The sequence below is a fragment of the Gorilla gorilla genome, chromosome 14 (assembly GCF_029281585.2).
Source record: "Gorilla gorilla gorilla isolate KB3781 chromosome 14, NHGRI_mGorGor1-v2.1_pri, whole genome shotgun sequence".
In the NCBI taxonomy this organism is placed as follows: Eukaryota; Metazoa; Chordata; class Mammalia; order Primates; family Hominidae; genus Gorilla; species Gorilla gorilla.
In genome coordinates, this window is record NC_073238.2 from 92,663,045 (window position 1) to 92,807,223 (window position 144,179).

Sequence of the window (144,179 nt, forward strand, 5' to 3'; positions counted from 1 at the left end):
CATGGCATCAGGGTCAAATCCGTGCCACACTTTTACAGGCACATGTGCCAGTTTCGTCATGTCTTTATATCTTCAACTACTTGCCCCTGTTCATCTATGTACAGGCAGCAATTGGTAAGATTAAATTTTCTACAGACTTCTTTTTTAGCTGCTAGCAAGTAGTTCAGAGTCAATTTATTTTGATAGATAGCATTTCTCATCTGAGTTTCTTGCCAGGCCAGAATAGTCAAGGTTCTGCCCGTCTTATTAGTGGTTATTTCTAAGATAGTTTGTAACTGTGTGATTTGGTTGAGCATGTAAATGGGGGTCTGGTATCCTTATGAGCCGTCTTGTGCCTAAGTAGCAGGCCTATAATATTGTATAATTCTCTCAGAGGGCTATTTATTATCTTTTTTATTATTATTATTTTTTTTGGCTAACACTTTACTTGTATTGTTTATGAGCCCTCACCAGTCTTCAGTTCTTAATTTTATTTTAAAAACCGTGGTCATGGGAGGCTCAGATGGGTCATAACACACATCAGGTTGGTCATTTCCTGGGCTACATACCTTATATAGAATAAAATTATACAAACAAGTTTTTTTTTAGAGTTCCAGTACACTTATAATAACTATAAAATAATAAGACCATAGCAACTTTTTGTCCTACCTCAGTGACTTGATGTATACACTGGGAACAGCCCTCAGTCTGAGGAAGGTCAGTTGAAGTCCTTACTGCACAAGTCCAAATTTTAAGGAAAATGAGTCTTGTGATGAGTTTCTTCATGCTTTGGCTGTGTGTGGACCAGTCAGCTTCCAAGTGTGACTGGAGCAGGGCTTGTTGTCTTCTTCAGAGTCACTTTGCAGGGGCTGACAAAGCTTCTCCCATCCACGTATAGCTCTCAGTCTACTGATGTTTAAGGTTGGTCTCAGAGGTTGGGCCCACTAGAATAAACTGAGTCCAATACCTCTACACAGTTATGTTTAACTGGGCTCTCTGATACCAGGAGCAAGGTGGCGGGGTTTAGGGTGTTGTAAACTTCAATGGTGATGTGGGGATTTTCACAGAGCAAGCTTTGGTTATCTAGTTAGTCTAGCATTCGTTAACTAATGGTGTCCTTCGGTATTTATTAAAGTCACCACAGCATGGGAGGACTTTATGTTTAGGTTTTGCCCAAGAGTTACCTTATCTGCTTCTTGTGCTAACAGGGCCATTGCTGCCAGGGCCCTTAGACATGGGGGCCAGCCTTTGGAAACTCCATCTAGTTGTTTTGAGAGATAGGCCACTGGCTTTGGCCAAGGCCCTACAGACTGGATTAAAACTCCAACTGCCATTTTTTTTTTCTTTCTGACACATAGGGTGTAAAGGGTTTTGTCAGGTCAGGTAGCCCCAGGGCTGGGGCCAACATGAGTTTTTTTTTTTTTTTTTTTTAACTCATGGAAAGCTTGTTGCTGTTGATTGTAATAGGTGTAGTTTATCTAATCTACATTTTTATTAACTGTCACCCACTAAAATATTGACTTAAATCCTATAGCTATTTGATTTCAAGCTTTAAATTGATCTGGTATTCCTTGCGGGGCTCTAATTGCATCTAAATAGATGTGAGAGTTGAAAGATCCATAAGGGACTTCTCTCGCTTTATGATGTCTTATTTTTTCTCCCTCTGGTTGATGAAATGCCCCGGTGAAAGGGATAGCCAAATGGACTAAAGCCCAAGTGTCACTCTAGTTATTCGGCACAGTGCCCAGTAAAGATCCACCACAATACCACCACACATCTGCTCGGGGATGAACAAGGGCTGACTGATTGATAAGCTCTTGAAAATTCTTAAGCTCGTCGCATCCCTTCAGGTCTCCAAGGGATGCTAAGTTTCCTCCCTGTCATGAGAGACACGAAGTGAACTTAGTGCTGGGAGGTGGAAGCTGGATGGCCCTTGGGGGCTGACCCACAGAGTGCCAGACTTTGGGATATAGCAGAGAGAGCTTGGCATGACTTATTACTCCAGGCTGTAGAATACTGGAAAAGAGCTACCATGCAGCCTACGCCTGGTCAACTGGAGGACCACCTTAATAGAAAGGGGAAAATCTGGGCCTCTGGCCTGCCATGTGCACAAGCATAACAATTGCTTTTGTTTAACATGCAGACGGAATATTTGATCCATTTTAACAGGCATTTGCATCTTGGTATCCTGACTTAATTGCTAAAGTTTGTTTTAAGTCTTTCACTTCTATGATCCTCTAGTAAAATGAATGTATGATTTTAGGAAATTATAAAAACCAGTTGGGGCAGTTCATCCTTGCTCTTTAGTGGTCCACAGAATGTTGGACCAACTATGGCATAAAAGCTCTATGTTGGGGGGCAAGACTCCTGGTTGGCACTGGGGTCTTTATCGAAATCTCCCCCGATTAAACGGTCCTAGTTTACCAATGCCCAGTCTAAGGAGAGTCAAGAGGGATAGAAGTACTTTTCTGAAGTAGAAAGCTGTCTTTGACTTGGCAAGTCTCCACAGGGTATAACAAGGCAAGCATTAAATGCAATAGTTTGAGGTGAAATTGACTTGGTTATGTTAATAACTAGATGGTATAAAATAGAATGAGGAAAGAAGAAAGAGTAATAGAATAGATGGAAAGAGTTAAATTTTTCTTAGCTTTAGTTTGGTAGGGTTTTCCCCTGGGACTATGGCCCATGACTTTGGAGGGGGTGGCGCTTTCTTGACTCAGGTGTGATGAGTCCATCCTTTTTTGCTGTATGAACAGCAGCCTTGGTGGTTAGTAGCACAAAGTAGGGTCCTTCCCAGGCTGGCTCGAGTTTTTCTTCTTTCCACTTTTTGATGAGAACGTGATCTTCAGGCTGGTGCTGGTTTACTGGAAATTCTACGGGTGGTACGTGTACTAAAAGACTTTTAAGTGGAAGATAAGCCAAGTATATAATTTTTAAGAAATTGACCATTTGTTTTAAATGTGGGGACCTTGGCAGTGGACTTTATAGTCCTTAGTGCCTTGTTACTGAGAAATTTCCTTTAGCACCTATTTTTATTAGTTTTTAAACCAAAGAAAGCCAAATACCATTACATTTAACAATGATTCCTGTATGATTTTTATACCAGATAAGTTAAATTTTACCTTTATATTAATGTGTTATTAATGTTAAACCTAATTTTAAGAAAATCTTGTAGACATATTTATCTAATTTTTAATATTTGACTATATGGTAAGATTTTATATACTCTTTTTAACCTTTTATAATTTTTGCTAAACAGCAGGTTGGTACTTCAAGAAAAACCTGTTATGCTTTTATTTTAATGTCCAGTTTACAGAAAAACTGGATGATACCTCTTTAACTTTAGCCAATGTTTACACACAGAATTTTTTTTCAATTAACATTTTAAAACTTGATTAAACCTTTAAAACAAAACACACATATTTTTAACCTTTTAATGTAGGTAAAACTTTACATTCTTATGCCTCCTTATAGTTCTATTAAAAGTATATTTTACTTTTTTTATATACCTTGCACATAAACTGTTTCTTTAATAGTTTTACATTTAGGGGGCCTAATTACTTTTAAACTAGACAACATTTCTTGCATGAATTTCCTTTTATAACCTTTTTTTCATGACTTTCGCAGGCAGTTCTTCAACATGCTTCAACTTTCTGACTTATTACAAATATTTCTTTCTTTAAACAACGAGCTAATTTATTTCAGGACAAGAATTTACCATATAATACTCTTTTTACATAAATTCTGCCCCCCTTTTTTCCTTTTTTTTTTGAAGATGATAACCATTTTTTTCCAAAGCAAACTTCTTTTGTGTCTGTGGACTAGACTGTCTAAGGCCACAAGAATAGAAATTAGTATAAAACATGTTACACTGTTAACTTTTAGCAAACTTTACTTTTGTTGAAAACCTTGCAAGTTTGGGATTTTAATTATCCTTTGCTATTAATAAGACCTTGTTTTGTCCAAATTAACTTAGAATTGGTATAGATGGCTTTTTTTTTTTCTAACAGAATAGCCCCTTGCTTTAATATTTTTGAGTTAGTAAGCTACTTTTTTGCTTTTTTGATTTAGGATATTTCTGAACTGAACTAGTGAGGTGTGCTCACAATGAGGTTTCCTCTAAAATTATTATTATTATTATTATTATTATTATTATTATTATTTTTACTTTTTTTCTGTTAGCAAAGTAGTTGCTGCTGCAGATTGAATGCATTTGGGCCATCCACGGGCTACTGGGTTAAGGATTTTTGATAGGAAGGCCTCAGTGCTTTCGGGATACGCCCTTGTTTACACTGACAACAAAGTAGTATTGGAGTGTTACAGGATTATGGAGAATACCTTCAATTATCAATTATAGGTTTCAAATTTACCTTGGCTTTTAAAGGAATAGGGTACACTTTTTTTCTTAACTACTTGTATATCTCTGTCTTTCTCTTCTCTGTCTCTCTCTCTCTCCTCTCTGCCTCTCTCTTTTCTCTGTCTCTCTCCTCTCTCTCTCTCTCTCTGCCTCTGCCAGCCGCTTATGCTGCAATTCTCTCAACCACTGTGGAGGGATCTAAAACCAGCAGTAACCAAGCATCTATGTACGGGAACTGGTCTGGGTGCCCTGGCTTTACAGGTTACCTTGTGCCATACCTTTGAAACAAGGGACCTTTCCAGGCTTCCTTCTGATGGCCAATCTACCTCTAATGCTGGCCAGTCTATTTTACATAAAGTTCTAAGTTTTCCTGGTGTCATAGTCTCCCTTAAATCCCTTTTTGAAATTTTTCAACATAGTTCCTAGTAGGGTGGGCTTATTTGTGCCTGACCCATGCTTCTTTGAGGCAAAACACCACGCTCACACCACATGCACACCACAAAACAAAGAACCGGTAAAAAGGCACACACACACTTTTACAGTTTACACCAAACAAAAATCAAAACCAAAATCAGAGTATCCAGAAATTCAAGCCAAGTCAAAGACAAAACCGAAGTATCAAGCAATCCAAGTCAAATCAAAAACAGAAACCAAAGTGCCGGTACAGGCACACCATCCATGATCAGGCCATGCTTCCACTCAAATGGAGTAGGCGAGTTCCCAAGACCAGTCCTGTCAAGCAATTCAAACCAAGTCAAAACCAAAACCAAAACCAAAGTGCCGATAAAGGCACACCATGGGTGATCAAGCCACGTTTCTACTCAAATGGAGTGGGCAAGTTCCAAAGACTAGCCTTACCAAGTTTCCGATGTCCAGACTCCAAGTACCAGTTCCTTCCCAGTGTTCAGCCACTGTGTTGATCCTCCACGGGGGCCTGCCACACACTGCTCTGGCAAGGCGTCCCACCGGGGCAAATGCCTACCTGGGAGTGCTCTCAGGATCCACGTTGCTTGGGCTGGCCAGAGTCCCCCACAGGGATGTTCCACAGGGCAGGCTTAAGTCACCAAAGGAGCTGCCTCGACCATCCACCAATCACCTCACTTCCCAGTCAGGGAACCAGGAAATGTAGCAGGACAAGCTGCAGACAAAATTCCTCAGATACTGAATTAAAGAAAGAAGAGGTTTATTCGGCCGGAAGCATCGGCAAGACTCCTGTCTCAAGAGCTGAGCTCTCTGAGTGGGCAATTCCTATCCCTTTTAAAGGCTCACAACTCTAAGGGGGTCTGCGTGAAAGGGTTGTGATTGATTGAGCAAGCAGCAGGTACATAACTGGGGGCTGCATGCACCGGTAATCAGATCAGAACAGAACAGGACAGGAATTTTCACAGCGCTTTTCCATACAATGTCTGGAATCTATAGATAACATAACCGGTTAGGTCAGGGGTCGATCTTTAACTACCAGACCCAGGGTGTGGCACCGGACTGTCTGCCGGTGGATTTCATTTCTGCCTTTTAGTTTTTACTTCTTCTTTCTTCGGAGGCAGAAATTGGGCATAAGACAATATGAGGGGTGGTCTCCTCCCTTAAATGGACTCCAATAAATGTAAGTCAGCTGTGGGTGTATGGATTGCTCTCCATTAGCAGGGAGCAGCTTAGGTTGATGCAGCAGAAAGGTGGCAGAGTCTTAGGTTTGAGTTAGGCAAGATAGATGAGGAAAAGGCAGAGAGTGAACTGCTAAGATGGAATGTTCGTGCCATATCCGAGAAATGTCCAAGTCTGCATAACCAGGAGAGACAGAGGATGTTCTGAGATGTCTCCCTGCACTCTTGCTATGTCTATAGTCAATTCTCCACACCCCAGCCAGCAAGACCAAATGCAAGTCTAAGTCAATTCAAGTCATGCCCCTGCTTAAGACTTTCCAATGTCTCCCAGTAGCTGAATAAAGTTCATATATATTTCCAAATATAATTTGGAAGATAAACACCAAATACATTTCTAACTCATTGCCATTGCCTACAAGGCCCTAAATGATCCATTCTGGTAAGCTCTCCAACTTCCTTTCTTACCCTGCTCCCACTCATGTCCAACTATACCAGCTGCTTTGCAGATCCTGAAACATGCCATGCTGAACCTTTTCTCAGGGACTTCCTCTTGCTGAACTTCTTCCCCCATTCCCACCTCTCCCAGACTGAAATGATCTATCCTAGTTGTCTGCCTGTATTGATCTCTCACTTTATTAGGGTCCTCACTTCCTTCTCAAGTCTTCTCCTTGGAGAAGTCTTCCCTAGTACACTCTCTAAAATAGTTTCTCCACCCGTCATGAGGCCAAATTATTTGTTTACAGTAATATCACTTTCCCCCTCAGCTTTATTGAGGTACAGCTAGTATCCAAAAAGCTGCATGTAATTAATGCTCACAGTTTGGTGGGTGTGGACAAATGTATACACTCACGTTATCATTACTACAAGCCAGGTAATAAACATATCCATTACCTCCAAATTTTCCTTGTGTCCCTTTGTTTTGTTTTTATGGTAACAACGCTTCACATGAGATCTACTCTCTTTAAGTTTTTAAGTTCACAAAATCTTATTGTTAACTATAGTCACTGGGTTGTTCAGCAGATTTCTGGAACTCACTCATGTTGTATAACTGTAAATTTATACATATTGAACAACAACTTCCTATTTCCCCCTCCCACCAATCCCTTGGTAACTATCATTCTATTGTCTACTTCAGTACCTTTGATTATTTTAGGCATCTCTTATATATAAGAGGAATACGCAGTATTTGTCCTTCTGTGACTTATCCCACTTACCATAACGTATTACAGATCCACCCATGTTATCATAAATGGTAAGATCTCCTTCATTTTATTTTATTTTTAAATTTAATTTAATTTTTTGAGATGGAGTTTCACTCTTGTCACCCAGGCTGGAGTGCAATGGCATGATCTCAGCTCACTGCAACCTCCGGCTCCCAGGTTCAAGTGATTCTCCTGCCTCAGCCTCCCAAATAGCTGGGATTACAGGCACCCACCACCACGCCTGGCTAATTTTTGTATTTTTAGCGGAGATGGAGTTTCACCATGTTGGTCAGGCTGGTCTCGAACTCCTGACCTTAGGTCACCTGCCTGCCTCAGCCTCCCAAAGGGATCTCCTTCTTTTTAAAGGCTAAATGATATTCTATTTTATATATATATGCCATCTTTTCTTTACCCATTCATCTGTGATGGACATTTGGGTTGTTTCCATATCTTGGTTATTGTGAATAATGCTGCAGTGAGCATGACAGTGCAGATATGTCTTCAAGATCTTGATTTCAGTTGATACATACACACACACACACACACATATCTCTATCTATCTATCTATCTATCTATCTATCTATCTATCTATCTATCTTTATCTCCAGAAGTTGGACTGCTGGATCATATGGTAATTCTATTTTTAGTTTTTCGAGAAACTGCCATACTGTTTTCCATAGCAGCAGTACAATTTTACATCCTATTAACAGTATACGACGATTCTAATTTCTCCACAACCTCACCAACACTTGTTATCTTTTGTTTTCTGGATAATAGCCATGCTAACCAATGTGAGTTGATACCTGTTTGTGGTTTCAATTTGCATTTCCCTGGTGATTAATGCTATTGAGCATGTTTTTATATTATCTGTTGGCATTTGTATGTCCTTTTGGGGGACATGTCTACTTGATTCCTTTTCCAATGTTCTAACCAAATTACTTATTTTTTGCTCTCGAGTTGCAGAAATCCTTTATATAGTTTGGATATTAACCCTTTATCAGATATATGGTTTGCAAATATCTTTTCCCATTCCATAGTTTGCCTTTTCACTCTGTTGATTATTTTCTTTGCTGTGCAGAAGTTTTAAAAAATTTGTTATAGTCTCACTACTATTTTTGCTATTGTTGCCTGTTCTTTTGGTGTCCTATCAAAGAAACAATTTTTGTCAAAACCCATGTTGAGAAGTTTTTTCCTTACATTTTCTTCTAGGTGTTTTATGATGCCAAATTTTACATCAAATCTTTAATCAATTTTGGTTAATTTTTGTGTTTGGTAAAAGATAAGCATCCCATTTCATTCTTCTGCAGATGGATATCCAGTTTTGCCAACCCTATTTATTGAAAGACTACCCTTCCCCCATGTATATTCTTGGCACTCTGTAGAAAATCCGTTGACCATACATATGTGGGCTTATTTCTGGGGTCTCTATTTTGTTTCACTGTTCTATGCTTTTATGCCAGTGCCATACTGTTTTGGTTACAGTAGCTTTGTAATACATATTGAAATCAGGAAGTGCAATGCCTCCAGCTTTGTTCTTTTTGCTCAAGATTTCTTTGGATGTTTGGGGTCTTTCGGAGTTCCATATGAATTTTAGAGCTTTTTTTTTTCTACTTCTGTAATAAACATCTTTGAGATTTTGACAGGGGTTTCATTGAATCTATAGATTATTTTGAGTCGTATGGATGTTTTAACAATATTGATTCATCCAATCTATGAACACAGGATGTCTTTCTATTTATTTGTGCCTACTTTAACTTCTTTAATCAATGTTTTATAGTTTTCAGTGTACAAATCTTTCACCTCCATGGTTAGATGTATTCCAAAGTATTTTACTATGTTTGATGATATTGTAAATGGGATTGTCTTAATTTCCTTTTCATATAGGTCATTGTTGATAGTTACATTACTTTTTGGTATTGTGTTGTGTATTTATTAGTGCAACTTCTTATTAGTTGTCTTGTTAATATCTGTAGCCCAGCACCTAAAACAATGCCTGGTACATGATAGGCTCTTGATAAATAGTTGATGATTCATTAAGAAAATTAATACCTGCTGATATAAATTATAAGGGGAAGAAATATGGTAATTTAATGCATGACCTTTATAGCAAAGAAAGTCATGAAAAATAGATAGGTAATGAGGTTTAAGTACAGGAAAAGTGGTTCAAGAGGCTGAATTTTGGAACTGTGAGTTGAAATGTATTTTAGAATGAGTTAGAAGTAAAAGACCTGTAGATTAGAGTCCTTGATTGTCAAGAGTAAAGGGATCACATTCAAGGCTTGATAAGGATTGGTCCAGCTACATTTTTTTTTCTTGAAACATTGAAATTTATTTTTTTCCGTATGAAAATCCATTATTTTCTGTGCATCCTGAGGCACAAATAAAAAGCTGTATCTTTTATAATTTTCTTGAAATTTGAAAATATTATCTTTGGGGTTTTCTAATTTCTTGTGCAATTGTTTTTCCAAAAGTTAAGTGGGAAAAAGGGATTTAAGGAGGGAGGGAGAGAGAGAAGGAGGGAGGGAGAGAAGGAGAGATGGATTTTGCTTTTCTTCTTTGATCAGCAGAAAAAAATGTGACTGCTAGCAACAGCTTTTGGAGAGGGGAACAGGAATCTAGATGTGCAGAAGCCAGGAGGGGATATGTGGAAATAAATATATTTCCTGCGAGTGTGGCAGAGAGGTGGGTATGATTGTTGTCCAAAAAATACTAGTAAGCAAGTGGCAGAGAAGCTGATAAACTGACTCAGCACACTCTGAGGTTTGGAATTGTTCTTTTAGAGAACTGATAACGGGAGGTGTTATAATAGCAGAGAAGGGGAAAAAATGACCTATGTATATATTTTTTACTCTCCAAGAATTTTGGTTATGTTTCTTTCTTTAATTATATTTATTTCATAGTAAAATAAAGTTATTTTATCATAAGATAATGTAGACCTAGAAATGGATGTAAATGCCAATTAGAACTGTTGATAAGGAATGAAAATATATTAAAGGCTTTGACATGAACACTTTTTAGGTTTAATTATTTTTAAATTAATAAATAGAAAATCCGTGGACATGAGGGCCCTTCCTCTGGCTTGTGCCACACTTCAGAAACATGTCTCAGTTGATTTCATCATGCGGAAAAAAATGGGTTAGATTAAAAAAAAATTAGGTGAAAGAGTAAATACTTGGGAGATTGAAATGAAAAATATGAGTTAAAAGTAAGAAGTGAAAATCCATGTACTGCGTCTTGCCATAATTAGAATCTGGGTGCGTTTGATGAACTGAAGATTAAATAGTTTCTGGGAACTTTTAAAGCCAGGGGCTTTTCCATATTCCCAGCATGACTCAGCATGGGAAATTTCCACTCAGTGTAGGCATGCAGGGCATTTTGTGAGCAGAAAAGCCCTGCCAGCTTCTAAGCTTCATGGGAGAAAACAATAAATATGGAAGCCACCAGCTCTCTGAATTAAAGAAAACAAAAAATGTTCTGAAAAGAAAAGGAAGGGGTAGCTCAGTAAAGAGAACTTTATTACTGGGAGCTATTTAGTCATGGCAAAAGTTCTAGATCTTTAAGACAAGAGTTGTTGGTATCGATTATGTGAAAGAATTAGATACAGATATCTAAAACTATCTGATATAATTGGAATATAAAACCATTTAAACAATATAATGAGAAGTCAAGAGATTTGGAGCCTCAAAGCCTGGGTTTGAGTCCCAGATCTATCACTTGCTTGTTGTTATTGAAGTATAATATACACACAAAAAGCTGCATAAGTGATGGTGCCGTGGCTTTTCACAAAAGACACATATGCATGTAACCAGCATTCACTGAAATTGAGGATCAGGATATTAGCAACATCTCAGAAAGCCCCTTTTCACTCCCTTTTTGTTACTGACCCCCAAGGGTAACCAGTCTCCTGATTCCTGATTTCTAACACAGCAGATTCATTTTGACTGATTCATCATAACTTTATATGAATAGAATCATTCAAGACGTACTCATCTGTACTTAGTTCTTTGGCTCAACATTATGTTTGCGATTTATTCCTGTTGCTGTGTCTAGCTGTAATCTGTTAGTTTTCATTGCCAAATTACATTGTTTGGAATAAATAAACATAATTTATACAAATTACACTTGATGGACATCTGGACTGTTTTTAGGCTTTGGTTATTCTCAGAATAACCAAATACAAGAATGTTGCTAAGAACATTTTGTACATTTCTTTTTGTGAACATCTTAATGCATTTCTGATAGTCTGCCAGGGCTGCCATAACAAAGTTGCAAAGACTATGTAGTTTAAACAACATAAATTAATTTTTTCACTGTTCTAGAGACTGGATGTCCAAGGTTAAGAGGTCAGCAAATTTGGTTTATCCAGAAGCTTCTCTCCTTAGTTGCAGATGCCACCTTCCCATTGTGTCCTCACACCATCTTGCCTCTGTGCTTTGGTGTCTCTTTCTCTTCTTATAATCACATCATTCCTATTGAATTAGGGCTCCACCCTTTTTGCTTCATTTAATGCTGATGACCTTCTTGAGGCCCCTGCCACCAAATAAATACAGTCATATTAGTGGTTAGGATTTCAACATATGAATTTTGGTAGGACACAATTCAGTCTATAATGGCATTTATGTGGGTTATATTCTTAAGTAATAAATGCTAGGTCATTGCATTTGAGTACATTCAGGTTTAATAGACACTGAGAGTTTTCCAGATTGGTTGAACTGGTTTGCATTGTTGTTGGAAATGCAAATCAGTTCAACCAATCTGGAAAACTGTCATTGTCTAGGGTTGCAGTTACTTCATAATATTGGTAAATATGGCATTGCCTTTCTCATTTTATCCATTCTGGTGTATATGTACATGGCATATCACTATGATTTAATTAGCATTTCCTTGATGATTACTGAAACTGAATATCTTTCATATATTTATTAGTCACTTGGATATCCTCATTTGTAAAATGTCTGTTCAAAACTTTTGGCTACTTAAAAAATTTAATTGTCTGCCATTTTCTGATTGATTTGTGGAAGTTCTCATAATCCTGGAAATAAAATATTCTTTGTTGAATAGATACCTAGCCAATATCTTCTGCTAGTTGATGTATTTCCTTTTCAGTCCTTAGTCATGTTCTGATTAATATAAGTGATTTTAACAGGGATGTTTAATTTATAACTTTTTCTTTTATGGCTAGTACATTTTTAACCTTATTTAAGTAATCTTTGCTTGGCTTTAAGTTACGAAGATTTTTTATTTTTTAACAACAGCTTTATTATTTTACTTTTACATTTAGATCTCCCGTACATCTACAACTGATTTTTGTGTATTGTGTGAGGCTTGGGAAGGGGTCATGATTCACTTTTTCCATGTACAATTCAGCTGACCCCAAATCATTTATGTAAAAAGCCCATCCTTCTTTGCTGCACTGCAGTGTCACCTTTGTCATAAATCAGGTGACAGTTCTAATAATCGGTCAGTTTCTGAATGTGCTCTTCTTTTTCACTGGTCTATATTTTTATCCTTGAGTCTACAGCAAACTTTCTTAAATATAATAGCTTTATATGTGACTGGCTTGACTTCTTGTATTAACAGTAATCTTTGTCCAGGGCTATTCTTGGCCTTTTGCATTTTCAAACATGCTTTAAAATTAGCTTATTAATTTCCACAGAAACACCTTCTGGAATTTTGGTTGGGAGGATTACATCAAATTTATAAGTGAGTTTAGGAAGAACTGATATTTTTAAAATATTGAACCTTCCAATTCATGAACATGGTATATCTCATTATTTAAATCTTTCTCAATTTCTGTCAGTACATTTTGTAGCTTTCTATGTAGTTGTCTCATACATCTTTCACTAGATTTATTCCTACATATTTTATGATTTCTAAAGTTATTGTAATTTAGCCAAGTGATTTAATTTATTGCCATCCATACCTCTAAGTATGAGTAGTTTTTAAATTTTGAATAATATTGATCCAAAGATAATCTAGCCAGATCATAATGATCAAGCAGTATCTTCACCCATTCCTTTGCGCATTTCTTTATTGAATAATCATTTATTGAATTCCTTTTGTATGCTTGGCACAGTGCTAGATGCTAGGCACACAAAATAAGGCACAAAATAATCATTTATTGCATGCCTCTTGTATGCTGGCTGGGCACAGTGCTAGATGCTAGGTGCACAAAATAAGGTGGTCTTTATTCTAAAGGAGGTAACAGTTCATGGTTAAACAAACAATAACAATACAGGATGACAAATTGAAGAGGTATGACTAATTAGGAAACCCAGAATGATGCTGAATAATAATCAGAATAATTACAGAAGTCATATTAAGGAGTAGCAACAGAAATAGCACAATCACTTCACAAGGGACAATAATAATTGAGCAAAATGAAGGATAGTGTGAAAGAAAATAATTTGTTAATATTCTGTTTAAACTTGTAGCACATAAAGAGAAACTATAAAAACTTCTTACAGAATCATATCACACCAAATTGGTGCTAAATTAAACTCAAGCAAGAAGGTAGGAGCCTTGGAATACAGTGTGATCTGTGTTGTCTTGATTTAATGGGTTTTTGAGGAGTAGGAGCCATAAACATAAATGCAACAAGTGATCTTCTCCAGGCTGGGGCCACAGAAGAAAGGGCCTGTTTAGGTCACCAGGAGGAGGAATTTATCTGGAAGCAGTGGGATGGGAACTGAGACAAAACCAGCTCCATTATTTATTTACAAGGCTGCTTTAGGAAGTATGGATCCTTTTGTTTTCTAGAAGAACTATAAACAAACTTCTTCTCTGTTTATTTGTATGAAGGATACCATTGAATTTTTGTAAACAAAGTAGACTGTTAGGAATAAAGGATAGTTTGATTTAGGATATGTGTCCATAACATATATTATCTAAGGAGAGTTATGCTGCCTATTGACAGTGGCAAATTCACGATATTAAAGCAAACGTAAGAATGATGAAAATACAGCAGTGAAAGTGCAAGGAATTGAGAAGTGAGGATTTTGAACTTCCACTAGTTCTGAAAAGCATGTCTAATTTAAATTAGAAGTAAATGGATGTAGTAGAAATATCTTTCAACTAGGAAAGAGTCTCAGTTTTTACACATATTTTTAAGCTATTTAGCCTCTCTGGTTTTCAGTTTCTCATATAGAATATATTGCTTTCGTTCCATAGCAACTCACCTAATAGTTGCACTCAATAAATATGAGATAAATGAATGAATATATAGGAGATAATCAGTGGGAGAGGGTCTTTATTGGGTCTTCTTAGTTTTAATACTCTCTATATTTTCTTTAAACAATCATATATTCTCCTATGGGTTACATTTTATTTCTGCTATTGACTCCTAAATTATAAATCCATCTCAGATCATTCCTTGAACTCTAGGTATGTATATCTATTTTCTTTTAACTGGACATCTGCAATTGGATACTCCAGCTAAAAATTGACATACCTAATTTCTTTTAACTGGACATCTGCAATTGGATACTCCAGCTAAAAATTGACATACCTAATATGAACTCATTGATTTTTGTCTTCTTCCCAACTTGCTCTCCTCCTGTGCCCCTAGTTTAGTTAACAGCATTCAGCAACGGACCCCTTTGCCCAATATGCCGTTGATGACAATTTCCCAAAGGGGCTATGTCCTAAATAGCTCTGGGAAGCAACCACTTCTCTCTCTGTTCATACTCCCACAATCCTTGTTTAAGTCATCGCAAAAATGGCCTGCACAGCTGTAGCAGCCTTTCAGACTGGTCTCTGACTTTAGCATATTCTCTTTGAATTGATTGCATTATTTCAGACGGTGATCTTTCTAAAATATAACTCAAATCCCATCACTCTCTGCCTAAAATCATTCAGTGATTCCACATTGCCCCAGGGATAAAGTGCCAACTCCCTAAAATGGTTTACCATCCTTGTTATACACTCCTGCTTTCCTTTCCAATCTCATTTCTTGAATAAATTCTATCTTCGGCCAGACTGTGCTGCTTTCCTCACCTGGGCTTTATGCTCCACTTTCCTGACCCTGAACATGATGTTCTGCTTGCCTAATTGCTTCCTCCTTCCACTCAGCTCTCACCTCCAGCCTCCACATCTTTGCCTCCTCACCTGACAATATTCTCGCCATCTGTATTATTTCAATGTAGAAATCATCTTTGTAAAGATGTCTTTTCCCCGTGGTTGCTACTACTCCTTTCCTAGCACATTTGTGTGCTGTATTATCTGTTAAATGTCTGAGTCCCCCACTAGATGAAAAAACTTTGTGAGTATGTGAATGTTTACCTGTCTAATTCATGTTCATTGTGTTGTCTAATTGTCTGGCTCAGCATAGATTATTAATAACTATTTATAAAATAAAATCACTCTGTTGCAATGTTAAAATACTATAATAGAATGTTAAATAAAATTATAAGGCTGAGACAACAGTTTAAATTTGACTGGCGTGGGTTGGGGTATAAAGAAAATGAGAGCCTGGGGCACTTCAGAGGCAATTTATGACACATAAAGTGCCCTTCTGGGGCACTTTATGATGTCAGAACAAAAAGTTGTGCTTTTCGTTTGGGATTTTGGGAATGAACCAGAGTACAATCCTTTCACTGCTGCTGCTATCATATAAGCTCTAGGGACAATAAAGAACATTGTGACCTGAAAAAATAGACTTTGGGAAAAGCTCTTAAAATTTGGGGTGTTACACAAGAGGATATGACACGTCTTGCCCAGTGAATAAGGCTCTTCAGAAAACTTCTAAAAAGAGGCTGCATCTGCTTTAGTTGCTTAGAGGAATGCATATTCTCTGAGCACTGTTTTCTCCAAAACATTTTGAGAAATGGGCCACAGTTTTCTTACTTGTAAAGTGGGTACAGTAGAAAATGTACCTCGTCATCTTGTACATGAGGATTCAATAAACCAAAGTAAATAAGCTTTTACAATGGCCTGGCACCTAGTAAATACCAGATAAGTGTTTGCTTCCTTTATTACCATTGTTATCAATTTGACTCTGAGATAAGAGCTAACACATAAAGTGAGAGGCATTGTTGTGGTACATCTGCAGAAGTCATTTGTGTTCTCCAAGTCCTTCCAGAGTTCCTCTGGGGACGGTGCGTGAGAGTCCTGGGGTTGAGTTCCTGCAGTCTGGCCTCAAAATCTGTGGCTCCTGGCTGAGCTTCAGCTAACAGTATATCTGAGTTTTCCTGTCAATCAAGTATATCTTATATGGGACTGAGCAATTTAGATTTGAAATGCTAAATGTGGAACAAATGTTACCACATCAGATAGGAATGGAAACTGTTCTTTGTGGAGAGATACCAGGATCTCTCTTCCTTGGGAAGATGAGCTGAGAGAGGAACACAGAGATGTAGCTCTGTGCAGCCAGCCACTGGCACTGGCCCCTGTGCCACCTTAGTTCTTCAGGGTGAGCTTTAATTGTTGTCCAGTGTCATGAGTTTCAGTCTCTATGCTATTGTGAGAAAATTGTGCTAAAAGCCACTGAGAGACCACACAATGACAGCTGGCACACTGATACACTGTGCGGGTTACTGCTAGAGTTCAAGTCTCTCAGGGATGCTCCAGGGCACAAACCCTCAGCCTCGGGTATTCATCCAGGGAGGTTTGGATCCGATTCGCATAAATCCCAGTGTGGTAGCAAGGAATTTCCTGCCTCCTACTGCTTCAGGACACCTGCTCAACCCATTTTTAGAAGGCTTTCACAGCCCTTTTGGGGCATTCCCAGGGCAGGTGGGCAGAAGGTGGTGGCCGTGGGGGCTGGACATCCATCAGACCTGGGATGGAGTGGTGCCTCACCTGGATCTGCACATCCCAAAGAGGTACCCAAGGCTAGGCCAAAAGGAAATGAGTGTACGTGGCTTGTACTTTGACCGGTGTCCTGCTCCTTGCCTTCCTCCCCCTGCACACGGTGTGAAAAGGTGTGGCGTTCTCCCAGACACAGACCAACTTTGGAAATTGGGATTGTGGTACTTTCTGAAAGTGTGCAGCATTTTAACCTCGAGTGTGTAAGTCTAAGTATTGTAAAACATGTTTTTATATTTTAAAAGCTCTTAAAGGTAATTTTATTTTATTGAACATCAGAAACTATCTATATATTCATAAAGAATGCTTGATTAAAAGATAGTATCTCCCAGAGCGCCAGAAATTTTAGTGTAGTTACACTCATTTGGAATCAGCCTATTAGATATCTCTTTGACACTAACAGTAACACTTACCATATTCATAATTACTAAGAAATTCTAAGGAAAGTGTATGTATGCACATACATATCATATACATATTCAGAATATATGTGTATATAGATTATATACTGTAAACATATATGTTTGTTACCTGTCTTTTTTTCTATAAAAAAAATTTTATTCATGCCTAGTATTAACTCCCAGGCAAAGCATGTATTTAAGGAATAGGCTAATGTTTAAAGGTTTTCGAGAAGGCTACAACCTTGAAATATTATCTGATTAGAAAATAAAATTGGTGGTTCTGCAGTTAGCCTTTGGCTTTATTTCAGTATTGGTTAGTGTTCTAATGCTTGCTGAGTTTGAAAACTTACCTGAAAGTACATCCCTTATTGATCAGTAGATTTATTTGTATGTTATTATTGCAGCTGTTAAATGAGAAATTTAATTTTCTCTCCTTAATTCAGTTTGGCTTTCTGACATGTTGCTCTTCTCTCCTTGAAGCAAGTGCTATTTGCCCATTTTCCTTACTCCAGTGCCTGTCACATAAAAGGGCTTAGTACATATTTCCTGAAGTAATGACTTATCAGATGCATGGTCAGTGCCCCTAAATCTTGCTTCTCAGTATTAGTTTGGAGCCTGAGAAAGAATGGCAGCTTTGGAAAAGTAAATTTAAAAGTCAGAAATCATTAAAATGCACAAAAATATCCCAAAGTAAGGTTTTCATGTGATTCTACTACAGGGCTTATTGATCTTTTCTCATCTTTAGGCTTTGTTTCTAGGTGCCCAATAGAAGCTACCAAAACTTTAATGGTTGCTAACTCCCACTTTTTCACTATACTCTTGCTAAGTTGAAAAGTGCTCTCCACTTAGAAACAGAAATGACTGTGCTATATATTGGAATTTCCAAAAGCCACCAGACACCAATGATACACCACAGATGGGTGTCCATGAGAGTAGAATTAGAACTACTCCCCTCAATGTGGCTGCTGTGTCATCACTAGTGTACTGCAACCCCTGCCAAGGCAGGACAGGGGGACGATGAGTGCCAGCTGGATTCCAGTCCACTCCCCAGACTGAATGATAAGGCTCTACCACCGGGAATGGATCATGTCTGTTCAAAGCCACAATGGACAGTGTCCTCTTCTGTCATTGCAGCTACACCATCCAAACTCCCCAGATCCCTAAGGAAACTCAGAAGAACATGAGCAGAACATCACAACAATGGGTGCACACAGCTCTGATAAAACATGTACATTTAACGGTCTCTATTCTCTCTAATAGGTTAATTCAGGTGGCATGATAACAAAACTGCCATCTACAGTTTGGGACAGGTAGGGATGAAAGAGGATGGTGGAATGGGATCTTTTCAAATTTATCCAGTGGGGTAAATGGAGGATCATTTGTTTCACGGTAGCAACATAAAGTAACTATAGAAGATTATTTTCAGAGAAAAACAGAACAAAACAAAAGCCACTACTAGTCATGCCTATTATGCCTGAAATGTCATTGTCTATCTATATACTTGCAAAGGCTATTATCTGCTGAATTTAAACAGTAAAAACATCAGAAAAATTAAATAATGGTCTATGTATTGGAAATATTTGTAACAGTTTCTTACATTCATAACATTAGAGCACAAACATATTCCCCTCTCCTTTTCTTTTTCTCTTTTGAATTTTCAGTAGAAGGGAACGACAATAATAGGTATAACTTTTATTGGATTATACTTTAATTTAGATCACTGAATTATGTATACCTGTAGCACCCAAAATGCTACTAAAGTCAAGTCTCTACATTTAAATAATAAATAAGTAATCCGGTTTTACTCACATCCATCTTCCATGATGGTCCAACTAGACAGTCCCCATTGTGACTGTTGATGGAAAATTCTTCCATGTTTGGAGAAACCACAGTTACTGATTAGTTTTAGCTGTAAGAGCTCTTTCCTCCTTCTCATCAAGCCTAGGCAAGGTTCCACAAACAATATTTTTTCCCGTTTGTCTCCACTCAGAAGTTCTTAATCTCTTCAGGGAACAGGGAAAATGCAGGAGTCCCCTTTGTACATCACTTGAAATAAATAAAAAAATTATCCAAAACTCATATCAGTACAGGAGTGACTGTTACAAAGAGAAAGAAGCAAATTATGGTAACTAGAAATGACAAGAGCTTGGATTTTTCTTATTTTTCAGCATGAAATTCTGAGCTTACAACCTGCAAAATCCTATTATAAAAGTAAGATAACTGCCATATAAAAACTGAAAATCATGCAAATACTTATGTGTGATCCCACTAGTTCACTCCATAATTTTTTTGGAGTGTAAAAAATATTTATGATTTTAAAAATCACATCCAATAAAAAAAAACACAGAGTCATAAAATAAAAGAAGAGGAACACAGGCTCTGCACTGCACTGAAACATTTTGAAATATAAAATGAACAACCATTGCTTTACAGCAAAAATATAATCTCATCAACAAGGTAGGAAAATGAGCAATTGCCTTTTAAAAGGCCATAGGTTACTAGCACAGTGGTTGTGAGAATAGATGTTTGAGCCTAACCGTTTGGTTTCAAAATCTGACTTTTCCACAGAGTTCTTAATGTAATATTGGTCAGGTTGCTTCATTTTCCTTATCTGTTAAATGGTGATACTCATGGTACCTACTTTATCTTGTTATTATGACACTTTGAGGAGTTAATAATGGGAAGTACATAGAAAAGAGCATAGAATAATGGTGTTTGGTAAGATTAAGTTATTGTTACTATTCTTCAATTTCTAATATTTCAAAAGAAATACAGACCTGCACTGAAGAATAATTGACTTCCTCATGTTTCAAAGCTTCGTTAAATAATAACAAATAGTTGGTTCCTTTTTCAGTTGGGAAAGCAAATTCAGTCAGTCTCTTAGAATATTACTATAAATTGTTTCTGAATTAAAACTCATCCCAAACAAATGAGGAGATACTTTTCTGTGATTTATGCTATAGTTTGGAAGAAGGATACTGTTGTGCCGGGAGTTGAAAACTGTGCTGAGAAAGTCTATTCATGCTGACTGCGAATATTACCAGTGGGAGGAAAATCGAGTGTGTCCAATTTCGTCACTGATAAATCTAGAATGATAACAGATCTGCGCTGAGGGCAAGGTCTAGGAATGCTCTTCTTATACACAGAATGTTTTTGCTTAATTTCATGCTCTACAGTTTGAAGGTCATTTCTTATAAAATTATAATAACTGATGAGGCAGCCAGTGTCCCGCCCTAGAGATTTCTATCTTATTTTATAAGATAAAACTAAGGTTTCCTTTCAAGTTAAATAAGGATTATAATCTTCTTTGTGCAAGGGGAAAAAAAAAGAGTATTCTTACTAGATCACCTTGGTAAGATTTGTGATTGTTTATCCTATAAAATATTTAAGTTTTGAAATTATTTCCTTTTTCCTCCAGGAGAGTATAAAGTTTTCCCTTGTGATTATTTGTTTTTCTTCGAAGCATATTAGCCCATATTTATCACAGCCATGGTCTCTATGTCAACGAGAGAAGATGCCATGTATCTCTTAATTTAGCAGCACTTTTTGTTCGGGTTTCCAGATAAAGCACAATACAAGTTTTAAATATAAAGAGAACAGGCTGTTTCCCACAAAGCACACTGGTGTTCATAGGATGAGAAACTGGGCCCCCGTGGTGTTTGATAAGAAAGGAGTTCCTAGCATAAAGATATTTTTAGCACATCTAATAAAACATCAGTTCCATCTGCATTTCCTTAACATGTTGTGCTAAATTCTCCCTCCAACATTCCAGGATTAGTTTGTTACCCAAAGTGACAGGGAAAAGTCACTTTAGATTTTTCTGTCACCATAGGAAAAAATGAAAAGCTGTTATTATATTAACATATGTTTCTCTTTCTTTATCAAATACACAACAGCATTTGGGTCTCTACTAAAAATTATCACACACTTTAAATGATGAACTGAGCCTCTTGAACCTTTTTATTTATTTTGGGACTATAACATCAATATGTTTAAATCAAATATTTATTTCTGTGTCTGTTTCAGTCATGACTCCTAATAACTGAAAAAATAGAAGTTTATGTTTACTTCTCTACATCTCTTTCCCTAAACAATTAACTAACAATTAGCTGTTGACTTCTTCATTCACTGAGATCTTAGTTAAAAGAGTATATGTGTGTGTTTGTGTGTATGTATGTATGTACACGTACACACATATATATACTATTATATACCATATATAATAGTGTATATATATATACACACACATACATGCACAGAGAGAGAACAATAAAACATAATGAAAAGTGATATTTCAAAAGATCTGTTAAGTGAAATCTTAGTCAAAATATAAGCTAGTTGCCAATGTATAGAAAGGTTTATTATGCTATAATTGGTTTTGAACATGATTTGTAATATCTCTCCCTCTTCCATGCATGTAATTTTGATTTAATACCAGGTTGATCATTACCTGGCCAAAATTAGATTTCTTATTCATGTAAAGGTAGATATCAAATTTACATATCAGTAATGCAAATGGGAAAAAATTATTTAGGGTAATTTATTTTGATTGGAACTATTTGTATCACTGCTCAATAAATCTATTATTTGATTTTATTTCTAAGGCATTATTAAAGAGATTTGTCAGAAAAAATACATTTATATATATGTTTATATATGTATACACATATACACATATATAATAAAATAGAAGTTGGAGATATATATGCATGTGTATATGATTGTGTGTGTGGTGGTATATAGGACTACATTACAGAATGTTTTTCTAAAGTTAGGAATTTAAAGGGTGAATATCATACTAGGCCACATCTTTTGAGCTGTAAAAAAAAAATCACTGAATTTTACAGATTTGAGGTTTTAAGCTTAAAATTTTAGTTGCATTTTTAAAAACTTGAAAGCAGTTGACAAACTGGTTTCAAAAAGAAGAATTAATATTGCAAACATGAAATTACTCATAAAGCTAAACCTAGACAAGATACAAATAAATTTTTAAACATTTAAAATCCAAGTTTATTTTTGAAGCACATATGTTTTACGTTAGAAGGTGTAGCCGTACCAATCATCTCTTCCTCTAAAATATTCAGAGTACATTTTTAGAACATTGTAGCAACACTTAAATGCCAGTGGTTCATTATTTTAAAAGTGTTGCCCCTTTTAACAAATGCATGATTAATATTGAAGTATAGCTTTTATTCTGTTTTTAAGGCTTCAGACACAAAGTTTATTTTATGGTTTATAAACTAATGGGAGACATAGTGACTTCTTTCATTGCTAGGAAGATTTTAAATGTTCTTTTCGGGAGGCATAGGGATTAATTTTTTTTTTTCCTGCTTGAGAAATGTAACCTTCTGAGAAAAAAGCAAGGCACTTTTTCTACTGTTGTGATTCCTTAAAATAGTTTTCTTCCCTTTTATTTTGTTTATAATACCCTTCCCAGCTCCCTTGGTCATCTGAGCATGGCTGATCACTTCACGTCTCTTTTTTTGATTCATGAATACAGAATTCTAACTTTATGTTAAAATGAAGAACATATTTAGTTCTCAAGAATAAGCTCATCCTGGGAATATATTGACATGTTGGCAGATGTATTAAACCAGAAAAAGAACAGAGGAGGGATGTGGCCCTCCTTGTGAGCAACACTCTCATGGTTGAGTCCTTACCGAGGGTTAGGAAAACATCCTGGTATATACATTTGAAGCTTATTGGTTTCCTGAGCTAAGATTAGGGATTAGGACAAGAGGTGTGGCTGGAATCTCTTCCTGAAGATTGTGATTCTGGGACTCAGAGGAGTCAAGACCAAGGTTCCCACAGCAGAGCCAGAAAAATAAATAAATAATAATTAGGTCTACACCTCTGACATTTGACCACCCACTTGGGTACTGTGTCTTGGTCCTAATATATTTTGTTTTCCTAGTTTAGGCTGGAACTGTGTAGAGCATTGAGCAAATACTTTGTTCTTACCAAATAAATATATATTTTTGGACTGTACAAATACTAAATAAGAATAACCATATACCTTTTTTTTTGAGATGGAATTTCACTCTTGTTGCCCAGGCTGGAGTGCAATGGTACAATCTCGGCTCACCGCAACCTCCACCTCCCGAGTTCAAGCAATTCTCCTGCCTCAGCCTCCCGAGTAGGTGGGATTACAGGCATGCGCCACTATGCCTAGCTAATTTTGTATTTTTAGCAGAGACAGAGTTTCTCCATGTTGGTCAGGCTGGTCTCAAACTCCTGACCTCAGGGCATCCACCTGCCTCGGCTTCCCAAGGTGCTGGGATTACAGGAGTGAGCCACCGTGCCTGGCATGTAGTCCACCAAGGAGGTGTTGAGACTCTCTCTCGCTAGACAACCTATCAGGCAATATTTTCTTATAAATTACTTCAATAATGATTACTCTTGAATCATTAACTTTGTACATTTTTTCCAGATGAGGATTTGTGCTAAAGCTTCATTTAACTATTTTGGGGAGCTTGTTACCACAAAAGAGTCAGGACAGGCTCAAAATCAGCCAGAAGTTTACCTATTCAATTCAACAAAACAAAACAGGTACCTATGATATGCTAGGTTGGATAGCAGCTGCTGGAAGGTTTAGAAATATATTGCCGTCTCTTATTTCTTTCTGTCTTGGATTTCGACTTATTTCAAAAATAAAAATAGCCACACTGTTGAAGACAATATGACGGAGACTTTGGAATCAGACAGATCTGTCCCAAGTCTGTGACTACCAGTCATGCAACCTCAGACCATCATCCAGTCAGAGCCTGGGCTCCTGTAAATGAGTGTGGTCACCACTCACTCACATGCTGCAGGGTTGTGACACGTGCCAACATACAGTAGGGGACATGCGCTAAACATCCGAAAAATGGAAAATGCTCTTATTCTCAAGGCCAGGCCAATGTCTACATTCCAAAATAGTAGCATTTTAACCTATCTATACATTTTGAATTGTGAAAGAATTCATTGCTTCTTAAAAATATAGTTGACATTCTAAGCAGAGCTGAGTGTTGACTAAAATAAACTGGGCTAGTAGTTATCATAGAAATGTTGATAAGATTACCTGGTATTCATTATACTTAAAAGCAAGACTGGTCCTAGGTAGAAGTGACAAGCTACTTCAGTCTGTTTTTCCCACCTTCGTACCTCCCATTCATCTTCCTTTCATCATTCACACACTTACTGCCCAGAAGCTTCTTTCTCTGCCTTGACATTGTTAGGTGGCCTATTTCAGTAAAAAGCAGCCTCTCTGAAATGTTGGCTGGTACTATTTAAAACTCTGTTAGCTCACTTGATGCTCTGCATTTTAATAGGGGTCTCTTGAACACACAGGAGTTTTATGTATTTTTGTTTTTTTCTGGTTTTTTTTTTTGTTGTTTTTTTGTTTTTTTTTTTTTGAGACGGAGTCTCACTCTGTCACCCAGGCTCGAGTGCAGTGGTGCACTCTCGGCTCACTGCGACCTCTGCCTCCTGGGTTCAAGCGATTCTCCTGCCTTAGCCTCCCAAGTAGCTGGGATTACAGGCATCTGCCACCATGCCTGGCTAATTTTGTATTTTGGGTAGAGACGGGGTTTCACCATGTTGGCCAGGCTGGTCTTGAACTCCTGAACTCAGGTGATCTGCCCACCTTGGCCCCCCAAAGTGCTGGGATTACAAGCGTGAGCCAACACACCCAGACACACAGGAGTTTTAAACCCAGGAGAATTGTGCTGTCATGTTAGGCAGACTGTCTTCTCTGTAGCTACTCTCTCTCTCTCAGAAAGCTCATCGATTCTTATGACGTTAACTTTCATTTTTATTTTTATTATCCTTAAAAATATAGGTCAAAGCTATCTGTCTCTTTCTCCCAAGTTTTGGTACTGCAATTTCTTAATGGACATTTCAGTTCAACAGATATTTGTGAGGCATCTCTTATTACATGTGAGATGAGGATCAATACTTTACATGTATTTAAAATAGACACCAAGTTTATGTACCTGTGAAGAAATCTTTTTGTTTTCTTCTCCATAATCAATTTGTACTATGACTTGTCACCAAGTCCTATTAATTCTTCTTTTAAAGAATTGCCATCACCTTACACTTAGAAGATACATTAACTAGTTATCTTAAAAACAAGGATTATAAGTCATTCTACTATAAAGACACATGCACACAGACATCTTTATTGCAGCACTATTCACTATAGCAAAGACATGGAACCAACCCAAATGCTCATCAATGATAGACTGGATAAACAAAATGTGGCACATATACACCATGGAATACTATGCAGCCATAAAAAAGAATGAGTTCATGTCTTTTGCAGGGACATGGATGAAGCTGGAAACCATCATTCTCAGCAAACTAACACAGGAGCAGAAAACCAAACACCACATGTTCTCACTCATAAGTGGAAGTTGAACAGTGAGAACATATGGACACAGGGAAGGGAACATCACACACTGGGGCCTGTAGGGGGTTGGGGGGGCAAGGGGAGGGAGAGCATTAGGACAAATACTTAATGCATGCGGGGCTTAAAATCTAGATGATGGGTTGATAGGTGCAGCAACCACCATGGCACATGTGTACTATGTAACAAATCTGCACCTTCTCCACATGTATCCCAGAACTTAAAGTGATATAAAAAAATTTAAAAAGAAGCAGTTTCTTGATGGTTTTATTGTGAACTTAATAAATACAATGTTTGACAATATCCAAATCATACTCAAAAAACAGTGAATTCTAAATATTTGTAAGATCCAAATTTTCCACATAGGTATGTATGTTAGAGTTCTCAAGAAAAACAGAATCATTAGAATACATATAAATATATGTAGAAGAGGTGACTTATTATAAGAATTGGGTAATGTGGTTATGAAAGCTGGGCGGTCTCACAGACTGCTGTCTGCAAGCTGTAGAACCAGGAAAGCCACTCATGTGATTCAGTCATATTCTGAAGGTCTGAGAATGGGTGGTGAGGAGAAGGGAGGCAATGGTGGTGTAAACCTGTACTAAGTCCAATAAGCAGGAGTGCTGATGTCATACAGCAGGAGAAGATAAATGTCTTAGCTCAGACAGAGTAAATTTGCCCTTTCTCCACTTTTTGTTTTACTCAGGCCCTCAAAAGATTTAGTGATGCCTGCCCATATTGTGATTACCCTCACAGTTACAGCTGGAAATGCTGTTTTGCCAGCTATCTGGGCATCTCGTAGCACAGTCAAGTTGAAAACTAGCCATCGCATTATGTTTCTATTGATTAACAGAATTAAATATTAAATTAGAACATAAAAACTAAAGTAAGTACTAATTTAAATTCTTATTTTGTTATTCAAACACTCTATTCAATTTCTGTATTTTAATGAACTTTGATTGAAACTTAAAATATGTAGAAAAAAGTATGTAAATAGTACACATTTGAAGAGTGATCACAAATAGAACACAACAGTGTGAACTTTTCCAGGTCAATAAATTGCCACCTATGTCTTTTCTATCCACTTGACCTGGTGGACACTAAGCATTGTATGCAGCTATTGTTCCTAAATCATTGTTGGAAATGGAGATTCCAAGCTCCCGTCCAGGAACTACTAATCAGAATCTTGGTGGTGGGTCTGGGAGCATCTGGGAAATTCTGGAACGTCTTATCAAGTGATAGAATTTGGGAACAGATGTTTTTCTTATTGAATTTTAACTGTTTTGAGTTATCTTAATTATGCATTTTTTACTGAAGCTACAGTTCTTCAAATGATTTGTGGTAGTGCTACTGCTCTCTCCTAGTTTGAGACTTATGTTTTGCTACCACTAGAATGCAAATGCATCACACTGTCTCCAAAGTTACCCTCCCAAAAGAGAGTTAAGTTCAATTAATTCCCTCTCTAAATATTGAATGCCAACTGGTGCCTTTAGATAAACCCTAAGTTCCTGAAGCTGTCATCCAAAGCATGTCATTATTTGGGCCCATTCTGCTTCCATGTATTCCTCCTTTCACCCCTTATGTACCTGTAATTCCTCAAATGCAGCTTCCTCAAACCCTCACTTATCACCACCGGGGCCCATCCTATTTCTGATCACCCTTCGCTCAACCACATAATAAAAATTTGTCATTTCTCGACAGCAACTCCTTATCTCATTGCTTATGTTAGTCATTCCACCTGGAATGCCCCTTCCCTCTTTTCTTTGTGTATCTCAATTCCACCCATCCTTAAAAGTTTCCCATGCAATACCATCTTTTCCATTCCCCAGTAAGAAATATAATTACATGTGCATTTGATTTTCTGCTGTCAGAGATTGTGCAGCTTTGAACATTGCATCTGCCTTTTCCCACAGCTGGGACTACCTAATTGTCCCTTGCAGCCTCAACTCCATCCAAGCTTCTAAGACCTATCTTAGCCGTGTTGAGAAAGAATTTCAGAGTCTGATCTACACTTGTGGAACTCAGGCACTGGTGTTGTAATCCAATATCAGTGTTTGACCCAGCACTGGGAACTAGGTTTTAGCCTTATTCTGGGAAACTTCATTTCTGTTTGTGGAAATTAGACTTCAGACTTGTTAGTACTTCACAGGGTCTTATTTTCTGTCTCTCCCTGTAGGATCACCCCTGCTGTTGTCAGGCTCATCTCCAACTAAAATGTCCTAGAGGCTCATGCCTAAATCCCACCGCACAGGCTGGGACTCTCATTTGTAAATACCTCCCTATGGCTGATGATTGTCTTCCTGGTATTGACTTTTTGAGAACTGGATCCCTCAACGGTAGCCAATTGTTGCTAGTCCTGTAGCTTCACCCTGGGTTGCTTCTTCGGCTTAAACCAATATCCCTCCAGAGCCATATTGAGCATGTGATATATTTTACAGCATCCTACATATTTTTATAACTTAAGGAAATGCAATTAATATAACATTAAATGGAAATTATGTGAAAGCTTAATTTTTCTCTGATGAGTTAAAGCAGTGAGCTTTCTGAAGGCATGTATTTCATGCCACAGTTCATGTCAGCAGTTTTTTAAAAGAATTCTGTCCTTATTTCACACATTTCTTTTCAAGAGAAAATGTTGAGTACATAAAGAGTTTACAAGAACAAAGCATTTAAAGTTTAATGACTTTTAAATAAATTTTTTATCCTAAAACATTACTAGTCATAAGCACACTTTCAGATTTATATTCTTTTTTTAAAAAATCTATATTTAACATAGATGAGGCAGGGTATTAGAAAGTTCTACAAATATATTAGGGTTCTGTATTTTTCCATAAGCAGAATCCTTGAAAGAGCATGTGTTGGGTTATGGATTTTGTTTTTTTTAAATCTGGTCATATTAAATAAATTAGAAAGGCAAATTAAAGATAACACTGTAATATATTGCTAAGTTACCAATTATATGACCATTATTATTATACTATAACTGCAAAGAGATAATAGATGTGATTTTCTCCCTCCCTTTTTTAGTGCCTCACAAGCAAAATTATTCACAATAAAATAAACTTAATATATGCCATATAATAATTGGAACCTCTCCTACTCCGGCCCATCCCCAATTATTGTATATATGAAGTACATCCTTTTTTCACACACCTCCCACTAGAGGCAAAAGAAATGTTTTATAAGTAGTAAGCAAAAAGGAGATTTCTCTTCTTCTGCTTTTTTTCCCTCTCCTATTGTTTTATAGTCTCAGTAACCCAGGTGATGTAGTCAGCTCCATCTTCAACAGCACAGATGACCAGTGAAGCCCTCAGGGGTGATCTGAGCAGCACCCCTTTCCTAGGAAAAGCTTTCTCATTGCCTACCATGTACCAGATTTCCACCATAAGAGATGGGTTCCTTTAGATAGTGTTATATTTCCAAGAATGACCTATAATAATTACATTTTCAAAATTTTATTGGTCAGAGTAGAACTTGAGGTCCCAAAATGTGTGTGAGAGAGAAACTTTACGTAGGCAGAGAAATAGAACTGAAGCATTAAGGAAAAGATCTAGATAATATGCCATTGAGAAGGGGTACAGACAGCCAGAAAGAACATACGGAGACTCAGTAGGACAAAAAAAAATCCCTTGTCTTCTTTCTTTTCCTTTCCTGCTTTTTTTCAGTCTGGCTGAGTGTGTTGCCCTTGGGATCAACCAATCACTGCAGCACATTCACACTTTTCTTGGCCATGTAGTAGCAACTCCACTTCTACCCTGATAATTATCTTGCTTTACTCTTCATCTTTAAACAAATGTCTAGAGAATACAAAGAAAGTCAATTTTATTAATTATGTTACATGGCTTGATATTTTAAATTGTACTTCATAAAAAGAAGTTGGAATTCACAGCTATTTGGGAAAAAAAAGCAGTAGAGAGGAGGAGAGATCCTTATTAAGCTCACATCAAGATATAACTTGTTTTAAAATTTATAAAAATAGAAAATTACAGTGCAAGGCACATATCTTCATATCATTATAATAGCTGATCCTTTCCAGAATATGCTTTCTAAACTTTCATTTGTTTTTAAACACTTTTTAGTTTAAAGTATTATGTATTTAAAAATGTAAAAGTCATCTTGGCGTGTGGGCCATACACAAACAGGCAATGAATCACATATGGCCTGTGGTCTGTAGTTCGCTGACCTTTGTCTTACATAAATGAATTAGTTCGATGTCTAGAACATCATGAGTAGTGACTTTTATGATTATCATTATTCCTTAAGGAACTTACACTCAGTGGAGCAAATCTTAAAAGCTAATTCAGAGGTTGGATAAATTGCGTATGCAAAAATTATAAAAAGAATTTTTAAAAAATTAACAATGGAACCTGCCTCTATTCCCTATTCCCTAAATACTATAAAGAAAAAAAAATTTTTGAATGAAGACTTTGATGAGGTCTGAGACAGAAACCCTCAACAGTCTTAAGAAACAATGGATGGTATGCTTCTTAAGGTGGAAAGAAACATCTTACTTCTGATTTTCTTTATTTTTTTCACTTGAGGTTTGCAAGCTGAAAGTCAAAGCTGAATTGCTCAGGACAATAGAACAAAGCTGAGAGTCAAAGCTAAATTGCTTAGGACAATAAAAGAGATTACAGAGATTGTGTGTATGGACAGATCAGTGCAGTTAAGGAGGATAGAAACTTGGTTAAAAATGGGCCTTGCAGAAAAAGCAAATACAGTTTAAAGGAAATTAATCACATATCACAGTGAAAAAATTTTCGTTTTTCCACAAACTATATTATTTGCTAGTATTTAGTTAAGCTGGGTCTCTTTTAGAATGAGGCTTAGGGAATGTGAGAAGAGTCTATTTACTGACTTTGGCTAAGCCAAAGCCAATCATGGAGGATGGACACCTGTCTGGGATTCATGCAGTTTAGTGAACTGATTGAGAGCGCAGGTTAAGAGTCAAACAGAGCTGGTTTGATAGGTAAAAACCTCAGGTTTTTAAAATTAGCAGTGTAAGATGGGAAAACTACTTAACTTCTATCAGTGTTGATAGCTTTGTTTGTAAAATAAATAAAAATTATTGTTTTGCTTTAGGGATAAAGGAAATTGTGCCTTTAAAGCACTTAGAACAAAATATGGTAAAGAATACACACCCTGGAAAGCCTAATTATTATTGTATGTCTTCATGAAGCCCACTTAAGCTATATTACCTGTGGGAACTGCAGATACTGGGCAAGCAACTCCTCTGGAGGCAAAGGCTAAGGACACATGGAGGAATCAGAGGCAAGAAACCCAACATGGCATAAGCTATCAGTGACACGAACTCAAGAGTAGATGATGGGAGGCCTGTAGCCCCAGGGTCTGGGGAGTAGCTCCAAACAGCCCAATGGATGGAATACCAGATAAGAGGTCCTGCATTTAGACTTGGCTAACATTCCAGAAGTACTTTTGATGGCCCACAGCACTTGTCTATTGACATTTTGGGCCAGATACTTCTTTGAGGTAGTAGTTGTCCTACATACTAAAGAATATTTAGCAGCATCCCTGGCTTCTACCCAAAAATGTTTTATCATCAACATAACCCAATGTCCCCTGGGAAGCAAAACATCCCTGGTCGAGAACCAGTGATATATGAGGACAGTTTTAATTCCCTCTGATGATCTACAGAAATAATGGCACAAGGTCAAGGGAGTGGACTTTGTGGAAAACAAGAGGTCCTCAGTGAGGAGACAAGCTGGTGAAACATGATTTACTTACATAAGGATACAAACACTAATGGGCATGTACCCACTGGTGAAACGTTTAGGGCTCCTTAAGGATGTGTGATTTCTGTTCTCAGTCATAAAATAGAATGGAATATTTTGAAGTACACGCTGGTAGGTGTTAGCTTCTGAATCTAAGAAGTCTAGAGGTCCCCCAGAGCTATGTTTGGCTCTTAGCACCTTTATACTTCATGTTCCTTTGCCTGAAACTTCCTCCCTGAAGGCCAGTACCCATACAGCCACCTACAGCTCACTCACCTCACTCCTCTTTCCTTGACCAATTTTCCTGAATCTTTCCTATCTCAGAAGCTATTAGTTCTGGGTATCCTTCCCTGAAGCTCTAGACTGGCTGGATATCACTTTCCCGGGCTCCAGCCTGCTTAGTGGTCTATTGCTTCTTCTGGACTAACATTTCCTGAGGGCAAAAATAATATCTTATTCTTTCATGTATTCCTAGGATCTAGCATGGTGTCTGGCACATAGCTGGCAATCACAGGGTATTTGTTGAATAACTTGGTAGTTGCTTTGCAGGAAATAAGCACATCTGGGGTAATCATATTTATATTTGGTTTAAAAATCTCTATATTTCAACTCAAAACCAGTCGAATTCCACATATTCTCAGTTATGCATAGGAACTAAGTCATGTGTATGCATGGATACACAGTGTGTAAAAATAGACAATGGAGACTTGGAATTGTGTGTGTGTTGGGGGGGTGAAGGATGAGAAAGGGGGATGAAGGATGAGAAATTACAACACACACTCTTTGGATGATGGTTACACTAAAAGTCCAGACTTCATTACTGTGCAATATACCTATGAATCAAAATGGCATTTGTACCCTCTAAATTTATACAAAAAATTGTCTATTTCAGCTGCTACTTAGGAGCAAGTACCATTTTATGAATAAAGCACCATTGAAGTCATTGCTATTCCTTGAAGCCAAAAAAGGTGATATTAGATTTAGAGGTAAACTGGTTAGTGCTAAAGAATCAAGTAATGAAACTAAAACCCACCGTATAGTGTGAAAGCTGAAGAGGCCTTACTCCACTTTGAGTAGATTTTTCTCTTCTGTAATTTTCAAAGGCTGTGCTTAGAAACTGTTTTTCTCATTTTATTCCCTGTTACTTATTGTTCTGCTGTGTGGATTTTTTCATTAGAGGTCTATTTGTGCCTGGTTTGCCCTGAGGGAAGGGATGATACAGAACTCTCATCTGTCTCTGTTACTATGTATTATTACTTGGGCAATGTCAAGGCAAATGCCATATAAATAAATAAAACACTCTGGAAGCTTCAGTTCTCACTGCCAGGCAGCAAAAAGAGCAAATGTTTAACTTTTAAGCGATAGACTTAATAAAAAGCTGCCATTTTCCCATAGTATGAGAGAAAAAGGATATTTTTCTCAAGCATTTATAATTTGGCATTGAGGATTAATAAAATGTTATTAAGTCTGGCTTTGTTATCTGTCTGTAACAATGGTTATTTGGTTTTATCACAGCCTGGAAGTCTCAGTTCTATGGGGCTTAGTGTATATACTCAGCTATTGCATAATAAAATCAATCTATTGAAAGGAACAGAATCTTTTATTAGGTGAGGGTGGGTAGAAGAGATTAATTTTTCATCACTCCAAAAGCTCATTTCTGGTTAATCTTGTTTTGGTTTCCCCAATCATGTGGAGTGTCAGTAAAACCCAGTCAGAATTACCATCTTCTGAACTCCATGCGAGAAAACTCCATTACTCCCAGATACTGTTGGATCTTCCACCAGGTACTCTTCTTGGGGTAGGGTGTGGGGGGTTCAATTGATGTATACCTTCTGTGCAGCAGATAGCTAACATGTAAATGTAGAGATTGCCAGCACAAAGAGGATAGTGCAATTATTTTAACACAAGTAGAGTAAATCTTCTCTATTTTTTTTCCCAAAAGTGAAAGAATGCTTCCAGTATTCTTTCTGTGAATACTTTCACTTCTTTCCCGGAAGAGTTGATAAATTGAGTGTTCTAGTAAAATAAACATCCTTGATAAGAGAGATTCACTACACTGTCCCTAATGTAATACATAGACCATCATAGCACTTGCCACATATGGATTGCACATTTTCAAATCATTAAAATCCTAGAGTTCTAAGGACCCTATTGCAGTCAGATACTATGTGATAGCTATTTGCCAAAGGTGGCCTCTAGTATCCATGCTTTTGCATTGTCCCTCTCATATTGAAGCTGGGCTGATCCTGTGACTTGCTGTTTCAAGAGAAGGTGGCAGAAGTGATGATATATCTGAACTTCTGAGAGCCTGAGCTTCCACATAAGAAGTTCTGTTGCCCTGAAGGAGAGACCACATGGAGAGACAACATGGAAATACTATACAGAGAGGTCACATGAAGAGGGGACACCCCGAGGCTATAGGGAGAGAGAGAGGGAAGCCCAGATTTCCTAGGATCCCAGCTGATCCCAGCTATCCCTGCCAAGGTGCTAGGTACATGAGTGCATCCATCTTGGACATTCCATCTTGGATATTGAATATGGAGCTCCCATCTGACTGCAATTGTGTAAGGAGCTATGAGCAAGACCAGCAGGAGAAGATACAGCTGAGACCCAGTCAACCCACAGAATCATCAGAAATAACAGAATAATTGTTGGTTTAGCCACAACGTTTTGTGGCTAATTTGTTATGCACTCATAGATAACAAAGGTAGACACCCTAAAACACGAATAATTTAGTCTAGCCTTCTTATATTGTAGGTGAGGAAACTGAAGAAACTGAAGACCAGAGCAATGTACCCATTTAACCAATGTTACAAAGTAATTTAGAAAAGAAAATGCTGGAATTAGAAGTCATATATCTGGAGTTTTAATTAAATTGTCTGTTAACCTTACTATGCTGCTTAACATATCACTGTGGCCCAGTAATTCCACTTTTGAGAATATATCATTAGGAAATAATGAGAACAAATTGTGTCTCAATATGTTCACCATACTATAATTTATAACAAACAATTGGAAACAAATTGTAAGTAAAAGTATAGGGGAACAGTGTATTAGTCCGTTTTCACACTGCTGATAAAGACAGACTGGGCAGTTTACAAAAGAAAAAGGTTTAATTGGACTTACAAAGAAGCCTCACTATCATGGTGCAAGGCAAGAAGGAGCAAATCCCACTTTACATAGTTGGCAGCAGGCAAAGAGAGAAGAAGGAAGATGCAAAAGCAGAAATTCCCGATAAAACCATAAGAGCTCCTGAGACTTATTCACTGCCACGAAAACAATATGGGGGAACCACCCCCATGATTCAATTATCTCCCATAGGGTCCCTCCCACAACATGTGGAAATTATGAGAGTACAGTTCAAGATAAGATTTGGGTGGGTACACAGAGCCAAACCATATCAACCAGTAAAGGGATTTCTTGTGTTTGCACTTAATAACATAGCCATTAAAAATAATGCTTACAAATATCATGAAAAACACATGCCATTATGGTAAGTGAAAGAAGTGTAACACTTGAACGCAGGATATGGAACGCTTTATATAAGATCCCCAAGTTAGTTTTGTTCTTCTTCTAAAGACTAGGTAGAAAAAAAGATTGAAAAGATATCATAAAAACATTAAACATAATTATTAACAAGTAGTGATGTTAGATAACGCATTTTTCTTTTTCCCATTTTTTTATGTTATTTCCATATTTTGATATTAGACACATATTTTACACTGAAAAAATGTGTAAAGAAAAGTCAGACTGTACTGACTTTAAGGCCTTAATTTTTTAAAAAATTTCCATAGGTTTTTGGGAACAGGTGTTATTTGGTTACACGAGTAAGTTCTTTAGTGATGATCTGCGAGATTTTGGTGCACCCATCACCCAAGCAGTATACACTGAACCCGATTTGTAGTCTTTTATCCCTCACCTCCCTCCCACTTTTCCCCTGAGTCCCCAAAGTCCCTTGCATTCCCCTGAGTCCATTGCATCATTCTTATGCCTTTACTTCCTCATAGCTTAGCTCCCACTTATGAATGAGAACATGCAATGTTTAGTTTTCTATTCCTGAGTTACTTCACTTAGAATAAGAGTCTCCAGTTCCATCCAGGTTGCTGCAAATGCCATTAATTCAGCTGAGTAGTATTCCATTGTGTTTGTGTGTATATATATACACCACAATTTTTTTATCCACTCATTGATTGATGGGCATTTGGGCTGGTTTCATATTTTTGCAATTTCAAATTTTGCTGCTATAAACATGTGTGTGCAAGTATCTTTTTCATATAATGACTTCTTTTCCTATGGGTAGAAACCCAGCAGTGGGATTGCTGAATCAAATGGCAGTTCTATTTTTAGATCTTTAAGGAATCTCCACACTGTTTTGCATAGTGGTTGTACCAGTTCTAGTTTACATTCCCACCAGCAGTGTAGAAGTGTTCTCTTTTCATCTCATCCACACCAACATCTATTATTTTTTGATTTTTTGATTATGGCCATTCTTGCAGGAGTAAGGTGGTGGTATCACATTGTGGTTTTGATTTGCATTTCCCTGATCATTAGTGATGCTGAGAATTTTTTCATATGTTTGTTGGCCATTTGTATATCTTCTTTTGAGAATTGTCTATTCATGTCCTTAGCCCACTTTTTGATGGGATTGTTTTTTTCTTGTTAATTTGCTTGACTTCCTTGTAGATATTAGTCCTTTGTCAGATGCGTAAATGGTGAAGACTTTCTCCCACTCTGTGGGTCGTCTTTTACTCTGCTGGCTAACTTTTCCTTTTTTCGTTCAGAAGCTCTTTAGTTTAATTAAGTCCCACCTGTTTATCTTTGTTTTTGTTGCATTTGCTTTTGGGATCTTGGTCATGAAGTCTTTGCCTAAGCCAATGTCTAGAAGGGTTTTTCCAATGTTATCTTCTAGAATTTTTATAGTTTCATGTCTTAGATTTAAGTCCTTGATCCATCTTGGTTGATTTTTGTATAAAGTGAGAGATAAGGATTCAGTTTGTGGCTTGCCAATTATCCCAGCATCATTTGTTGAATAGGGTATCCTTTCCCCACTTTTATGTTTTTGTTTGCTTTGTTGAAGATCAGTTCACTGTACATATTTGGCTTTACTTCTGGGTTCGCTGTTATATTATGTTGGTCTATGTGCCAGTTTTTATATCAGTACCATGCTGTTTTGATGATGATGGTCTTATAGTATATTTTGAAGCCAGTTAATGTGATGCCTCCAGATTTGTTCTTTTTACTTAGTCTTACTTTGGCTATGCAGGCTCTTTCTTGGTCCCACATACATTTTAGGACTGTTTTTTCTAGTTCTGTGAAGAATGCTGGTGGTATTTTGATGTGAATTGCATTGAATTTGTAGATTCCTTTTTGGCAGTATGGTCATTTTCACAATATTGAGTCTACCCATCCATGCGCATGGAATGTTTTTCTATTTGTTTGTGTCATCTTTGATTTCTTTCAGCAGTGTTTTATAGTGTTCCTTGTAGAGGTCTTTCACCTCCTTGGTTAGGTATATTCCTAAGTATTTTATTTTATTTTTTTGCAGCTATTGTAGAAGGAGTTGAATTATTGATTTGATTCTCAGCTTGGTTTGTGTTGGTGTATAGCAGAGCTACTGATTTGTATACATTAATCTTGCATCCTGAAATTATGTTGAATTCAATTATCAGTTCTAGGAGCTTTCTGGAGGAGTCTTTAGGGTTTTCTAGATATACAAACATATCATATGCAAACAGTGAATTCGACATCCTCTTTGCTGATTTGGATGCCCTTTATTTCTTTCTCTTGCCTGATGGCTCTGACAAGGACTTCCAGTACTATGTTGAATAGATGTGGTGAGAGTGAGCATCCTTGTATTGTTCCAGTTCTGAAAGGGAATGCTTTTACCTTTTCCCTATTCAGTGTTATGCTGGCTGTGGATTTGTCATAGATGACTTTTATTACACTGAGGTTTGTCCCTTGTTTATCACTTTTGCTGAGGATTTTAATCATAAAAGGATGCTAGATTTTTTTCTGCATCTGTTGAGATGATCAGGTGATTTTTGTTTTTAATTCTTTTTATGTGGTGTATCACATTTATTGACTTGTGTATGTTAAACCATCCTTGCATACCTGGTATGAAACTCACTTGATCATGGTGGATTATCTTTTCAATATGCCGTTGGATTCGTTTAGCTAGTATTTTGTTAAGGGTTTCTGCTTCTATGTTCACCAGGGATATTGGTCTGCAGTTTTCTTTTTGTTTTTTTTTGTTATGTCCTTTCCTGGTTTTGGTATTAAGGTTATACTGGCTTCATATAATGATTTAGGGAGGATACCCTCTTTCTCTATCTTGTGGAATAGTGTCAATAGGGTTGTTACCAATCCTTCTTTGAATGTCTGATAGAATTCAGCTGTGAATCCATCTTGTCCTGGACATTTTATGGTTGGTAATTTTTTTTTTTTTTGAGACAGAGTCTTGCTCTGTCACCCAGGCTAGAGTGCAGTGGCATGATCTCGGCTCACTGAAACCTCTGCCTCCTGGATTCAAGTGATTTTCCTGCCTCAGCCTCCCAAACAGCTGGGATTATAGGCACCAGCCACCACGCCTGGGTAATTTTTGTACTTTTAGTAGAGATGGGATTTCACCATCTTGGCTAGGCTGCTCTTGAACTCCTGACCTCGTGATCCACCTGCCTTGGCCTCCCAAAGTACAGGGATTACAGGCGTGAGCCACTGTGTCCGGCTGGTTTTTCTTTTTCCTAGAGTGAGAGGTCATTATCTTCCGTAGAGTATTCAGTCAGTAACAACCAGAATTGAAGGTTCTGCAACATTACTGCCCCCACTGCCGTTTTTCCTGGTTGAATAAATCATGGTCATGACAATTCATCTGGCTTTACTTTGATCTCCATCTTTATTCAATCATGCTATAATGTTTTCCTGATTTTTCTGCAATTTGGGGAGGAAACAGTGGCCACGAGGAAGGGGTGGGAGGTAGACAAGGTCAGGGTGGGCGGTAGACAAGGTCAGGGTGGGAAGATAGTATTGAACTTTACTTCTTGAAATGTGAAAAAAAAAATGTTTGACTACAAGGCCATATGCCCCAACACTGGATTAATATCATGTTAGCAGAAGATGTCTAGTGTTGACTTTGGCTCTGATTACTTCAGTTAACTGCTTCCTTGAATGAAATATGGAAGGCAGTCCCAATGACTTACTGTATAATCCTATAATTTTTATTTAAGTTACTGGTACAAAAGTATAGATCATTTGTATTACTGACAGTTTTGCTTAATTTATTCTACTAATAACATTTGATTGGTACTTATACTTTGAATGGTAGAATCAGGATATAGGATGATAATGAAAGTTGGTATTATTAGGTTGATGTGAACAATATGAAATTTAATGAAGATAAATGTAAGAACTGGCCCTTAGGTCCAACAAAGCAAAGTAAAAACAGGTGAGAGAAGATATACATTTGGTTTAGCAAATAGATCAAACACTCTGAGGCTTTGGCTTATGGTAAGCTTCAAGAGAGACAACACTTTGGCATGAGTGCTCAAAGAATCTCTGTAATCACAGGCTTATTAACAGAACAATAGAGTAATGATGCAAACAGTGCCAGACTCTTTGCATTGATCAGATCACCTCTGGAATATTGTTTTAAGTTCTAGGTGCCTTAAAGCATATGGATATATATTCATATTAGATTGCTAAGAGTTGAAGTCATGTCATAGAGAAAACAAAGAATGTTTGCTGGGGTGAGGGTGGGGTAGTATTATAGCTATCTTTAAATATTAAATGATTTTCCAAGTGGAATGTGACCAAGGACTGGTATACAAGATATAAGGTTAGGATGAATGAATGATAACTAAGCCAGAGCATTTTTTTTTAACATGAGGAAGATATTTTTAACAGACAGCGCTCTTTCAAGATGTCATGGGCTGCTTCATTAGGAGGCAAGTGTTTAGCTCTAAAGGCATTCAAGAAGATGCTGGAAGAGCAAATGTCAGAAAAGAAATGTCAGAAACAAATACAAGTTATCTCATTCCTGAGAAAACTATAACTTCCTTGGTAGATCCACAACTTTGGATAGGGAGGGTGAAAGGTGCCAATAATTTTGCAGATGGTCTCAAAGGCAGCAAAGGCAGACCTGCTTTTATGGGTGTTTTTAAGCTGTTCAGTCTACTTAATTTGCTACTGTAAATGTTTTGCATATTTAAAAATTGGGCTTAAATTTTTTTTAGAATAACTTTGGCTCACCCTAATGAATAACTCCCAGAATTAAAAAATTGAATAGCAAAAACAAAGTAGTTGATATGGTAAAACACATTGAGAAATATGACTGCACGTCCTGTCTCTCCTAAGTCCTATATAGCTCCATTCTTAATTTTTTTCAAATAAAATAGATTAGTAACAGTAAACAGCATCTGCAGAGAACTGCAGAGAACCATAGTTGTGGGAACCATAGTTGTCCTTGCTTTTATTTATTAGTCACATAACCTTTGGTGTATCACGCCTACTAAAGTCCATGAAAGTAATGTCTTTATGGTATTTTGAATGAGAGTGGTTGCTCTCCGGTGTCGTTTGATTCTTTCTCCTCTTTGAGGAGTCCACAGTATAGCCACACTTTGGAGAAAAGTATCAAAAAGTGGTTTGTCTTTTGACTTTTTGACTTCTCCTTGTCCACTTCCAACCGCAATCATCTCCCTCCTACCAGACTCTGGGACGTGAATGTGTAATTACAGCCCATTGTCTGTGCAGCAATTATAGCCTAATTTGACTTGTTGCACAGAAAGATGACAAAAGTGCTGGCTGTCAGGCAGGGTCGGAGGTCAGCCATTACCCCACGGACTACAGGCAGCAGCCTCATCAGGATTGTGTGGAAGGCTCGTCTCTGGGCAGGACGGGTCTGCAGCTGTCTGTGCGTCTTTGCAGATGACTCTGGGTGAAAACATGGACTGTTTTCAAGATAGATGATCCCAGCATGCAGTTTGGCTTCTTGCTTTCTTATCAAAGATGTCAAAATTGTTCTGCAGTGAAGGAAGCTATTTCTTGTGCCTTCTATATAAATTGTGAGTGGGACATGTACATAACCCAGCTTTAAGATATTTTATCAACTTTCTCGAAATAAACTTAAGATTATGAAATGGTATTTAAAAGGAATGTTAAATCAGTATGCTACATTAGTATGAAAACTCCTGTGTGTTAAATAGGATAATAACTTGGATGCAATTAAATGAATTGTATCCAGATAGAAAGTCCTAGAGACACTATAAATAAGAATCATAAAATCACAAAGTAAAACTAAAAAAGCATATCCTGTATGGGTTAACCTAGTCCTTGTAGGTAATAAATAAATATTCCTTAAATAATTTTTCTTATGTTTTGTCTCTTCTACATTTAAGTCTCTGATAGTAGGCAAATTCAGATCTATTTCAAGAGAGAGAACATTTTACTGTTATTGAAAGATTCTTTAATCCCATTTTCAAATATTTGATATATTTAACATAATTGATCTCCAAATTTAGACAGACATACTGGTCAAACTCATAGTCATTTCAATGAATGAAAGTAATAGAAATTATAATTGAGAGAAAATATTATGCTAAGTGACAGTGCCGATATTCTAGAAATCAGAAACAAAATACAAAATGGGCTTGAGAAAATTGGTTCATTTAAAAAAATATATTTAGTAAGAGCCAATCTAAGGTGGATGGGGGCAAAAAAAGTTTAAACACAAATCCAGTTAGGTACAATAAAAAATACATTTTGATGCCAATGCACTTAATAGGCAGTATAAATAAAATGCTTTTATGAAATATAGCAATGTGATATTGTAATCTAACCAAATATGTTAGGTACCAGGAAGCATTCCTTACTATTTTATTCTATAAAAGAAGAGGATTGTATTCGTTTCTACTACTCTATTTCATTATTTTATTCTTGTCAGAAAGCTGTAGTGCACTTAGAGTTTAGGGCAGGATTTTAAGCCCTAGAAAGCCGGGTAATAAAGTCATTTTTAGGTTCCCAGGCTGAGGTAAAACATAGAAGTCAGGAAATGGTTTAATAATGAGTAAGCAAACAGGAAGTAAAAGCAGTGAGCCACACAGGCCAGCTGACTTAGATGATCATGGCAGGCTCAGAGACGAAGGAAGTGAGAATTCAGCTGTCAAACCAAGAGTGTTGGCACCAGAGATTACAGTGGGTGTGTGGGAAACCTGTCATCCAATTCTTTGCCTGCAACAAGGGCATTTGAGATTCATGACCATTTCAAAGATCTGGTTGTATGGCCTCATTCACCTGATCCTTTGGGTTAATGCTAAGAGAACTGCCACCATTTCCATTATAGCAAAAGTACCCTTTATTGAGGAATTGTTATATAGTGGGCATAGTATAGGTAAACACTTACTCACTTATTCCCTTATTCTATATATGAGTACTGAGCTTAGAATGTGCCAATTACTGTGATACTTACTAGGATACAACAGCAAGTGAAAACAAATATGGTCCTTGCTCTCACAGCTAGGATGAGGTAGATGTTAATTATATAATGTATATAACTTAAATAAATATAAATACACATGTAATTTAAAATGTGTTAAGTACTATTGACAATAGAAAGGGGTACTTGGAATATAGGTAGATGAAGAATAAAATTTGATTTAATGTTCATAATCTAGTAGAAGTCTCCTTTTACAGAGAAATAGGCAGAGGTGTGGAGAAGCTAATTCCCAAAGTCACAGGCCTACAAGAGGAGAGCTGAACTCTTCTGTATAGTCTTCCTGGTCACATACTAACTAAAACAAGACTCACACAAATGTAGAACTGAAACAGAAACTTAGATCTTGTATAAATTAATTCATTGATTTATTCAAATAATATTTGTTGAGTGGCAGCTCTAGGTACAGGGGACATCATAGAAAAAGGCCCTCTTTTTTGTGCAAATAAGACTTATATTTTAGTGGGTAAAAATAGATGAACAAACTGGCTACCTAAATATCAGTGATAAAAGAATAGCAAAGAAACAGACTCGTGTGATGGACAATGACAGAATGGCTCATTTTTCTTAGCAGTACCAGGAAAGGCCTCCCTGAAACCAGAACAGGAGGAAGCAGGCCCTTCAGAGGGCTCAGGGAAGAGTCTTTCAGCTAGAGGGAATTGCTGGGACAAAGGCCCTGAGAAGGGAATAGCTTACATGTCTGAGAGACAGAAAGAATCTCCAGGTGGCCAGAGTATCAGGAAGAGACATGTAGGATGAGTCTAAAGAGACGTTCAGGGTCCAGATTACAAAGGACCTTGTGGGTCAGGGGTTTAGATTTTATTTCAGTTGAATGAGAAGTTTGGGGAAGGTCATTAAAGGAGACAAGGTGAAGAAGATGGGATATGATTTAAGTTTGTTGTTGTTGTTTTTTGACAGAGTTTCTCTCTTGTTGCCCAGGCTGGAGTGCAGTGGTGCAATCTTGGCTCACTGCAACCTCCACCTCCTGAGTTTGAGCGATTCTCCTGCCTTAGTCTCCTAGGTAGCTGGGATTACAAGCACACACCACCATGCCCAGCTAATTTTAGTATTCTTAGTAGAGACAGGGTTTCACTATGTTGGCCAGGCTGGTCTCGAACTCCTGACCTCAGATGATCCACCTACCTTGGCCTCCCAAAATGCTGGGATTACAGGTGTGAGCCACCACACCTGGCTGATTTGAGTTTTAAATGATCACTCTGACTGTTATGAAAAGGATGGATTAAAGGAGGCTACCATGGATAAAGGGAGTACCCAGGGGGGCACTCTCATATGCCTCACAGGTAAGAGAGGATGGTGGCACTGATGAGGTAGCAATAGTGGAACTGGCAAGAAGTGAATGTCTTAAAGACCTTTTTATTAAAGAAAATGTCAAATGCATACAAATTTAGAAAAAAATCGTAAAATAAACTCTGACACACCCATCACCCACATTTGACCATTATCAACTCGTTGCCAGTTTTGTTTCTTATATAGCTCACTAACTTTTCCAGATTATTTTGCAGCAAATATAAAATCCATAAAATTTATGGATTAAATATCATTTAATCCATAAAATTTATGGATTAAATATCATTTAATCCATAAATATTACAATATAAATGTTTAATAGACAAGGATTTATATTTTGAATACAATACTAATTTATGCCTAAACATGGACAATAATCCTTACCTTTTTTTCAGTCCTTCTGTTAGATTTTAATCATAACAACTTTTATCAAGTACAACTTTACTGCTAATATGTCTAATTTTATGTATGTATGTATTTTTATTGATACATAATAGATGTACATATTTTAAGGGTAAATGTGATATTTTGATACATTCATATTATGTCTAAAGGTCAAATCACGGTAATTGGAATGCACCTCACCTTAAATATTTATCTTTTATTTATGCTAGTAACATAAGGATTGTTCTATCCTCTCTTCATCTGCTATTCCCCTCTACCCTAGTGTTATCAAATATCCTGTCAGTGTTCAAATTTCTTTGTCTTATGACTTTTTAATGATTTATTTGAGTCAAGGTCCTTATGTTCATATATTGCATTTGGTTGATGTGACATTTATGTCTCTCTTGTTATTTTCTTTTCCTTGTAACTTATTCATTAAAGAATTTGTGTGGCTTCATTAAGAGTGTTTGTCAATTTGGACTTACCTAATTGCATCATAAGGGTGTCATTTTATGTGTTCCTCTATCCCCTGTGTCTTCTGTAACAAGTTAGAGCTAAACGTTTAATTGGATTCAGGTTTATTTTTTTTTTCTTTTCTTTGCCAAATGTCCTTCCATCAGGAGGTACACAATATCTGAGTGTCTCTTTTTGGGATGTTAACAATTGTTGATAATCATCACTCAGATCTCTAAATTAGCAGTTGCAAAATAGTGATAATGTAATTCTATTATTGAGAAGTAGAAATATGGTTTTGAAACATATTTTAGAGATAGCATAGATAAGACTTGCTGATGGAATTCTGATGAGAGGAAGAGAAAGACAGAAATTGAGAATGACTCATGCTTTTGGCTTAAAAATTTAGGTTGATGGCATTGCCAATTACTGGTTTGGAGAAGGCTGAGAGCAGCTTTAGGGTATGTGGAAAATAAGAGTGAAGGATTATATACCTTATAAATATCCAGGTGGACATCTCAAGAAGGTGGAATAGAATTCAGAAAAGGAATCAGAACTGTATAGTATAGTCACAGTATATACTTGTATTTAAAACTGGGGGTCAGGTTGAGATTACCTAGAAGGAGGTGTTTAGAAAGAGAAGAAAAGAAGTTTTGAATACTTATAAGGAATTTTGACCAATTGATCCCTAAGTAGAACCATGCTAGGAATTGAACAGAAAGGTCAACTTGTCTCAGGAAGCTTCTCCAGGTACAACAGTATAAATCCAAGAGTAGGAGGTTCCCTGTATGATACAGAGGAGAAACATTATGCTTGCTTTCAGACAAGCAATGCTAATCTACATAAGGCATACCCCTGTACCTTGGACATCAGGAAGAATTTCTCCCTTGTCCGCAAGGTGATATCCACTAGAAAGCACTACAGTGGGCGGAGTTACAAACCCTACCTCTACTGTGCTAAGTGGAATTCTATCATGGCTCCCATGGCCCTTGTCACGTGGTGTTACTCCTGTGATTAAGTTATGCTATGTGGCAAAAGGCATTTTGCAGATGTAAGGTTACTGATCTGTTGACATTAAAATAAGAGATTACTGGGTGTGCCTAACCTAATCACATGAGTTCTTTAAAAGCAGAGAGTTTTCTCCTGGTGGCAGAGGAGGAAGTCAGAGAGATTCCAAATGTGAGGATTTGATGCACTATTGCTGGCTTGAAGATGGAGGGAGGCACATGGCAAAGAAAACAGGCCAGCAAGGAAATGGGGATGTCACTCCTACAAGCACAAGGGACTGAATTTGTCGAACACCTTGAATGCGTTTGGAAGTGTGTTGTTCTCCAGAGCTTCCAGATAACAGGACAGCTTGCCTGATACCTTAATTTTGTCATGTGAGTCTCTAAGCAGAGAACCCAGTTAAATCTCTCCCTCCTTCTGACCTACAGAACTATGAGATAATGAATGGGTAGTGGTGTGAGCCAATACGTTGTGGTAAGTTGTAACTCATTGTTAGAAAACTAATGTGCCTATGACATGCCAGGCACTGTGACCAGCTGCTAGGAGGTATACAAAGATAACGATGCAAAAACCCGGCTTTCATTTATTCATCCATGTAAAGACAAGAGGTGGAACAGTCTTGTCTTGAGAGTTAAACCAGATCTTTTCTTCTGTGTGAAAACAAGCATCTTCAGCCCTAGTTCCTACTGTTTCTCTTCCCCTGTAATAAGACAGCACACGCCGGGAAGCTACATGACTAACTGACATAGAGCATGTAAATTTGTTGTCTGTATCAATACAGAATCATTGAAGACTTAAGCTGGAATGTTATATAATGAATAATATCTAATATTTGCTCAAATTCATTATTATTAAAAAAATCCCAAATCTACAATTAACACAAAATAAGTACAATATCATGCAGTTATGAGATATTGGTGTCCTCCTCCTAATGCACAAATACAAGTGTGAGCTGAGAAGATATACCTGCCTGGGTTATAATTAGTATTTAATTGATCATAGTGCACCTGGGTTGTGGTAAAGTTCTTGCAGCACTGTTTTAAGTCAGTGAATGTGTGTGGTTTTAAATTATTTTTTAGAAAGCCAGTGTAGAACTAGGAACATTCTAATCAATGACATCATTTTGATAAGGAATATATACTATATAGTAATTGGATAAATTTTATGGAATGAATGTTCCAAAAGAAGCAGATTTGGCAGTGCATGTTCGCCCACTGGGTGTCTCTAATATGTTAGAATTTGTTGTGTAACACATTTGAATGGGGAGTTTAAGTATTTTCAACATCCCTTTCTGGAGGATTTTTTGAAAACTAAATTCGTTGCAGTGCACTATCAGATCATCAATAAGTGACACAAACTTGTTACCGGTAAAGTCACATCCTTTAACTACACATTATAAAAAAAATATGCTCGTGGTCTCTCTCTCTCTCCCTCTCTCTCTGTCTCTTTCTCTCTCTCTCTTTCTCTTTTTGCAGTAGAGATGGCAACTGTCTACCAAATATTTGTGCATCCCCTTTCAAACCTCTCACTGAGAGGCAGCTACCTAGGCCAGGACTGCATTTCCCAACAACTCTTACAGTCAAGTGTGGCTGTGTAGCTTGTTCTCACTTATAGACAGTGTATGTTCTCTAGTTTCTTTTCTTTATCTGCTAGCCACAGGCAGAGGATTCTTAGGCTCTAGCCTGAGTCCCAAAATAACCCCATGGAAGATGGTAGGCTGACCAGGAACACATACATTGGACGATAACAAAGGGTCAAGTAAATTTGATTGTGTTAAACTAAGAGATGTGCGTGTGTGTGTGTGTGTAAAGTATAAAATGTAATCATTCTGAACGATTGCTTATAATCTTTATAATCTGGACATTTCATACATCTGATTACAATCCTCTTATCAGGCATCAAGATGTCACTAGTATATTAAACCCGTGTTATAAACAGAAAGTGTAATGAAAGTCATATTCAGTTTTGCTTTTTATTTTGAAAAAATGAAGCAGATCTTTAGTTGCAGTGTGTAGACCATTGCTTGTGTGTATTCTTTTATCATTAAAAAACATAACCAGATAATTATTTTAGCTCTAGTAAAGAATTTCTGCTTCCATAATTTATCTGTTGTTGATGTCATAACACATAAATTTCAATCTTCTTTAATAAATATTTGGTCCCCCAAACAAAAATAATATAATAAAAAATTCAACAAAAATTTGTAGTCAACAAGTAATGCTTCCTTCTTAATTAATTTTTAAAAAATCAATAAGCATGCATCGCTTAAATGGAAAAAGTCAAGAATTTAACTGTATTGAAAGGTCCAAAAGTTATAAAATAAGCCCTGTAATTAATCTTTATTAATGAATGAATATAAAACAAAATAGTTTGTGTTTTCTTTACTAAAGGCCACTTCTTTACCATATACCACTCAGAAATATGAAATGATATAAGAAACTTTTCAGAGAACTCATAAGACTACATATTAATGTGAAAGAAGTTTAAGAATCAGAAAAATTGAAGTGGGATAGTCTGATAAATTCAAATATATTTTCTTATATAAGAATGTCAATGGATAAAAGCTGATAATAACAATGTTTTACTGTTACTTAATTTGCCTTTGAGTTTTATGTCCTGATTCATTATAGCCTTGTCTGGAAGGGGAGGTATTGCTTTCACATGGTTTGAAAGCTAAATTCTTTGTGGTGTAGTGGGTAAAACAGGCAAGTAACAACTAAAGTAGCAATTATAATGCAGTATGATGTAGCCCACTATAGAGAGCAAAAACAATGATAAGGAAGCATGTAATGGAAGAAGCAGGTAACCCAGACTGAGAGGTCAGAAACTACGTTTGTATTAAAGCCCAGGTGCTGATGAAAAGGTGGCCACGTGCAGAGTCAAGGAAGGAGTTTTCTAGGATGTTTCAACGTGGAACATCCAAGCTACAGTGCGTGAAGACTAAAGCAATTCCATCTTGGATGCAAATCTGCCATGCTGACTTCTGATTAACCCTGATTCTGAGAATGCCTCTCAGATTTCTACTTCATCTACTGTTACTGTAAATTCTGCCCTGAGGTCAAAACAACCTTGACCATACATCCTGCCCTTTGGCAGATTCACATAGCATTCTTGCCTTTCATTGAGGGGTCCAGTTCAATTGTCCTACACATTCCTTCCCTATGGTTTATAAGCCCTGAGCATATGAGGTAACAGTGAGAGGATCCACCATCTTGTCTCATGGTCAACTGAGATGCAGACATGGCTTCTGTTCACATGTCCCTATTAAATATTTCTTTCTAAGAAACTGTATCTGTCAGCCTCTTTCTTCAGTGTCTCAGCATCCTAGGCTGTTGGAGTTAGGTTTGTGTAGACCTTCTCACCGCTGGAACAAGGTGTGAACAGGATGTTAGTTCACACAGCCTTATAAGTCATTTGAAGAGCTTTGGGCTTCATCCTAGGAGCACTGGAAAGCTAATAAAGGGTTTTAAGCAGGATAGAGACACAGTATTGTGCTGCAGGATGTTTACTCGTGTAACAGAGTAGGGAAAGAAGAGATGGGCTGTCAGGTTACCAGTGTTGGAACGAATCCAGGGAAGAGATTATGGTGGCCAAACTAGGGTAGTGGCTGTGGGTGTGAAACAAGCAAACAGATTCAAGAGACACATAAGGGTGTCCATTGGATTTAGTGACTTTAGAGAGGAGAGGCAGGAGCTGAGGGCTTCTCTTACTTTCTAATCACTTTTTGAGTGGGCTTCTACTTAACTGTTGAGGTCAGGTTACTAGCCCCTCGCGTGATCTCAAATTGAGGATTTTAGTCGTATCTCAGACCCAAATGAGAAGCAAAAAGCCATCAAAGCCTGTCAATGTGGTCTAACATCTAATCTCTCCCCTTCAACCCAGGAGCCAGGAGACCATCCCAAGTTTGTATTTCAAATAGTTCTATTTTCTACAGTCGATGCTTGTTCCTCATTCCTGCTATGTACCAGAAACTTAGGAGTTACTCATAATTTGAGATGGTGGGTTTTGATGTATTCTGACACATGAAGGTTTTGTGCTATTTTTTCCCTGCTCCCTTCAGATTTACTCTGTGGCCCTCTGAGACTCCATGTAACAGCAACTGCATTTTAATGCAATGGCAGCTATGAAAAACACAAAACTATCAGTCATTGTCAAATACTCCATAAATGGAGACAGAGAAGGGGTTCAGTTCTCTGTGTAACAAGGACAGAGGAGAAAGGTCAGTGATATATCATGTGGTATAGGATTTTCCCTTAAGCAATCTTCCGCTAAGACTTGCTCACAGTGTGGAAGCTTTTGTCTGCCCAGAGACTGAATTCTAAAACCACTCCTCAACTTAAAGTTCCAAATATTCAACGCTCTATATAGCATTGGAGAAAGTGTAGAAGATGCTGCAAATGCATTTAGGGAAAAAATTAATTTTTGCCATTCGTGAAGTCCAGGAACTAATATTAACAGTTGTTTAACTTATGAAAAATTAATTAGATGACTTATAAATTATGTATGTGGGAAAAAGAAAATCTGTCAATGGGTGGTTTGAGGATTCAGAAGAGCACTTAAGTTGATAACAAAAGGTATTTTGTGCAGCAGGTCACATTGGGGTACGCTTTTATTCTTCTTTTGTGCCTGAAAATGGTGAATACAGAATTGTTCTTATGTAACTCCCTGGTAGTGAGGGAACTAGTCATTCCCATAACACATTTATCATTATGTGTGTGTCTGCTATTTAGAAGCATAGAAGAGAGTAGACAAAAATTTAATGAGAAAGTCAGAGAACTGAAAAGTCGCTAGAACAGCTAGAATATCTGAATGCTGAACCCGTCTGCCTAGCAACATGGCACAACCTCATAATGAGCCCTTCTCCCAGATCTCTTGAGAAAAGAATAAACACAGCAACCCTGGAAGTCAAACTCATACATGTGATATAGAAATTAAACAACAGATCTAATTCTGAAACAAGTTTAGATTTATCTGCATTTTAAAAAATATTGTAGAGCAATGAAATATATTTTCTTACTTAATCTGACTTTTAAAGGCAGTTGCAACATCCATGAACAGTTGTTAATTGGAGCACAAGGTACTAGAAATGTTAAATCTCACTTTGAAAGACACATTACAAATATGAATATCAATTAATATGCCTTTAAAAAAGTTATATAAATCTATTTTTGGGAAAATGTTTATTTTGAATAATTAAAAACAAAGGTGATTTGAACTCAAAATAATTTATTCTAGTTTAAATTTTATAATGAAAAGAAAAATAACGATGATTTAGGAAACAGCTATTCTGAGTTAACCATATATTTATCTTCACTTTCAACCTTTGTAGGCATAATTGGAGTCTCTAGTATAAATCAAATAACAATCTTCAATTAGTATATCATAGATGATTAAGCATTGTATTAAAGAAATCAAATTCTGATACTCTCTGATTTTCTACAGCTGTTTCCCTTTTACTCTTTTCCTTAAGCTTCTTAAAGAAGAGATATGTTGTTTTCTGTATTTAAAGAAAATAGTGCAATTAACACTAAGCAGCAGTGTCTCAAATAAATAGGAAGACATTGATAAATTTGGCCAGAATTACAAAGACTTCTAAAAGAAAAGTATTAATATACCTATAGGATGGTCTAAAATTCACAGAATACTTTTCTCCACATACTGAATAACCAGGTAGTCATTTATAATTCCAGGTGGGTGTGGCTTCCTTCATTTTAGGGAAGACTGACTAAGGGCTTCACTGTAGTATTGTAGTATTCCACTGGTTTTCAAGGTAATATTACCCTTGAGATTTTATCTTATACTTAGGATTCTACAGAAGAAAAATTATGCGTGAAAATATTAACTGCAACTTTATGGTCAACTCTAAGGTCCTCTTTTAATCCATAGATGCCCAAATACTAACTTAAAACTGAGTGACTGAAACATGTCTCATTATATTCTAGGCATCTGCAGTGTCAAATCTACAGAGACAAGTGCACCTGGAGACAAATGACCAGACTACCATAAAACAGAAGCTTAATTATGTTCACTTACATTTTCAAATTATTCCCAACAAATTACCCTGGTAGGTGACACATCCATCAAGCCAAGACTCTAATTTCACATTCACAGTAATATGTTTCTGTAAACTACTGTAATAAGGTTTTAACTAAATTTTCCCCTTGACCTTACTGTGCTGAAATATTGCAGGCTGTGTGTTTTGCAGTTTCTCCAATTAATTTCTGACCTTGGTGCTGTGTGGGCACAATGAGGCAAGTGAAGGGTGGAGATCAGATTTAATTTTGAATTTCCTGACTGCTGCTGGTCTGTATCTCAACTTGAACATTACTTAAACATGTTATTTTTGGTCAATGACTTTTTTATGCAGCACACTGGGCAGATATAATTAAGCAGGCTAAGTTTTGTTCTCAGCTGTCCTCTAAGTTCTTGCATGGGAACTTGGAGTCTCAACAGGAAACACCTGTATGGTGGTTGTATACCAAGCATTCCCAGAGAATTAATATATAACATTGTTCCTGAGCTTCTCAAGCTATTCCCCAAATAGAAATGCCCAGCTGTATTTGAAGGCTGTATTTTCAATTACTAGTGAAAATGCAAGCTTTTAACTTAAAAGTAAACTTTATTATAAAGATCTATTTGGCTTAGCTATATTAAGGGTCAGCCTCATCATTCGTTTATTTCGTCATTCAATATTAGACTTTTTAAAATTCAAACAACTTTTATTGAATGCCTGCTGTATGTAAGGACTGTGAAGGTATAAGAGAAAGCAGACTTAGGCCAGGCGCGGTGGCTCACGCCTGTAATCCCAGCACTTTGGGAGGCCAAGGCAGGTGGATCACCTGAGGTCAGGAGTTCTAGACCAGCCTGGAACTGGTCTGGAAACCACAGTGAAACCCCATCTCTACTAAAAATACAAAATTTAGCTGGGCATGTTGGTGGGTGCCTGTAATCCCAGCTACTTGAGAGACTGAGGCAGGAGAATCGCTTGAACCTAGGAGGCGGAGGTTGCAGTGAGCCGAGATCATATCACTGCCTGGCCTGGGTGATAGAGCAAGATTTTGTCTCAAAAAAAAAAAAAAGAAAAGAAAAAAAATATGTGTATATATATGTATACATGTATTTGGTGGTGTTCTTGCTGTTGTTATTGGTTCTGTCTTTCCGGTGGGCCCTGTCTAATACATTGGGGGCCTTTGTCAGTTTCAGCCCCAGCTAAGGATGGGAAAATAGGTTCCTCCCAAGAACTTGCAGTTACAATCTTCTCTCATTCAGCTATAGAATTTGAATTTACTACAACAGAGATGTCTAGATGACATCTAGTTAAGAAATTGAAGTTATCAGGGATCTGTTCTGCCTCCATGGAATATAACAGAAGCAAGCCCAATTCTAGTCAATGATGATACATGTTCCCCCAGACCTCACAGTATCCCTACAGATAAAGCATCAACTCAATAAAAAATTAGGATTTGTATTCAAAACACACACATAACTACTAAAATTCAATAATAATTTAAAAAAACTATATAAGTTGAAAAATTGGCAAAAAAAAAATCTGAATAGACACCTCGCCAAAGAAGATATACCGATGGCAAAGAAGCTATTAAGATATGATGAATATTATGTCATTAAGGAATTGCAAAGTAAAACAATGATGCAACACCACTACATGCATATTATAATGGTGAAAATCCAAACACTGCTAACATCAAATGCTGATGAAGATGTGGCACAAGAGAAATTGTCATTCATTGCTGGCGGGAATACAAAATGGTACAGCCACTTTGGAAGACAGCTTGTCGGTTTCTTACAAAACTAAATATAGTGTTACTGTAAGATCCAGCAATCACATTTCTAGGTATTTAGCCAAATAAGTTGAAAACTTATATTCATACAAAAATATGCACATAAATATTTACAGAAGTTTTATTCATAATTGCCAAAGCTTGGAAGGAAGCAAGATATCCTGCAATATGTGAATAGATAAACAAACTGCAGTATATCCATATCTTACTGAGTAATTACCACTCATGGGTTTCAAGTTACTTAGTGATAAAAAGATGTGATCTGGCTGGGTGCCATGGCTCACACCTGTAATCCCAGAACTTTGGGAGGCCAAGGCAGAAGGATCGCCTGAGCCCCAAAAAAACTTGTAGATAAATGTGCATAGTAGCTTTATTTAAAATATTTAAAAATTGGAAACAATCCAAATATCCATCAACAGGTGAATGGAGGAGCAAATTATGTTACAATAAAATACTACTCACCAACAAAATGAATAAACAATTGATACATGGTACAGTATGAGTGAATCTAAAATAATTATGCCAAGTAGGGGAAGCCAGACAAAAAAGAATATGTGCTGTATGATTTTATTAATATAAACATATTGGTTAACATGAGAGCTCATTTATGTCATCATAGGCTTTATGAAAAAACATCAACAGCAAGAAAAATAATTATAGAATGTCAAAATTGGAAAGTAAGAAATAAGATGGAATAAAAATACTATAAATAAAAGAAATGAATATAAATTAAGATCAGCATGGTTGAGTATTTTTCTCCAGTAATGTTTAGGACATTGTTATACATGGAGTAGGCAAAGAGTTGGATCTAACTAAGTTTGGAGTTTGGTGAGGAGAGTATGTCTAAGAGCAAAGCAGCAAGTGACTGAGGATATATAATAGGAAGTTATAAGCAGAGTTGAAGGAATATAAGCTGAAAGCAGGAAAGAAAAATTTTGAATGGAATTAGGGTCAAAGACAAAGTAGAAAATTCCAGTATAGCCAAAGAATTATTGGAATTTGAGTACTAGAGACAGTGAGCTAGAAAATAGGAAGCATTACAATTAGTCAAAAAGTAGGATGATTACACTTGAGATAATAGAAGGGGTACAGTTATTGGAAACATCAATATTTAGGATATTAGCCTGAGAGTGGGTAGCTAATGTGGGATAGAGGGCAAGATCATTGGAGTAGAGAAGTCAAGGAACTGAGAGGCCAAGATGTTGGAAGAACAGTCCACATAGATACTGAAATTGCTAAGAACGATGACAATCACATAGGATAGAGTGACAGTACTCTGCTAAAAGAAACTTTTAACAAATGACAGGAATAGCCTAGGGAAATGCACAGAGGCAAATCTTAGGATAGAAAGAGCTTCAAAAATGAGGCTTTTTTAGGGAGTAAGGAAGGTAAGCATTTGGAAATGGTAATTATCAGTAATAACTTCTCCTCATCACCAGATCTAAAGACGAGATGACTGTGGGAGGAAAAAATGCTCCATTTGAGAGAGCTGCCAGGGAAAGAATTTCAGGGGAGAGACAGGTTTCCCTCAGATAAGGAAAGTGAAGGGAACACTCACAAGACAGTTTGAGCATATAGAGAATTTCGTTGGTTACAGATGTGAGTACCAAGAAATATTGACAAAATTGTTTAGGAAGAAATCTTGTTTATGTGTGGACTATGAATAGATTTTGTTCTGTAAACTGTGTACTTAGGCAGATGTTTATGCGTAGAGGGTTGTTGTGGTTGGCTTCCCATTCAATAAAGACAGCCTCTTTATGGTCAATATTGTCATTTACAAACATCAAAGATCTTTTTTTTCCTACCATTATAATGTGTGCATGTACATATGTATGGCTAATATCACTAACCAGGCTACAGTTAACTCAATTTAAGACCCATATATAAACCACATAGAGAACAGAAGTGTCAACACAGGCACAACATAACTGGCATATCTCAGATGGGGAACAGGCATTAACCAGAACTTGTAAGAACACTTAGTACCATAGTTTCCTGTTTGTCTACTTAAACAACAAGCATCTCCATACAGCTCTGATATTTCTCAATATATTGAATAGGATATGCTCATTTTCATTGACTAGAAGGTGCAATTCCTATTTTAGTGAATCCCGGTTCCCCATTGCCTTAGTTTACACAAAGCAATGTGCATTGCAAGTGCAGAGGAAGTTTGAGGGATGAGGTTGGGATTGAGGTTCACTCTGCCAGGACACCACTCGCTTTACTTTTCCCGAGATTTAAGGAGGGCAAAGGGAGCTGCCAGTGCCACGAGCTAGCTCCCACATCAGTAGCCCACCTCTCAAACTTTAAGTGGCCTGAAGAAGGAAAGTTAATTGCTCTATAATTGCAGCCTTGGCTGGGTAAACTCATTTTCAGGCAGGTCACGGAGACAAAGAGCTTGTGTATTGTCTTTCCATGCAGGGACATTCATAGTGGGATGATTTTGTATGCTTTGAGGATCAAGAATCCCACTATCCTGTCCTATGTGTGGTCAAAAAATTCTTAATATTTTTGCATTACATAACTTAAACACTAGACATTATTTTTCTGTTGAACCCTGTTATTTAGCCTTTGCATAGTTAAGGGATCTAAAAATTGCAGTCATCATATGCCCAAAGTTTTAATGTGACTAGATCAAGGTGGCATATTAAAAATTTTAAGGAAGTTATTCAAAATATGCATCCTTTTAGGAAACTTTAAAATTTACCAACAAAACAGTTAAAGTGGAATTTATTTTCTTCAAATTCCTTTATAATGTCTTTAAAAAACCCCCCAAAACTGATGACTCCTGAATCCCACTACTGTTTATAGAGAAAAATAAAATACTATTTTTAAAGATTTATGCTACTTTTAGTTTCATAATATCTCTGGAGACTATAAATTGGTGCTTTCTACAGAACAATATATCAAGCTTGTTCTTTAAAGTTTAAATAGCTGCTAAAACTAATATTTTAAAAAAGAATAGAATAGCTATATCATTTAATTGTCTATTATTCTGTCATTTAATCAATTTATGCTTTATTTTTATGATTCTCATCAAAAAATAGCAATGTTCAAGAATTTTTAGTCAACTTCAGCTTGAGCAATAGTGTTTAAACATGCCTATTATGCAAATTATTTCTCAACATGCTTAGAAAACATATCTGTGTTGTTATTGTTTTATCATTTCTATCAGTTTAGATAGCAGAGGTGTTAGTGAAACTCAACACATCTTTAAAATTTTTCTGAGATCTAATAGCTGTTCGTAACAGAAATTTCTCTTTAGGAAAAAATTCCACTGATGTCTGAAGCCTAAATTAATTCCATACACAATAATCAGGAGTGTAGTATATGTCTGGCAGTCTACCAAACAATGAGAATGTGGATATGAGAAACATAGAGTCCTCTAGAGAGAGAGGCAGGGATTCCAATAATTCAGGGAACTCTCCTCAATGAGAAAGTATGTTTAAGTTAAATTTGTAATGTTAGTTTTTCCAGGTAGAAGAAGCAGAATGGAGAGAGGACATTCCAAATAAAATGAATGGTATGTACGAACGTAGTGTGTATGGAGTGATGGGGTACAAGTATAGTAATTCAGTGTGGCTGACATGTGCTTAATAGGGAGAACAATGAGGGAAGGGGCTCAAAGGGAAGATACCTGTCAATCATGAGGGACTCTACCTGCCATGGGATTTGTTATTTGTCTCTTGGTGATGGAAAGCCGTTGAAGGATTTTTTTTTTTTTAAGCAAAAGAGGGCTGGACTGAATTTATATTTTAAAAATTGTTTTGGCAATCATGATCATCCTCAAGTTATCAGTTGAATGCTTGTTATATGTATTTCATAGTTAATCTTCAAAAACACACTGTGAATGAAATACTATTATTCACATTTTACAAATAAAGGAGTTAAGGAATGTGTCCAACATCATTCATCTATTAAGTGACGGCGTGTTGGGATTTTAAACCAGGCCGTTTAAATGAAGCCCCCTCTCTTAACTTCTGCATGTCACTGCCTGAGTACATTCTACTGTAGTGCAGAGGATAGGGGATGGGCAAAGGGACTATTGAAATAGAGTAGGTAAAACAGTGATTGATGAGAAACAAATAAACTTAAGAATTATTTAAGAGTAGAGTGTCCAAATACCTGGTTTTGAATTGGATCCATCAGCATTTGAACTGTCTGAGAAATATACTGAGAAATATTTTATATTTTTAATTAAAAAGTATGATTACTACATTATGATACAATTTGTGTGCAAGTCTCCTCGCCCATTCTCTGGGGCTACATTGTGAGTAATTCAGCTTATTTGCTGTCTGGTTAGCTGAAGCCTTATTATACAATCAAGGCAGATCACAACGGCCAGCTGCGTGGACAAAATTTCTATGAGCTTGTCCAACAGGAGATAATATACAGACACACTATATTGCTCAAATTTTCTTTTCATAAATATAATATTCATGCTTTTTGTTCATGTTTTATCTTTGTCATATCTTTATGTGCTTTTTTCAGGAAAGAAATATTTGGTGGGTTTAATAGGCTGATTATTCTAAATCAAAACCTTTGTTCAACACTGTCTTGTGATAATTAAAAGAAAAATACCGGTTTGTTGTAAAGAAAGCTACATTTGTATGGTAGAAGGACTTTTTTTCTAGTTTTTATAGTCACTAAACATACTGGTACATTTACATCTAAGATACTAAATACATACCCAAGAGTGTTCAAATATTTCATGATATGGTTTCTTTCTGATAATTCACTATAGTATGCCCTAAATAATTGTATCTGGATTATCAATAGAGTCCCATCTAACTCAGTAAAAAAGGCAATGCTCTAACCATGTTCTGTCGGGTCTTTCATGACTGATCCAGCTGTTTCAATCCCCCTGTCCCCTGTTATCTACCCAACATCATTTTCCATCCCCCTCCCCCATCACTTACTCTTCCTGGCCATATTGACTGTTTTCCTTTCCCTCAAACATGCCAAGCACTCAAGGTCTTTGCAATTGCTGCCCTCATGATTGGGACACTTTTCCTTCAGTTATCCAGATGGCTGGCTGCCTCATTTTCTTCGAGCCTTCGCTTAAAATATCTCTCGATCAGAAAGGCCTCCTAAACCACCCTACGTATACCACTTCTTCCAAAACTCTTTCTCTCTTACCCTGTTTCATTTTCCTTCATTGCAATATCCCCAACAGATACAGTATACATGTATTTGTATATTTGTTTGTCTCATAGCACTAAGATGTAATCTCCATTAAGTCAATACCTAGGATATAATATTCACTGACTTTGAATGGAAAAATATGTTAATAAATGAACAACAGGAAATTTTTTCCACCTAAATGCACTGCTCCTCCAAATTTGTTTAAAGTGGTTTAATGTATTTTTCAATTGCTCTATCTTGGCAACATGGAAAGAATATTTAGCATTATGAATACTCTATGAAGGGATCATCGCAAATATTTAAGGTTAGGTCAGTGAGGCATAGATTTAATTTTGTTTCATTTTTAATATACCATTCACTTCTTTGAAAGCAAAATGTCTTTTTAAAGAACAAAAACTATATTAAATACACACTATCTAAATAAAACGTAAGGATATTATAGGTTGTCGTCAAAAACATTTTTCATATTGTCAGTACATATTTTGCACACTATAGTTTATTAAGGATTGAGAATTTGTTTTTGGTAAAAGCTAATTAAAGAATCCAAAGAACCAAATTACCAAATTGATGAAGTCAGGGTGAGAGGAGTTAATTAAGGTTTTATCTATTGGTGTGTAAACAGGTGGTCATTGCATTAACCCAGACTGAAACCCAGATTGAAAAATTCAAGAAATAATTAGGGGAAAGGAGAGTAGGGATGGAAAAATACGTTGGTTTTGATATCCTGTTTTACATCCAATTTTAGTTGTCCAATAAGTAGTAATCGGAATTGTAGATCTGAATCTTAGAAGTATGTTCTGGAAGTAAATATTTTATAACTTTTAGAATATATACGGTCATTGAAATTATGTGGATAAGGAAGATTACCTAGGGAGGGTGTATATGTCAAGGTGAGAAGGTGGAAAATATTATTTCATAAATGCTTAGCTCACCAATTATTTTTCCACCCATTACAGTTATTTATTATTCTTTACTGTCTCTGCATTTATATTCCTCCATTTTTACTGTGTTTTTAATTAATTTCTTTTTTCTCAATAGGTGATGCTAGATGCATTTATTTTATCACTTTATTGAAACAATCGACTTTTAGTTTTCATTAACATTTTAATTGCTTTTTTGTTTTCTATTTTTTTGATTTTTACTCTTTATAATTTCCTTCCTTCTACTTTTTTGAGGTTTACTTCGTTCTTTTTCTAGTTTCTTGAGTTACATGCTATGGAAAGAGAAAATTTAAAGTGTCATTTTCTTTAATGTAGTTATTATATACTCTATGTTCTGTGATTCAGTTTTTGATTTTTAAAAATTCTGTTTGGCTATTAGGTCATGGTTGAAGCCAAATACTAAGCCTCTAATTAGCACTTGTCAGTGAAAATCTTTGGTAGAGTAAAAGATTGTTGAATATAGTGCAGTGTGTGTCAGTTAGCTATTGCTATCACAATGCTGTATAACCAGCTACTCACAAATGCCAGGGACTTAAGACAGCCATAATTAATCTCATAGATTTGTGGGCTCACTGATGGGCTCAGCTGTATGGCTTTGTTGATCTCAGGTGGGTTTGGTTTTTTGTCTAGGGTTCAGCTGGAGGTGAGTTGTAGGTTTTATGTGGCTGGGATGGCTGAATTCTTTTGCCCAAACAAGCATGTTTTTCTTGTGGCAATGGCAAAGGCGAATGAGAGCTAGCTCAATAATGCAAGCACTTTTCATGTTGTTGGTCATGTGACACCCAATAACACTCCATCGCAAGTCAAGTCACAAGACAGAAACCAAAGTCTAGGGGGTGGGAATACATAATCCTCTTTAGTCAGACTGCAAACATCCCTTGTCACAGAGAACGGGTACAGGGGTAGATGGAGAACAAGAGCTTTTACTGAAATTAATTGAAAACACAATACAATTATAGATAGCTTGACTCAGTATTATTTTTAAAAGCTTGACGGCACCAGGAGAAGAAAGCTAACCAATGCTCAGATGACGTACATTTTGTATCAAATTTTAAAATGCTTTGAATGTTATATTTTAAAATATGCTTGTCGTCATAAGCGTCCTTTGCTCCTTCCTTTTTCAGAAGCCCCCTGAAACACACACACACACACACACAAAGTTGAACCTTACTTCTTGTGAAATTAACTGTTCATTTCAAAGCCGTACTTATGAATTGGTGGCGAAGGAAACACCATGAAATCAGTCTCTATACTTGGATGTAGACAAATGGTATTCCACTGTTAGAAATATCTTAGATTCTGTCTCCAACATTAATATTGATCATTCGATTTTTGTTTCTTGTTATTTATGTGGCGTGTTGTTTTCCTTCTCTTCTTTTTAAACTTTTTGAGTCATTTCATTTTAGAAATGTATTTACTTTTAACAGTCTCATCCAATAATCTGCCTTTTAATCAGAAAATTTAATCCACCAAGTTTTATTATACTTACTCATTTGTTTGGAATTCTACCTACTAATGTTTCTGTTTTCTCTTTGTTTCTGATTTGCTTAATTTTCATGGTTTATTTGATTTTTCCTTTCTTCTTTCTTGCTTTCTATTGAATTGGTAATATTTTTCTCCTTTATTCCCTCTACTAGTTTGGAAACCATACATTGTATTTATATTTTATTATCACATACATATTTGACTCTAACTTTCTATAACTCAGAAGTTATTCTATATCTCCAGCTGATTTATTTATTTATGTATTTATTTATTTATTTTGACAGAGTCTGACTCTGTCACCCAGGCTGGAGTCCAGTGGGGTAATCTCAGCTCACTGCAACCTCCACCTCCCGGGTTCAAGTGATCCTCCAGCCTCAGCCTCCCGAGTAGCTGTGACTACGGGTGCATGCCACCAAGTCTGGCTAATTTTTATATTTTTAGTAGAGACAGGGTTTCACCATGTTGGCCAGGCTGGTCTCAAACTCCTGACCTCAGGTGATCTGCCGGCCTCGGTGTCCCAAAATGCTGGGATTACAGACATGAGCCACTGCACCCAGCCTCCTGCTGATTCTTAAACAAGACAAGGTACTACATTAAACCTTCCTCCTATTCTGCACCCTTATCTCCATGTGTCTCTGAATATGATGTCTGTGTCACTTCGCAAGATTTTTCTCTTTACCCTTAATAACCTTTATTTTTTGCCATGGTATATTTAAACACAGGCTTATTTGTATTTAACCCTCTTGGTACTTGATGTTCATGGTCTAAGTTTATCTTTCTTCAAATCTAAAAGTTCTTAGCTACTCACTTTCTAAATATCATTTTTCTGCCATTCCTTCTATTTTCTTTCTTTCTTTTTTTTTTGGAGTGCCAATTAGCATGTGTTGAGTCTTCTCAAACTCTTTTCCATCTCCATTAACCAGTTTTTAATATTTTTAGTCTCTTTATCCTTCTGCAATATTCTGGCAGAATGCCTCAGGATTTTCCTATGTTCACTAGCTGTCTCTATTACTAAAACCAATTGAGAGGTTTTCTGTTTTAGTTTTTTATTTCATTTACTATATTATTTGTTAGATTTTTACTTCACTATTTTTTTCTGTTCTTTTTTGCTATTTTATATTTTCTTTTTTTTCCCCCCAGTGGTCTTGTACTTTTTACATCTCTTTGAAGATCCTTAACATATATGCTTCAAATTGATTTTCATATTTCTCTATTATATTTTCATATTTTATCTAGACTGAATTTATCTCATGGCTGCTGTTCCTAAATTGGTATTCTTCATGAATTTTGGAATATCAGTTTCCAGATCCATCTTGACTGGAAGCCTGTCATGGTCTGTAGTGTGGCTAGAGGGCCTCTATCTCACATCAATATTGTAAATAGTGCAATCCAGACGCCAAGCTATTGGGTGGTGTAGTCTTCACCTCATTTCTTGGCATTATCTACTTCCTCATGTCCCCCTAGTGATGCAATTGTATAATAGTTCTAACCATTGATTCACATACGTGGTGAGCACCACTGTTCTGAGCTTCCATCATGGCAGGGAGAGCCCCACTGAAGCACCTCATTTCAGGTTGTGAATTCTTACTTAGTCCTATCTCCAGCGGGACACTTTCAGTTTTTATCATGCACTGGAAACCAAACTGCCAGTAGGCTCTACTTGCTTCCATTTCTGGAACCAGCAAGCCCCATCTACTTTGTGTTTCGTTTCTATTTCTGATCAAGAACATGGATATTTTGTCTTTGAGAGTGGTTTTATCTTTCTGATTTCCTGTATTTTGCTTCAATTAAAATTCCGATGGGAAATGGGTGTGAATTTATAACACAGGAACTGGATACTGTTCATTTATTGATAAAGTGGAAATGGCAGATATATTTCATTAAGCTAGTTTAGTATTCTGGATATCACAGTTGCTAGTAGTGATGCTCATGCTACTCTTACTTAGGCAAGTGGCTCAGTGGCCCTTGGATGGGGAATGAAATAAGAATTTGGTGCAATTTTCTCTGTATAATGAAAGTAAGACAGCTAAGTTACTTTTTGAAATACATACTTTGTTACATATACCTTGTCGATTCCAAATATTTGTTTGCTGAATTTAATGACATTTTATTTAATTTTATTTGTTGGAAACCTGGGCTTGATACCTCATTGTCTGCCAAAGATCAGATGTCCTCAATGTAACATTCAGCGAGCAGAACCAAAATATACTTTAAATATACTTTGAAACCTTGTTATAAAAGATTAATGAACTTTCATTCAATGGGTACTTTTTTTCTTCCTTCAAATTTTCACATGACTGATAACTTATCAATGTGTATTGTATGTTACAAATGAACTTGTCAGAAAAGGAATTATAGATGTCCAGGAACCAGAGATAACCTTGAGACTCATTTCCCATGCCCCACCCTGGATAATGTACAGAATGTTCTTTTCTTAGGGAAAAATGTTCATTATTGTCAGAAAATGATTATTATAATACATTAGATTCAGAGTTACTGGGGTTTTATATATTGTAAGGTTTATTGTGCTTTTATAGTATACAAAGATATACAGGAATATATGGGATACAACCGCAATAAGTACAACATGAGAAGTTGCCATTTTGCCCTTGATGTTATGAGAATATCATGTTTGACGACATGCTTGTAATGGAAATGGAAGGGTCATGATTTAGATAATCTTCAAAGGGGCTTGAATGGTAAAATATTTGATAAATTCTTATTGCACTTGGCAAAAACAAACATCTTCCACCCAGAACAATTTCATATATACTATTTAAATATATCTCCTGTTTTTTTGAAGTTGACAGTTAACATTTTATGTAGCATGTGAACCAACTTTTCTTCAAACAAGAATTCAAGTTGTTAAACAGCTGTCGTTGTAAGGAATTTTTACCAACAAAATCATTGGTAGAAGTAATTCATGGGGATAAAGTAAGGAAGAAAAAATTTACCAAAACTGAGACTAAGTTAAATTAGAAGACTTTCATCTTATTCAATGAGTCCAATCTTGAGATGCTTATAAAAAGAAAAAAAAATGAGGACAGTCTCAAAACATCCATAGCACTGGACGTGTAATGTTAAAGAGAGAATTGTGAGACCAAGGCATAAAAGAACAAGAAGAAGGAAGCCTGGGATTTCAGATCTCCTAAACACCATGGCTGCTCCACAATTTCTGAAGAAAAAGGGGCTCAAAGCTATCTTTTACATTAGTATTAAAAGCCACTTTTTTTTATTTTTTAAGAAGGAGTATCGCTCTTGTCACCCAGGCTGGAGTGCAATGGTGCGATCTCAGTTCACTGCATCCTCTGCCTCTTGGGTTCAAGTGATTCTCCTGCCTCAGCCTCCTGAGTAGCTGGGATTACAGGCACCTGCCACCAAGCCCAGCTAATGTTTGTATTTTTAGTAGAGATGGGGTTTCACCGTGTTGGCCAGGCTGGTCTCGAACTCCTGACGTCAGGCGATCCGCACACCTAGGCCTCCCAAAGTGCTGGGATTACAGGCATGAGCCACCTCACCCAGCCAAAAGACTTTATTTTTAATATTTTAAAAATAATTTCAACTTTTATTGTAGATTCAGGGATGCATGTGCAGGTTCGTTACATGGGTATATTGCATGCTGCTGAGGTTTGGGGTATCATTGATGACGTCACCCATGTAGTGAGCATAGTAGCCAATAGTTTCTCAACCCTTGATCTCCTCCCTCCTTCTCTGCTCTAGTAGTTCCCAGTGTCTATTGGTTGCCATCTTTATGTCCATTTATACTGAATGTTTAGCTCCCACTTATAATTGAAAATATGTGGTATTTGGTTTTCTGTTCCTACATTAATTTGTTTAGAATAATGGCCCCCAGCTGCATTCATGTTGCTGCAAAGGACATGATTTTCTTCTTTTTCATTGCTGCATAGTATTCCATGGTGCATATGTACCATGTTTTCTTTATCCAATCCACCACTGATGGGCACCTAGGTTGATTCCATATCTTTGCTATTATGAATAGTGCTGCAGTGAACACATGTGTGCAGCTGTCTTTTTGGGAGAATAATTTATTCTCTTTTAGGTATATACCCAGTAATGGAATTGCTGGATCAAATGGTAGTTCTGTTTTAAGATCTTTAAGAAATCTCCAAACTGCTTTCCACAGCAGCTGAACTAATTTGCATTCCAACCAACAGTGTATAAGTGTTCCCTTTGCACCATAGCCTTGCTGGAATTTGTTGTTTTAATAATGACCATTCAGACTCATGTGATATGGTATCTTATTTTGATTTCAATTTGCATTTCTCTGATGACAAGTGATATTGAACATTTTTTCATATGTTTGTTGGCAAATTTTGTGTGGTTTTGAGAAGTGTCTGTTCATATCCTTTGCCCACTTTTTAACAAAATTGTTTATTTTTTGCTTGTTGAGATGTATAAATTCCTTACAGATTCTGAATATTAGACTTTTGTCAGATGCATAGTTTGTGAATATTTTCTGTCATTCTGTAGGCTGCCTGTTTATTCTGTTGATGTATTTCTTTTGCTATGCAAAAGCTCTTTAGTTTAATTAGGTCCTGCTTGTCAATTTTTGTTTTTGTTGCAATTGCTTTTGAGGACTTATCATAAATTCTTTCCCAAAGTTGATGTCCAGAATGATGCTTCCTACGTTATTTTCTAAGATTCTTATAGCTTGAGATTTTACATTTAAACCTTTAATCAATATTGAATTAATTTTTTGATACAGTGAAAGGTAAGGGTCCTATTTCATCCTTCTGTATGTGACTAGCCAGCTATTCTAGCACTATTAACTAAATAGGGAATCCTTTCCACATAGCTTAGTTTTGTCAACTCTCAAAGCTACTTTTGTATAATGCTTTTCATATGATATAGGAAAACATCAATCATATATCTCAAAAATTCTGGGGAGAGAAGAAGTTGGAGATTATAGCCAGACCAATTCCTTACTCTTTTCCCCTGTCTGATGCCACCAGGTGCTCCTAGATCCAAATGTCCCCAAAACAGCCTATGTACTTTGTGTCCCATAAGCTGCCCTTCCATTTTACATACTGATTAATACAAAAATGCAAAAATCCTGCTTTGACAAGTTCAGTGCTTCAGGACCATTCTATGAAATAAAATAAGAGACAAATTTACAACTTAGGGCATTGGAAATAGGTTCTTGAGAAGGTTAAAATAGACCATGTCAAGTCACAGGCTATGTGGGTCACCACCAGTAAAAATTGAGCAGAGGTGAGGATGTCCTAATCTTAAGTGGCTGTAATTGATGATATTTGCCTTGAAATCAATAGGTCCATTTTATGTATATTCACCTGTACCAACCGCAACCAAAAATATGGAAGGAAAAATAACTAATAGACTTTTCTTGAAGGGTGTGGTGAGAAGGAATTACAGTGTTTAAATTGAAATGAGATGAAAATCAGTGTTCTCCTACCTGAATGGGAAAGGTTTTCAAATAAATTTGGTGACTCAAAAAATAAACATTTTTGTTAGACATAGGTTAACTCTTAGATAACAAATACAATCACTTTCTAATAGTACAGATTTTTAAAAACTGTCAGTATTCATGAATATTTGCATGAAATTTTTGTTTGTCCTACTTGAATGACTACTTGGAAGGCACCTACAGAAGCGTCCACCAAAAGCTCACAGATGCTGCCATTCACAAGTAGCTTTGAAAATAAACATGAAATAACAATTACAGTTTGGGCTCTGTTAATTAGAAAGTTGGTGGGCTTATTTTAATAGGCCAAGGATGCTGAATATGTCAAAGCACAGTATTAAAAACTTTTAAATATCTTTTACTATATATAACTTACTATGCTTAATTAACTACCTCTTTCTCCTTTTGGGGGGCCTCTTATGCCCAAGATACTGTACACAAAGGAGTACAATGTCATGATCAAAAACCTAGCCTCCATAGCCAAACCACTCTGCTTGTGTGACCTTCAGCAAGGTACTTAACCTCTCTGAACCTCAGTTTCTTCATCTGTAAAATGAGGATAACAGTACCTATTTAAAGAGTTGTTGTTAATATTCAAAGTTTTAATGTACTTAAAAATAGACTTAAAATTAGCTATAAGAGGACTGGCAGATATAAGCTTTAAATAAATAAGTGCTACAAAGCATACAGTAATTGCATTTTTTCTCTTCATATATGGTTTTTTAGTTTTTAATGAATGTTTTCATATATACTATTAATTATAAAATTCCTGTGAAATATTCATTGTTACCCTATTTTTTGCATATGGGAACTGAGCAAAAGAGGTTGTTCAAGGCCACTCCACCAATAAGAGCCAAATTTGGAAGGAGAGTGCAGGTCTCACAGCTGCTGCTCCAGGATGCAACCTATTGTGTTGCACTGTCCCTTGATAATTGGATTTTAATCAGGTCTGTGGATAAGTCACACACACACACACACACACACACACACACACACACACACACACACACACACACACACACATATGCAAAACAGAACTTTGGATAAGATACAAGAAAAATAATCTCACCAAGAATGTACTTTAGTGAGAGGAAGCAGTTACTTCAACATAGACAAAGGCGAGCAGCAGACAAGGAGGAAGCAATTAAATAGAAGGAGTCCACTAGTTTGTTTCATTTTATTTATCATTATATTGAGCATAGTGTCATTCAGAGGCTAACAGAAAGACCCCCACCTTTGAGCCTATGCTAAGGGGATCCTGGAAGCCTTCGCCAGGGTGGCTGAGCCACTGCTCTGAGGTGAGCAGAGCCTCAGACCCTGACACCCTCAGGGAGAAAGTAAGGGAGTGACTGTCAGTAATTAAACCATCTGTAACCCTTTATATTGTTTTGGTTCTCAGAAACAAATCAAGGACACCACACATAGAATGTAAATTGGCCTTTGTAGTCTTGCCCCCTGGTATAATTAGCAGATGCTCTTTCTTAATGCAGGCCAGTTCAGGGGAAATCTATTTGCATAATGAAACATGCTATTTCCATGTACACTGAAACTCAGCTTCTTCAAGTTTCTATGTTCTTCTTGTTGGGACTACTTGGAAAAGAAGTATTTTATTGTGCATCCCTAGAATAGAATCTCTAGACCTGGGAATCCCCAAAATATAGTAGGGATAAAGAACCATTTTTAAAAATATCAGCAAATGAAAGAGAAATGTATTAAGTGTTGTAAGCGATCCTAAAGAATAGCTAAGAATCTTAAAGGATTCTTTGCTTTGATACGCAATCATGGAACACTGATAGTATGAGTGAAAAAACGTAACTTTAATAAATATGATGTCTTTGGAAGAACAAATGTTTCAAAATGAGGCATATAGAGGAGAGGGGAAGAGAGAGAGAAAGAGAGAAGAAATATTAAAAATATTTTCTTAGTAGATAAAGGGAGGTCAGAGAAGTGATTTTCAGGTAGAAGAGATAAAAAGAGATGAGGGCTTAGGGAACTATAAAGGAGGAAATGGTACAAGAATGAGGGCGTTGTCGCAAAGACTTATCAAGGTCTAGAAAATGTTTCAGTGTCACTATAGAAGAGAGAGATGTTAAATTTTGCTTGACTACCTAAATCTTCTCTTGCTTCATCTGCCAAAGTACGCTTCACTGGAAAAGATGGGAGACCTTTCTAGCAGGTCTTCTACAGGATTTCTTTGCAATAAAAATGTACAGAAGTAGCACACATGTCCACCTGTAAGCTGGCAAATTGCCAATTAGTAGAAAGTCTATAAGTAAATTTAGCTAAAAATAAAATAGTACAACTTAAAGTACAATACATTCAAGTTAAGAATATATAACTAATATATTGTTTAATAGTAGCTATGATGAGATTATCATAGCCCAGGTGGTATTATTGAAATATTGAGAGTAAGATGTGTGTCCATGTTTAATGTTGTATACAGTAGGATTTTTATTAAAAACAAAAAAACTCAAAAACCTGTAGGCAACTTACATTTTAAAACCTAGATAAAATAGATACATATATTTTTTATTATTATTATCCTTTAAGTTCTAGGGTACATGTGCACAACGTGCAGGTTTGTCACGTATGTATACATGCGCCATGTTGGTGTGCTGCACCCATTAACTCATCATTTACATTAGGTATATCTCCTAATGCTATCCCTCCCCCCTCCCCCAACTCCAGGACAGGCCCTAGTGTGTGATGTTCCCCACCCTGTGTCCAGGTGTTCTCATTGTTCAATTCCCACCTATAAGTGAGAACATGCAGTGTTTGGTTTTCTGTCCTTGTGATAGTTGGCTCAGAATGATGGTTTCTAACTTCATCCATGTCCCTACAAAGGGCATGAACTCATCCTTTTTAATGGCTGCATAATATTCCACGGTGTATATGTGCCACATTTTCTTAATCCAATCTATCATTGATGGACATTTGGGTTGGTTCCAAGTCTTTGCTATTGTGGATAGTGCTGCAATAAACATATGTTTGTATGTGTCTTTATAGCAGCATGATTTATAATCATTTGGGTATATACCCAGTAACGGGATGGCTGGGTCAAATGGCATTTCTAGTTCTAGATCCTTGAGGAATTGCCACACTGTCTTCCACAATGGTTGAACTAGTTTACAGTCCCACCAACAGTGTAAAAGTGTTCCTATTTCTCCATATCCTCTCCAGCACCAGTTGTTTCCTGACTTTTTATTGATCACCATTCTAACTGGTGTGAGATGGTATCTCATTGTGGTTTTGATTTGCATTTCTCTGATGGCCAGTGATGATGAGCATTTTTTCATGTGTCTATTGGCTGCATAAATGTCTTATTTTGAGAAGTGTCTGTTCATATCCTTCACCCACTTTTTAATGGGTTTGTTTGATTTTTTCTTGTAAATTTGTTTGAGTTTTTTGTAGATTCTGGATATTATCCCTTTGTCAGATGGGTAGATTGTAAAAATTTTCACCCATTCTGTACTTTGCCTATTCACTCTGATGGTAGTTTCTTTTGCTGTGTAGAAGCTCTTTAGTTTAATTAGATCCCATTTGTCAATTTGGCTTTTGTTGCCATTGCTTTTGGTGTTTTAGTTATGAAGTCCTTACCCATGCCTATGGCCTGAATGGTATTGCCTAGGTTTTCTTCTAGGGTTTTTATGGTTTTAGGTTTAACATTTAAGTCTTGAATCCATCTTGAATTAATTTTTGTATAAGGTGTAAGAAGAGATCCAGTTTCAGCTTTCTACATATGGTTAGCCAGTTTTCCCAGCACCATTTATTAAACAAGGAATCCTTTCCCCATTTCTTGTTTTTGTCAGGTTTGTGAAAGATCAGATGGTTGTAGATGTGTGCTATATCATTTCTGAGGGCTCTATTCTGTTCCATTGGTCTACATCTCTGTTTTGGTACCAGTACCGTGTTGTTTTGGTTACTGTAGCCTTGTAGTGTAGTTTGAAGTCAGGTAGCGTGATGCTTCCAGCTTTGTTCTTTTGGCTTGGGATTTTGTTGGCAATGCGGGCTCTTTTTTGGTTCCATTTGAACTTTAAAGTAGTTTTTTCCAATTCTGTGAAGAAAGTCATTGGTAGGTTGATGGGGATGGTGTTGAATCTATAAATTACCTTGGGCACTATGGCCATTTTCACAATATTCATTCTTCCTATCCATGAACATGGAATGTTCTTCCACTTGTTTGTGTCCTCTTTTATTTCGTTAAGCAGTGGTTTGTAGTTCTCCTTGAAGAGGTCCTTCACATCCCTTGTAAGTTGGATTCCTAGGTATTTTATTCTCTTTGAAGCAATTGTGAATGGGAGTTCACTCATGATTTGGCTCTCTGTTTGTCTGTTATTGGTGTATAGGAATGCTTGTGATTTTTGCACATTGATTTTGTATCCTGAGACTTTGCTGAAGTTGCTTATCAGCTTAAGAAGATTTTGGGCTGAGATGATGGGGTTTTCTAAATATACAATTATGTCATCTGCAAACAGGGACAATTTGACTTTCTCTTTTCCTAATTGAATACCCTTTATTTCTTTCTCTTTCCTGATTGCCCTGGCCAGAACTTCCAACACTATGTTGAATAGGAGTGGTGAGAGAGGGCATCCCTGTCTTATGCCAGTTTTCAAGAAAATTTTGTATAAAAATACTGCTTACTCAAATTGGCCCCAGTAGAGAGAATATCTAAAGACAGCAATTGCCATAGAAGAAAAGGGGAAGCAGCTAACAAGCTCCATCACAATAAAAGCTTTAGACTTTGATGGCTTCACAAACTTCTTACTTCATTCTCTAAAGTGCACATTAAACATCATATAATCTCAATGCACCTTAAGTCTTTCCAGTCCAGGGAAAAAAAGGTTAAACTTTTAAGTTTATTTTTATAAAATCAGCAAAATATTTTCTTCTATAACCTGACAGATTCAATGAAAAAAGAAAACTGCAGACCGATCCTATTTATAAATATCTGCATTAAAATCTTAGATCAATTACTAGCAAATAGATTTATTTAAAAACTCTATACATTATGACCAAGTAAGCTTTATTCTAGGAATTGAAGAGTCGTTAAATATCAGGAAGTCCCATTAATGAAATCTAACACATTAGAGTTAAGATAAAATACCTCATGCTTATATCTGCTTATATAGACACAGAAAAGGCATTTGACAAAATTCAAAATCTATCATGTTTTAAAAAAGTAAAAGGATCGAATAAGGTTGGAATTGATGGATTAAGTCCTTAATTCAGCAGTATATGTTATATAACTTCTATTCTAATAACCATCAGTTTATTTCACAGGGGAGTATTTCTTGCAAAATTTATAACAAGACCAGATATGTGTTTACTTATATCATAGATAAAAAGTCAATGTCTTTTTATATAAATAGCTTCTAAAATACAGAAGAGGCCAGTAATCCTATAGAAAATGACCTGATTCTAAGCTAGTTTGTCATTAAAATAATAATAGATTAAAATAAAATGATTTTCTGTAATTCTAAAATGAGCTATAGAATATGAGCAGAGTGAATTGATAAGTTTAAATATTTGTGAATAATGTGAAAAAAATGCTTAGTCTCACTCACAATAAGCAAAATACAGATTAAGAACATGATTATTCCAGTCTAGCCAACATGATGAAACCCTGTCTCTACTAAAAATTAGCCGGGCCTGCGGGCATGTGCCTGTAAGCCCAGCTACTCGGGAGGCTGAGGCAGGGGAATTGCTGGAACTAGGGAGGTGGAGGTTGCAGTGAGCCGAGATTGCGCCGCTGCACTCAAAATTATGATCCAATTTCTGATTTATCAATTTGAAAGATTTCCCTAAATTTGACAAGTACTCTGTTTGAGAGATTATGAGTGAACATGCAATTATATTTATAACTGAAGAGAGCGCAAAAATATAAAACCCAATGGAAGGAAATTTAGCAATATCTAGAATAATTGCATATACATTTATTCTCTGACCAAGTAATACCAATTCTAGGAATCAATAAAAAATAAAAGGCTTATGCTCAAAGCTGTTTGATACAGCACTATTTCAAAAGCAAAAAGCTAAAGAGAAAAAATTCTATACGTAGGGGACTGCTGGAATAAAATATGGTGGACCCAAGCAATGAAATACCATGCGGCTATAAAAAGGAATGAGGGGCCAGGTGCCATGGCTCATGTCACTAATCTGAGCACTTTAGAAGGCTGATGTGGGAGGATCACTTGAGGATAGGAGTTCAAGACCAGCCTGGGCAACAAAGTGAGGCTCTATGTCTACAATAAAAAAAAAAAAGTATTAAAATGAAAAAAATGGGCATGGTTGCATGCACCTCTAGATCTAGCTACTTGGGTGGCTGAGGTGGGAGGATTGCTGGAACCCAGGAGTTCACGGTTACAGTGAGCTATGATCATGCCACTGCACTCCAACCTGGGAGACAGGACGAGACTCCACTGTTAACTGAAAAAAATTAAAAAGTAAAATAAAGGAATGAGGAATATCTCTATATACTGCCATGAAGTTTCCCAATAATATATTAAGTAACTGTCACACACAGACAGGTTTAGAGATTTGCCAGTTTGGTTTGGAGCAGGAAGATAGACAGAAAGGAAGATCCACAGAATAAAAGAGCACTTGATATGGTAGATGGACGATTTAGAACTAACAGTATTTGATTAATATATATGGCAAGAGCAAGAAAAAGTCTGAAGCACAAAAGCAAATTGAATCATAGTAACTTTCTGACTGTTTAATCAATTATTGTATTTACATAGACTTATTAATGTAAGGCTTAACTGTTTAATGAGATATGATGATATATCTAAAATGGGAAGGCAGGATATAGTGCAAGGAGGGTAAGTCCTTTTCTCATCTAAAGGTAAGTCAATACGTGATGTCTGAAACTAACCAATCAAGAAATAGCTACATAAGCATGTACTATGGAAATGTAGAGGCAACTACGAAAACAGAAACCTTTGCTTCTATTGATTTGGGTTGAGTTACATATGCTTTTCAGCACCATGTAAAGTTTTCCAAAAAATCAAGTGAAAGTATTACATGGATTAAAAAGATAGAAAAACAGTACTTTTTTTTAAAGATGTTCAGGAACATTTTCCTAAGTTCATTTAAAATGAAGTGCACTAGGCTACAGTGGTATCTGACTGGGCAGAAAATAGAGAAAGAGACAGACTCCAAAAAGACCTGAAGTGACGTCAGTTGAGCCTGGAGACCATCACCAGAGCTAGTCCTAAGGGTGAGTCCACAATGAGTGAAAGGGAGAGGGGGTGCTTTCTGTCAGTTTAAACTACAGCAACAGCATGGAGATTCTCCATTAGTCATTTTTTTCTTGCTCTCCAGTTTTTGATGGTTCAGATGTCTCTAGGGTGATACCAATCATTTTATTATATTTCACATAATACCAGCTTAAGAAACAATGTAATGAAAAGTCCATGTGCTATTACTTTCATTGTCCTGTCAATAAGATCCAGGATTGCCTCCCTCATTCTACTTTTTAAAAATTATTTTCTCAACTTTCCTGATGTGATTTACACTTACTTGGAAGCTTTTGCTTTTTGGAATTCTTTTAAGAATTATAACCTCTTAATTGTAACTTACACATTTCACAATTTTTGTTTGAAATGAGGAAGATGCTTTTGTAACTATATTTCAATTTCACAAGTAATTTAGGGTAAAAGACAGCAAGGGATGTTGGTAGTGTTGCATCCAAGTGTCTTCTATTTGTCATGATTGTGTAAGCACCTATAATTTCTCACTTCACTTCTCTAGCCCCTCTGGATGGATATTCAGAGAATGAGGATGAACATTCCTCTGAATACAAAGACTTGGGATATTCTTTCCCTTTAACTGAGAGAAAGAAAAGAATGAATAGACATGGAAATAATAATTTGCATCACAGACATCCCTTCAGGTCGGCAGTTTGAGTTCACCTTAAGGCAATGCCACTGACTGGGGCTTTCCTTGAGTGTGTGTGCTATATCTTAGGCACTGCCATGGGCCTGGCTGGGGCTTAGAACATGTCATCCCAAAATATAACACCATGGTCTGCTGAGTACTTTCAATGGAAGGAAATTGGAAGGGCCTCAGAAGCAAGAATTTCTCTCTGACCTTCTCCTATTCTCCCTTCTCCTTTCCCCATTTCTCTACCAGAAGTGGGTCATAGAAACTAAAACTATTCTCCTTGAAAACAGGCCATAAAACCTATAAACTTTACTCTCTGGTCTTCTCCCTTTTCCCTTGAGGGTCCTTATGTGACAGGTGTCATACCCTATACCTGGAAGAAGGAATGCTACATAGAGAGGCCCGGAAGAATCTGAAAAAACAGGCCTTACTGGGCTCCTTCAGTTTATCACCATTACAACACACCCTTTTTGTCCAATCGTATTTCTATACAGCTGATCCTGCATTGAGTGCAAGCGAAAAACTGTCAAGTTTTCCCTGGATCTTTGGGCTTTCATTTCTGAAGTCTCCTGTGTCACGTAAAACTTTGTTAAATAAATTTGTTATGCTTTTCTCTTGTAACCTGTCTTTTGTTGTAGGAGTGTCAGGCAAGACCCTTGTAATGGGTGGGCAAAAGGTGTTACTATTTCACTTCTACAGCCTCAAGACCTAGCACCATCTCTAGCATATGTTGAATTAATGACGTTAGATGATTGAATGACTGTTATCTCAATAATTGCCACTGATTTGACTATTTAAGCAGGTCATTTTTTCCCCCTAAATATTCCCCCAATGCTATACTGAAAGTCACAGAACATCATTATTGCAGAAGAATAGCTTTCCTCAGTCAAGGCTAAATAAGTTACAGGAATTGACAGCGAACACCTCCCATGCAAGTTAGAATGAACACTATTTGGTCTTAGACACATAAATGTTCAGACAAGAGGTTTCCATTTAGAAGAAGCAAATCAATGATGAGTTCAGAAAACATTCTTGTTAACACACTCAAAAATTGCAATAAAAAATGGAGCATCACCTGAAAATGGTAAACTTTTTAAACAAATAGAACGATATGAGGATAAAGGGATGTTTCTAATTAGATTCCCTTTTCTAAAATCTTTCACTTTCCTTACTAGTCTGATGCTCACAGGCATAAGGTCAGTGTGATATTTTTGATAACATACATAGGTCTGCAGAGTTCATAGCACTGCAGACTTGGGAAGATTTTACATGTCCAGTGCATGGCCCAGAGGCAGCAGTGTTTATTTTAGCCAGCAACAAACATGATAAATGATGTGCCACCCTCCGTCACTACTGGTCACTGGAAGTGCTGGCTGACCATCAGCCCAGAACTCAATTCCCACAGGTTCCCTGCCAAACTATTTGAATAAACCTAGGCAAGTTTACAATTTCTGCTTTGGCTGAAAAACATCTTTCACTTGGCAGTCTAAATACATTTCAGAGCGTTTGAGGATGAACTGTTGGTTTCTATGCTTAAATAGTAATTTCAGGTATTTTTAAAACATCTTCCTTGAAATATAATTCACATACCATATGATTTTTCCATTGCTTTTAATATATTTACAGAGTTGTGTAATCATCACCACAACCAATTTTCTAATATTTGCATTACTCCAAAAAAATCCTCTGTACCCCCAAATCATCCCACCTCGCCTACTCCTAAGCAAGGACTAATGATTCCCCTTCCCTGTTAGGTGGGCTGTTTTCATTATCATTTGCTTGTTTATTGATTGGTGACATGGCCAGTCTATTTTAATGAAGCCTATTTCCCTGCAGTGTCTCTCCTAAGTAAGGCACAGCTTTGGACATTCATAGTTACTTGGGACAACAGTTTTAGCAGGGCTCTTTCTCCTTTCCTGATCTCTCTGTTAAGCTGCCTGGCTCATTTGATATCACATCCAAATTATCAGCTGATTGCTCTATTGTTTTGGACAATGCCCTGGGGCATACCAAAATGTGTCTGGAATTGGTGGGTTCTTGGTCTTACTGACTCTAAGAATGAAGTTGCGGACTTTTGCGGTGAGTGTTACAGCTTTTAAAGTGGCGCGTCTGGAGTTTGTTCTTTCTGATGTTTGGATGTGTTTGGAGTTTCTTCTTTCTGGTGGGTTTGTGGTCTTGCTGGCTTAGGAGTGAAGCTGCAGACTTTCGTGGTGAGTGTTACAGCTTTTAAGGCGGCGTGTCTGGAGTTCATAAATTGCTCTGTAGCATTATCTGATTAAACCCATGTAGTATTAGTTTTATTTCTTATTTTGTTTTCTTTTGGTTTTTGTTTTGGTTTTTTGAGACAGAGTCTTGCTCTGTCACCCAGGCTGGAGTGTGGTGGCGTGATCTTGGCTCACTGCAACCTCTGCCTCCTGGGTTCAAGCGATTCCCTTGCCTCAGCCTCCTGAGTAGCTGGAATTACAAGTGTCCATCACCAGTCAGGCTAATTTTTGTATTCTTAGTAGAGATGGGGTTTCACCATGTTGGCCAGGCTGGTCTCTATTTCTTGACCTCAGGTGATCCACCTGCCTTGGCCTCCCAAAGTGCTGGGATTACAGGTATGAGCCACCATACCCAGCTGCAGTGGTAGTTTTTAAAGACAGTTTTTGAGGTTTATGGAGATCCCAGGAGGGCACTTCCTATGTACTTCTTTCTCTTTTTCTGTCTGGTGAACTAGCTGGCTTATGGTTAAACTTTTTGCTCTCACTTAAGAAGAGCTATTTGTTTTTGCTGGATATGAAATTCTGGGTTGAAAATTCTTTTCTTTAAGAATGTTGAATATTGGCCCCCACTCTCTTCTAGCTTGTAGAGTTTCTGCCAAGAGATCCACTGTTAGTACCCTTATACTTGAACTTCACCATATTCTGTTTAAAATAAAATCAATTCCTTTGGGGGGCATTCAGATGTCCCTTTTCCTATGGATTCCCCTTTCATTTGGTTAAGATGTCTCAACCCTACTCCAGGCACTGGCTGGAGGAGTTAGCCTCTGGTCCTCCAGACTTTTTGTCTTGACTCTCCTGGCATGGGGTGCTGCCCAAAGATTGAGTTCATGTCAGGAAAATCAGAACACCAATCTTCTTGCCAGCCAAGCACAGAGTAGACACTCCATCCTGACTGAGAGCCGGTGGGAGGAAGATAGCCACCAACCCTTTGGCAACATGGACCTGGAATATATCCTCTTCATGGAGTTGGAGAGGATGAAAAATGTTAGTGGTTTCCCCCTCCCAATAAAATATGGCAACTCTTGATCAGAAATTGTAAAGAGAAGGAACTCATCTTTTTGACAACTTGGATTGAAGTTTCTGTTAGGCTGAGCTTAGGGTAAAGAGGGAGAGTGTAGAAGGTGGCTCAAATGTTACAGACTCTCATTGTTCTGAGTTTTAGTAGATTTTCTTAAATAGATGTTTCCTCATTTGCTGTATGCCATTTGGACAATTTCCACAGATTAGAGCAAAACTTCAATGTCTGTTCCAGAAGGAAGTATCATGTTGGATTTTACTGTATAATGAAGAAATGGGTATTGGGCGAACCTGCCCCCAATATTTCAACGTAGGTTTTTTCTATTTTCCGTAAGTGTTGGCCAGCTGAGAAATAAAAAGACAGACAGTATAAAGAGAGGAGTTTTACAGCTGGGCTGCTGGGGGTGACATCACATATCGGTAGGACCATGATGCCCACCTGAGTTTTTTATTAAGGGGTTCAAACCAGCAAGTTTTTTATTAAGGGTTTCAAAAGGGGAGGGGGTGTAATAACAGAGAGTAGGTACAAAGATCACATACTTCAAAGGGCAAAAGGCAGAACAAAGATCACATGCTTCGGAGGGAACAGGACAAAGGGCAAAAGCAGAACTACTGATAAGGGTCCAACAAAGATCACAAGGCAAAGGGCAAAAGCAGAATTACTGATAAGGGTCTGTGTTCAGCAGTGCACGTATTGTCTTGATAAACATTTTAAACAACAGAAAACAGGGTTCGAGAGCAGAGAACTGGTCTGACCACAGATTTATCAGGGTGGAGTTTTTATCCACCCTAGTAAGCCTGAGGGTACTGCAGGAGACCAGGGCGTATCTCAGTCCTTATCTCAACCACATCAGACAGACATTCCCAGAGTGGCCATTTATAGACCTGCCCCCAGGAATGCTTTCCTTCCCCAGGGTATTAATATTAATATTAATATTCCTTGCTAGGAAAAGAATTTAGCAACATCTTCCCTACTTGCATGTCTGTTTATAGGTTCTCTGCAAGAAAAAAAAATACGGCTTTTTTTGCCCGACCCTGCAGGCAGTCAGGCCTTATGGTTATCTTCCCTTGTTCCCTAAAAATCAGTTATTCTGTTCATTTTCAAGGTGCACTGATTTCATATTGTTCAAACACACATGTTTTACAAACAATTTGTACAGTTAACATAATTATCACAGTGGTCCTCAGGTGACATACATCCTCAGTTTATGAAGATAACAGGATTAAAAGATTAAAGTAAAGACAGGCATAAGAAATTATAAAAGTATTATTTGGGAACTGATAAATGTCCATGAAATCTTCACAATTTGTGTTCCTCTGCCATGGCTCCAGCCGGTCCCTCCAGTTGGGGTCCCTGACTTCCTGCAACATCTTTCCCTTTCTTTTTATATAAATGTGCCATGGCAATGAAGGCTTATTCATTCTCTCGTTTTTGACGCAGGATTCTTTGACTGGTCCGGCACACTAAAAACAAGCTGATTAAACAGAGAAACATAATTCCAAAATTTACTACGGTGGAGCCCCCAATAGACTTAATGCAAGTTGTGGGGTTTGGTCCAGAAAGACTTTCTGCCACCTGATCTAGTGCCTCACTTCCAGGCACAATGGATAAATGAGCTTGAGAGGCTTCAAAAATTTGTTTCTTTAATTTAGTTATGTCCAAGGATAAATTATCTTCCCTACCCAGCAGGTGTCCTTTGACCATTTCCCATGAATGATCAGTCTTCTTGTAGGAATATGGTGTGATACAGAAATCAGAAGTATTCCAATCGCACTGCATTTGCATGCGATGTTTGAGACTTATTAGCTGATCTCCAAGCCAAATAACAGACTGTCTTATATCATTAATTAACTAATTTTTGATCAATGCCCTGTTGAGAATTCCACATTTGGGTGGAATTAGCTTGCCAATCATTAACAAAATGAGCCATTTGAATAGATTGGTGTAATGCCACTCCGGCAGTGGTGACCAGTGCAGTTACTGTAATTAGGCCCATGATCACAGCAATTAAAGTGAAAACGAATCTCTTAGATCTTTTGAGAATTCGTTGTAACACTTCATTAATTAAATGTACTGAGGGTGAAGATTCCCAAGGTCTGGGTAAAGTTACCAGTATCCAGATTCCTTCTCACTTCTCAAGCTCACACCAACATTACACTTTTCCTGAAGTCAAAATGGGAGTTAACACAAGTGTATAAATGACAATTAATGCATTGGACAGTTTGATTGTTCATCCAAATTTTGATATTTCCCACTAACAGCATGTAAGAAGGCTTAACACAACTCTGTATAGGAATAGTCAGGTTGGAGGTAAACAAAGCAGAATGTTTCAATCTACATTGATACTGAGGGAGAGAAGCGGCGGTGGCAACGCCCGATGTCCTCCACTGTAAAGAAGCAATCCGAGGTGCTCGGGAATGCCGAAGAGGTGGAGGCGCATACCTGGGTGAAGAAGAATTATCATAAGGCCAATCAGAGTCCCATAAAGGAGGATCAGCATCTAAAAGAGGAAGAGAGTTCAAAGGGGATTTATCATGGGGTTCAGAATCACGGATGTGAGGGGCGGTAGTGGGGACAACAGACAGAAAATTTCCTCTTCCCATACTCGCAGGCCAACCATGGCAATAGCCAATTTCCAAAGTTCTGGGTGTTCTGGGCTCAGAATGGGGAATATCATATGAGGCCTCATGGTGGGTAATAATGCCCTTGTGTTCTCATTTTAAGGGAAAGAACTCAATATGCCTAGGCGAAGATCTTTTTGCAATGAATTTCTCGGGTGTTCTTTGTGCTTCTTATATTTGGATGTCTAGGTCTCTATGAGAGACAGGACTAGCTGGATTTCCTAGGCTGACTAAGAATTCCTAAGCCTAGCTGGGGAAGGTGACTGCACCTACCTTTAAACACAGGGCTTGTAACTCAGCTCACACCAGACCAATCAGGTAGTAAAGAGGGCTCACGAAAATACCAATTAGGCTAAAAACAGGAGGTAAAAAATAATCAAATCATCTATCACCTGAGAGCACAGGGTGAGGGATAATGATCAGGATATAAACCTAGGCATTCGAGCAGGGAGTGGCAACCCCCTTTGGGTCCCCTCCCATTGTATGGAAGCTCTGTTTTTCACTCTATTAAATCTTGCAACTGCACACTCTTCTGATGAGCTGAGCTTTCGCTCGCCATCCACCACTTCTGTTTGCCGCCATCGCAGACCCGCTGCTGACTTCCACCCCTCCCTATCCAGCAGGGTGTCGGCTGCGCTCCTGATTCATCAAGGAGCCCATTGCCGCTCCCGATTGGGCTAAAGGCTAGCCATTGTTCCTGCAGGCTAAGTGCCTTTGTTCATTCTAATCGAGAGGAACACTAGTCGCTGGGTTCCACAGTTCTCTTCCGTGACCCACGGCTTCTAATAGAGCTATAACACTCACTGCATGGCCCAAGGTTCTATTTTTTGGAATCTGTGAGGCCAAGAACCCCAGGTCAGAGAACAAAAGGCTTGCCGCCCTCTTGGGAGCGGCCCACTCCATCTTGGGAGCGGCCCGCCACTGTCTTGGGAGCTATAAGCACAAAGTCCCCCGTAACATCTAGGAAGGCTGGAGAGGTTTTCCTCCATTTTTCCCCCAAATATGTTTTTTAAGCTCATAGAATTCTCTTCTTCCTCAAGAATACCAATTATTTTTAGGTTTTGTCATTTAGCATAATCCCAGACTCTTGGAGGATTCGTTCATATTTTCTTATTCTTTTTTCTTTGTGTTTGTTGGATTGGGTTAATTCAAAGACCTTGTCTTCGAGGTCAGAATTTCTTCTACTTGTTCAATTCTATTGCTGAGAATTTCCAGAGCATTTTGCATTTCTAAAAGTGTGTCCAAAGTTTCCTGAATTTTTTATTGTTTTTTCTTTAAACTATTTCCTTGCATATTTCTTCCTTCACTTCTTGTATCGTATTTTGGATTTCCTTGCACTAGGCTTCACCTTTCTCTGGTCCCTCCCTGATTAGCTTAATAACTAACGTCCTGAATTTTTTTTTTCCAGGTAAATCAGGGATTTCTTCTTGGTTTGGATCCATTGCTGGTGAACTAGTGTGATTTTTTGGGGGGTGTTGAAGAAACTTGCTTTTCATATTACCAGGGCTGGTTTTCTGGTTCGTTCTCATTTGGGTAGGCTCTGTCAGAGGGAAGGTCTAGGGCTGAAGGCTGTTGTTCAGATCCTTTTTTTTCATGGGATGTTCCTTTGATGTCATATTCTCCCCCTTTTCCTAATGGATTTAGCTTTTTGTGAGCCAAACTGCAGTGATTTTTTTCTCTCTTCTGGATCTAGCCACCCGGTGAGTCTATCCAGCTCCAGGCTGGTACTGGGGGTTGTCTGCATAGAGTTCTGTGATGTGAACTGTCTTTGGATCTCTGCCATGGATACCAGTGCCTGTTCTGGTGGAGGTGGCAGAGGGGGCAATGGACTCTTTGAGGGTTCTTAGCTTTGATGGTTTAGTGTTCTATTTTTGTGCTGGTTGACCTCTTGCCAGGAGGTGGTGCTTTCCAGAGAACATCAGCTGTGGTATCATGGGGAGGAATCAGCAGCGGGTGGGGACCTAGAACTCCCAAATTATATGTCCTTTGTCTTCTGCTACCAGGATGGGTAGGGAAGGACCATCAGGTGGGGGCAGGGCTAGGCATCTCTGAGCTCAGACTCTCCTTGGGTGGGTCTTGCTGTGGCTGTTGTGGGGAATGGGGGTAAGATTCCCAGTCACTGGAGTTGTGTACCTAGGAGCATTACGGCTGCCTTTGCTGAGTCACGAAGTTTGTCAGGGAAGTAGGGGAAAGCCAGCAGTCACAGGCCTCACCCGCATCTCACACAAATCAAAGAGCCAGTGCCAGTCTCACTCCTACAGTGCCCCGGGCAACAGTCCCCAGATGGTTTCCAGGCAGACAGCAATAAGGGCTTGAAAACCTGCCCCAGGCTATGCACCTCCCAGCTGTGAAAGAGAAAGCCTTATGGAGTCTGCCCTCCCCCAAATTCTGGCCAGGAGGCTTCTCACCTCTTTCTAATTTTCACCTCTTTCTAATTTTCACTCACCTCTTTCTAATTTTCACTAAGTTTAGCTAGGGATTTCCTTCTCCCTGTGTAGTTTTACCCCTTGCTCCTTTCCCATTGGATCCCTGTGGTGCCAGGCAGAAATGGCCTGCTTGGGGACCCAACAAGCTCCCAGAGACTTTCTGCTGCTTCTTCTACCTCTGTATTTTGCTCAGTTCTCCAAATAGCTCCAGGTAAAGTCAGAAACTTCTCCTGCAAACAGATCTTCAGCTTCTCCAGTGGGGATGTGTGTCTAAGAGCGGAGGGTCTCTCTTTCCCACTTCTGTAGTTGGGGCACTGACAGTTTTGACACATCTCCTGGGTCCTGCAGGAACAGTCTGCTTCCTTCAGAGGGTCTCTGGATCACATATTTAGCTACACAAAATAGATGGAGGTAAAACAGTGAAACGGCTCGTGAGCAGAATCTCAATGCTTAAATAATGAATTATAAGTTTCTGAGGCTTAAATTTCAGAAATGGCTTACATAGAGGTTCTTATGTCATGATGAAGAGATCACAGGGTGGATCTACACCCATCATGCTGATCAGATGATTGAAAGATTCTGCCTGGGGCCTGAAAGCTAAAGGGAATGAATAACTCCCCCCTCCTCAGGCCCAGTCCCAAGGCACAAGGTCACTTGCGCCAGCAGCATGCATCAGCAAGGTAGCAGAAGCAGGAAGAGAGCAGGACAGAAGACACATACCCCTGAAGATCGAGAGGGAGGCCATGCGGGTACTACATAGCAATCATATCAGACTGGAACACTTCCTGTTTACAGAGGACTGTGAAACCCCTGCCCTGTCCTCACTTGGGGCTGACGCCATTTTAGGCCTCAGCCTGCCTGCACCCAGGTGCTCATTAAAATAGCGTGTTGTTCTACACAGCCTTGTGTTGTTTGTTGGTGCGCTCTCGGGGTTCGAACTGATACAAGAGCCTTGCAATGATCACACTTGTGGAGTGTTCATCCTTGTGGTGTAATTAGCACTGTATGCCAATGACTCCCTTTTTCCACGTGTCCTTTCCACACTTCACTTCAGGAACCCTGCACTGTCTATTATCTTTTCTTACAACTATCTTTTCAATCCCCTTGACTTGACTTCTTCCATCCTATAAGCAATTGAACCTGCTCCAGCCTTAACAATTTAACACACAAAAGAAACAAAGCCCAAAGCCTCCTTTCATATCTATTTTCCCATCCAGTTGTCATCCCTACTATGTCCAAACCTCTTGAAAGCACTGTCTGTATTTATTACCTTCGTTTTCTCAAATCCTACTCAGTTTCAAACCTACTCTAGTCTGGCTTTTATCATCACTATAGCACCCAAAGCCCTTCTTTAGAGGTCACCAGTGACATGCATGTCACTAACTCCAAGGCCATGTTCTCATTCTCCTCTTACTTGATCCATCTGGGGTACTGAGGCAGTTCACCATACCCTTATTACTGAAACACTCTATCCTTGCCTTTCATAACCTTACACTTTTCTGGTTTTCCTCCTCCTTTACACTTTGGCCACCTCATTCTTTTCCACCTGGCCTTAAATAAGTTGGGATTTCTCAAAGTTTTGTCTCAGGCCTTTTCTTTAATCCTTTTTCTCTAGTTAATTTCAATTATCACCAAATCACCATGGCTTCAATCACTATCTATAAGTGTGCTTTTTCTGTTTACTCCAACTTTTCTCAGAGCTCCAGATCTGTAGAACCAACAACTGTCTCATTGCCGTCAGTGCTTGTTGATCTCATGGGCATCCTATGCTTCACATGTTGAAGACGAAGCTCATAATTTTCTTTCCACTCCTGGCTTTCCCCCAGTATTTCTGAGCCCAGGGTATGGCTCATGCCAGAAAGTTGGAAATTATCGTGGATATCTTTCCTTCACTGGGATCAGTATTCTACCAATCACCAAGATTTCTAATCTTTCTTCTAATTATGCCTGAAATTGACCTATTTCTCTTTATCTCCATGGCTATTCCCTCTCACATAGGCTACTTCAATATCCTCCATACCGGTCCCTTACATCTGCTCTTGTACTCTTTTAATTTATATACCTCACTGTGAATAAAATCATCTTTTAAAAATGAAAGTCTGTTCATGAAATTTCTCTGCTTAACCTACTTTAATGGCTTCCCTTTTATCCCTAGATAAAATCCCAGATTATCATGGACCTCAAGGTTCTGTATGATATGATGTCTGTCTGCCTCATCAGTCATATATAGAAACATTTATTCCTCCATTTTTTCTACTTCTGCCTCATCAGCTTTCAGTTCCTTGAATATACTTCTTCCTGTCTTAGTGCCTTTGCCTACACTATTCCCTCTGCCCAGAATGATCTGTCCTTCAGTGACCAGCTAACTCCCAGTAATTCACATGTTGCTAATTGTTTATATATTACTTCTGCATTTCCTGATCCTCTAAAATAGTTGAGTTCCCCCTGTAAGATGATCTCTTAGCTCCACCATAGCACTTATTACAGCTGCAATTAATTGGTTGTTTATTATTTGGATTCTCCACTCAAAAAATATGATTGAATGAGTGACTCTAAAGGGAGTCTAGGTCTGTATCTCTAGTTCTGTCTCTCCCCTTGGGCTTTTTTTCCTTTTCTGAATATGACCTCTGAATGTGCCCACTCTTAAATCCACAATTTCAGCCAACAGTCTCACCACCTACATCATCATCAAAATCAGAGACAAGGGAGTCACCCCAGAGTCCTCTTTTCACCTCATCTCTATAGCTTATGAATCTCCAAGTCTTGTTGGTTTAGCTTACAAGGCAGTTATCGGTGACTTTTTTCCTTCAACTTTTATTTTAAGTTCCAGGGTACATGTGCAGGATGTGCAGGTTTGTGATATGGGTAAACATGCGCCATGGTTGTTTGCTGCACAGATAAACTCATCACCTTAAGCCCAGCATTCATTAGCTATTTTTTGGGATGATCTCCCTCCACCATCCATCCCCTGACAGGCCCCAGTGTGTGTTGTTCCTCCCCATGTGTCCGTGTGTTCTCATCATTCAGCTCCCACTTATAAATGAGAACTTGCTGCATTTGGTTTTCTGTTCCTAGATTAGTTTGCTGAGGATAACAGCTTCCAGCTCCATCCATGTCCCTGCAAAGGACGTAATCTTGTCTCTTTGTTTTATTTTAAGTTCCAGAATACATGTGCAGGACATACAGGTTTGTTACATAGGTAAACGTGTGCCATGATGGCTTGCTGCACCTATCAACCCATCACCTAGGTATTAAGCCCCAAATGCATTAGCTATTTATCCTGATGCCCTCCCTCCCCCACTCCTACAGGCTCCACTGTGTGTTGTTCCTCTCCCAGAGTGTCCATGTGTTCTCATTGTTCACCTCTCCCTTATAAGTGAGAACATGCGATGTTTGGTTTTCTGTTCCTGTATTAGATTGCTGGATCTTGTTCCTTTTTATGGCTGCATAGTATTCCATGGTATGTATTTACCATATTTTCTTTATCCAGTCTATCACTGATGGGCATTTGGGTTGATTTTATGTCTTTGCTATAGTGCTGCAATGAATATTTATTTTTATAATAGAATGATTTATATTCCTTTGGGTATATACCCAGTAATGGGATTGCTGGGTCAAACAGTATTTCTGCCTCTAGATCTTTGAGGAATCACCATACTGTCTTCCACCATGGTTGAACTAATTTACACTCCCACCAACAGTGTAAAAGTGTTCCTTTTTCTCTGCAACCTCCTTACAAGGCATTTATTATATGTGTGCTGCTGTCCACTATCTTCACAACAGCCTTTGAGTCTTTACTTGTCTCATACTCTTATTCATCGGTTCTTATATGTTTGTTTGTTTGTTTTTCAATAACTATTTGGTTGAAATATTGACCTATCAAGCCACTTATTCTTTTATAATTCTATTTTGAAACTGAATCAACAAAAACAGACACTGTTTGGGCAGCTTTTGTTTCTAGCTCATAATCCAAGAATTTTCCTCAATGGAAAATGTTGATGCTATTTTGATGAAACTCGTTCCAAGATAATGAGTTCTTTTGGTGGTAAAAAACCAGTGCTTTCCTTTATAATATAAATAGTTCTAGAATTAATATCCAGAGATAAGTTTCTAGTTTCTATTTAACTTTTCAATAATTTCCTGAATATTATTTCATTTCCAAATAATTAAAAAATGAACAATAGAAACCCTGTGAGAGACCGAATATGCAAACAGACAGTGGCCAGATCACATATAAAACAGAACACTGACCCACTACCTCTTCAACAACCAGCCTAGGAAGCCAAACCACAACCTCTGCAGCAATCAGTTCCAAACAGTCAGCACTTGCTCGGTTACTGCCAGCTCCCCTAAATTTTACCCCTGTTTTCAACTCAAGCTCAACCAGATAAAGCCAAATGTGCTCCCCAAGCTAGTCATATAGGATGCTTTGTTTCTGGTTAGCTCACCTCCAGGTTCCTCATTCTGATACGAGATGGGGGACAGGGAAGCGCTGGGTAGAAAAGGGTGGGGTTCCTGGTGAGGGCTCCACTCCTGGGCCTGTGCCCATGAAACTGATTGAGAACAGGCACTCCTGTTTACACCCAAATGTTGCATTTTCCAAGACCATTCTTGCCTGCTACACCCCCACCCCATCCTGTGCCCATGTAAACCTGAGACCATAGCAGGCACAGACGCAAGCAGCTGAATATTGAGAGGAGCAGAGGAATAGACCAGCAGACACCAGCAGACCCCAGCAGACCAGCGGACCAGCGAAGGCAGAATGACAAAGCAGAGAAAGAGAAAAGAGAAGGGAGGTCTGGACCCTGAGGGGAGTTCAACTGGGGGCAGTCAGAGAAGGGTCTGGCTGCTGGGTGGCCCAACGCCAGGGAAAGACCATCTTCCCACTCCATCCCCCATTCTGGCTCCCCATCCATCTCTCTGAGAGCCACCTCCACCACTCCGTAAAACCTTGCACTCATCCTTCGAGCCCACGTGTGACCCAATTTTCCTGGTACACTGGGCAAGAGCTTGAGATACAGACAGCTCTTACACTGGCCCTCTGCCCTTGTGAGGGTCGATTGAGCTGATTAACACAAGCCATTTGCAGACGGCAAAGCTGAAAGAGCACACTGTAACATAAGCCCTCTTGAGTTTCAGGAGTCTCAGACACCCAGTTTAGACACTGCCGTGGGGCTGGAACCCAAAAAATGCTCCCCACGGCCGCTCGCTGCACCTGCCCGTCTGCATGCTCCCCTAGGGGTCAGAAGTAGCGAGCCATACCCCGTCACATGTCCTGTGAAGTGAATAAGGGAACTCTCCTGTTTCAGTTCCAAAAATTGACCATCAGAACATACCTGAAGCCTTCTCTCTTTTTTTTTTTTTGAAAGGAATCTCTCTCTGTCGCGCAGGCTGGAGTGCAGTGGCACGATCTCAGCTCACTGCAACCTCCGCCTCCCCGGTTCAAGCGATTCTCCTGCTTCAGCCTCCCGAGTAGCTGGGATTACAGGTGCACGCCACCACGCCCGGCTAATTTTTGTATTTTTAGTAGAGACGGGGTTTAAATATGTTGGCCAGGATGATCTCAACCTCTTGACCTCGTGATCCACCCGCCTTGGCCTCCCAAAGTGCTGGAATTATAGGCGTGAGCCACCGCGCCTGGCTGCCTTCCCTTTTTTTACTGTATAATTTTCCCACTCCCCCGCCTGCCCTTGGGTCTCTGCCAAATGCAAGCGATGGAGGCTGACTCTCCTGCTATGGCAAGCTCCCAATAAGTAATCTCTGATTTTTCTTATTTGGGTAGTCTTTGTTTATTTCCAAACCTTTGTTTTTGTTTTCTTTAAGGCTATTCAAGTTCACACCTGAATGATGCATTATTCTTAAATCTACCTGATCTACCTATGTGAATCTTATTTTAGTTATATATATATATATAATTGTAGCTTCATAAAGAAAAGGGAGGATTTTACCTGAAACAATGCATTCTATTTAGAATCTGGATGGACTGGCTGAGGTCAGAAGGGCTGGTACCCTGAAAATCTGGCCATTTCCTAGGAGATTTGTGAGGCCTAAAGTCCCTTGTGTAAATTTCCTCTGCTCTAGTCTTCTCTAATGAACTGAAGGGAACACCCATCCTCAGATAAGGCAAGTAAATAGTCCATTGTTTGCTCTAAATTTAAGAGTATCTTAAGAGCTTTTATAGGTACTCTTATCTCCTTAATATTTCTGAGATGGCTCCTAGGCTTCAAGGGTGGGAAATATAAACAGTGAGCATTGTGCTTCCAAAAGGGCTGAAGGAGGAGGAGTTAGGAAAAGGGTAAGCTTTATTGGGAGGTAAGATTTTTCCAGGCTTAAGTGTAAGACAGAATGCTTTTTGACAGTAGAGACTTCCAGACTTAGAGCCATAGTATTGCTTTCTCATAAGTGAATTGAAAGAATTTAATTTCTGAATGGAAGCTACTGTATGATTACTAAAGGAATCCAATATATAAAGGTTCCAACAGATGGCAACTGTCTGTGTAACTGCAACCCAGATATTGATTGTATTAGCAACATTTGAAATCTTTGCAAGACCTCCCACCTTCTGATAGGGTCTGATAGCATTAAGGCTGTTCAGATTGGCAGTGTTTCTTCAGGAAAGCAGGGCAGTAAGCGGTAAAAGCCAGCCTCAGAGGCTGGCGGCAACTGATGAGTCCTTGTTAAAATACTTTGTTTTCCCTTTATTCTCAAATTGGGTGTAAACTTTGTAATACATATTTGAACTTACAGGGAATGGTTTTTATTAAACCCTGTAAATATTCTGGGTTTTCTGTTGTTTTATTGTATGTCTTTGTCTTCCCATTTGACCCTAATATTAGCTTCTTTTTGTCACTACAGATTTTTTTAATGCTTCCTTAATCATTTGAGCTGAATAAATATCATCTTTCTTAGACTGTTAGCTATCAAACATGTCTATTTACATATTGAAACAAACACTGAGGTGTTCCTAATATATTTATGAAGACATGTTATTTTCACATTGGACCAACATCTTCTAGAGTGTTAATATAGCCTCAGAGCTTTAGTTTTGCATTATTGTCAATTAAATTCAAGACAAAACCATTTACAGCCAATTGTAAGGAACATACTCTGGAAGGTGGGTGGGCCACAGAGATCACTGCCTAATATATATGCAAATGATTTCAAAGTTGTGCAGAGTGGCCAATGATGTCAGAGATGTATGGATGAGCTGCTATGGTGACCCAATGGATGGAGAAATTAATTCTGGTGAGACAACCTTAGGGAGGGAGGGTTTACAAAAGAGGTAAAACTTAAGTTGGGCCTTAAGATATTGGTAAAATTTGAAAGTCAATGATGCACTATTAAGGACATTCATATGACGGCAAGTGCAATGCTTTCAGGGAAAGGCACTGTATATCAGAAGGAAGAGTTTGAGCCAAAGCAGAGTGTTGGAAACATCCTGGGCAAGTTTGAATGAGAAACAGTTGCCCAGTTCTCTAGGCCACTTGAACCATAAGGACAGGGTAGTGAGTTAGGTTCTGATTGTAGCAGGAAATACCATGTTAAGATTTAACTTGAACATGATAGACGTGAAGGAAAGTCAATGAGGATTTTCAGGCAGAAAAGAAACACAAAGATTTGTATTATAGAAATACTTTTTGTGTTTTAGAAAGATTATTTTATATTCAAACTAGATTCATTATGGATACACATAATAGCTTTTGATAGAGATGCAGTGATTTATGAGTAGTGATAATGATGTGGTCATGTGAAAATGTGGCAAATGAGGACAAATGCAGATAACTTTAGGCTTTGGTGGTGGACTAATTTTATTTAGTTTTTAGAACATATCACAAGATTATTTATCATAACTGTGCTTTTAAAAAGTAGAAGAATTTGAAATTAATCAGAATTTCTGCATAATCATATTTAAGAACAATGATGAAGTGCACCATCTTATATTTACCAGTTCATTTTCTGAAGCATTTATAAATCTAGAGCATGCGAAATGGGCTTTCAGTGCTCATATTTCCTATTTCTTGCATCTTTTCACATGCCTGAGAAACTGAGAGAAAGAGGGAGAAGTTTTCTCTTACCAGAGTAAAATGATGAGAAAAATGATGAGAAAAATTGGGCTACTAGTCAGTCTTATTTGAATAATTTTAAAATCAAATGTAAGGATGTGCTTTGAGTTGGGGTTGTGGGAATATTACAGGGGAAAAAAGCGATGAAAGGGAGTTCATCTAAATACCTAAGGTGTCAACAACCAAACATCAAGGTTCTCTGATTCACCAGGGAAGGTTGTGATGACCCCACTGGCAGTTCATCTAGGTTTTCTCTCTGGTCAAACTTAATTTTCTGTATAAGTGAAAAGGGAGTCTTGGATTAAATGGATCTGTTCTCAGGTTCAGCGTCCTAAGGGGGTTATAATTAAAGGCCTCAGGCCTTTCACAGATTATTTCATTTAGGCTGCTGGGATGCCTTCTATTAGCAAGGTGGTTGGAGTGTCAAAACTTCAGAATGACATTTTCAATGTCCCTGGCTTGAATAATCTGGAGATATTGATTCTGATGTTAGGCTCTCACAGCCCTGAAGACCTTCCTGTGCCTCTTTTCGTTGACTCCCTCTCACTCTTACATGTAACTACCTCCCAGTACAGTCAGCCACATGCCCCAAACATAGGCTAGCTACTTCGTGTATTCAAACTGCTAAACAGGGTTAACCTTCCTCATTGTGCACATGGATGAGGATGCCTCCAGCTGATGCTTCTGTCAGTTACATCTACCTTTACTCTTTTCTTTGCCATTAAAGAAGTTAATTGCACTAAATGTAGTGCAATTATTGTAGGAAAGCAACTTCGTTTTCATGTTTTTACAGTCCCAGTCTCAGTTGGTATAGTTATTAATGCCATATCTCTGTACCGTCCACCCAATTTTGCTGTAACCCTAACACTGCTCTGAAAAATAGTCTATTAAAATTAACAAACATGATATCATTTTAAATCCTCTATGTAAACAGTTTTCTTTTTATGACTTCAATGGAAATTGACCAGTAAACTGTTATTTATGACTGTATATATAACCATATTACCATCTGTCCAGGGTTGTTCTGGGAACCAGATTTTATGAAGAGCATTTGTCTTGTGCAGTATTTCAGTACTTAAAAGACATATGGGCCTCCTTCAAAGACCTTTCATACCATTCAGCAATCAATAAAATTATTTTCCTCCTTGTTAATGTATGGAACACCAGACCATGAAAGTAAATTTTGTTGTTGTTGTTTTCAAAATATGTAGTAAGAATTTCTTAAACTGCTTGGAAAATATTAACAAAATTTAACTGTTGGCAAGAAAGTTTTACTGAAATAAGTCAAGTTCTGTTGTGTTTCTAATTATATTGTTGTTAATAATTATAAATATTTTTGAAGATATAAAGTGTTAGGTATAACTAAACTCTGATAATGAAAAAAACAGCACATTATTCATGTACCATATCTAGTGAAGAAAGTGGGGCTGATATATTAAAACGAAAGACACTAGATGATTTAGTGACTATAGAATTGATTTTGAATGAGGTGAAAGGTTTTGATAAAAATAAATACAACTTAAAAGAGGAGGATCATGTGCTCTTGGTCTTGTATTTTTATTGCCTACACAAGAAAAACTCAAATAATTAGTGTTCTATTACTTATATTGATTAAAATGTATAGACCTTAACAAATTTGATTTCACCTTGTGATCAAAAGACTACAAAAGATGTTGAAAGATGTTGAAAGATGTTCATCGGCTTTCTAACTTCAGTGTGTAGTTTAATCAGAAAGCGACATTGTATCTCAAAAGCAAAAAGAAGAAAGAATTAGATGAAATATTCATTACTTCATATAAAGGGCTATTATGCTATAAAGAGATTCCATACTGTAAGATATCATAGAAGTTAGAAACTGAAAAGACACATTAGGTCATCTGGTTGGTCTCTGTACTGAGAACAGCATTGTTTTGCACAATCTACTCTTCAGTGTTTTGTAATGTCAAAATATTCTAAAACACTAAGTTGAAGCAAAAATATCTTGTAACCCTGGAGTTGTGAAGTAAATCAAAGTGATGGGAAACTAGATTACTATTCAAAGCAACATCTATGCTCCAGAAGTCTACTAATGCATGAAGAAGTCACTGAGAAAAGCAGTTTTTAAAAGAATAAGGAATATAAAACACTGACACAGCAGAGAACTGGAGAGGGCAATTCCTAAATGACCTGGAGTCCAGAGAAACTCAGATGTACATACTTAAGATGTAGAAGACATCACTTAGGAGTAAACACTGTACTTTCTTAGAGGTGATCAAAAGGAAGGAGTTGACATTGAAATGGGAAATGACTTTCTATAGCTAGTATGTGTGTGGGAGGAACAAGAGGAGCAAAGACATCAGAAGGTCAAGGAGAAACAGCCAGGCCAAGCCATGTCCTTTCTGTCATGTCAGCTTCTGACAAGACACACCCTTAATGAAGCTCTACTGTGGGGATTAGAAAACTCTCAGCCTCCCAATCAACCCAGTTTAGACATAGATATGCTGAACTATTCCTCACACACCATGGGTAACCCCCTTTTCCCTAATTTTTCAATTTTAATGAAAAAAAATAAAAAAAACTTATTTGGGACTCACCTATATCTTATAATCAATCTTTACAGTAAGTTTATGAGGCATATTCATCCCATTTAACGTGAGATAAAATTAGAGCTTCCAGACATGGAGCAACTTGGTCAGAGTAGACAGTTACTGGTCTATCTAATTCCAAAATTATCCTGCATCGCTGTATTACTCTATTCTTGCATTGCTGTAAAGAAATACCTGAGACTGGGTAATTTGTCAAAAAAGAGGTTTTATTAGCTCATAGTTCCACAGGCTGTACAGGAAGCATGATGCTGGTCATCTGCTTGGCTTTTGAGAAGGCCTCAGGAAACTTACAATCATGGCAGAAGGTGAAGGGGAAACAGGCTCATCTTAAATGGCCAGAGCAGGAGCAAGAGAGAGAGATGACGGAGGTGCACACTACACACTTTTAAACAACCAGAGCTCACTGTAACTCACTCACACACTATCACCGAGGGGATGGTGCTAAGCCATTCATGAAGGACTACCCCAGTGATCCAATCACCTCCCATCAGGTCCCACCTCCAATACTGGAGAGTACAATTCAACATGAGATTTGGTGGGGACACACAGTCAAACCACATCATCACCAAATGCATCTACATGCCTTCTAACATACTTTTATTGTGAACTTGGGCATGTATATCTATGTCTACATATGAATTAATTAAGTATATTTTCTCCTCTTGTCTAGATACTTCATGAATATCCACTCATGTTTTAGATTTCCTATCTTACATAATGACCTGTTCTAAGACCTTGGCATCACACTCACGTTACCTGCTGTTTCACAGGGGACATATTATCAGGCTGTTATATGGCATGTTTCTCTCCTCTATCCAACATGTAAACATTGGAGTTCCTAAAAGGCAATTCTTAGGCCTCCTTTGATTTCTCTCTAAATTATCTTCCAAGAAGATTTTATTTGTTTCCATAGTCATATCGTTGGCACTGTGTCACCACCCAAATCTCACCTTGAATTGTACTAATCTCCTTGTGTCAAGGGTGGGACCAGGTGGAGATAATTGAGTCATGAGGGCAGTTTCCTCTGTGCTGTGATAGTGAGTTCTCATGAGATCTGATGGTTTTATAAGAGGCTTCCCCCTTCACTTGGTTCTCATTCTCTCTCCTGATGCCCTGCAAAGAGGTGCTTCTGCCATGATTGTGAGTTTCCTGAGGCCTCCCCAGCCATTCAGAACTGAGAGTCAATTAAACCTCTTTCTTTATAAATTACCCAATCTCAGGTATTTCTTCATAGCAGCATGAGAGTGGACTAATACACACAGCTTTATATTTCATCTATAAAATAGAAAACTAGGATGAGTCCCATATTTATATCTCTAGCCCAAAATTTCCCCCTAAATTTTGGACTCATATGTCCAACTGCCCACTCAATATATCTGTTTAAATATGACTCACAAGCATTTCACATTAATTATCTGAAATAAACTCCTAATCTTTCACTACCCCCAATTCCAACACTTTCTTCCTTGAGTCTTTCCTGTATTTGAAAATAGTACCACCATTCCATCCAGTTGCTCAAGAAGAAAATCCTGGATTTGGGATGGATACTGACTCTTTGTCCCATTTGTAACCTTCATTTGAAATTTCCCACAGTCCTGATCATGAAGTTTAGTTCAGGAATGGGCATGTAATCTAGGCAAAAGCTGATTTAATCAAAGTAAATTTCAGAGAATTATCCTGGACACAGGATTTTGTTTATCACCTTCCTGCAACATGGCAGTGGAGCTTCCAAGGTTGGAGTCAGGGCTAATGAAGAAAAGCTTTAAAACAGGGAGAGAAAAGCTGTTTTGCAACTAATAAGCTATGTCCTGGTCATATCACATGAGGCACTAGACTAAATCCATACTGAATCTGATCCTGCTATTGAATTTCAGTAGCTAATCAATAATTCCTCTAATTGTTTATCTGTTTCCGTTGAGTTTTCCACTACTTGCAACACAAAGCATACTACGACAGTTGTATACATGAAGTTTAAAGTTAAAAAAAATAAAGGGAGAACTAGAAAGTGATTACATCAATGGAGAGAATGAAGTCTGAAAACAGATCCATGTATATATGGAAATCTAGGGTGGAAACAAAGTGAAATTTTTAATCTGGATAGAAGGCATGCACCATTCAATGAATAGTTTTGAGACAATGAGCTTTCCATTTGAAAAACAACTTTTATTTACTGTAGCCTTGTAGTATAGTTTGAAGTCAGGTAGCGTGATGCCTCCATCTTTGTTCTTTTTGCTTAGGATTGTCTTATTTATACAGGCTCTATTTTTGTTTCATATGAAATTTAAAGTAGTTTTTTCTAGTTCCATGAAGAAAGTCAGTGGTAGCTTGATGGGAATAGCATTGAACTATAAATTACTTTGGGTGGTGTGGCCATTTTCACGGTATTGATTATTTCTATTCATGAGCAAGAAATTTTTTCCCATTTGTTTGTATCCTCTCTGATTTCCTTGAGTAGTGGTTTGTAGTTCTCCTTGAAGGAGTCCTTCACATTCCTTTTGAGTTGTATTCCTAGGTGTTTTATTTTCTTTGTAGCAATTGTGAATGGGAGTTTACTCATGATTTGGCTCTCTGCTTGTCTATTATTGGTGTATAGGAATGCTTGTGATTTTTGCACATTGATTTTGTATCCTGAGAGTTTGCTGAAGTTGCTTATCAGCTTAAGGAGTTTGGGGCTGAGATGATAGGGTTTTCTAAATATGCAATCATGTCATCTACAAAAAGAGACAATTTGACTTATTCCTATTTGACTTATTCCTCTGTTCCTATTTAAATACCCTTTATTTTTTCTCTTGCCTGATTGCCCTGTCCAGAACTTCCAATACTACATTGAATAGCAGTGGTGAGAGAGGACATTCTTGTCTTCTGCTGGTTTTCAAAGGGAATGCTTCCAGATTTTGCGTGTTCAGTATGATATTGGCTATGTGTTTGTCATAAATAGCTCTTATTATTTTGAGATATGTTCAATCAATACCTAGTTTATTGAGAGTTTTTAGCATGAAAAGGTGTTGAATTTTGTCGAAGGCCTTTTCTGCATCTATTGAGATAATCATGTGGTTTTTGCCATTGGTTATGTTTATATGATGGATTACGTTTACTGATTTGCATATGTTGAACCAGGCTTGCATCTCGGATGCTGACATTATCGTGGCAGATAAGCTTTTTGATGTGCTGCTGGATTCGGTTTGCCAGTATTTTATTGAGGATTTTTGCATCGATGTTCATCAGGGACACTGGCCTGAAATTTTCTTTTTTGTTGTGTCTCTGCCAGGTTTTGGAATCAGGATGATGCTAGCCTCATAAAATGAGTTAGGGAGGAGTCCCTCTCTTTTTATTGTTTGGAATAGTTTCAGAAGGAATGATACCAGCTCCTCAGATATATACATTAATGGAACAGAACAGAGGCCTCAGAAATAACACCACACATCTACAACCATCTGACCTTCGACAAACCTGACCAAAACAAGCAATAGGAAAAGGATTCCCTATTTAGTAAATGGTGCTGGGAAAACTGGCTAGCCGTATGCAGAAAACTCAAACTGGACCCCTTCCTTACACCATATACAAAAATTAAGATGGATTAAAGACTTCAGAATAAAACCTAAAACCATAAAAACCCTAGAAGGAAACCTAGGCAATACCATTCAGGACATAGGCACGGGCAAAGATTTCATGACTAAAACGCCAAAAGCAATTGCGTCAACAGCCAAAATTGACAAATGGGATCTAATTAAACTAAAGAGCTTCTGCTCAGCAAAAGAAACTATCATCAGAGTAAACAGGCAACCTACAGAATGGGAGACAATTTTTGCAATCTATCCATCTGACAAAGGGCTAACGTCCAGAATCTACAAGGAATTTAAACAAATTTACAAGAGAAAACAAACAACCCCATCAAAAATTGGGCAAAGGACAAGAACAGGAACTTCTCAAAAGAAGACATTTATGTGGCCAGCAAACACATGAAAAAAAGCTCATTATCACTGGTCATTAGACAAATGCAAATCAAAACCACAATGAAATACCATTTCATGCCAGTTAGAATGGCAATCATTAAAAGTCAGGAAACAATAGATGCTGGTGCAACTGTGGAGAAATAGGAACACTTTTACACTGTTGGTGGGAGTGTAAATTAGTTCAACCATTGTGAAAGACGGTGTGATGATTCCTCAAGGATCTAGAACCAGAAATACCTTTTGACCCCACAATCCCATTACTGTGTATATACCCAAAGGATTATAAATAGTTCTGCTATAAAGACAAATGCACACGTGTGTTTATTGCAACACTATTTACAATAGCAAAGGCTTGGAACCAACCCAAATGCCCATCAATGATAGACTGGATAAAGAAAATGTGGCACATATACACCATGGAATACTATGCAGCCATAAAAAAGAATAAATTCACGTTCTTTGCATGGACATGGATGATGCTGGAAACCATTATCCTCAGCAAACTAACACAGGAACAGAAAACCAAACACCACATGTTCTCACTCATAAGTAGGAGTTGAACAATGAGAACACATGGACACAGGGAGGGGAACATTATACACCGGGGCCTTCAGTGGTTGAGGGGAAAGGTGGGGGAGAGCATCAGGATAAATACCTAATGCATGCAGGTGTTAAAATCTAGATGATGGGTCGATAGGTGCAGCAAACCACCATGGCACATGTATACCTATGTAACAAACCTGCATGTTCTGCACATGTATCCCAGAACTTAAAGTAAAATTTAAAAATTAATTAATTAATTAAAAATAAAAAGTAAAACTACTTTTAGATCCTTACTCCTCACTATTAATAAAAGCACATAAAAATGGCTTAAATAATTAAATGTAAGCAGATAAACTGACAAATCTAAGAAGCAAACATCGAAACATGTACATATTAATTGGGGTAGGGATTGCCTTTTAAAATAAGAAACAAAAAACAAAGTTACAACAGGAGAACCACAAAAAGAAAAAAGTAAATTCGACAATAACAAAATTTTAAGTTTTGTATGACAAAAGATACACTAAAACCATTAAAAAGAAACATCAACTAGCAGAATATATGAGACAAAGAATATTCAAAAATATAAATAACTTCTACAAATATATAAGAAAAAAGCCAATAACAATAGAAAAATGGTTACATAATTAAACAGATAATTGACAGAAATAAAATTACCAATGGTCAATAAAAATATAGAAAGCTAGTCAAGTTTTCTAGGAATAGTGAAACTACTTAAACCAAATATGAGAGCCCTTTTCACCAGTGAGGAATGAGTTCTTTTCATCTACTAGTAGTACTTTTCATCATTTTTCACCTGCTAGAATGGCAAAACAACAATAATAATAATCATGGCTTGGCCATTGTATAGCTAAGTACTCTGTTGATAAGACCATAAATTAATTCTACTTTGTGATAAATTTGATACTATCTAGTTAAATTTAAAATGCAAAAAGCATATGACCTAGTAGTTACATTTTGGCTATCTATTCTAGAGCAATACATGTGATGTTTTCAAGTAAAAGGAAGTATATAAAAGATGTTTATTGCAGTCTTGGCTTTAAAAAAAATAGAGAAACTTTAATTGCTATAAAAATGGGAATTGTTAAACAAGTTTTGACATATTAATGCTGCAGAATGCACTGCAGCACTTAAAAAGAGTAAGATAATAGACAGCCAAAATAAAATTGCTAGATCCTATGTTATTTGTATTTTAAATTTAATCAGACAGTGTCACAGACAGTGTCAAATTCATCACAAAGTGGAACCAATTTATAATCTTACCAGTAGAGTATTTACTTATGTCATTTATTCCTAGAAAGTTCTACTAGATGAATTGTTAGAACTACATTCCAATTAGCACCATGACATAGAGTAATACTTTTCTATAAATATGCAAAAGAAAATATTCACAAATATAAAATAAGTAAATGTGTAAAAAGAAAAATAAACACTAAATTATACCATATGGCCTGATATGCATGAATAGAAAAAATTCTGAAAGGATACATACCAAATTCTTATTTGTGGTTAACCCAGAAGAGAGATAAAGACTAGGAGAGGTGATCAGAAGGAACTGTCTAATCTGTTATATTTTTAGGTTAGCTTAATTTTAAACTAAGAGAAAAGCAATTTCTGTGTTTCCTATAGAATTGAAATTAATAGTTTCTAAAAGAATTTCTCTTGGGATTGTTAACATATTTGGACAATATTTATGCAAACTGGAAAATGGAGTCAAGAATCTGTTGTTAAAATAGGCAAAATGTTGTGCAGTATCCTGTACAATGTTTTGTCTTAACAGAGCTAATTCCTTCTGGTTCTGCCATATGCTGCACTTGAGTGTTGCAGAAGCAAGTTTTGACCAAAGATAAAACCTAGCAAGGAGCAGAGTGCAGAATTTTCAGGGATAATACTCACTTACAGAAACCACTTAGAGTCATTTTCTGGCAGGGATGGGGCAGAGCACTGCCAAGATTATAAGACCAGCCTGCAGGAGGTATTTAACATTTTCTTTGGATAAGCTACTGAAACCCAAGAGTAGAAATTCCTGGGACAGCATTGTAAAAGAGAGTACATATAAGTGTTTGATGATAGCTAAGTTCACTGAAGAAGAAACTATTCCTTGCTTCAACCTGTACTTTACCTTTAGCTCTAACAAATTTTAGGTCGACGGGAAGTATGCAGCACATTTCCACGTTTTGTTTTCTAAATTCCTACCCCTCGTTTCTACTATGAACCCCAACAGTCCACTCTCCCTACAGCATTCAAAGTGATCTTTTACCAAAGGTCACTCGAATTCCATCATATCTGAAATAAATCCAAATTTCTGACATTGCCCCATAGTCCCACTTGATCTGACACTAGGTCCACTCTCCAATCTCATGCCTATGCAACCCTCCACTCTACCTCATCACATGAGACTTCTTGCTTTTCCTTAAAAGTGGATGCATATCCTGCAATTCTCTGTTCCTAAAATGTTCTTCCCCTAGACATGCGTCTCTTCACTCCCTAACTTCTTTTAGGTCTCAGAAAAGCTTTCATTTATCACTCTGTCAAAAATATCACCCTCCACAACACTAGACTCCTTACATTGCTATATTTTAATTTTATTTTTAAAGTGTACAGTGTAGGCTCTTTTCAAATAAAAATTATATATTATAATGTACAGCATAATGTTTTGAAATATGTACAATAGACCTCTCAAACTTATTCCTCCTAGCTATTGAAATTTTGTATTTTAAATAAACATTTCCCCAACCCTGCTCCCTCCCTTCAATCTTTGGTAACCACTATTTTACTCTCTACTTCTACAAGTTCAACTTTTTTAGATTCCACATGTAAGAGAGATCATTGTAGTAATTGTTTTTTGTGTCTGGATTATTTCACTTAATAGAATATCCTTCAGTTTCATCCATGCTGTCAAAAATGAGAGTATTTCTTTGATTTTGAGGCTGAGTGGTATTCCATCATGTATATATACCACATTTTCTTACCACATTGATGGACATTTAAGATAATTACATGTCTTGGTTATTAGGAATAATGCTGCAATGACATAAGAGTGAAGATACATTTTTGGCATACTGATTACATTTTCTTTGAATATTGTACTAGGTGATGGGATTTCTGGATCAGATGGCAGTTCTGTTTTTAGTTTTCTGAAGAACTTCAATACTGTTTTCCATAAAGACTTTACTAATTAAGGGTTCCCTTTTCTCCACAATTTCTTCAACACTTGCTATCTTTTGTTTTTTGATGATAGCCATTCTGAAAAGCATGAGGTGATATCTCATTGTGGTTTACTTTACATTTCCTTGATGATTAGTGATGTTAAGCATTTTTTCATTTACCTGTTGGCCATTCGTATGTCTTCTTTTGAGAGATGTCTATTCAGATCCTTTGTCCATTCTTTTTTTTTCCTATTTTTAAAAAAATTATTATTATACTTTAAGTTTTAGGGTACATGTGCACAACTTGCAGGTTTGTTACATATGTATACATGTGCCATGCTGGTGTGCTGCACCCATTAACTCGTCATTTAGCATTAGGTATATCTCCTAATGCTATCCCTCCCCCCTCCCCCACCCCACAATAGTCCCCGGTGTGTGATGTTCCCCTTCCTGTGTCCATTCTAAAATCAGGTTATTTGTTTTATTACTATTGAGTTGTTTGAGTTTCTTAAATATTTTGGATATTAATCCCTTATTATATGTATAGTTTGCAAATATTTTTTCCTGTTCCATAGGTTGTCTCTTCACTCTGTGGATTGTTTTTTTTCAGCTATGAAGAAGCTTTTTGTTTGATGTAATTCCGTTTGTCTATTTTTGCTTTAGCTGACTGTGCTTTTGAAGTCATATACCAAAAATCATTGTCCAGACCAATGTCGTGGACTTTCCCCCCATATTTTCTTTCTTTCTTTTTCTTCTTCTTCTTTATTTTTTTAGAGACATGATCCTTCTCTGATGCCCAGGCTTCAGAAGTTCAGTGGCTATTGACAGGTGCAATCATGATGTACTACAGCCTTGAAATCCTGGGCTCAAGAGATCCTCCTGCCTCATTCTCCCAAGTAGCTAGAATTATAGGCATGTACCACTGTGCTTGGCTATTCTCCTACATTTTCATCTGGTAGTTTTCTTCTAGTAGTTTCAGGACTTACATTTAATTCTCTAATCCATTTTGATTTGATTTCTGTACATTATATAAAATAAGGATTGAATTACATTTAAGTTACTAATCCATTTTGATTTGATTTCTGTATATTATATAAAATAAGGATTCAATTTCATTCTTATGCAAATGGATATCCAGTTTTCTTAATTCTATTTATTAAAGAAATTGTCCTGTCCACATTATGTGTTTTTGGCACCTTTGCCAAAGATTAGTCAAGCATATATGCATGGATTTCTTTCTGGGATCTCTATTCTGTTCTATTGGTCTCATTTCTCTACCAATACCATGCTGTTTTGATTACTATAGCTTTGTAGTATATTTTGACATTAGGTACTGTGATACCTTCAGCTTTGTTCTCTTTGCTGGAGATTGATTTGCCTATTTACAGGTTTTTGGGGGACTTCATACAAATTTTAGAATGGCCTTTTCTATTTCAGAAACATGTCTTTAAAATTTTGATAGGAAATGTATTGACTGTGTAGGTTACTTTAGGTAGTAGCACATTTTAATAACATTAATTTTTCTAATTTGTGAACATGGTATATCTTTCCATTTATTTGTGTCTTTTTCAATTCCCTTCATCAGTGTTTTACAGTGTAAGGTCTTTCACATTTAACATTAGTTAAAGGTATTCTTAAGTATTTTATTTTATTTTTGTAGCTATTATAAATGGGATTGTTTTCTTTATTTCCTTTTTGGGTAGTTCATTGTTGGTGTATAGTAAAGCTATTGATTTTTGTATGTTGATTTTATGTATCTCACAACTCTACTGAATTCATTTATTAGTTCTAACAGTTTTTTTTTTAGTAGAGTCCTTAGGTTTCTGTATATAAGATCATGTTGTCTGCAAACAGACAATTTAACTTCTTCTTTTCCAATTTAAATGCATTGTATTTCTTTCCTTTGCCTTAATTGTTCTGGCTAGGACTTCCAGTACCATATTGAACAGAAGTGGCAAGAGTGGCATCTTGTATTTTTCTGGTCTTAGAAGAAAAGCTTTCCGCTTTTCACCATTGAGTATAATATTTGCTGTGGGCTTGACATATATGATCTTTATTGTGTTAAGGCACATTTCTTCTATATCTAATTTGTTGAGAGTTTTTTAAATTTAAAGGAGGTTAAATTTTGTAAAATATTTCTGTGTATCCATATACACCATGGAATACTATGCAGCCATAAAAAAGGATGAGTTCATGTCCTTTGCAGGGACATGGATGCAGCTGGAAACCATCATTCTGAGCAAACTATCACAAGGACAGAAAACCAAACACTGCATGTTCTCACTGATAGGTGGGAATTGAACAATGAGAACACTTGGACACAGGGCGGGGAACATCACACCCCGGGGCCTGTCATGGGGTGGGGGACATGGCGAGAGATAGCATTAGGAGAAATGCCTAATGTAAATGACGAGCTAATGGGTACAGCAAACCAACATGACACATGTATACCTATGTAACAAAACTGCACGTTGTGAACATGTACCCTAGAACTAAAAGTATAATAAAAAAAAGAAGAAAAAAATATTTCTGTGCATCGATTGAGATGATCATACGGTTTTTGTTTTTCATATGGTTTTTGTTTTTCATGCTGTTAGTGTGGTATATTTATATATTTGTGTATGTTGAACCATCCTTGAATTCCTTGGAAAAATCCCACTTGATCATGGTAAATAATTCTTTTAGTATGTAGTTGAGTTCAGTTTCTTAGCATTGTGGTATGGATTTTTGCATCTATATCCATCAGGGATATTGGCCTGTAATTTTCTTTTATTACAGTGTATTTGTTTCTATTTGGCATCAGGGTAATACTAGTCTCTTAAAATGAAGATGGAAGTATTACTTCTTCAATTTTTTGGAGGCATTTGAGAAGAATTGAGATTAGTTCTTCTTTAAATATTTAGTAGAATTAAACATGAAGGCTTCAGGTCCTGTGCTTTTTTTTTTTTTTTTTATAGTGGGAGGCTTCTTTTTTACTGATTCAATCTCTTTAATCTTTATTGGTCTGTTCAGGTTTTCTATTTCTTCATGATTCAGTCTTCATAGGTCTTACATATCTAGGAATATATTGATTTCTTCTAGGTTATTAAACTTGTTGGCATGTAATTGTTGATAGTAGTCTCATGATTCTTTGTGTCTCTGTGATATCAGTTGCAATATCTCCTGTTTCATTTCTGATTTTATTAGTCTTGTATCTTTTTTCGTAGTCTAACTAAAGATTTGTTGACTTTATCTTTTCAAAAATATCACCTGTTAGTTGTCCTTTCTATTGCTTTTCTAGTCTATTTAATTTATTTCTGCTCTGGTCTTTATTATTTCCTTTCTTCTTCTAACTTTGGGCTTAGTTTGTCCTTGCTTTTCTAGTTCCTTGAGGGTGACATTAGGCTCTTTATTTTGGATCTTTTTTTCTTTTTTGATGTAGGCATATATTGTTATAAACTTCCCTCTAAGAACTGTTTTTGCTGCATCTCTTAAATTTTAGCATGTTTCTATTTTCATTTCTTTCAAGATATTTTACACTTTTCTTCTAACTTCTTCATTGATTCATTGGTTGTTTAGGAACATTTTGTTTATTTTCTTATATTTGTGAACTTCTCAAATTTCTTCCTGTTACTGATTTTCAGTTTTATCCCATTGTGATTGGAAAAGATAATTGATATGATTTCAACTTTCTTAGATTTGTTAAGCTTGTTTTGTGGCCTAACATAACCTATCCTGGAGAATGTCTTATGTACACTTGAGAAGAATGTGTATTCTGTTGCTGTTGAATAGAATATTCTGCATATATCTGTTAGGTCAATTTGGTCTAAATAAAGTTTAAGTCCAATGTTTCAAGGCCTTATTTTTACTCATGGAATTTATCACAACTTTATGTTGTATTTCTTAACTGTCTTCCTTTCTTTGGGGTTATAAGCTCTAAAGGAGCAAGAATTTGTTTCTTATCTTCTTTACTGCCTAGAGCAGTCATTGGAGTGTATTAATCATTCAATGAATAAATGTATTAATCAACAAAGAACTGAAACTAAAAGCCTAACCCAAGGTTACAAATCCTGTAATAGCTAAAAGCAGAATTCGACCTGACGTGTTTAACTCAAACCTAGTGTTTATTCTATTATACCAGTAATGTCACAGTATTTATTTGTATAAACTCGGAATATCTTTCTTGGGGAAAGGAAGCAAGTGCTTGGTTAGGGAATGGTAAAAACCCATTATCAGCGATAGTATTGAGATTTGAAAACCAAAGCTGATATGTTTCAGGTTACTGTGTTCCATTTGCAATGCTTATATTCTGAATGTCTATTAAATAGTGAGGTTGAAGAGGTCTATGGGATGTGAGTATTACTTGCATCCCAGTAATTCTAGCACATATTATTTTGGAGCTGAAGCTATAGGAACAATATCTTCTTGTGTTGAGGTAACCTAAAACAGTAGTGAGAAAGTGGCACTACTGGAAGATATCACCTGTCACTTGGTGGCTACTGGTTTTCAGACTTAATGCGTAGAAAAGAGTCTTACCTTGAAACCCCAATCCTAAATATAGTAGACTTTTCCTGGTATTGACTAAGTTATCAAACTCTGGATTTACAATTAATCTGCAAAATAATTCAAACAATTCCCTAATACCTAGCTCTTTATCATGAAAATGTGCCATTGGTCTTAAAACAGTTGATGCTTTGCCCACATGAAAAACAAAAGCAGTGGTATCAATAGCCAACACCACTTAGCTAAATGACCTTGTTCCTAGAAACAATTGCTTAACACTATTGTGTACAGAGTCCCGGACATACTGTAACTTTTCTGATTATCACAATGCACCAAAATACACCATCTACTAATGCACTGTATATAAATCCAAACGTGCTTATTCCAAGGAGAATGTCTCTCCCTCCCTAATTTTACTTTGGTAGATTTATTTCCTTTTTGGGAAAACGCATTTTCCTCCCTTTCCAAATATTTAGGTCAGTGAACTCATTTCTGGAATTCAGAAGTCTAGAGACTTTAAGATTTGGCAGAGATGTTTTGAGACTGTCAGTTAAATACAATGAGTTTTGCATTCTCTAATGAAATAAAAATGTAAGCTTACATATCCAGCCTTACTTCAACATTCTGTACTACCACTAAAAGAGAGCAATTTGTGTCAGATCTAAGAGTCAGGAACCTTATGTTACACTGGTTTATGACTAAGTCAAATCTATATCTGCCCTCTAAATAATATATCTTATTATATCATCACTTGAGAGGGGATGAAAGCCAGAAGGATGTGTATCAAGTGAGTTCACTGGCATATTGCAATAAAGTACACTGGCAGTTAAATAATATGTAACAGAAAACTTTCAGAACTCATAATGAAAAAAATTCAGTTGCCTTTCTTTGGATAATACAGAGAAAACAGAACAATCAAAAGACAAAATATAAATTTAAAAAGCTCTCAGGCTGTTTTAATAATTCTATTGCAATTGGTAGTTCTCTGTACACAAGAAGAAAGATAAGGCATTTGGCTTTATAAATATTATATATAGATAATTTTTCATTTTGCTTTACATATGTATTTTATATTTCAAAATAAAATACATGTAATAATTATCACAAAACACTTACATTTTTATTGAGAACCTGTAAGGTACCAGATCCTCAGGAAACTGAGACCTAGCAGGTTAATTTGCTTAGCTAGGACGTAGATTCCATGGTACACCAAGCTGACTCCAAAGTGCAGAATAGCTAATATTTATTGTGTGTTAGCTAATTATGAAGTACTCTACCAAGCTCTTAATCCTCAGAACAACTCCATGAGGCAAGTACTACAGATATGAACATCCCTGCTTTACAGATGATTAGAACAAGGCTTAAAATGTATAACTAACTGTGCCAAAAAGCTGCACAGCCAGCCTGTCATGGAGTTCAGACATGAGCCCAGTACTGTCAGCCAGAATCTCTGAGTTTTGAGAACCCCTTTATGTAGAGAACACGCTATTTCCTTGCAGTGGCCAAGGCAGCCGCAAAGGTTGGGAGGTGGGGGTGAGAATGGAAGTGGTGGATTGTAGGCTAAGTGAGACTTCCACGCAGACCTTCCTGTCCTGTGTGTTCCCCCTGTAGCGGCTCCCTGAAATGACCTCTGATGCTTCCCAGGGAAGAGGCTTAGTTGAAAGCCTTGAATGATAATGCCTGCAAGTGATCATTTCCCTTCCTTTCCCTCCCCTTCCCCCGTCCCTTCCCCTTTTCCTTAAGGTGAACGTGTCAGCTTATTTTTCAATTTTATTAGAGCATGCAACACCTAGGTTGAACAGGCAAGAGTGTTAAGAGTGAGAAAACAATTAACTACAGCAAATAGAATGCAGAAGTTTTCTCCTTTTTGTGTTTAATTCCACCCGAGTTGGCCACTGAAAACCTGCTGACTCACTCTCATTTTACTTTCTTTTCTGTAATTGCTTAAAAAGTATACTCCAAAACTAACTGTCACCCAATTCACTTAGTCAATGTTGTGGGAATGCCAACTATCGTATTCCATGAGGAAATTCTATCTCTGATGCCATCTTTGGGGGGCAGGTGTTATAATTTGTTTATACAAAGGTCAATGTCAGGCTCTGTGACTTCTCTATTTTCCATGACTATAAGATAGCACACTCTTTTCTTTGCATGAGGGTGTGTTAGTGTGTTCTCATGTAAGAAAGAAAGAATTGGATCTAGTGTTTTCTTTTCTCAATCTTTTATTTTATCTTTGGTTAACATGTTCTTATCAAAGTCATGATACAGAGTACCAATTGCCAATCCAGTACTCCTTATCTTCCACCTTACTAATAGAATGCCAATTTTTAGCTGGCCATAGGGCCACTTGGAATAAAGATAACAATTCCAAGGCTGCTCAGGGCTGTTGTACCTAACCATTTAGACCTGTGAGGGTAGATGTGTTGTGAGAGACTTGACGAAGGCCCTTTAAAAGACACTTAGAAACAAACTCATTTTGACTTCTATTCTTTTTGCTCTCTGGAATGTGGGTGAGATGATTGAAACTCCAGCATCCACCCTAGAACATGTGGTTATCTTTAGTATGGAAACAACACACCAAAAATGGCAGAGGAGAAAGATAGAGGAGTCTGGGCATCTAGTGACTTCATGGAGCTGCCACACCAATCCTGGACTTCCTAACCCTTGTCTTCTTTTCTGTAAGAAAATGACCATTTGAGTGTTTGAGCCACTGTTATTTTGAGATTATTTCCATTTCTAACTGATGTAAGACCATTTTTAAAATAAAAATGGTTATAATTTTGGGGGAGGGGCCAAGTGTAGTATGCTAAACTTGGTTGGTTATAAATAACCATATAAGCCCCACAGTAGCCCTATATAATGATGAATATAACCACCACTTCAAAATTATAGACAGTAAGGCTTGGAAAGGCATGTTTGAGGATTTACTCAGTCCATGCAGCTAGTTAAAAACAAAGACACAATTTAAACTCAAATCTGTATAGTTAGATTCTGGATCCTATTATTTTCTCTTTTTACTATTCTTGCTTCTTGTGGCAGTTTGTTCATATCACAACAAACTCTCTTCGATTCAGATCCTGCCTCTGACTTTTCTGACCTTGGTTCGTTTAACTCTAAGCCTCAGTATCCCCATCTGGAAAACAGGATTACTAGGAGTGCATATTTCTTACAATTTGGGGAGCTGAAGTATGTTAACTAATGAGAAACACTTATTCAAATAGCTTACACATATAATGCTCTCAACAAATAATTTTATTGTATAATTTTATTATATTTACACTGTATTAGAGTTAATAATTTCTATGCCTGTTTTACTTAATAGATTCTAAGGGTCTTGGTGGCAGGAAATATACTTTTGTCATCTCTGTGTCCTCTGTACATTTTGAACAATGCTTTGCAATTTGTAAGTACTCTATAAATGTTAGTTGAATTTAACTTACTTGGGAAGCAGTCTTGTGGGACTTATTTTGCTGATAGTTTGTTTAAACTTTATTTTTATGCTCATTTGGGTATATTTCATGGTCATTTTCATGATCTATATGAATAGTTAAGTCTGAAGAATACAATTTGCCTGAGTGAAACAGAGGTCATTTATCAGTCATTTCTTTAATCTTAAGTTAATCTTCAGCTAATGAGATTTAGCCATAAAAGCATTAATTTATAAAACATTCTGAGATGCAAAAACTGTTTCATGGCCAATATTAACCCTTTTGAAATATTTACACCAAATTCGACTTTAATGTTTATCATTGACTTATGAGAAATAAAGAAACCCTCTGTGTCATTTGTACTTAACTATAAAATACAAGATAATCTTTGTTTTGCCCATGTGAAACAGTTCCTAAACTGACAAACTTGTTCCTTATACTCAAATCTCAATTGATGTTGCCAAAATGCGTCAAACTAGTTCTTTCTTCAAAAGCCTATCCCATAAGTATTTCTATCATAAAATGTAAATAACTAAAATTTTGCATAAATATTTATTTTTCTCTTAGACATACTTCAATAGGACAATCTCGGGTCAGAATGTGAGATGCTGTTAAAAGAAAACTTAAAAGTAAAATGCAGTTCAGTGTCCCTGGGGATCTCACATTTTAGGGCAGAATTCTCCAGAATTATCTTCTGTTATTTGTTAAAGTAACGTGAACTTTGGAAGAGGTGGCATCTTTCAGCGAAGGCAATATCAATGCTAAGAGCATGAACTTGAATTTAAACCAATTAAAACAAAATTATATTTATTTGGCAAGATAAAGGTATTTCTGATAAGTAAACAAACAAAATGTTACTTTATCTCATTCTTTACAACTAACAGAGGATTTGATTGTAGCTATTTGATAATCAACAACGTGACTTTCCCACATGATGCATTTTGTACACTGCCAGAAGCAAAATGGAAGATTTGGCTCTAGCCCTTCACTGGAGATGGTAGACTCCTATGTGATCAGTTTACAAACTTTGCTTCTGGCATACTCCTAAATTAAAGAGTTGGTTATGGAAACTCTACAATCAGATTTTACCATGACTGAGACAGTATTTTGAAAACAATTATTTGATGCTTCTGTTCTTGTCTCCCACAAGTTATCTTCCTGGGAAGCCATTATACTATATATCTAGGGAAACAGTGTGAATAGATGCTTCCAAGGGAAGGAGATGCCAGAACATGAGCAGTGAGCAAGACAACCAGCGACACTCTAACTGCAGAGCCCAGAGAACCTCTGTGGGCAGCACCAGTCCCCACTGCTAATCCACAGAGAACTTCTGGACTTTCCTTCACCCAGATGAGGTTTTAATCAGCTTCTGAAACAATTCCTTTGCAGGGAAGGAAGGGTGGGTGGTAGGAGAAAAGGTAGAGAACAGAAAAATAAAATCTGTCTTTATAACGTACTTTGGCTAGATAATTTTAAGGACATCTCCTTTTAAATCAACAAAATCTTCATACTTCAGGCCAAGAAATTTATAAAATAATTTTCATATGTTCCTTAGGCATATTTTTCCTGTCTGGAAATTCAGCTTAGGTACTTTTATGTCTTCCTTGTTTCTTCTTAACGTAACGTGTAAGTGTATATATAAGTACTATATACACATATAAGTTCTAAATGTATGCTTATAGAAATACAAATACTGTATGTAAGTATATATAATACTATGTATAACTGCTATACTTATTATAAGTACTACTTAAATATAGTTTCCTTTCCCCATTTTTAACAGTCATTGATTAACCAATTGAAGATTATCCTATAGTTTATTTTTTTCATTACCTTCAATGTAATGATGCCATTCCAGTTTTATGAAACCAGGTGACAATATTACATTCTCTAAAATTTCTTTAGACAAATACTGAATGGGGACAAATACTGAATGGGGAAAAACTGAAAGCTTTTCCTCTAAGATCTGGAACAACTACAAGGATGCCCACTGTCACCACTGTTATTCAACATAGTATTGGAAATCCTAGCTAGAGCAATTGGACAAGAGAAGAAATAAAGGACATCTAAATTGGAAAGAAAGAAGTTAAATTATCCTTGTTTGCAGATGACATGATTTTATAATTGGAAAAACCTAAAGACTCCACCAAAAAAACTATTAGAACTGTTAAAACAAATTCAGTAAAGTTGCAGGATACAAAAATTAACATACAAAAATCAGTAGCATTTCTATATGCTAAGAGTGAACAATCTAAAAAAGAAATCAAAAAAGTAATTCCGTTTAAAATAGCTACAAATAAAATAAAATAAAATACCTTGAAATTAACCAAAGAAATGAAATATCTCTACAATGAAAACTATAAAACATTGATGAAAAAACTGAAGAGGACACACAAAAATTGGAAAGACATTCTATGTTCATGAATTGGAAGAATCAATCTACAGATTTAATTTAATTCTGACCAAAATACCAATGACATACTTCACAGAAATAGAAAAAAGTCCTAAAATTTACATAGAATCACACAAGACCCAGAGTAGTCAAAGATGTCCTAAACAAAAAGAATAAAACTGGAGGAATCATATTACCTGTCTTCAAATTATACTAGAGAGTCATAGTAACCAAAACAACATGGTACTGGCATAAAAACAGACACATAGACCAGTGGAATAGAATAGAGGACCCAGAAATAAGTCCATACATCTGTAATAAACTCACTTTTGATAAGGGTGCCAAGAACATACACTGGGGAAAGGGTGGTCTCTTCAAAATATTGTGGTGGGAAAATTGGATATTTATATGCAGAAGAAAGAAACTAGACCCCTATCTCTCACCCTACACACAAACCAAATCAAAATGGATTCAAGACTTAAATCTATGACCTAAACCTATGAAACTACCACAAGAAAACATTGGGGAAACTCTCCAGGACATTGGACTAGGCAAAGATTTCTTGAGTAGTATCCTACAAGCACAGGTGAACCAATAAAAAATGGACAAATGGGATCACATCAAGCTAAAAAGTTCTGCACAGCAAAGGAAATGACCAACAAAGTGAAGAGAAGACCCACAGAAGAAGATAAAATATTTGCAAACTATCTATCTGACAAGGGTTTAGTAACCAGAATATATAAGGAGCTCCAACAATTTTACATGAAAAAAACTAATAACCTAGTTTAAAAATGAGCAAAAGATCTGAATAGACATTTAAAAAGAAGACATACAAATGGTGAACAGGTGTATGAAAAGGTGCTCAGCATCACTGACCATTAGATAAATGCAAATCAAAACTACAAGGATATACCATCTCGCCCTAGTTAAAATGGCTTTTATCCAAAAGACAGGCAGTAACAAATGCTGGCAAGGATGTGGAGAAAAGAAGAACCCTGGTACGCTGTTGGTGAGAATGTAAATTAGTACAATAACTACAGAGAACAGTTTGGAGTTTCCTCAAAAAAATTAAAAATAGAGCTACCATGTGATCCAGCAATCCCACAGCTAGGTATTTACTCTAAAGAAAGAAAATCAGTATATCTAATAGATACTTGCACTCCCATGTTTATTGCAGCATTATTCACAATAGCCAAGATTTTGGTGCAACCTGAGTGTCCATCAATAGATGAATGAATAAAGAAAATGTGGTACATATACACAATGGAGTATTATTTAGCCATAAAAAAGAAAGAGATCCTGTCATTTGCAACAACATGGATGAAACTGAAGGTCATGGTGTTAAGTGAAGTAAGCCAGGCACAGAAGGACAAACATCACATGTTCACGATTATTTGTGGAAGCTAAAAATCTAAAAAAAAAAAAAAAATTGAGCCCATGGAAATAGTAAAACAATGGTTACCAGAGACTGGGAAGAGTAGTGAGAATGGGGGTTGGAGGAAAGGTGGGGGTGATTAATGGGTCCAAAAAAAATAGAAAGAATCAAGAAGACCTTTTATTTGCTGGCACAACAGGGTGACTACAGCCAAAAGTAATTTAATTGTACATTTAAAAATACCTGAAAGAGTATAATTGGATTGTTTGTAACACAAAGGATAAATGCTTGAGAAAATGGAGACCCCATTTACCTTGATGTGATTATTACACATTGCATGCCTGTATCAAAATAGCTCATGTAACTCATAAATATATATACCTACTATATACCCATATTTTTTAAAAAGATCTTTTAGATAATTCCTTAATAATGCACTTTTGAAAATCAGTAATTTGTGGGAGGTTATATTCTTCAAAGATTCATGCATTGAAACTTGGCTACAAGTACATTTTAAGAAGAAATGACTTATTAATGTCTTTAACTTATATTATCCTGTTTTGGCTATGTATAATACATAGTTTGTGCTATTTCTCTTTTCCCTTTACAACTAGCCTGAGGGTGATATTAACATGAAAGTTTTATAATTTTCTGTTTCCCTTTTCTGTACTATCTTCTGGCATGCTTTAGCTCATATGATTACATTTGTTAAACATTACAAATCTGTAGAGCTTGTAGCACTGGTGTTACTTCTTTCTTAAAGAACTGAGATTTGCAAAAGTTTCATTGCAAAGAAATGGACTTGGACGGCTATGGAAAATGTCCAGCAATGCAGTCTAGAGCTTTTTGATTAAATCACAAGCAAAATAAGTGAAGCAGATCATATAAAGGAGGAGGATCGCACATATCTAAATTATTTTATTTAGTTTATCATGACAAAGTTTCTGATAAAACTCTAGAGCAGATTTAATAACGTATTAATAAGTGATGACAAATGGTTCATTAAATCATCTTCTCACACTGCTTACAGGCATAATGGTCATGACTGTATTTGTGCACTTTAGTCCCATAAGAGTGAGTGGAAGAAATGGGGGAGACTATGAAAGTCTCTGGGATTCAGGTCTGCAGATTAAAAATTATCACAAGCCATATTTTCTGATGGTTTTGATTCTAATAGAGTAATTGCAACAGGGGAAAATAACCTAGAGGTACCCTATGCAAACTTTTTCATTGAAACAAAAATGTCTAAGAATAGGCAGAAGATGAAGCTGTCGACTGAACAACTAAAGATATGTTTGTCTCATTTTTTAATTTTAAAAATTTATATAAAATTTGCCTTCCTAATATAATCATATGAGTTTTAATATAAATATAACACTAAAATTAGTTATTGATACAATTATATAACTATTCCCCTAAAAATTTTGCAGTAAAATTTGTTTGTCAGGAAGATATACCATATGTATCTTCTACTGTTTACATATCTTGTGGCACATCAAAAGGGATGTCAACCACAATGCTAAGGCACCAAACAACACTGTTGCTTACGTTGTTTTTAGGAGGACTTGACATTAGTTATAAATTTAGGGCTACACTGGCACAGCAAAATAAACTAAAGGCACTGCAATTGTCTATTTCATTCAGGAAAATAACTGAACAACAGACGAATGAGGCAGTCTTAAGTTTCATTTCCATAAATTATAATTGTATTTCTAAATTATGTTATGTAGGGTTTCTTCACATCTTGTTACATCAGTTCTACAGGGGTAAGAATTGTTAGTTATTTGGTGTTTTAACATTTTAACATGCGGCACAGCTCCTGGCATATAAAAGGAGACCAGTAAATAAATGTTAAATAAATGAACGGATAAGTGAATTACCTATGTAGGATGTACTCTAATTGTAGTGATTTCTTATGTTAGTTTTAATTAGCTACAAAAATATAGACTACTTTTGAATAGTATCAAAAGTAAAAATGAGGTTTGAAATTTCAGATATATTTTAGAGATTCACAAAAATATGCTAATATAGTTTCATAGCATATAGCTATTGAACACTAGGAGAAAAAAATGGTATTTAGATGAGGGAGAATGTTCAATTAAAATGCTAAATTAATTTTACTTTTAGATAAGAAAATGTTGAAATTTAGGCTTTCAGAATAAATAGGACTGTGGTTTCCTAGTAGTTAAATTCATTCCCAAATATATGCTTCCTGTTTTTTTCATGAATAGTACTAAATGCAGGCATTACTCCAGAGATTGTCTTCTATGACCTTATTCTTAATTACTCTTCATATTTTTCTTCTATTCTTCATTGTGCATTATCCTCAAGGTTGGTGTAGTTCTTAAGTAGTTGTAAATCTTTAATAACTGGACTCTAAAGGTTTTAATTATCTCCTTACTGTGCTTGCTTAAAATAGGTAACTCCTGGCTGGGTGCAGTGGCTCATGCCTGTAATCCCAGCACTTTGGGAGGCTGAGATGGTTGGATCATTTGAGGTTAGGAGTTTGAGACCAGCCTTGCCAACATGGTGAAACCCAACCTCTACTAAAAATACAAAAATTAGTCAGATGTGGTGGGGGGCACCCAACTACTCGGGAGGCTGAGGCAGGAGAATCCCCTGAACCTGGCAGGCGGAGGTTGCAGTGAGCAGAGATCGTGCCACTGCACTCCAGCCTGAGTGACAGAGTGAGACTCTGTCTTAAAAAATAATAATAATAAAATAAAATAAAAATAAAAATAAAAAGGTAACTCCTAACTTTAAATATAGCTTAAATTAAGGCAGAGGAAGTAAAGTTTGAAGTAAATATCTTTTGTTAAGTTAATTTTACTTTAACAATCTCCAGCTATTATTATCTAATTATAGAAGGTTGCTTGAAAGAGAAACTTACTAATATCTGACATAATAAGGTACGTTCTTCATGTTCAGTGTTCTAGTGAAAAGAATCTTCCAAGTAAATGTATCCACAGTGTTTTGAGTTCACCCATGTTTTGGATTCACTGAACTAGCACATTTTTACTACAAAAGAGAGTTTCCTTCAAAGAAGATTAACTATCCCACCAAAGCTTCATCTGAATACAAATTTTAAAGTTGATGCAAATGGAGCGCCAATACACTTGGGGTTTTTGTGGGGCTTTGAAAACATATGGTTCATCTTGATGTTAAAAATAATACACTTCTATCTATGTTAAATCTTGATAGGGCATGAATTAATGAAATAGAAGAAAATGATAATATATTAAGCCTACATTGATCCTATAGAAAATATTAATCCATGTTTAAAAGTACATCAAGATACTTCCAAAAAACTGGAGTAAACATATTTTTCCTATCCCTTCCATTAAGTACAACTAAAAACCTTGGACATTATATATAAAACAAAAATGAAGAGACCAGCTAGGGCTCTTGGGATCCAAGCAGTGACAAAGTGGTGAATTCCCGGGTTTTTTTTTTCTGCCTCTTATATATGAATCCATTTAAAATGTTATTGAAATGACACAGTATTGAAATGAAGAACTGATTAGTGGTTGCCAGGGCCCAAGGAGTGCAAAGGGTGGAGCAGAGGAAAGTGGGTGTGGCTATAAAAGGGCAAGAGAGATGCAATGGCTAACTTTTTGTGCCAACCTAATTGGATTAAGACTTGCCTAGATAGCTGGTAAAACATTATTTCTGAGTATATCTCTGAGAGTGTTTCAGGAAAAAAATATATCATTTGAAAGAGTAGACTGAGTAAAGAAGATGCACCATTACCAGTGTGGGTAGGCACCATCTGATTCATTGAGGGCCCTGATAGAACAAAAAGGAGAAGGAAGGAAAACTTCTCTTACTCTCTTGAGCTGGGGGGATATCCCTCTTCTCTTGCCCTTAGATATCATAGCTTCTGGTTCTCTGGCCTTCATATTCTGGGACTTATGTCATCATTACCCTTGGTTCTCAGGTTTTCTCACTTTGAACTGAATTGCCCCACCAGCTTTCCTGGTTCTCCGATTTGCAGATGGCATATTGTAGGATGTCTCAGCCTCCACAATTGCCTGAGCCAATTTCTATAATAAATCTTTCCTTATCTGTATATTTTTCCATCTGTCATCTGTCTGTCTATTTATCACATTGGTTCTGCTTCTCTGGAGATCCTGAATTATACAATGAAAGATCTTTGTGGTGATGAAAATGTTCTGTACTCGAACTGTATCAGTGTTAATACCCTGGTTATGATATTGTAATATAGTTTTGCAATTTCTTACTTTTGGAAAAAAACAGGGTAATGGGTTCAGGGGATCTTTCTGGGTAATTTCTTACAATTATAGGTGAATCTAGACTTATACTAAAATTTAAAAGTGTAATTTAAAAAACTGTCAGACACAGTATAAGACAGATCATCAAGGCAGAAAACTAACAAAGATAGGCAGGAACTGAACTTGACATTTGAACAAGTGGACCTAACAGACATCTACAGAACTTTCCCCCAAAACCAATAGAATATACATTCTTCTCATCTGCACATGGTATATACTCTAAGAGCAACTGCATAATTTGTCATAAAACAATTTTCAGCAAATTCAAAAACACTGAAATCACACCAACCATACACTCAGAGCACAGCACTATAAAAGTAGAAATCAATAGTAAGGAGATTGCTCAGAATCACACATTTACATGGAAATTAAACAAGACCTCTGGGTAGACAATAAAATTAAGGCAGAAATCTGAAAATTCTTTGAAATGAATGAGAGAAAATATACATCTGGGACACAGCTAAAGCAGTGTTAAAAAGAAACTATGGTGCTAAGTGTCCCCATCATAAATTTAGAAAGATTTCAAACTAACAACCTAATATTAAACCTAGAGGAACTAGAAAAACAAGAACAAACCAACCTCAAAGCTAGCAGAAGACAAAAAATAACCAAAATCACAGCTGAACAGAATAAAATTGAGATGTGAAAAAGCATACAAAAGATCAATGAAACCAGAACTTTGTTCTTTGAAAGAATAAATAAGATTGATAGACTGCTACCTAGAGAAATAAATAAAAAAAGAGATATCAAAATAAGCACAATAAGAAATGTCAAAGAGGATATTACCACTGATCCTACAGAAATACAAAACACCCTCAGAGACTATTATGAATACCTCTATGCACACAAACTAGAAAACCTACAAGAAATGGATAAATTTATGATAACATACAACCTCCTAAGATTAAACCCAGAAGAAATTGAAACCTTGAACAGCCCAATGTGTTCTTGAAATTGAATCAGTAATAAAAAGCCTTCAAACCAGTAAAAGCCCAGGACCAGAAGAATTCATGGCCAAATTCTACCAGACGTATAAAGAGAGCTGGTACCATTCCTACTGAAGCTATTCCAAAACATTGAAGAGGAGGGACTCATCCCTAGTTCATTCTATGAGGCCAGCATTATTATAATACCAAAACCTGGCAGAGACACACAACAAATGTAAACTTCAGGCCAATATTCTTGATGAACATAGATGCAAAAATCCTCAACAAAATACTAACAAACCAAATCCAGCAGCACATCAAAAAGCTAATCTACCATGATCAAGCAGACTTTATCTCTGGGATGCAAGTTTGATTCAACATATGCAAACAATAAATCAATAAATGTGACTCATCACATAAACAGAACTAAAAACAAAAGCCACCTAATTGTCTCAATAGATGCAGAAAAGGCTTTTGATAATGTTCAGTATCCTCTCATGTTAAAAACCGTCAACAAACTAGCCATTGAATGAACAACCCTCAAAATAATAAGAACCATTTATGAAAAACCCAAAGATAACATCATGCTGAACAGGCAAAAGCTGCAGGCATTTCCCTTGTGAACTGGAACAGGACAAGAATGCCCTCTCTCACCACTCCTATTCAACATAGTCCTAGCCAGACCAATCAGGGAAGAGAAAGAAATAAAAAGCATCCAAATGGGAAGAGAGGAAGTCAAACTATCTCTGTTTGCAGATGATATGATTTTATACCTAGAAAATCCCATAGTCTCTGCCCAAAAGTTGCTCGATCTGATGAACAACTTCAGCAAAGTTTGAGGATACAAAAGAAATGTACACAAATCAGTAATATTTCTATACACCAACAACATCCAAGCTAGATGCCAAATCAAGAATGCAATCCCATTCACAACAGCCACAACAACAATAAAAAATACCTAGGAATATACTAACCAAGGAGATGAAAGACCTCTACAATGAGAATAACACAACACTGCTGAAAGAAATCAGAGATGACATAAACAAGTGGAAAAATATTTCATGCTCATGAATAGAAAGAACCAATATTGTTAAAATGGCCATACTGCCCAAAGCAATTTACAGATTCAATGCTATTCCTTTCAAACTACCAATGACATTCTTTATAGAATTAGAAAAAAAAACTATTCTAAAATTCATATAGAACCAAAAAAGACCCTGAATAGCCAAAGCAATCCTAAGCAAGAAGAAAAAACCTGGAGACATTACATTACCAGAGTTGAAACTATACTACAAGGCTATAGTAACCAAAATAGCATGGTACTGGTACAAAAACAGACACATGGATGAATGGAACAGAATAGAAAGCCCAGAAATAAAGCTGCACACCTGCAACCATCTGATATCTGACAAAGCTGACAAAAACAAGCAATGGAAAAAGGACTTTCTATTTAATAAACAGTGCTAGGATAACTGGCTAGGCATATGCAGAAGATTGAAATTGAACCCCTTCCTTATACCATATACAAAAATAACCCAAGATGGATTAAGACTTAAATGCAAAACCTAAAACTGTGAAAACCCTTGAAGGAAACCTAGGAAATACCCTTTAATTTTCTTTAAGATTTATGGTATATAATTTGGCCAAACTCTTAAAGGCCTTCAAATCTCAAGTCTCAGTTCCCTACTATCTTAACCAGTTTCCTTCTGGAAATAGATTGAAGTCATCTATAAAGAGTTCACACAGAATCAGTCCATTAAAATAAAGATAAAAACCACAAGTTGTATAATAAAGGCAGAGGAAAATGGGAAAGAAAATATTACATTTTAAAAATCAAAGTCTTTTTGGGGAGGGGGTTGGTAAAATTGAAAAAATAATCTCAGCTTTCTTGTATATTTAGCAAAAAGGACACTGTGATGCATTATATTAACTTCTACAGTGAAATAAAGGTGAATACTACTAGTAGATCATTGGGACAGAAAAACTTTATGCTAGGACTAAATTCTGAGAACAATTTACTGTGTGGCTCTCAACTAGTGATCTTTAACAATAAAATTAATTTTTACAATTATGTGTTTATAGAAACTGCACATTGTAAACCATGTGGCTGGTTAAAAAAATAATAATCAAAACCAGAACAAAAACAAAATACTGATTTACATATATATGTATATCCAAACACCATGTTATGTACCTTAAATATATATAATAAAAATAAATTTAAAAACAAATAAAAATTCTCCAAAACTAAAGAGGCTTAAGTAAATAATAAGCCCATTACATTGAGTTCTGGTCCAGGAGATTTTTGACATTGTAGGTAAAGAGTATCTAGACCACATCACAGACTCAGGGTATCAGGCTGTCTGGTTGTAAACTTGAACTCACATCTAAACATTCCATGCCAGCCTCTGCAGTCAGGCAGACGTCCTGATCTACCTCTCTGCCTAGAGGTGTAGGTCCAGAGTGGATCTAACTGAGTTTCTTGCTCTGCCACTTGCTGGCTATGTGATCTTGAAAAACTTGCTTAATTTTTTCTGAGTCTTTGTTGCCTCATCTGTATGGACGTGGAAATAATTGCATTATATATCTCAGAAATTGGTGAGGATTGATGTAATTTATACATATACAGTTCACAAAACAGTGCCAAGTACATCACGAACATTCAGTAAGTGTTTTCCATTATCATCTCTTGTCTGTATTAGCACTGTGTGGAAGAATCTTTATTAACCTTTATATGATTAAACAAATACCCTAGAGAAAGAGCCTTCTCACCAAACATATGTTCTCCTTTTCTGTCTAAGCCTCAGCTGAACCCTGTTTCCCAATTCTGTCTGAGACTCTGTTGGCCAATAAAATGTGAGAGGGAGTGACATGTGCCATTTCAGGCCTGACTCATTAAAATCCTCCCACATGTGCTCTTCCGTGTTCCTGGCCCTCTGGAATGCAGATGGCAGAGAACATGGAAGCCACATGTGAAAGATGGCAGAAACTCTGTCAACCTGGCCACCACACCAAACTGTTTGGCTACCTGATTAGTTGTGTCAGGTTGCAAGAAATCAGCTACTGTTGGGTAAGTTCCACAATGCATGCCTTGGGTCTGCTATAAGCAGTTTATACAACATTGATGTTGTGGTGAAGAGCTTTAAAAATTGTGCAAGTGAAAAACAGCTCAATCCAAGTAAATGCCTCTGTCTTGGGGAATTTGTCCCTTTGTCCTCTATTTTGGGCCTTACATGTAAATCCTATTTGTTTGCTCTGTTCATGACATCTCTATATGCATGGCAAGGCTCTCCTGCTTAGTGATCTGATCGGATTCCAGCTGTATCTTAGTTTTAATTCTATTAAATATGATCACCTATCATTTTTGGTTTAATCCCAGGACTCTTCAAAGCAAAATGGCATTTGCTGCCTAGCCTCTGTTTTATGTAAGAGCATCTCAAACACCAAACACTACCTCCAAAATTTGTTTAGCATTTTTCAAATGATTTGATGACAACAGAGGCATGCATATGTTTGTGACTTTCCTAAGTCACATAGCACAAGGCTGGCTGAACTCAATAAAATGTAAGTTCATAGATTAATTGAGCAAAGTCTACCCTACTCACACCTGCCAGAGCTGAAGTAAGGCATTCTCCTGGGTAACAGAGGAAGATCATAGGTTGGAAAAGGCAAGTATTCCTGAGGGATCACTACTCTTTCTTCTTGGAAGCAAACTTATCTGCTTATCCATGTCCCTTGATTTTCTGCTTTGTTCATTCAACAGGCCTGGCTTTATTTGAGGTGATAGGAGAATCAAGATGTATCATTGCACACAACATTCTCAGGAGAGTCACCAATGCACCTGCCCTTTTTGTGTTTTTACTGAGGAAGCTCTGCATAAGCCACTTTATGGAGCATTCCTGTTTGGGACTGGAATTTTGGAATAAGAAAAAATATATGAGACAAGACCTCAGAAGCATATGGAGTGGGCAAAATTGAGTTCCAATGTAGGAAAAAAACAAAAACAACCTTTGGTCAGGGTCAGAAGTGGATCTTTTCTTAAGAGATGCAAATTTGGGATCCTGTTCAGCCCCCTTGTGGTTTGGGAACAGAGCTCCCTGCCCTAGAAAATGGAGTACATGAACTGTTTTTGTGAGACACCTAGACTATAAGAAAGTGGCCCTAGGACTGTTTCTACTAATGACTCAGTCCAACCTGGAATGGGGTGAATTCTGCACTCTCACTGGGGACTCTGGGATTTCTGGAGTGGTCTCAACATGATAATATCTTGGTCAATAGAAGCTTGTTCCATTGCCAGTGCTTTATGCAGGATGAACCAGCACTAGCAGCCAAAGAAAGTAAAGATTGAGCAACAGCCCCTTTCGTTTTCTGTCCCAACTTCCCTTCAGAGCAGCTGCATCCAAGTCCCAGCAGATGTTAGTGTATGTGGGATGACCTTGCAGATGGCTGCATCAGGGCAAATTTGTGAGTTCATGAGTTTCTCTCTCTGTCCCTTCCCTCTCCATCCCTGGTAGCTGACGGTGCTGGAGAGAAAGAGAAGTTTTCAGTGGTAAGGGCAAAACAAGAAACAAGTCATGAGTTTGCTATTTTTGGATGAGTTATTGCTGCATCACACATTGTTCTTAGTAGTCTCAGTATGACACAGCAATTTTTCATCACTTAAATGCAGTTTTAGAATTTTTAATAACACTTTAAATTGCTAATCATAAGACTGAAGCTTGATGTCTTCTAATCCAGCAAAATACATTAGTCACTTACCAGCTCTGTAGTAGCTTTTTAAAAAATTCAGGATCTTGGTCATGAGGGCTTAGGATCCAAATCAATTGCTATATAAATCCTTTTGGAAATGTATTCAGTGCTATAACTACATGTGCACTATCATATTCTAGTATTGTCTTTTTAGTTCCAAAATTTAGTTGTTATAGAAATCAAAGATAGTTGTTCCCAGAGTGTCCAAACCATCTAGGCCAACTGTAATTGAAGAAAGACAATATTGTTTGCAGTCTCAGTATGAATGTGGATTCCTTCTCAAATAATCATTTGCGCTTACCTCTTGGGCTTTGTCTGAAGAAAATAAAAGCAATATCACAAAGTATGCTGTACAAACATGTGCATCTCAACATTGTTTAAAATAGGACTCATTGGAAAAAATCTAAGTACCCTACAATGTAATACTGGTTAAAAGAATTAGAGTCATAAAATGGGATGCACGGGATCAATTTGAAACAATATTTACTGATATAAAATCATACTTTAAAAGCACCTTAAAGGAAGAGAATAATAGCAAACCAAAACTATATATTAATTTGTCAAAATAACATATACATACATAGAAAGTTGATTAACATATAATTATATATTCATTAAAAGTTATCTATATTATCATAGAAAAATACTATCTCTACCTTAACAATAATGATTACTTCATGGTAGAATTACAGATTTTTTTTTCTTACATGTTGCATGTGTGTGTGTTTATGGATATGTATTGCTTGTGTCATAATAATAGAATTATATTAAAATATTATAGATTTTAGGGTAAAACGGCAGAATAAAGCCAGAGTACAGAAGTCCTCTCACCCAGTAGGTAATACAGTGAATCAAATATTATATAAATAAGTGAAAGTGTTACAAAGTTCACCCAACAACAAAATAAGAAAAGAGGAGGAACCACATGTCACCAAGTTCAAAATGTGGTGATCGAGGCAAACTGTCTGGCATGGAGCTGAATATGGAGACTCCTATCTTTACTCCCATATTACAGTAGCAGAATTGGAGAGATAAAATGCTCAGTGTTCTTATTTAAAATTGTACCCACCACCACCAGGTTAGAAAGCAGCATGCAAGCTGAAGCTGAGAGGATAAGAGAGTTCTTCCAGGATGAGTCAAGGAAAAATCCAGTAGAGAAAAGGCCACACCAACAGAGCCAATAGAAATGGACCAGAGAAAATCCTCTGGAGAGGACTGACTTTTTCCAGGACTTCCTGATGAATTTCCGAAAAAATTCAAAGTCCCAATAGATTCTTTTTTAGGACTAAAATTCTTTCCCAAATAAGTGAAGTGACCTCCTCTGAGGGACGCACATAGACTCTAATGAGCTCCTCCCCACTTCCATTTTCCTCCTACAGACACTTAACCACTGCCATCGGGTTACAGAAACGTGGATGAAACAGCTAATTTGAGCCTTCAAGGGGGCCAAGTGGCTGAAATAAATAGATTTGGTTGAGTTACTCATCTCAACCAGAAAGAAAATGCAAAGAATTGGCGTGGAAATTGTGACAATATACCACATTTAAAAAATAAGAATCCCTTAAGACTAGTTCTGGAAGGAAACATACCACAAGGAACAAATGAAATTTCCTTTCAAATTCAGCCCACAATAAAAGAGTTTAGTATTATTATAAGTTGACTAATACAAGAAGTTATTGGTGAATTAAGAATGCAAATAACATTATTACAGAAACAGTATCTTAAAAATAACACCCAGGGACAGAATAAATGGTTGAATATCAAATTACTTTTCCAGAGAGGCTTGAGATAATTAGAGGAGTTGCTAAGAAAAAGTCAATAAAAATTATGGAGATAATAATAAAATTTGATTTCAAAGATAGTCCAAAATAAATTAATAAAAATGTAATTGGACATTTAAAAATAATTAAAAGGGTATAATTGGATAGTTTGTAAAACAAAGGATAAATGCTTGAGGCAATGGATACCCCATTCACCCTGAGGTGATTTTACACATTATATGACTATATCAAAGTATCTCATGTAGCTCATAAATACATACACCTATGTCTCCACAAAAATTAAAAATTAAACAAAAATGAAAACCAGTGTCCATGAAATAGGAAATTCAGTAAGTAAAACAGAAAAAGTATTGAAAGGAATAATGGAATAACACTTTTTTCTGAAACATATATTGACATCTAGAGTTTTTAATGAAGGGTAGTGTGTTTTAGGAAACACATTATCATCATCATCATCAAGCAACCAACACTGACAAATATCACGTTTAACTTGTTGAACTTCAAGAATAGAGGAGCAAATTTTCAGGTAACAGAAAAGAAAGCCACCTCTAAGGTGTAAAAACAAAATAGGTTGGGGTTTGGTTTCTTAATGCTAACATTAAATGCCAGAAAACAATGGAAAATTCTACCCCTTGGTCTCTGGCCATGAACCTCCCACAGAAAAATGATGATATTTGTTATAACATTTACATTTGGTGCAGCATTTGTGGCATGTATATAGCAATAGCACCAACACAAATATGCCTAACATTTGGAGAAGCCAGTACGGGGATAGATTTAAAGAAACAACTGATTTGTCCTGTAAACCCATTATGCACTTTTTTAATCCTTGTGTTAATTTTATTATTCTTTTCCCCCCTTGACCTACTGTTATTTGTGTCTTATGATAAGCTTGTGAAGAACTGTTTAACACAGAATTCAGAGGATGATTAGCCAGATCCAGTTCTTCCTCAGGCTAGTAGTTATTGTGCATAAAATAAAAATGGTAATACATAAGCTGTATGCCCTGAAGGAGCTTTAAGTCAATCTCCCAATACATTTTATAATCAATATTAGTATTGTCATAAGTCTTATTACTTAGTGTAATTGAATCTTACCAACAATGCCAGTATTACACAATATTATAGTATGACCATGGTATAATTCAGTTTCATTACAGAATACACAACAAAGTAGTAAGAATTACAGAGGTATTTGCTTTGCCTTCCCAATAGAATCTACAATTGAGGACAAAGCCAATCATCTCATCTCACCTTACAGGCTCAAATCTAGACTGGTTTCCATTGTGTGTTGTTATTATGTAACAGGGCTCTCTTCCCTCCAATGGGGAAGTCATGAGTAGTATTTAGAAAACTATTCTGGGAGCCAGAACTGTCACAAGACATCAGCGTAAATCAAAAGTGCCTCCAAAGAACTTTACGTGTTTGGGGAGTCATAAGATTCCCATAGGTGTGCCCCTTGAGCTTCAGGAGCTAGAATAGAGGGCCACTGACTTATGCCCACTTCAGCTTCCACGTGTATTAAAATAATTGAGGCCCTATTGGATCCAGGCACAAATCCTTTCCCAATACTGGGTTTTAGCAGTACCCTACGTTATTTATTGAGTCTTCATGACCCACTTTGCTAAAGCTTCATTATATTTCCAGGGCTAACTCCCATCATTTGCCCTCCTTGTGGAAGAGAACCCTCTCTATTCTAGTTTTCCTCTGACTGCCACTCATTAAAAGCAAACACAGCTTGTCTCAGGATAACTAGACTGGCACTTATCACACCAGTGCAGTTAGGATACATGTCTTACACCCCCAAATGTTGGGTCTTCTGTACTAGAGTTAGATGAGAGGTAGTCACTCCTTGATGTACTTTGGTTTGAGTGTGCCATGAGGCCTCCCACAGCGTTTCTTGTCTCTGGGTGGGACTGTTCCCTAAGGGATCCACCAGGTGATGCTCACTGCTTTAATCCCATCAGGGACCCATTGTATTTCTCTATTTTACTTGGTAGTTTTACATCCACAAAACAAGGATGATGTACATTTGTGCATAGCACACAGTGACATGTTGGGCTGGCTGCTGTTACGATTTGCCCATTTTAATCAGATACCTTTCTAGGCATTTGGTTACACAGCGATCAGTCTGTTGGGAGCTACAACATCACAGAGTTTGAAGTCCCAGTAGGAAGAAGTTCTCAGAAATTCCCTCCCAAATAATGTCTACCTTTTGAGGTACAGGTGGCCTGAGAAGTAGGAGTCCAAGGCATTGGCATATTATTAAAATTTCATTTAGTTATTAACAGCTTGTCCAGTTTCCCATCATATCGTATGACCAGAATGTCTCTTAGTGATGTCAGTCAGGTTTGTAGACTGCTGTTCAACCTTGCCAGTTTCCAAAAACTAGGCCTTGGCAAACATATAGCTTCATTTTCTTGGACATCTGGTATAATTGTGCTGAAATACAATATTATTCTCTTGCTCTGAGCTTCATAATGTTGGATTTCTCTGGTTGCATAACCCAATTATTTATTCTTTTACTCCAAACTACTATTTCTCCCTCTCCTCATGTGTTATTCATTTTTATTCACACTTTTTCTAATATCCTTGGGAGAGGACATTAGGTTTGGCCACTATGCTGGCCCAGATTGCTAGTAGCAGTACCAGTGTAGCAAGGGCTTCTCCATCAGTCTACCCCCAACCATATGGGGCAGGGTTACATAGGTATGGAATTAGTGAGGTATACCTGACCACTTGGTATCACAGTAACATTCACTGTTAACCCCAGCTTTGCCAGATGGGGTGAAGGCACAATCTACTCTATTAGGCCCTTAGGAATTTTGACATAATGGTCTAAAGGTATATTACAGCTTCTTGCTTAAAATGCAACCCTGCTTCTGGTACCCACAGTTGCATTTCTGTCCCTGGGATGACTGATACCAAATTTTGAAGAAGAAATGTGACTTAAAATAGTGTAAGTAGATAACTTGTCAACTGACATATAAAGGCAATTGTCAGACAATTTCAACATACAAATAAAAGGAAGACAAGAATATCTATAATTTTTCTCCAAAAATACTTGATGACAAAGAGCAGCCAACAAAAATATAAGTGGAAAAGATTCAAGGAAAGGAGCACACAGTACTAAGAGACAGTGGAGAGCCATGTCTGCAAAATTCTTTGGGAAAGGAAGTTATACTAAAAAACAAATGGTTCTTTGATATATCGTCAAAGCTAGACATTTGCAAGAAACATTACCTTGCTGCATGAGATGGGTGTGAGCCTTTCTAAAAAAAAAAAAAGAAAGGAAAAAAAGAACACAACTGATGATGGAATCAAGTCCACCAAGAAGTAAATATCTTTAAAAAATCAGGGATGGAGAGGCTGATGCTGATGTAAAAGGAGTGGTGGTGATAATTGAGAACATTTAAGTATAGAATAAAGATTAATGGTGGGAAATATATTAACGAGATAGAATGTAAGTGTTATGAACCTTGACACATTTTAAAGCAACAGTATAGCTGACAAAATCTTGAAGAATGGGGGCTCAAATAAATGGGGAGCCAACGTAGCATAGCACATTGGTTACAGTATGGACTCCAGATCCAGACCACCTCGCTTTGATTCTCAACTCTGTCATTTTTTTTTAACTTTTATTTTAAGTTCAGGGGTACATATGCAGGTTTGTTACATAGGTAAACTTGTGTCATGGGAGTTTGTTGTACAGATTATTTCATCACCCTGTTATTAAGCCTAGTGCCCATTAGTTATTTTTCCTAATCCTCTCCCTCCTCCCAACCTCCTCCCTCCAAAAATCTCCAGTGTGTGTTGTTCCCCTCCATGTGTCCATGTGTTCTCATCATTTAGCTCCCATATATAAGTAAGAAAATGTGGTATTTGGTTTTCTGTTCCTGTGTCAGTTTCCTCAGGATAATGGCTGTTTTCTAGCTTTGAATTTGTCAGAAAGTCAGTTGATCTTTCTGTACCTCAGTTTCATATTTTTCCCAAGACTGGAGAAAATCTCGCCCAAAAAGATCATGGTGATGATCTTCAAAATTTTGTCATTCTTTGACTCATTCTCTGACCTACCTTCTCAACCACTAAACTTGGATATCAAGAATTCAGATAACACTCAACATGTTCACTAGCAACCTCTAGAATTTACCCCTCAAACCTAATCCTCTGAATATCTGTAAATGTAGGCCAAATTTTTTTGTAATTATGCTTGGCCTTTTTGTCTTCCTCAAACATCTCATGTCTAACCCATCAGCAAATTCTGTCAGCTCTACTTTCAAAACACATCTAAAACCCAACTGCTTCTCACCATCTTAACTGCTAGCACCCAAGTCCCAGTCTCCCTCACCTTTCCCATGTGAGTGTGGTAGCCCTAACTGGTCTCCACACTTCCTCACTTGCTTCCATTTTAGTCTAGTCTCAATCCATTAGTTAAAATGCTCACTATAAAAAGTCAGGTAATTTCATTCTGTTGCTCTAAATGGCTTCCCATCTCACTCAGAATAAAATCCAAAGTCAATACTACAGCCACGATACCTCCATAATTGTTCTGACTCACCTGCCCTCTGTCTGTTCTGCATATTGCTCTCTAGCCACGCTGGCCTTTTGCTGATTCTGAAACATGTTGAAGCCTTTCCACTAGCTGCTCCACCAGCCTGAAATGATCTTCCAGATATCTAAATAGCATCATGATCACATTTCATTCACATGTCTGCTCAGATTACATTTACTGAGAAAGGTTTTTTTTTTAATTTTTAATTTTTGTGAGTATATAGTAGGTACATACTCACAAAAGTAGGTATATACTTATGGGGTACAAGAGATATTTTGATACAGGCATACATTGTGTAATAGTCATATTAGGGTAAACGGGGTATAATCTCCTCTAGCATTTATTCTTTCTTTGTGTTACAAACAATCCAATGGCAATCCTTTAGTTACTTTAAAATGTTCAATAAATTAATTTGACTGTAATCATCCTGCTGCGCTATGAAATACTAAATCTTACTAATCCTAACTATATTTTTGTACCCATTAACCATCCCCCATTCCCCTGTACTGCCCTTTCCAGATGCTGGTAAACATTATTCTTTATCTCCATGAGTTTAACTGTTTTAATTTTTAGCTCCCACAAATAAGTGTGAACATATGAAGTTTGTCTTTCTGAGCCTGGCTTATTTCACATAACATAAAGACCTCCGGTTCCAACCATTTTATTGCAAATGACAGGATCTCATTATTTTTGATGGCTAAACAATACTCCATTGTGGTACATGTACCACATTTTCTTTATCCATTTGTCTGTTGATGGACACTTAGATTGCTTCCAAATCTTGGCTATGGTGAACAGTGCCGCAGTAAACGTGGGAGTACAGATACCTCTTTGATAGACTGATTTCCTTTCTTTTGAGTATATACCTAGCAGTAGGATTTCTGGATCATAAGGTAGTTCTATTTTTAATTATTTTTAGGAGCCTCCAAAATGTTCTTCATAGTGATTGTACTAATTTATATTCCTACCAACAGTGTATGAGTTCTTTTTCTCCACATTCTTGCCAGTATTTGTTATTGTCTGTCTTTTGGATAAAAGCCATAACTAGGGTAAGATGATATCTCATTGAGGTTTTGATTTGCATTTTTGTGATGGTTAATGATGTTGAGCACTTTTTCGTATACCTGTTTGCCATTTGTATGTCTTCTTTTGAGAAATAGTTATTCATATTTTCGCCCATTTTTAAAATTGAGTTATTAGATTTTTTCCTATAGAATTGTCAGCTTTTCATATATTCTAGTTATTCATCTATTGTCAAGTGGATAGTTTTAGAATATTCTTTCCCGTTATATGGATTGTCTCTTTACTTTATTGATTATTTCCTTTGCTGTGAAGAAGCTTTTTAGCTTGAAGTGATCCTATTTGTCCATTTTTTCTTTGGCTGTCTGTGTTTGTGGGGTATTACTCAAGAAATCTTTGTCCAGTCCAATGTCTGGAGAGAGTCCTCAATGGTTTCTTGTAGTAGCTTCATAGTGTGAGATCTTAGATTTAAGTCTTTAATCCATTTTGATTTGATTTTTGTACAGGTCAAGAAGTGAGGTCTAGTTTCATTCTTCTGCATCTAGATATCCACTTTTCCCAGCACTATTTATTAAAGAGACTGTCTTTTCCCCAATATATGTATTTTCCCTTGGCACCTTTATAAAAAATGAGTTCACTGTAGGTGTATGCATTTATTTCTGGGTTCTCTATTATGTTCCGTTGGCCTATGTGTCTGTTTTTATGCCAGAACCATGCCATTTTGTTTACTATAATTTTGTAGTATAATTTAAAGTCAGGTAATGTGATTAGTTCAGTTTTTTTTTTTTTTTCTCAAGATAGGTTTGGCTATTCTGGGTCTTCTGTGGTTCCATATAAATTTTAGGATTGTTTTTTCCATTTCTCCAAAGAATGTCATTGGTATTTTGATAGGATTTCTTTAAACCTGTAGACTGCTTTAGGTAGTATGGATATTTTAACAATATTGATTCTTCAAATCCATGAACATGAAAAACCTTTCCATTTTTTTGTGTCCTCTTCAATTTCTTTCATTAATGTTTTATAGTTTTCATTGGAAAGATCTTTTACTTCCTTGGCTAAGTTTATTCCTAGGTATTTTATTTTATTTGTAACTATTGTAAATGGGGCTCCTTTCTTGATTTCTTTTTTTTGATTGTTTGCTGTTAACATACAGAAATACTACTAATTTTTTTATCTATATTGATTTGGTATCCAGCAACTTTACTAAATTTGTTTATTAGTTCTAATAGTTTTTTGGTAGAGTATTTAGGTTTTTCCAAATATAAGATCATATAGTCTATAAACAAGGATAATTTGACTTCTCCTTTTCCAATTTGGATGCCCTTTATTTCTTTCTCTTGTCTGGTTGCTCTACCTAGGACTTCTAGTAGTATGTTAAATAATGGTGGTGAAAGTGATCATCCTTGTCATGTTCTGGATCTTAGAGGAAAGGGTTTTAGTTTTCCCCCATTTAGTATGATGCTAACAGTAGGTCTGTCATATTTGGCTTTTATTGTGTTGAGGTATGTTCCTTCTATACCTAGTTTATTGATGACTTTTTTATCCTAAGGGGATATTGAGTTTTATCAAATGTTTTCTTAGCATCAGTTGAAATGTTCATATGGCTTTTGTCCTTCATTCTGCTGGTATGATGTATCACACTGATTGATTTACATATGTTGAACCATCCTTGCATCCCTGGGATTAATCTTGCTGGGCCATGATAAATGATCTGTTTAATGTGTTTTGGAATTCAGTTTCCTAATATTTTGTTGAGGATGTTTACATCAGTGTTCATCAGGGATATTGACCTAGTTTTCTTTTATTGAGATGTCTTTGTCTGTTTTGGTATCAAGGTAATACTGGCCTCATAGAATGAGTTTGGAAGTATCCCCTCCTCTATTTTTCAGAATAATTTGAGTGGGATTGGTATTAGTTCTTCTTTTAATGTTTGGTAAAATTTAGCAGTGAAGCCACTGGGTCCTGGGCTTCTCTTTGCTGAGTAACTTTTTATTACATCTTCAACATTGTTATTTATTATTGCACTGCTCAAGTTTTGCATTTCTTCATGGTTCAGTCTTGGTAGGTTGTATGTGTCTAGGAATTTATCTATTTCTTTTAGGTTTTCCAATTTATTGCCATATAGTTGTTCATAGTGGCCTCTAGTGATCCTTTGAATTTCTGCAGCATCACTTGCAATATCTCTTTTTTCATCCCTGATTTTATTTATTTTGGTCTTCTTTTTTTCTTTGTCTAGCTAAAGGTTTGTCAGTTTTGTCAACCTTCTCAAAAAAAAAAAACTTTTTCTTTCATTGATCTTTGTTTTTTTTTCTTCATTTCAATTTCTTTTATTCTGCATCAATCTTTATTATTTATTTTCTTATACTAGTTTTGGGTTTGGTTTGCTCTTGTTTTTCTAGTTCTTTAAGATGCCCAATTAGGTTGTTTATATGAAGTCTTTACTTTTTTGATGTAGGAGCTTATAGCTATAAACTTTCCTCTTAGTACTGCTTTTGATGCATCTCATAGCTCTTACATCATGTTTCCATTATTATTTGTTTCAAGAAATTTTAAAGTTTCTTTATTGACCACTGGTACTTTAGGGGCATATTATTTAATTTCCATGTGTCTGTACGGTTTTCAAAATTCCTCTTGCTATCGATTTCTAGTTTCATTTTATTGTGGTCAGAGAAGGCACTTGATAGAATTTCATTTTTTTGAATGTTTAAAGATTTGTTTTGTGGCCTAACATATGGTCCATCCTTTAGAATGATCCATGAACTGAAGAGAAGAATGTATATTCTGCAGCTCCTGGATGAAATGTCCTGTAAATACCTATTAGATCCATTTAGTTTATAGCACAGATTAAGTCTGATGTTTGTTGATCTGTCTAGATAATCTGTCCAAAGCTGAAAGTATGGCGTCGAAGTCTCTAGCTAATATTATATTGATCTCTCTCTACCTCTAATAACATTTTCTTTTATATCTGGGTGCTCCAGTGATGTATATATATATTTACAATTGGTATATTCTCTTGCTGATTGGATCTCTTTGTCATTATATAGTGACTTTGTCTCTTTTCATAGTTTTTGTTTTGAAGTCTATTTTGCCTGACGTAAGTGTAGCTACTCCTGCTCTTTTCTGGTTTCCATTTGCTTGGATTATTTCTTTTCATGCCTTTATTTTTGGTCTACTTATGTCTGTAGGTAAGTGTGTTTCTTGTAGGCAACAAATCATTGGGTCTTTTTAAAAAATCCATTTAGCCACTCTATGTTTTTTGATTGGATAGTTTAGTTTAGTCCATTTACATTATTATTATTGATAAGTAGAACTTACTCCTGCCATTTTGTTATTTGTTTTCTGATTGTTTTGTGATCTTCTCTTCCTTCTTTCCTTCTTCCTGTCTTCCTTCTATTTAAGGTGTTTTTTGCTGGTGGTATGTTTTAATTTCTTGCTTTTTATTTTTTTTGTGTATCTGTTGTGTTTTTTGACTTGAGGCTACCATGAGGTTTCCAAATACTATCTTATAACCTATTATTTTAAACTTATGACAATGCTATTGCATAAGTAAACAAATAAGCAAAGAAAAACTAATAAAACCTCTACACTTTAAATTCATCCCCTGCTTTTTAAGTTTTTATTGTTTCTATTTACATATTATTGCACTCTGTATGTCATGAAAAGTGATTTTAGTTATTTTTGATCAGTTCATCTTTTAGTCTTTCTACTCAAATTATGAGTAGTTTATATACCATGATTACAGTGTTATAATATTCTGTTTTTTTATACGTACTTGCTATTACCAGCAAAAAGTTTTGCATATTCACATGATTTCTTTCTTTTTTTTTTTTTTTTTTTGAGTTGGAGTTTAGCTGTTGTTTCCCAGGCTGGAGTGCAATGGCACGATCTAGGCTCACCGCAACCTCCACCTCCCAGGTTCAAGTGATTCTCCTGCCTCAGCCTCCGGAGTAGCTGGGATTAGAGGCATGTGCCACCATGCCCAGCTAATTTTGTATTTTTAGTAGAGATGGGGTTTCTCCATGTTGGTCAGACTGGTCTCGAGCTCCCAACCTCAGGTGATCCATCTGCCTTGGCCCCCCAAACTGCTGGGATTACAGCCATGAACCACTGCACCTGGCCATTCACATGATTTCTTATTGATCATTAACATACTTTTCTTTCAGATTGAAGAACTTCCTTTAGCATGTTTTTGCAGGACATGTCTGGTGTTAATGAGATTCCTCAGCTTTTGTTTGCTTGGGAAAGTTTTTATTTCTGCTTCATGTTTTGAAGGATATTTTCACGGGATATACTTTTCTAGGATAGAAGTTTTTTCATTCAGCACTTTAAATATGTCATTCCAATCTCTCCTGACAATAAGGTTTCCACTGAAAAGTCTCCTGCCAGACATATAGAAACTCCATTGTATGTTATTTGTTTCCTTTTTCTTGGCTGCTTTTAGGATCCTTTCTTTATCTTTGAACTTGGGGAGTTTGATTATTAAATGTCTTGAGATAATCTTTGGATTAAATCTGCTTGGTGTTCTATAAACTTCTTATACTTGAATATTGATATCTTTCTCTAGGTTTGGAAAGTTCTCTGTCATTATCCCTTTGAATAATTTTTTTACCTTGATCTCTCACTTTCTATCCTCTTTAAGGCAATAACTCTTAGATTTGCCCTTTTGAGACTATTTTCTAGATCTTGTAGTCATGCTTCACTCTTTTTAAATTTTTTATTTTGTCTTCTCTGACTGCATTTTCAGATAGCCTGTCTTCAAGCTCACTAATTCTTTCTTCTGCTTGAGAATTCTGCTATTAAGAGACTCTGATGTATTCTTCAGAATGTCTATTGCATTTTTAACTCCAGAATTTCTACTTGATTCTTTTTAATTATTTCAATCTTATTATTAAATTTATCTGATAGGATTCCAAATTCCTTATCAGTGTTATTTTGAATTGCATGGCGTTTTCTCAAGATAGCTATTTTGAATTCTCTTTCTGAATGGTCACATATCTCTGTATCTTCAGTATTGGTCCCTGGTGCCCTATTTAGTTTATTAAGTGAGGTCATGTTTCCTGCATGGTCTTGATGCTCATCAGTGTGTGGGCCTTGAACAGTTGAGTATTTATGGTAGTCTTCACAATTTGGGCTTGTTTGTAACCGTCCTTCCCCAGAAGGCTTTTCAGGTATTCAGAGGGACTTGAGTATTGTAATCTGTTTTTGGCCACTGCAAATGTATATGCACTAGGAGACATCACAAGTCCAGTAACACTATTGCTCTTGCAGACACCTAGAGGTACCACCTTGGTAGTCTTGGATAAGATACCAAAGAATTATCACAGAGACTCTTTTTCTCTCCTTTTACTTTCTCCCAAACAGAGTCTCTCTTTCTGTGCTGAGCTGTCTGGAGCTGTAGGAGGAGTGACACAAGCACCCCTGTGGCCACCACCACTGGGACTGTGCTGGGTTAGATCTGAAGCCAGCACAATACTGGGTCTTACTCAAAGCCTACGATAATCATTCCCTGGCTACCACCTATGTTCACGCAAGGCCCTAGGGCTCTACAATCAGTAGGTGGAAAAGACAGCCAGGCTTGTGTCTTTCCCTTCAGGGTAGCAAGTTTCTCCCAGCCAGGCTGAGTCCAGAGATGCCATCTGAGAGCCAGGGCTGGAAAGCAAGTACCACCTGGGCACTGCTGATGTTTGCCCAAGGTCCAAGGGCTCTTCGATCAGTTTGCGGTAAATGTTGCTAGGCTTGGAACTTTCCCTTCAGGACAGTGGGCTCCCCTGTAGCCCAGGGAGGGTCCAGAAATACCATCCAAGAGCAATGGCCTGGAATAGAGGACCTCAAGTGCTCTACCCCACTGTGCTTGGGCTAGTACCTAAGCTGCAAAACAAAGTCCCTTTTGCTTTTTCTTCTCCTTTTCTTAAGTAGTAGGAGTTTATCTCCATAGACACCACAATTTGGAATGTGCTGGGTCACACCTGAAGCCAGCACATGTCTCAGTCTCATCCAAGGCCTGCAGAGAGTACTAGCTAGGTACCATTGTTGATTATTGATGGTCTAAGGGCTCTTTAGTCAGCACGTGATGAATCCTGCCAAGAATAGGTTCTTCTTTTCCTGCTAAGGCAGCGGATTCCCTTCTAACCCAGGGTTTGTCTAGAAATGTCATCTGGGAGCTAGGACCTGAAATCTGGGCCTCACAACTGTGCATGTTTTCTGATTCTACTGTGGCTGAGCTGGTATCCAAGTTGCAAGACAAAGTACTCTTCTCTCTTCTCTCCTCAACTGGAGGGAAGGAGTCTTTCTTGGAGCTGTGAGCTGCACTCCCTGGGGTTGGGGAATGGGTGGCACAAAGTCTACCTTGGCTACCCCAGTTGGTGTCTCACTAGTTTTCATGCCCCTCAAGTCCACTGGCTCCAACCCTGGCACAGCACCAGGACTTGCCCAGTAATTGCTATCCTTATGGGCCAGACTGCTTTTCAAGTTTCTTCAGGATCCCAGAGCCCTTTAGCCTGAGGGAGTGGGGTTTCCTGAAACTCAGGTTCCCACCACTGGGATCAACAATGACCTTCTGGCTAAGAATGATCTAAATGCTCCCTTCATCAGCACCAGTTGAGTTCTGCCCAGTATTGTTTTCTGCTGTGACAGGGCATCTCTGAGTTACAGTGCAAAGTCCCACAGTCACTGCATTCTCCCTCCCTCAAGTGCACACATTCTCTCTCTCTGCCATATGGCCGCTGCCAGGAAACGGGGAAGATGTGGTGTATCAGTCCATTTTCATATTGCTATAAAGAACTGCCCAATTCTGGGTAATTTAAAAAGGAAATAGAGTTAATTAATTCACAGTTCAGCATGGCTGGGGAGCCTCAGGAATCATGGTGGAAGGCTAAGGGGAAGCAAGGCACCTTCTTCACAAGGCAGCAGGAAGGAGAAGTGCTGAGTGAAGGGGGAAGAGCCCCTTTTAAAACCATCAGATCTCGTGAGAACTCACTCATTATCATGAGAATAGCGTGGGGGAAACCGCCCCCATGATCCAATTACCTCTACCTGGTCTCTCCCTTGACATGTGGGGATTATGGGAATTATAATTCAAGATGAGATTTGGGTGGGGACACAAAGCCTAACCACATCAGGTGGTGATGGCAATTCAAGACTGTCTTTGCTACCTCTTCAGTGTTTCTTTCAATGATATTTAAAATCAGGTACTGGTTTCAATGATATTTAAAACCAGATACTGGATTCAATGATATTTAAAACCAGGTACTGGATTCAATGATATTTAAAACCAGGTACTGGTTTCAATGATATTTAAAACCAGGTACTGTGATTGCTCACCTGATTTTTGTTTTTTGTGAAGGTGCTTTTTTGTGTGTGGGTAGTTGTTCAATTTAGTTTTCCTGAGGGAGTGAAGAATGATGAAAGTTTCTTTTTCGCTATCTTGCTCCACTCTCCATCCAGAAAGTTTTTTCTTGATTCAAAACAAAAAAGCACCCCATTTTCATTCTCTATCTTTATCCTACATATTTATTTCATAAAATATACCACTACTTGCTATAATTTGTATACATTACATTTAATATGTTTATGTCTCTATGTTTTCTAAATATATATTGTGCAAATTACATTTTTATATACATATATATGTAAATGAAATATACTTGGTAACTTATCATCTCTATGAGTGCACACACACACACATACACACACTAGAATGTAAACTATGAGAAGAGGAACTTTTTTATTCAGTGTTATAATACCTATACTTAGCACAGTGCCTGGTGTATAGTGAGTATCTTCACTAAATATTTATTTAAAGAATATTCAGTTAAGGGAAATCAAAGATATCCATTGAATATTCACATAGCTAATAAAATACATTGTTAAGCTAATAGCAACTATTTTAAATCAAAAGAATAATAACAGAAACATAGTTCATCCTCATAGCTTTGTGGATGTGAAAAATGACACCCAGAGAGGTTAAATACTTTACCAAGGGCAGTCATGAGGTGTAGTGGGGGGCATGGACTTTGGAATCAGGCAGAAATAGAATTAACTGTTTCTCGGCTGAGTGACCTTAGGAAATTAATTTATCATCATTGGCCCTTTATTTTCTTAGGAAATTAATTTATCATCATTGGCCCTTTATTTTCTAATGTGAATATTTTATATTTTAAACCTTGAAGAATGATCAAAATAATTAACAGCAATAACTAATGTGAAATAAGGTGTTAAATAGGATTTTTCCGTTGCTATAGAATTGGAACAGGAATCCACAAATGAAAACAAAGAAGAGTTAAGGACCCCACTGTAAAGAGAGAAACAATGTATTTCTTACTCCCAGCCCCAGCCAGCACTTTCTAAATGGCAGAGCCAGCCCAGCCACCACTGACATAAGCATCCTTTACTTCCCAGAGTGGTAGAGAGGACTCAGAAAAGGGAAGGCCATTCGGGGCATGGGCCTGGAGGGAAATTTAGTGTTACTAATGAAAGATTTTTACCTTACCACCCTGTGATGGAAGAGAAGAGGTTATCCTACCCAAGTGATAAAAAAAGACCCCTCCGAAATCATAGACATTGGGGATGTCTGCAAGGAGAGGGAAACCGACATCTACCCCCTGGCTGGATGCTCATTGAGCTGTGAAATCTTTAGGCCAATTATTTTGCCTTGGTTTAGCTGAGTAGACTATAGTGAAGGAGTTCTGCATTATCTGGAGTTGTCAGTTTTGCATTTAAGGCACTGATGACTGCTGTTCTTCCAGATATTTTAGGAGATTCAAAACTTGCTGGTGTAGACCACACTAGCCTGAGAAGGATAGCATGACTTTTCTGATCTCCACAACACAGGGAAGACCTCAGGGGTTCCTTTGGCTCCATATGAAGGAGAACAGAGTTCATAGGTGATTCCAAGTTAACCAAGTGGCCATCACATAACACAAACAGTGCTTACCAGGAGGGAAGGGCAGAAGGAAGCATTCTTCTTTCTGAGATGGTCAAGAAACAGTGAGCTGTATGCCATCTCAGAAAAACCACAAATCTAGTTTTTCTAGACACAATCTAGTTTGAGACGGCATGTCAGCAGAGACCACCAGCATCAATGGAACCAGACCAAATCAGAGAACACCAGAGATGCTGCTACACCACTGATGTGGGTGGTTACAACTGAAGATTCCTTCAGCGTTGCTTCTTGCTTGGTGAAAAAAAATATATATTTCTTCCTCTTCTTGTCACCCTTCTCCTTTTCCGCCCTCTCTGCTTTCTACCCTCTGCCTCTTCCTTTCTCTCTCTCCTTTCCCTACTCTCCCTCCTCTTCCATCACTATTACTACCATTATTCTTCCTCTTCTCCTCCTTCTCTCCCTCTTCCTTCTCCCGTACTCTCCCCCTCCTTGTCCTCCTCCTCTCTACCTTCTTCTCCTCCTCCTTTCTTCTTCTCATCTTTAATTCAAATATATTAGAAAGAGAATGTCAAAGAATGATGTATAAAGAGTTGAGTAAAAGTTCATTTGCGAATGTGTGTTGGGGCTAAGGAGCAAGACTTGGCATGGAAGAAGGTGGTAAGAAGGCAGAATAGACACTGCTGACACTGTAGCAAGTCTCACAGTGGATGTCTGTCAAGCCAATCCAAATATTTTAGACTCCAGCTATATGAACAGATGTTCCCAAATTGGTGAACTGTTTACATTTAACAGAGGACATTTAATCTTTCAAGAGACTCTGATCTAAGGTTGTCTTCTTTTAAAAGTTAATATGTCTGTCATAAGACTTTATTCCTAGTAGCAAATATTTAAAGCAACACTTTTTAAAGAAAGTAGAAACTGGTATGATGGTGTGTGCTTGCAGTGCCGGCTACTCAGGAGCCTGATGGGGGAGGATCACTTGAGCACAGGATTTTGAGTCTACCCTGGGTAACACAGTGATACCTCATCTCTTAAACAAACAGAAAAACAAAAAACGAAAGTAAGAAAGTTGTGGAAAATTGCAATTTAAAATTATAATTTCTTAGAAAACATATTAGAGACTGAAGTTATTTTGATAATATTTTTTTCCAAAATCATACATGATAGATGTGTCAGTCAGTTTCACACTGCTATAAAGAACTTCCTGAGACTGGGTAATTTAAAAAGAAAAGAAGTTTAATTGACTCACAGTTCCACGTGGCTAGGGAGGCCTCAGGAAATTCACAATCATGGCAGAAGAGGAAGCAGGCACATCTTACATGGCGACAGGCAAGAGAGAGCCTGTGAAGGAGGAACTGTCAAACACTTATAAAACCATCAGATCTTGTCAGAACTCACTCACTATCATGAGAACAACATAGGGGAAACCATCCGCATGGTTCAATCACCTCCCACCAGGTCCCTCCCTTGACATGTGGGGATTATGGGGATTACAATATGAGATGAGATTTGGGTGGGGACACAGAGCCAAACCATAGCAATAGGATATGGAGTTATATAGTAGACTTAATTTTTTAAAATAAGTTTTTAAAATTCTGAATAATGCAGTGTAACTTTTTGTAACTCTAGCATAAAGATACCTCTGTATGTATTTATGCAACAAATTAGATAATCTCATAATTCACTGAGGGTAAAAGATGAACAATATGCCACATTCTAGATCGTCTATATAGCCACGGCTATATAGACAAAAGCAGATATAAGGTTTAGAAAAACGTTTGGATCAAAATGCCAAAGACTTAACTAAGTACCATATTATATGAGAATCAAAGGAAGAGATAGTTTTGTGATCTGAATTATTTGGATTGATTGCACAAAGTGACAACCAGAAAAAAAGAATAGAAAAACAATAAAATTATTCTTAGATGAAAATTTTATTAGCTTCTCTTTCCTCTACTCTAGTATAATATTTTCTTCATTTTACACACACTTTAAAATTCAACTAAGAAGAAAATATAAGATTTACATATAATTCAGATACTTTTTCTTATGAGCTAGAGAGGCCAAAGAAACAAACCAACAAACCAAAAAACAATCCCTTCCATTAAACCCCTGAGTAAAAGTCAGGAAGTTGACCATATGCGATGATGTGTCACCTCTTAATCACGGAGAAAGGACATTGATGAATAATCAGCAGGATAGCAAAGGTGTAGTGCAGTCACTGATAGGACATCAGCAGTTACTCCTGGGAAAGTGTAAGAAATTTTAAGGAACAGCAGAAAAGAATGAAGGACTCAGCTCCCTAACAGAATCAGAGAATTCATAGGCTCAGATAAAGGTGACTCGTTTCTGTATTTCTATGTCAGAAATATGCAGGAGCTCATCCCCCCCAAAAGTGAAGCAGTCTATAGTCACAAATTTTATTTCGGAAAAATGAAACAAAACCAGAGAAAAACTTAGAGCATCTTTACACAAGCTTTTTTTTTTTCAAGTGCTTTTTGTTATTCTAATGGATCCTATATTCAAAACATTCCAAGATAATCAGTGTCTCTCTGCAGGAAACCCTGCTGATTTTAGGGAAGTGATTAATAATCGGTAACTTTCTCTGCGCCTTTCAGCTTCTCTTAAGTTTAGTGAGGAAGCTTAAAGAATTCTTACACCTCCCCCTGCTGGCAGCAAACAAGAAGTTCCGCTTTGGTACGTAAAACACGTTCACACTGAAAATAATGGCTAAGATCAACTTTTGATTCTAAAAACAAGATTCTTTCCATCTGCAATCCGTGAAAAAGTTTGAAACATGAATTTAAAACATGAAAAGTAATAATAAAATTTTGGGAAGTACTGCTTTTCAGAAGCCAAACTAACAATGAGTATTATGTTAAAATATTTAATTCAACAGCATTCCTTCAAAAATTTATATTTCTGAAATCTGACTCCAGAAATGACTTTGTTGTGATCTTTACGTCTTTTCAACTGTGTCTCTACTTGCTGCCATTCTCTCTATAGATCCCATTATTATCCGTGGCAGAGACAGGAGGTTCGCCAATCGCTTAATCTGCTCCCCTACACTTTCCAACTCCCTTGCTGTTCTTGCTACTGGGCGGTACTGATGGGTCACTTACGGGTCCACACACGGAGGACCCAGCCCATGACCCCCATCTCCCTCTGCTGCGGCGGGTACTGCAGATGTTCCAGAGAGTGGAGTGTCCATCAACCTAGATGCTTGAGAGCCTGTGTTGAGCAGGGGCCTCTGTGTGTTCCTCCCCTCATTGACCTACAGCTGAATTTGAGTGAGAACTACCTGTTAGGTGTTAAGCAATTGAGAGTTCATTTGTCCTGAAAATAACAACGTAGCTGATGACTTTAGAATGTAAACCAAAACATATCTGATACAAGTCTAAATCAATTTACAAAGTTTATTTTGCCAAGGTTAAGGAGGCACCCCTAACACAGTTTCAGAAGGTCCTCACAACATGTGCCCAAGGGGTTCAGGGCACGGCTTGGTTTCATACATTTTAGGGAGACGTGAGACATCAATCTATATGTCTAAGATGTACATTGGTTTGGTCTGGAAAGACAGGGCAACTCAAAGTGGGACAGGGGCTTCCAGGTCATAGGTAAATAACAGACAAATGGTTACATTCTTGTAAGTTTCTGATTAGCCTGTCACTGAATATACGATTTACAGGAATAGTCACTTATGCCTTAGTCTGGCTTAGTGAAACAATAGGGCAAAGGAAGCAATCAGATATGCATTTGTCTCACGTGAGCAGAAAGATGACTGAGTTCTGTCTGTCCTTTATCCACAAGGAATTTCTTTGCAGACAAAGTGGGAGAGAGGTATTTATCATTTTAATCTGTGTAGCTGTTTTATTTAGGAGTAGAATGGGAGGCAGATTTGTCTGCAGTTCTTAGCTTGACTTTTCCCTTTGTTAGTGATTTGGGGGTTGCAAGATTTATTTTCCTTTCACAGGAATATTTGCACCTTTCACAAGAACATTAAGAACAATCCTGAGCATTCTTCATGTCTCATTTGATCCTTACCACTGCCCTCTGCAGTACTTTATATAGATGTTATTAGCCACATTTTATACATGACAAAACTCTGGCAAAGGTAGATTAGATACATTGTTCCAGGTCACACGGACAGGAAGTGATGGAACCAGGAGTCAACTCAGATTCCAAATTTCCTCAATTTTTATTTCGACTTTACATTGTCTCATAAAACAAAATTCACAATTATGTAAGATGAATTACATCAAGTTGAACATCATCACTTTGTTTAAAAAGTTATAGGGGCAAATACATTTAACACAAAAAAAATTATTAAGTCTACTTTGTTGAAAGCACTACTGTAAGCATTGCAAGATATACAAACAAGTATGAGATGTAGTCCTAATCTTCACAGAAATTACATTCATGCTTGGAAGCCCAGTCAAAGAAACATGGAAAGCTCAAGAGCAATATAGAAAACTTTACAAATAGCCCCTGACTAGTTGTCAAGTTAGCTTTTCACACATTAAGTGATCAGTAAATGTTTGCTGGGGAGAAGGCAGAGGACAGATCAAGAAAGAAGGGTGGAGAAGAATGGTGAAGAAGGTGAGTGATGGGATTATAGTGCAGCCTCCCATCCTATAAGAGAGTCAGGCAAGGCTCCATGGAGCAGGTGTGGCTTTAGCATAAACTTAATGGATGGGTAGGGTTGTATTCAATTGTATTGAATGATGGGCAGGTTTTATCATTGCCACCAAATTATGAAGGGCCCTGTGATGGTTAATTTTATGTGTCAACTTGGTTGGGCCATGAAATGCCCAGATTATATGTGACTTTGCGGGTGTATCTGTGAGGGTGCTTCTGAGATTAACATTTGAATAAGTGGCCTCGGTAGGTTGCCACCCCCAATGTGGGTGGGAATCATCAACCCCTTAAGAGCCCGAATATAAGAAAAGGTGGAGAAAGGAAGAATTCATCCCTTTTGTTATGCCTCACTACTTGAGTAGGACATCCCGTCTCCTCTTCTACCCTTGAACTGGTATTTACACCATTCATTCTCAGACTGAAACTGAATTACACCATTGGCTTTCCTGGGTCCCCAGCTTGCAGAATGCAGATTGTGGCAATTCTTAGCCTCCATATGACATGAGCCAATGCCTCATAATAAATCTCCTTTTTATATACAGATAGATAGATGATAGGTAGAGGGTAGATAAATATAGGGACATAAATATACACATAGATATAGGTATATATCTCTGATTTGTTTGGTTTCTCTGGAGAATCCTGACTAATGTAGTTCCTACTAAAGAATTTGTATTTATCTTATAGGCAGAAAGACATCCTTAATGTTTGTAGAATATTGCACTGTCGGTAAAATATCTTAGATAGTGCATAAAGGAGGTATAGGCAGAGACCAGCAAGAGAGATCATTAATATACACACAGGTATACATACATACATTATGTTATCTATAACCATGTCTCTTTATGATGTCTACAGATATGACTTTTCAAATTTTGTCTGAATCAACTATTCACCTGTACAAAAAATGACATCTGTTAACAGTTTTATTCTAGTCAGTTAATTTCCATATTCTTTGAAACAAATGAAGTACCATAGATGAAGTATATTGATCATTATTTTTATTGGAGGAATACGTACTTATGGGTTTGTCTTAGTCTATTCGGGCTGCTTTAACAGAATACTATAAATTGGGTGGCTTATAAACAACTGGAATTTATTTTTCACAGTTGTGAAGGCTGGCAGTCCAAGATCAAGGCACCAGCAAATTCACTGTCCCATGATTTTGAGGAGGTCCCACTCCTCATAGATGGTGCCTCCTTGCTGTGTCCTCACTTGGCAGAAGAGAA

The 144,179-nt window shown here is 37.0% G+C and overlaps 3 long non-coding RNA genes across 3 annotated transcripts in view; 2 read left to right on the top strand and 1 right to left on the bottom strand.

Moving 5' to 3' along the window:
- Positions 1-9,451: 9,451 nt before the first annotated feature.
- LOC101144538 (uncharacterized) lies at positions 9,452-24,563 on the bottom strand. The gene is made up of 3 exons (XR_176131.4): positions 24,405-24,563; positions 19,154-19,390; positions 9,452-11,669 (listed from the first exon to the last, which is right to left on the bottom strand). It is a non-coding gene; the product is annotated as an uncharacterized lncRNA (long non-coding RNA).
- A 7,802-nt stretch (positions 24,564-32,365) lies between these two features.
- LOC109029445 (uncharacterized) lies at positions 32,366-74,407 on the top strand. The gene is made up of 6 exons (XR_002008528.3): positions 32,366-32,430; positions 33,158-33,246; positions 49,159-49,317; positions 51,041-51,162; positions 56,366-56,420; positions 74,290-74,407. It is a non-coding gene; the product is annotated as an uncharacterized lncRNA (long non-coding RNA).
- A 45,835-nt stretch (positions 74,408-120,242) lies between these two features.
- LOC129526503 (uncharacterized) overlaps positions 120,243-144,179 on the top strand; it is a 272,622-nt gene continuing 248,685 nt past the window's right edge. The window contains exon 1 of the long non-coding RNA XR_008671162.2: positions 120,243-120,400. This is a non-coding gene — a long non-coding RNA (uncharacterized lncRNA). The remainder of the gene's footprint in view (positions 120,401-144,179) is intronic.